The sequence below is a fragment of the Azolla caroliniana genome, unplaced genomic scaffold, assembly GCF_043228905.1.
Source record: "Azolla caroliniana isolate FFs.n. ecotype wild unplaced genomic scaffold, voAzoCaro1.0.p SCAF_1, whole genome shotgun sequence".
NCBI classification, from domain to species: Eukaryota; Viridiplantae; Streptophyta; class Polypodiopsida; order Salviniales; family Salviniaceae; genus Azolla; species Azolla caroliniana.
In genome coordinates this window covers 33526676-33650615 of record NW_028230436.1, presented here as the reverse complement: position 1 = coordinate 33650615, position 123940 = coordinate 33526676, and the positions used below count along the sequence as shown (strand labels likewise).

The 123940-nt window shown below is 36.9% G+C and overlaps 13 protein-coding genes across 26 annotated transcripts; 6 read left to right on the top strand and 7 right to left on the bottom strand.

Moving 5' to 3' along the window:
• The first annotated feature begins 7949 nt into the window (after window positions 1-7949).
• Window positions 7950-13180, top strand: LOC147869952 (putative methyltransferase PMT5). 2 transcript variants are annotated; one of them, XM_087335245.1, is made up of 8 exons: window positions 7950-9017; window positions 9316-9424; window positions 9653-9905; window positions 10575-10797; window positions 11047-11201; window positions 11484-11787; window positions 12385-12514; window positions 12807-13180. In XM_087335245.1, the coding sequence occupies exons 1-8, from the start codon at window positions 8254-8256 to the stop codon at window positions 12969-12971; spliced, it is 2103 nt and encodes a 700-aa protein (XP_087191371.1). In that variant the 5' UTR covers window positions 7950-8253; the 3' UTR covers window positions 12972-13180. The 2 variants fall into 2 exon arrangements, with proteins under 2 accessions (XP_087191371.1, XP_087191377.1); XM_087335251.1 differs by having other exon boundaries at window positions 7961-9017; window positions 11050-11201.
• Window positions 13181-14918: 1738 nt separating this feature from the next.
• On the top strand, window positions 14919-20278 carry LOC147869951 (uncharacterized). 4 transcript variants are annotated; one of them, XM_087335223.1, is made up of 6 exons: window positions 14921-15462; window positions 16044-16223; window positions 16511-16753; window positions 19070-19232; window positions 19664-19700; window positions 20181-20278. In XM_087335223.1, the coding sequence occupies exons 1-6, from the start codon at window positions 15011-15013 to the stop codon at window positions 20228-20230; spliced, it is 1125 nt and encodes a 374-aa protein (XP_087191349.1). In that variant the 5' UTR covers window positions 14921-15010; the 3' UTR covers window positions 20231-20278. The 4 variants fall into 4 exon arrangements, with proteins under 4 accessions (XP_087191368.1, XP_087191349.1, XP_087191360.1 ...); XM_087335234.1 differs by having other exon boundaries at window positions 19070-19251; window positions 20181-20276; XM_087335242.1 differs by lacking the exon at window positions 16044-16223 and having other exon boundaries at window positions 14919-15462.
• A 6872-nt stretch (window positions 20279-27150) lies between these two features.
• Window positions 27151-28038, bottom strand: LOC147869950 (uncharacterized). The gene is made up of 2 exons (XM_087328785.1): window positions 27945-28038; window positions 27151-27578 (listed from the first exon to the last, which is right to left on the bottom strand). The coding sequence occupies exons 1-2, from the start codon at window positions 28036-28038 to the stop codon at window positions 27151-27153; spliced, it is 522 nt and encodes a 173-aa protein (XP_087184911.1).
• Window positions 28039-40076: 12038 nt separating this feature from the next.
• Window positions 40077-42122, top strand: LOC147869949 (gibberellin receptor GID1C-like). The gene is made up of 2 exons (XM_087335216.1): window positions 40077-40421; window positions 40933-42122. The coding sequence occupies exons 1-2, from the start codon at window positions 40401-40403 to the stop codon at window positions 42052-42054; spliced, it is 1143 nt and encodes a 380-aa protein (XP_087191342.1). The 5' UTR covers window positions 40077-40400; the 3' UTR covers window positions 42055-42122.
• A 1772-nt stretch (window positions 42123-43894) lies between these two features.
• Window positions 43895-50298, bottom strand: APC8 (anaphase-promoting complex subunit 8). 2 transcript variants are annotated; one of them, XM_087335209.1, is made up of 4 exons: window positions 49917-50298; window positions 46476-46756; window positions 44871-46121; window positions 43895-44164 (listed from the first exon to the last, which is right to left on the bottom strand). In XM_087335209.1, the coding sequence occupies exons 1-4, from the start codon at window positions 49930-49932 to the stop codon at window positions 44066-44068; spliced, it is 1647 nt and encodes a 548-aa protein (XP_087191335.1). In that variant the 5' UTR covers window positions 49933-50298; the 3' UTR covers window positions 43895-44065. The 2 variants fall into 2 exon arrangements, with proteins under 2 accessions (XP_087191335.1, XP_087191330.1); XM_087335204.1 differs by having other exon boundaries at window positions 46476-46764; window positions 49917-50297.
• Window positions 50299-52829: 2531 nt separating this feature from the next.
• Window positions 52830-54262, bottom strand: LOC147869947 (uncharacterized). The gene is made up of 2 exons (XM_087335192.1): window positions 53834-54262; window positions 52830-53226 (listed from the first exon to the last, which is right to left on the bottom strand). Exons 1-2 carry the CDS (start codon window positions 54191-54193, stop codon window positions 53095-53097), a joined length of 492 nt encoding a protein of 163 aa, XP_087191318.1. The 5' UTR covers window positions 54194-54262; the 3' UTR covers window positions 52830-53094.
• Window positions 54263-56607: 2345 nt separating this feature from the next.
• Window positions 56608-65239, bottom strand: LOC147869946 (long chain base biosynthesis protein 2d-like). 2 transcript variants are annotated; one of them, XM_087335181.1, is made up of 13 exons: window positions 65110-65239; window positions 62738-62953; window positions 62558-62623; window positions 62280-62368; window positions 60970-61115; window positions 60764-60888; window positions 58779-58872; window positions 58194-58357; window positions 57951-58112; window positions 57728-57854; window positions 57467-57633; window positions 57111-57218; window positions 56608-57016 (listed from the first exon to the last, which is right to left on the bottom strand). In XM_087335181.1, exons 2-13 carry the CDS (start codon window positions 62858-62860, stop codon window positions 56930-56932), a joined length of 1458 nt encoding a protein of 485 aa, XP_087191307.1. In that variant the 5' UTR covers window positions 62861-62953; window positions 65110-65239; the 3' UTR covers window positions 56608-56929. The 2 variants fall into 2 exon arrangements, with proteins under 2 accessions (XP_087191307.1, XP_087191299.1); XM_087335173.1 differs by having other exon boundaries at window positions 62738-62942; window positions 65110-65238.
• Window positions 65240-70905: 5666 nt separating this feature from the next.
• Window positions 70906-75652, top strand: LOC147869945 (ubiquitin carboxyl-terminal hydrolase 23-like). Its single transcript, XM_087335163.1, has 7 exons — window positions 70906-71392; window positions 71717-71831; window positions 72481-72591; window positions 72688-72839; window positions 72925-73239; window positions 74121-74246; window positions 74346-75652. Exons 1-7 carry the CDS (start codon window positions 71126-71128, stop codon window positions 74904-74906), a joined length of 1647 nt encoding a protein of 548 aa, XP_087191289.1. The 5' UTR covers window positions 70906-71125; the 3' UTR covers window positions 74907-75652.
• A 1609-nt stretch (window positions 75653-77261) lies between these two features.
• LOC147869944 (uncharacterized) lies at window positions 77262-79382 on the bottom strand. Its single transcript, XM_087335150.1, has 3 exons — window positions 79242-79382; window positions 79011-79086; window positions 77262-78227 (listed from the first exon to the last, which is right to left on the bottom strand). The coding sequence occupies exons 1-3, from the start codon at window positions 79290-79292 to the stop codon at window positions 77653-77655; spliced, it is 702 nt and encodes a 233-aa protein (XP_087191276.1). The 5' UTR covers window positions 79293-79382; the 3' UTR covers window positions 77262-77652.
• Window positions 79383-84929: 5547 nt separating this feature from the next.
• On the bottom strand, window positions 84930-88864 carry LOC147869943 (uncharacterized). Of its 7 annotated transcripts, none has more exons than XM_087335114.1 (4): window positions 86606-88864; window positions 86229-86400; window positions 86009-86100; window positions 84930-85353 (listed from the first exon to the last, which is right to left on the bottom strand). In XM_087335114.1, exon 1 carries the CDS (start codon window positions 88682-88684, stop codon window positions 86687-86689), a length of 1998 nt encoding a protein of 665 aa, XP_087191240.1. In that variant the 5' UTR covers window positions 88685-88864; the 3' UTR covers window positions 84930-85353; window positions 86009-86100; window positions 86229-86400; window positions 86606-86686. The 7 variants fall into 7 exon arrangements, with proteins under 7 accessions (XP_087191240.1, XP_087191264.1, XP_087191224.1 ...); XM_087335138.1 differs by having other exon boundaries at window positions 86229-88239; window positions 88382-88511; XM_087335098.1 differs by having other exon boundaries at window positions 85999-86100; window positions 86229-88864.
• A 1585-nt stretch (window positions 88865-90449) lies between these two features.
• On the bottom strand, window positions 90450-97611 carry LOC147869942 (uncharacterized). Its single transcript, XM_087328673.1, has 10 exons — window positions 96460-97611; window positions 94953-96167; window positions 93746-94765; window positions 93193-93234; window positions 91813-91889; window positions 91636-91723; window positions 91465-91548; window positions 91261-91359; window positions 90892-90990; window positions 90450-90797 (listed from the first exon to the last, which is right to left on the bottom strand). The coding sequence occupies exons 1-10, from the start codon at window positions 97609-97611 to the stop codon at window positions 90669-90671; spliced, it is 4005 nt and encodes a 1334-aa protein (XP_087184799.1). The 3' UTR covers window positions 90450-90668.
• Window positions 97612-99165: 1554 nt separating this feature from the next.
• Window positions 99166-100685, top strand: LOC147869941 (uncharacterized). 2 transcript variants are annotated; one of them, XM_087335072.1, is made up of 3 exons: window positions 99166-99310; window positions 99443-99676; window positions 99836-100685. In XM_087335072.1, the coding sequence occupies exons 1-3, from the start codon at window positions 99212-99214 to the stop codon at window positions 100583-100585; spliced, it is 1083 nt and encodes a 360-aa protein (XP_087191198.1). In that variant the 5' UTR covers window positions 99166-99211; the 3' UTR covers window positions 100586-100685. The 2 variants fall into 2 exon arrangements, with proteins under 2 accessions (XP_087191198.1, XP_087191206.1); XM_087335080.1 differs by having other exon boundaries at window positions 99172-99310; window positions 99511-99676.
• Window positions 100686-104580: 3895 nt separating this feature from the next.
• Window positions 104581-110462, top strand: LOC147869940 (uncharacterized). The gene is made up of 7 exons (XM_087335062.1): window positions 104581-104682; window positions 105431-105966; window positions 107568-107750; window positions 108458-108645; window positions 108768-108927; window positions 109424-109549; window positions 109910-110462. Exons 2-7 carry the CDS (start codon window positions 105460-105462, stop codon window positions 110117-110119), a joined length of 1374 nt encoding a protein of 457 aa, XP_087191188.1. The 5' UTR covers window positions 104581-104682; window positions 105431-105459; the 3' UTR covers window positions 110120-110462.
• The last annotated feature ends 13478 nt before the right edge of the window (window positions 110463-123940 follow it).

The window sequence follows — 123940 nt, the reverse complement described above, 5'->3', positions numbered from 1 at the left end:
GCACACACACACACACACAAATTCACAGCCTTCACTAGTACTTCACAAAGTGAATGAGAATGAGTGATTTTATGGTCAAGACGAGACTGACTCGGGTCAATGAGAGAGACAGATTTTATAGTCAAGAGGTGACCAATTGTGGTCAATGAAAAAGAAAGAAAGAAAGATACACTAACGTCTTCTAAGGCCAAATTTGGCCCATGAGACAATTGGTGTACAACAAAATGGGGTTTTTATCCAATCGGCAAAACTGAAAATAATAATAAATAAAGTAAAGTAAAATAAAAATAGTACTAAACAAAATGTGGTCAAGAGTAGACAAATTGTGGTCATGTGTGTGTGTGTGTGAGAGAGAGAGAGAGAGATTTTGTGGTCAACAAGACACCGATTGTGGTCAATGTGTGACTAAGAGAGAGAGAGAGAGAGAGATTTTATGGTCAAGAGGAGATCGATTGTGGTCAATGAGATGGGGACCATCCCAATGAGAGAGAGAGAGAGAGAGAAAGAGAATATGGGTTTTCTTGGTGACTAGGACTATCTGGAAATGTATATATATACACAACATGCGCTTCTACAAGGAGAGTGTTTTGGTCTTGGGTAGGTTGAGCTTTGCCTTCTCTGCAATTTTTTGACACGGTCTTTCAGTATCTTAAAGGTTTGGGGGATTGTGGCATGACTTGATGATGCCTTTTGTTTTTTTCATGCTCGATCTAAGGCTGAAACATCATATTGTTGTGGTATTTTACTTATATTGGAAACTTCTGGGAGGTTGTCACAAGGGGAATTAGGGATTTGTAGACTAGCAAGGTATCATGTCCGTTATTTGCATTTGGCCTTACCACATGCGGCTATATGCCCCCATAATGATAGATGTATCTACACAAACTGAAACATAGCCCAACAAATTAAAGAATAGATGAAATTGAATTCATGACGCCTCTTTTGGTGTCTAAAACTATCAACCAACATTTGAAACTTTAAAACTCATTGCCATTATGGAGTGAAAAAAACGAGACTCAAACTTGACAACCTTTTGATCAAACATTGTCACCTTAGAATGTAAACCTATTATATCCTTTAGAATGTTATATATGTTTTTGAATCTTTATATGTGACTGCTTGCGATTATATATCACTTGATATATGTGCATGTTTGCCATTGGCGAACATTCATGTTGTCTCCCCTATGTATCAATATAGGCTTTGCCATGAAAGTCAAACTTGCTTGATTTGTGTTGGAGGCACTTAATGCATATGCAAGTAAGTTCAATATCATCCATTTCCACTTAGTTTAGCTATGTGTTGCTACATTTATAAGTCTACGTATTACAAATTGATACATTGCTCCACCTTTGACCACATTCACAACCTTCAACACGTTAATCCAATCCAATCCCTAAACACATTTATCTCACAATCACAATGTGCACTCTCAAATGCAATGCTCATTAGCATGATTCTTGAACATCGAGAATCACTGCATAAAAGTTTTATGGTTTTTTTTTGGAAAAAAAAGAGAAAAAGTTTAATGGTTTAAACAAAAGTGAAAACATTAAAATGTTTTCACTTTTGGTCCATAAGTAGTAAATTTTATTTATTTAATAGTTTAGGGTAAAGGAATTATTTCTATAACACGCAAGTTCAAGTTCTTAATGAAATTGCTCAAGTAATGAAGCTACCTCTATCTCTCAATCAGCCCTTGATGTCCCCACACTCATGAAAAGTACACATCATGACAATGGAAATGTCAATGCTTAAGAATTTGAAAAATGGTTCATGGTTAGTTGGTTTTGTCTAGCAACATGTATTTGGCAATCAGGTAGAGAGAGATTGTGTGTGTGTGTGTGTCAAACGCATCTTTGTATACATAACCTAGATCCCAAATATTGTTGCATAATATGGAAATAAACTCAAATTATGCCACACACATAGGTTCTCTATTTTTAGGAGAAAAACACAATTGTTTCATGCTCATATATATGTTACTATTTTTAAGAGAAAAACAAAGCTCGTGCTTACAACTAGTAGGTTTTCAAGGTGAATGCTAGATTAGTTTCATATTTATTTTACTTTTAAGGTAAAAGTCAACATTGGCGCGCACTTGAAATTGTTGTAGTAACAACGAGATTTTAGGTTAAGATAACTTACTTTCGTCAATGGTCAAATGCAACATGGGTATATTACGAAGTTGAGAATATTGCCAAACAATAAGGTGATCATTTCTAAAAGGATCCAATAAGTTGATGCCTAATTATTTAAATTACAACAAGTTGTTTAAAAGTAAACAAAAAGTTGATAATGTGATTTACATGCACTTTTAAGTATTCATGTGATCGGAAGACAACAATTAGGAAATAAATTAGAAGCTTTTATTTTACCACTACCAATAAGCAAATGTCAAGTAACACGATGATGTTACATAATTCATTGAATTTTTTATGTTGGATTTATTTTACGTGACTCAGAAATTCGAGAGAAATTCTATTTATAAAGTTAGAGCACAATATTGTATATAGATTGAACATATTCTTGGGAATGATTGAATTTGTTACGCTATTGAAGGAGAGAAAGTTTTCTGAAAAGTCTTTCATCCAGACGTTTTATGCGGGTGTTATTAACACCAATGAAGAGTTATAATATTCAAACTTGCATGAAAACAACACACATTCTTAATGATAAGCGTCCACGTTTTTAGTCATCTTATACCTTTTTTTGTCGTCTTGAATTTTGTCACATTTTGTCCTTGGCCCTTCGAAGGCATTTCAAGTCTAGAAACATTGCAAATTGACATTTTTCTTAGCTCTTTCGTATATATGACAAACCTTGTTATCCTTAAAATCAAAACCTTTGACCATCTTGAATTTTAGAAGCATTTGTCTTAAATGTTTCAACTCTTTCATCGATGTCATGACTCATAACTAAATGATATTATGGACCACATATTGATCCTTGTACATCATATGTTGTTTTATATAACTTAGGTTTGGCAATATATGTCAGAATATGTGCTTGGTTTTTATATTATTATAGAGAGCTACATTGGGATTGAGTGGGAGATGATCTAAACAAACTATGCATGTAAATGTATTTGGTAAGTGGTTGTGGTTGTTCTTTCTTATGGAGAAATGGCATGCCAAAACCAAAACGGGCCAAGAAAAATAAAACGATGATAAAGAGTTCATGGAGGAGTAAAGGTCATGGGGTCAATGGTTTAAAAACCTCTAAAGGTGATGGAGGGAAGAAGATGAACTATAATGCATAAGTGACAACAAACAAGCAGCGGTGAGTGCAAAGATGTTTTGCCAAAATTAGGCGCCCATGTAAGGATAAGGAAAAGTTAACACTAGAAATGGAAATTAGTGATACATACGAAGGTATCTTATTTTTCTACGGTGAGAGAGCTCCTAGAATCCATATAATGAACAAGAGAGTTCATTGTTGTGTTCACTAAAATTGGGAAATACTTGCATTGCGCAAGCATTATTGGATGATCACATCATGTTTTTGCTTGTTAAGTGTGATAACATTACTTACTTTATTGAAACGTGGGATCTTTTTTCTTTTTTTTTTCCCCAAAAAAACTCCTTTCATTAGTTATAGAATTTTACATATGAGATTAATATATACAAATCCTTGGAGGGACGCGATAGGTCCACCTTATGTGGATGCCCACCGACTCAATAAAGGGGGTGGTCGACCATTGCTGGATGAAGGCTAGTCGTTGTCTTTCAACTCCATCGGAGTCGCCCTTGAGGCCATCGTATTGGCTTTTTAGAGTGGCTACAACTTCACTCCATATCTCTTGCATTAACATTGTTGGCTGCGCGGTTTGGTTGGGATCTTTTTGGTGGTAGCCTCAAGATTGAAGAATAATAGGAGTAAAGTAGTTCTAATTCCATATATGGAGAGGGATATGTAGGATTTAGCGGTTAACATTCCTCATGGTAGGGTAAATAGGCACGTGACTTACCAATTGGTTTAAAAGCGTCAAATTAGAGTCTCACTAGGTGGATAGGTGAAATAGTAAGTATGAATGCATGTATAGGAAGTCACAAACTTTGGCTTTTCGTCAAGATAGGAATATGAAGGAAACATTTGAACTAAGCACATATTCGCCATTAATAACAAGAATAGCAATTCCATGACAAACAAAAAAATCACTCAAGTACGTTTTGTATAATGTTCACCTTGAGTAACTCAACATAAAAAAAACAAATTCACTTTGATTATTTTTGTTTCCAAACCATATTGTAAGGCGTGCACAATCCACTAGAGTATAGGTGTTTGTACCTCAATTCACTCGATGGGGAGATTTTCATTGTCACGTGAATAACTCTTTGTGTGCAAATTTCAGCCATTCATTTTGTTATCCATCACAATGGTCGATATCAAACAAGCAATGGGCACTCCTTGAGAGTAATTAAGCAAGCACTATTGACACCAATGGTTATTGCATTGTTTTTTGATTAATTGAAACAATTATCTACCATCTCTTCCTCAATTGAAGGAACGAGAATAACTATCCAAGAACATCATTATTCGAAGGTTTACAAAGGAGAACCGGCAAATACCTATGTCCAAGCTTGTAATTGTTATCCAAAAGCTCTTTCTAACTCACTTGATGTTTACGATTAACATAGAGTTGTGATCAAGGGTGTCCCTCAACCAAAAGATACATCTATTGTGTGTACTATCTACCTCAATAGACATAATGATTTATAGGTGAAGATTGCACTCTTATGTAACAAAATGATTGTCCCAAATCATATGAGCAGGAAAATGGGAAGTTTGAGAATCTCCTAATAGAAAAAACAAAATGTTCAAAACAATATCGAGGTATTTTCATAATTTTAAAAATATACACTAACAAGATATAGGTATTTTTCCATGTTTGAATATAGGATGTAATAACTATGTAAGTCAAAGGGGTTCACATTATCCTTTACTTTGGACCAACTTTACATTGATTTGAGCTCTATTTGCATGGACTCAAGATACTATCACATGCCTTGTATAATGCATGCATGCCTTGATATTTGAGCAATATAAATTGGAAATAGATTGTTTACAACATCGTGTGTGTGTGTGTGTGTGTGTGTGTGTGTGTGTGTGTTTCCCATCAAAGTAATGTGTTTATACATGGAGGGTTGACTAATTTGCATACCAAATACTAATTTAGTCATATCATTATTCAACCTAAGTTCTTTAAACTTCGATAAACATGAATGTGTGGATGACGTTCTAATCAAAGGAGGCACTCAGATGCGTGATATAGTACATGCTACTTTTTGGTAGAAGTGAGATTTGATGAGTAGAAAGGGAGTGACATGTGACATTAACAAAAAATATTTGTGGCTCCGTGCAACTTTTCCACCCTAAACTCTCGACGTTGCAACGATCCACCAAGCATACAAAGTTACTTTTGCTTTCTCAATTTGTACAAGTCAAAGCATGTTATTGTCCACGTTGTTAAGTCATTGGGGGATGGGGCACGAGTGATAATATATATGATAAAGTGGCATAATTACGTTTAATAAGGGACATGGTATGATTCACTCCCTCTTTTGTGGATCTCACCCCATCCCCAATAAACTTAAAAAACAGAGTTAGAATGCTTTGACTCATAACAAAACTAATCACACACTTTGGATCATTATGCTAGCGTCCCATAGACTCTCTTACCATAGTCCACCGTATGTACATGACATGCATCCAAGTGCCTCTTCGATCACAATATCATTCATACATTATTATTTATAGAAGATTAAAGCTCTTATGTACCATTTATTCAATTTATCACATTGATCCCAAGTTGCATAACATCATGCCATTAGTAAGTTATCCTACTTGTTCTATTAAGGGGAAGACAACAAATTATTAGAATACGTTTGAGCTCTTCAAAACAATGATAGAATATGTGGACGTACTAGTAACTTGTATTTGTGTAAGAAACACAATAAAGGGAGAGATGGAAAATAGATGGTTAGAAAGGCGCATTAACAATTCAAATCAGAGAATGAATGTATTCACTCGTAAATGGCAAGCAATAGAAACAATATTTAAAGAAACAATTTAATGGAGCCGTGTGGGAGAAGAGAATTGGGTTAGGAGGTTGCACATACATTTGTTTGACAAAACCGTGAGTGAAGGGAAATTTTCTAGTGAACAATGATTATATATCTTTTCGCAAACACCACGATTATTTTATTTGATGCCAAGGAAATATCTACATTTTGAAAGTATCCTTCTCCCCACATGGAGAGGTACATAAACATAGTCAAAAATAGGTTGCTTGAAAATGAGGGATGAGATGACTACCATTACAAATTTAGATTATGGATTCCATGTGGTGATATCACATGCCTCTTTAGCTTAAAAGGTCATGGGGACTTTGTGTCCCTGTCAGGGTTTTCTTTGCATGCTTTTGGACTATCGTTTGGTTATATTTAACCGTAAAACACGTACACTTGCAATACTCATCATAACAATGCATAGAAGATGTATGTTGATGCATGTCAACTTTCTTAATAAAGGGCCCATTGAAAAATATTTCCCTCACTACATGAAGTAGCAAGATTCTTGATTGTTTGGAAAAAGGTTTTACGTAAGCCATATGTGGTGAGATTTGTTGACCCCCGTGACATAAACAAAGTGGACCCAAGGAAACTATTTTGGTGGAAAAGGAGGGATTGATTCCCACGAGGCAATGTGAAAGTGACATGGTGATCAAGTTCGCACAACTTGGACATTCACAACTCAATTAATTATCACATACTAGTGATGAACAATCCACTAAGAAGATTGACAAAAAGAATGGATTTGAGGATGCTTAACCACACCAACCACCTCAAGCAAAGAGCAAGAGATGAATACAAGACACCATAGAAGATATCCTCACATTATACCTTAGAAATCAGCCATAGAGTGGATTTTGAAATATGAGAGGTTTACCTCACAAACTTATTCTTTCCAATGGCTCGAAGATGCCTCTGAGAAGCAAGGGGGTAGGTAGGTAGTCCCGGGTCCTCTCTCTTACAGATGAAGTAGACTTACTCTAGCTCCAAGAGTGCCACAAGTCTGGAATCCTTTCATCTCAAAAGTCTTAGATAATCGGCTTCCCATGTATGCTACCCTTAAAGATCCATTAAAAGCTGGGGCTTTACGAGTAGCTCTCAAGGCTATATGTGTGTGTGTGTGTGTGCGTGGGGGGGGGGGTGCGAGAACAAAAAGGGCTTAAGGGCGGGTTTGTCCCGAGTTGTAGCTCATTCACGGAAGAGTGGTGACCGGAACCGTCGGATACAGGGCCCACCCACACAATGTTCCGATTGATAGGCCATTGGTTTTCGGGGAATCCCGGGAACGAATGAAGAAGATGGGAGAAGGATTGGGGTAGAATAGAACACATACATACATTACATACATTACATACATACATACTCATGTCTGTCTCTGTCTCTGTCTCTGTCTCTCTCTCTCTTCCCCTGTTTTTTTACTCTGTTCCCCACCCCTCTGTTTGCTCTGCTCTACTCAAAGCAGTTAGTTCATGGGAAGCTGATGATGAGTTGGCAAACACACACAAACGCGTCCTCATTACTACTACTTGGCGCGTTCCTCTCTCTCTCTCCCACACACACACACACACACACACACACACACACACACACACTCTCTCTCTCTCTCTCACACACACACACACACACACACTCTCTCTCTCTCTCTCTCACACACACACACACACACACACACACAATCTCTTTCTCTCTCATGTATGTATACTACGATCCAGTCACTCACTCTTTATTCACTCTTTCAGTCCTTCCTTCACAGGAGTACTAGACAGACATCATCATATATGCATATACATATACATATTTGCCAGCAAATTTTCATTCATTCATTCATTCATTCACTGAGGCTGAAAGAGAGCGAGCGAGAGAACACTCTGAGCTTCCTGATTCAATAATCCCCCCTCTCCTTTACATTAACCATTATCTTTAGCCCCTTTCCTTACTTATATGCATTGAAGCTGTTTGTGCATATATGTATATATATTCCTAATACCTATAATTTCTCTGTTCTGCCCTTCCTCCTTTCACATCCACACTCTTTTCTCGTATACCAACACTTACTTCACATCATTAGATCTTCTCTCCACTCACTCATTCACTTGTATCGCTCTTCCCCCCCCCCCCCCCTCAATTTGTGCTCGAATCAATCACCTCCATTTCTCAGTTTTGTTTACATTGTTTCGCCATGAATCGCACATCTCCGGTGGCAGCCTCCAGAGATTTACACTCCATCACTAATTCACAATCACCCATCCATGAAAAGCTCCATACAAACACAAAAAATATTGACATGAATGTAACAAATTCCCCTGTACATGTTACTAACTTCAACAACAGCAACATCAACAACAACACTGCAAAGTTTGATTCCCCTTCCCCCATCAAATCCAAGCTACCTCTTCATGACCATAGGACAAAGAAGAGTCCACATGCCAACATATTCTCCATGGGAACCAGTATGATCCTCAGCTTTCTCACCATTTTTGTGCTCATCAACACATGGAATGCGACGAGAAGAACAGAGTATTCTCGTTTGAGGTTAGTGCCCAACATTGCAATGTACCGATCACATCGACGACTTCAAGATGAAGCCAAAGCTGGACTCATGCTTCATCCTCTCAAAACACTACATTTACTCGATTCTCATGCTCGTGGCATTAGAGTAAAAGAGATTCAAGTGTGCAAAGACATGGAATGGGATGATGTTCCTTGTTATAATCACAGCAACACTTATCATAACAACGATGGCGACAAGCCAAGAAGAAATTTCAATGATATAAGAAGAGACTGTGGACACGAAGAGAGAAGAGAGAGAGTGCAATGTGTTTTCCCAACACCTGACGAATATAAGGTTCCATTGAGATGGCCAGCATCTAGAGACGGTGTTTGGCATGGGAATATGAAGTTTATTGATGGATTGAGCCTTTCTGGAAGCAAGACTATTACAAGGTAAAAGAAAAAGAGAAGAAGAAACAGACTCTGGCTCTTACATTTCATTATGTGAAGAGGCATTCTATTCAGCCTTGCTCTGTGTTTTGTTGTTGGAAAATTGGGGTCATGATTTTGCAAAAACTGAGATTTTTCTTATATTTTTTCAGCATGTGGAGAGTTCTGTTTTTACGTTTCTTTTTGGTTAAACCAGAGGATTATCATCATTAGTTTTCTTAACGCTATAGAGTCTTTTTAAATCTTTTTTCTTTTTTTTTGAAAGATCATAGCATCTCATATCGTTGTATTTTGGCTGAAGGTTGACGCTTCAAGAGAATGGAATTGTTAGCTTGAATACCATCAAGTCTGGCCTTAATGATCAGAATGTCCAGGAAATCATCCACAATCTTGTTGGTACTCAAACTAAGGTAGAAGGAATTCACATTCATTTTGATCTTACCTTAACTGTTGTTTGTAGCTCAGTTTGTATCATGTATGCTAAATCTTTGTTTTGGCCTTAACAAACCTTTTGGTAATGAGTCAAAAGGTGATATCCTTATGGATTATGCATTCAACCAAAAATGTTACAATCCTTATAAATATATATACAAACATTGTGGTTCTTGTTGATGATGTGGTCTTTGCGATAATCTCAGCTGAGAACAATCTTGGATATAAACTGTGGACTACATCGGATGATGATGCCTGGAGCCCTTTCTCGACATCTAGAGAAGGCGTCAATCTTGTGCATTTCTCCATATGAAGAATATGGGAGCCAAGTTCATTTTCATCTTGAAAGGGGTTTCCCAGCAATTATCGGCTCTTTTAATTCCTCTCAATTGCCATTCCCAAGCTTCTCGTTCGATATGATCCATTGTTTCGATTGCAACTTTGACTGGTCTTGGAAAGGTAGAACTTAAACTTATCCCAACTAACACATAGAATCTCAACCCTTTCACTGTTTGTGTGCATTTATCTCAAAGTAGAAATTGCTAAGATTATTGTTATATGAGGAATAGAACTTAAAACCCATCGTGCCCGAGATTCAAACTCGCAACCGTAAAATCTTCATCACTGCATCATTATTTCACATATCTGAGTATATGCACATCAACAATGTAAGGCCATCAGAGAAAACATCTGAGGCTTCCTTAGCTAGTTTTCTAAGGATTTTCAAAACTTGTGGCTATATTTTATGAGGAAGAGTTTTTGAAACGTTCACCCAATTAATGGTAAATTAAGGTAATGCAAAAGCTATATTTGCCAAAAACAAGCTTAAATACTGGGAAATTGTAAAACTTTACCTCTATTTTGGGCACTTTCAAGGTTTGGGGAACTGTATAAATTTGCACAACTACTTGTATTTAGTAATTACAAGAGGTTCCTTCTTTTTTTTCTTTACCTTGAGTCATAGATCATGCATATCTATAAGGAAAAATAAATTGTTAGATCAGAACAATGAGGGGAATGTCTAATGTGTTGTATGTGATGTTGTACGAATATGTAAAAAGCGATGCTTTCATAGATTGTATTGTACATTAGCATCTAAATGTCTGTTGGTTATGTTTGTCTATACAGAGGGGCTTCTACTCTTGGAGTTGGATAGACTACTCAAATATGATGGTGTGTTCATGTGGACATCGGAAGTGTTTTCATCACTTCCCTATGTCATAAAATCTCTCAAACCATCTTCACTTGTGAACAAAGATTTTGCACGTAATATATGCTGGTCTCCATTATTAGAGAATGATGCCCATATGATTTGGAGGAAGGCATCTAATCATAGTTGCTATTCTTTGAGGTAGGGTATGGTGTGCAAAGATATTTTCATGCTCTCGTCTTTATGGTCATTGACTATGATATGTGGCATTATTATATAACATTGATTTGTAATCTTGAAATTTGATGTAGTATTTTGAATTCAGATGCTTGATTTGAATTGAAGAAATTGCATAATTTTGTATGATATTTGAGATTTATGATGTAAGCATGATATTTGACTTAATGACATTTCTGGAAAAACATTTTCAATGTTCTTTTTCTTTCCTAGCAGGACAGGAAAAGCAAAGCCGAAGTTATGTGGTCGATGGGCAGATGTAAATTCGTCTATGTTGACACTATATCCACCGCTTCGACCTTGTATATCAAAGTCTATCAATGTACACAAGGGAAACCGAGCACGAACAGATGATGCATATCATTTTGGTATGTTAATGGTTTTTTGTCACTTAATTCTGCTTTGTGATGCATACTAGATTCAACGTCTACAGCTAATTTGGCATGTTTTGGTGGGACAAAAATATTTAGAGGTAGACTGCACATGTGAATATAGTGTTCACACAAAAAAGCTTCTACGGGTTCGATCAAACAACAATGTGTAACATTGCCATGTTTGTTGCGAAACATTAGGGAGATTGGGGCTTAAAAGGGTCAGGTTTTTCTCGCTAAACCGACTTGTTGAGTCTATGCTGCTTTTACTATGAACAGGATTTTCAGCTAACGAGCTCTTGGATGATCTTCATGTATGGTGTACGACGGTAGAGAGCTACTGGTCTCTACTAACACCATTGATATTTTCCGACCATCCCAAGCGTCATGGTGAAGATGACACATCCGAACCTGTCCATAGCATACGCAATGTGATGGACATGAATGCCTTGCATGGTAACTTAAATGCCGCGTTACTTGAAGCAAAGAAGCCCGTTTGGGTAATGAATGTGGTTCCCCAGAGTGCACCTGATACACTATCGACTATATACGACCGTGGATTACTTGGAGTACGACATAATTGGTTGGTGCTTGCTTGAGAAGAGTTTTGCTACGAGTATATAAGTGTGTGTTGTGGAATACTATGAGTACAGCATGTGTCAGTTTTTGCTTTATTTTCCCAAATGCCGCCGGATTTTTTATTTATTTGATCGTATAATCATTATCTTGGAGTTGACCGAGGTACTTGGAAATCACGAGAACTACTGGGGGCATTTGGGAAATAAAGAGAAACACAAGGTGATTTTGGGGCTTTTGTTAGATAAGGTGATGCCCTAGTAATTGGATGGGCGCATACCAATCATATTTGTATATATGCATTGTCGACAACGTCTTGGCCCATCTCTCACTACACAAGACATATAGAAGCACGTAGCAAGGACATGTTTATAGCTAGTGCAGTCATTCTATATACGACTAATAAAATATAAAGTTGCCGGATAAGTATGATTGCAGACTCATCAAATTAGCTACTAGGATGCTCATTCTATTTTTTTCCTTCAATATAACACGGCCATTCTTTACATGCCAATAGATTAGAAACTTCAATGCTTGCTTTGCGTTGTATGGCATACATGGTTGCTCAAAACATAAAAAATCTACAATGCTGGCCTTTATTCAGGTGTGAGGCTTTTCCGACGTATCCGAGGACATATGATCTATTGCATGGAATTGGGCTTCTTTCTCAAGAGATTGGCAATTGTGGGATTTCCAACCTCTTCCTCGAGATAGATAGGATTTTGCGGCCGGAGGTTAGTACGACATGTAAAATGAACAAATCATGTAATATAAAGAGCAAAGAACCAAAATACCCCTAGCTTCATGGGAATTTACCAGAATACCCCTATGTTTTGAAACGTTACAAGGATGATTATGTTTCGTTAGGGGGTATTCTTGTAAATATCCCTAACAGGAGAGATATTCTCATAAATATCCCTTAAATATATCCATGGCATGCATTTTGATGCATCAAAACCTTAAAAAGCAATGTGTTTTCGTTGCATCGAGGTTCAAAAGTTTATTCGATAACTCAATGATGTGTAGGGATGGGTGATCTTGAGAGACAAATCGGAGCTTATAGAGGATATGAGAATCTTGGCGAACCAGATGAGATGGGAAACACGTGTTATCGAGGTTGATGCTATTGGTGATCAACAACTTCTGGTGTGTCAAAAAGTGGGTTGGAGAAGGCATTCATCCTCCTCTTAAGGGCCTTTTGTGTTATGATTTCATGAGTTTGAAGCTCAACATTGGTTTTCATGTGAAATATATAGAGCCCACTTAACTTGAGATGGAATTTTATTCATCAATACATACCTTGCAGAAGATTGCAAGTTCTACATTATATGTGGCCAAACAAAACTATGGGGAATTTTTGTTACATGAAATGATTTTTTGAATTTTATTTATTTATTTATTTATCAAACATCCCACTTGTTTCTTTGTATGAGTATACCATTCCGAACGAATGTATGAATAACATGCTTCTTTTAAGGCCAAAGACACTAAAAAACACTACTATGTATTGAACAATTTCCGTAAATAAGCATGCACAATACACAAAATTCCTAGGCATAATCTTTTTTGGGATATTTTGGTAAATATCTAACAAGGTGCTGCGTATTTTGGTGTTTGTTGTTCTCATTCCCTATTCGATAACATCACTACCATCATGATGACCATCCGTACAACTCCACATGTCATTTTAATTATTCCACGGTTGGGTTTTGGATGGATAGAGCTTTAGCTCTTTGGCCACACATTTGAAAGCATTGGGATAAATTCTAATAAATGATGTTTTGATAAACACCCAACAAGTTAGTAGGTGTTTTTGATGTTTTCTTACCACTCTTATAGCATGAAGTGTTGTTAACTTTGGCTTGCATTTAACACACTAAAGAGGAAATCCATTTATCTCTTCAATGATTGACATTCTCCTAGCGGTTCAAAGTTTTCTAGAATACTCAATGTAGTACATAAATTATAATGAGTAGTATGGGCAGCCCTTTTGAAAAGGTACAAAAGCTACCATTTACATTGGGATATTTGTGTAAGAAATTTCAAGCCTGAGATCACATTATCAAGGAATAGCCGTGCACACCTTCTAGGAACTTATATTTGCTCCCTATTTGAGCTTAAGAATGAACCATAGATCTGACATAACCTTGTGGCCTAGTTAGTAGGCAAGGCCATTTTTATAACACACTAGTCATCATGATCATCTCGCCTCTTACTCGTAACACATTCTCTCCTCTCTCTCCTTTTTTTCTTTTCAAAATATGGCATTATGTATCAATTATATAAAAGATCTTTGAAAACTATTTGCATGGCCTATTCCGGATGAGGATAGCACAAAGTCAAAGAATTGATGTTTACAAACATTCTATGCTAACTAAATAGGGCCCTCAAAGGGGCCTAAAATTGGAGGATAATTCAAAGGCTAAGTGGAATGGCACACACAAAGGTTGAATAAGACGAACTAAACAACAAACATATACTTACCAGACACGCACTTCTTTTTTTCGTTTGAAATCTCTCTCGTCCCTAGTCTCTTTTTGTAGACATATGTTTGAATGGAAAAGTCTTGGGCTTGGACCAAGAGTAATACATACTCTTGGTCCAACACCAAGACTCTTCTATACAACACACACACACACACACACACACACACACACACACACACACACACACACAAATACATACATACATACATACATACATACATACATACATACATACATACATACATACATACATACATACATACATACATACATACATACATACATACATACATACATACATACATACATACCATACCATACCATACCATACCATACCATACCATACCATACATACATATATACATACATACCATACCATACCATACCATACCATACATACATATATACATACATACCATACCATACCATACCATACCATACATACATACATACATACATACCATACCATACCATACCATACATACATACATTACATACATACATACATACATATATACATACATACATACATACATACATACATACATACATACATACACACACACACACACACACACACATACATACATATATACATATGTACATACTGTGGTCAAAGCCCAAGACTAAATGACATTCACATACACCCACACACAGAGTCTCTGTGTCCTGTCTCTATCTCTGTCTCTGTATGTCTCTGTTTCTCCACCCAATAGATGGTGGGCTATTACCTTCTCATGATCAATGGCTCTTCCATCCCCATCCCCGTCCCCGACTTCAATCTTGGATTACACAACAGTAAGCCTCATCGCCATAGGCTCCTTCCTGATGCTACTAGGCAACATAACCATCTTCTTCAATAGGAGATTCCCCCCAATCAAAACCAAGAGCGTGCCCATCACACTCCTAAGCTCAGCAGGTGGCCTCATCTTCATCCTTTCAACCCTAATTGTGAACGAGCACTTCAAGAGAAGAGAAAACTCTATTTTAAGTCTCTGCTCTTTATGGACCTATTGGCTTGATGCCTGTTTTGGCTTTGCTCTGTGGCTTAATTGCCTCACTCTTCACCTCATCCGTCTCTACAGAATCTTTGTGTGCAAGAGGAGCGTCCATAAGCATGGATATGCTCTCTTGTTTCCATTTCTTCTTCCCGCAGTCGCCTTCTGCATTGTGGGATCAGTCAGGAAAGAGATCAGGTAAGAACTCTTCTGATTTTGATTTTGTTTGTCTGTGTTTGCACATAAACACATAGGGACATATGTACATGCATATGTGCATATAAAACTCAATCATACATAAGTACGTACACTCATCAATTCATTCATACACAGGTTTAAGTTCGGATAACAAGGCCAATCTCCCCCTCTCTCTTTTGATAGTGTTTTATACATATCTGTGAAAAGCATATCACTAAGTTAAAAAATAGATTTTGGAGTTTAGAGATTCAAGAAAGAGAAAGAGGTCATTTAAAAAATACAATATTCTTCTCTCTCTCTCTCTCTCTCTCATTTGATTGGTGTCTTATGTGTGTGTATATATGCTTGTGTATGTATATTTATAGACTCGTGGAAGAAGCATAATAAGAGTAAGGTATCTTAGGGTAAGCATATAGGAGTTAATGGAGACCATAGCTATTGGCTCCATTACTGTCCTCTCATATGGAACTTACATGGTTTGAATTCATTCTTTGGTTTAAGGCTAGAAATGGAATTATATAATGTGAATCCATGAATGCAAACACGACTGATGTATTCTTTGAATTTGGAAAATGTATCAGTTATGAAATTGACATATCAAGGGGTGAGAAGCATATAGGGCATTGCAAGTTTGTTAATCGAGCTATATCAGCATATGGGTTAATGACTCTACTGGTCGTTTATTTCCTCATTTTTCTCGGCTTTGCATTTAAGCTCAGAAATGCAATGAAGGAACAATTTGCTCAGTACGATGAGTTCAGGTTGTTTTAATGGAATACTCTCTTCCATAATCTGTATATAAAGGATATTAAATTGAAAACCTAAAAGGGATAAAGTTATCAATATATCCCACCATAATGTTGGAAAAAATACCAAAACAAGCTATCCACAATTTGGAATTTAAATAAAAATACTGAATTGCCATTCCTTTTGTTACAAATCTAATCAAGATTCCAGATTAGCAACATAGTTCCTACGATTTTTTAATTATAATGGTTTGTTGGGAAATTTTTCATAAAAAATAAAAGCTTGTTGGCAATCATGTCAGGTTGATTCGAAGAGGTGGTACACTGTTATTGTTTCTAGCTCTGCAGGCAATGGTGACATTTCAGACTGAAGCCTATTTCGGGGAAGTGGGTCGATGCTTTCTATCGGCAGCCGTAGCAAGCACTGTTTTTTACTATTTTTGGGCAAGAAATGGTGTGGTTATTTATCACTCCTTGGTTGATCCTGATGAATATTTGGAGAGATGTCGTTTGATTCTTCGACGAACATCCAGTCAGCATGAAAGGTAGCAAGATGACCTATCTTCTGCAACTGTTCTTTAGTTTTTTACGCATTTATCACTTAAAGCAAAGTATGGAGATCCTGTAAAATTTAAAGGGAAAAATACTCAAGGTACCCTAATCTTTTTTGGGTATCCTAGATTTCCCATTGGTTTTTAAACTTTTGCCAGAATAGCCCTTGTGTAGTAGCAAACAAAAGAATTGCTACCATAGATGATATTTTGGTACTGTTTAAAAGCCCTTAAAAGTATTCTCGTAAATACATAAACAGGTGAAAGATACTTTTGGTGTTTATCCCTTAATAACCGCATGGTGATAGATATATATGTTTTAGCATCCATAGAGAGGCCTGTTAGGAATATTGAGAATCAAGTAGTATATAGAGTTACAATCACAGAGATGGATATATAAAAACAAACTTCTATTACATGTGAGAGTAGCTCACAATGGTAGTTCACCCATGTGCTCACACCCTAGAGCTTAGATGGGATCTGGACCAGCTCACTACAAAATTAGTGGGGACTGATAATCATCACACCACTGTGTAAGAGAGTGGATTATATTATCTGTTTGGTCTGAGTGTAACATTAAATGTGCATGTCGGTTGATAGTAGTGGAGAGATTCCTCTTTTGTCAATTGACTTGTCATTTAATATGACCCAGCTCCGTAGATACAAGCTAGTGCTAGATAGTACTTATCTTAAGTCAATGACACATACTTCAAGACTAAGTACATCGTAACTTGCCCACAAAATATTCTTCTAGTTGACTTGATTAGCCAATCCTATTAACCTACTTCACTCTTTCTTAAATACATTGTGTCCTACACATCTACGGTTTCCTAGATTGACACCTTATTGACCCATGGTCAAGTTGCACAATAGCTACTCCTCATTTGGGGTGCTATCACAAAATGTGCACTCTAAGAGTACATATGGGGATAGATCATTGATTATATCTAACAAGGTCAATATTGACCCATGGAACCTGAGTACACAGGGTTTCTTGATCATCTTCAAAGCACAAAGTCTCAATGTGTGAATAAGGCAAAACGCTAAATGTTGGGCTCAATATAAGGAAAGCATGCCTATTGATTGTATTCAACCTTATCTCATTACTAAAATGAGTATTAACTCTTGTAGAGCCCTTACACTCCTTTGCATTCAATTACACAAGCAAGGTATTGAAGTTGCATTATGGCATCAAAGGTGTCAAATATAAAGGCATGAAAAATATGCGAGCAAGGGCTAGTAGAGGATGAATATCACTATCTTTTTACATGCTCATCATATAGTGCAATTAATGAAAGCAATGATGACATATTGAGGGATAATGACATGAGTGTCATGCTAAAGAGAACACCTAGAAAGCTGACCTCAATGTCATATTTTAATTTTGCCCTTTTTGCACCTACCCACTTGTTCCTTAGTGTTTCCATTAACCATTCATCAATAACGACATATTGCATAATATCCCTTGAAATCTCTAAGAGATCTTCCACACCCCATCTTTTTGAACCATATTTTGACGTCAAATACCCAACTAGATTAGCGTAAAATTTCTCTTGTGATTCCTTTGTAGTTTACATCCAACATTCCAAGCAAGATGTGGTAATCTATGATTTGGTGTATTCTTGACTTTTGGAATGTATCTGTATACACAGTGTAGTGCCAATGTCTATATGGGTTGAACTCTTATTACCGAGAGCATAACTTGGTAGGAGGTGGTGGATTTAACTCCCAATTGTCTCCTTAAAACATCCATGGCATCTTCTCAATCTCTTTCAATGCATTAAGATTGATAGTACCTCCCCACACTTCTACTCCGTAAAGCAAGACTTGAATTATTACCATGGGATTTTAAATAACAATAGTTTTTCACTTCCCATCCATCAATATTACTTTAGTTGCGTTGATTCTCCAACATATAATAAATTTTCCAACCAGCTTGAAGCCTAGGTTCAAAGCTTTCCACAAATTGTTATTATTCTCCCTTATATGTTAGAATAGGGTATCGATGTGGTTGGATGGTTCACAGTATCATCATTTTTGTTTTAACCACATTCATGTTTAGTCCACTACTCTGGTGAATTCTGAATCGAGAGATAAGTGCAAGTTATGAAGCAATTTTACTTGAGGCTTGATGTCTATTTGTGAGAACCAAGTGAATATATTTTCAATATCTCAAGTTTAAGCTCAAGCGAAAACCTGCATTTCATCTTGCTAGGAATCATGCAATAATTAATCATGGAAGTTTTGCATTTAATTGATGCATTTTCAACTAGTCTCTGATACTGACAATTTTGTTTTTTTGTTTCCAAGAGAAAAAAAGTGTGTGGGTACATCGTGGAATATGCAGAACCAGTTGGATGAAGTCAGTAAAGAAGTTTTACAATACCAACACACTATAAAGCAACTTGAAGATGAAGTTCAAGGACTAGAGCTGGAGTATCATGAAATACAACAAAATGCATGTTTGTTAATGGTAACAAGAAATTGTAGTGGTATGATAGAGTTTTCTTAGTACATTCATATACATGAACTGTTTCAAGTAAAACTATGTATTTGTAGGAACAATCTTAATACATGTGAACCATTAGGCTGTTAAAGGTAATATATACACACACGTGTTATATATATAATGTATTGATACATCAGGGCAAGGGCACATGCACAAGTACAGGAAAATATACATAGATTCTGGTTACCTTGTGGGTCCTTACTTGCAAATGTACCAACACATAGATGACTTGGTGCTGGAGGATTGGATGATGTTTAACTTACAATAATGCCCTTGAGTGGTGTATTATAGTGTGCCCTCTAGTGTATGTGTCTAAATGTATGTAACTATTTATATGACTTTACTTGATAATGAGAATTAAGTTGAGAGATTAACGAATTGGTTTGGTTCTGCAGACTCCAACTAAATCAAGGGGACAAACGATGAGCACAGGTTCGAGTATTTTGAATAACCAAATTTAAGGGATGGGTGGAATTCTTTTAGATGTTATTCTTTTAAATGCGGTGCTATATAAAAATGTAGAAAAAGGAGAATGTGAAATTTCATAAGCAGTATGAAAAATAGTGGGTTCCCATCCCTATTCACAAGTATAATATCATTTGATAGTCAACCTTGCAATGATAAGCTTTGAAACTTCTGAATACACAATACGCATATGGACACTGGTAATACATTTACATCTGCACTGCTATTTGTTATAAAAATACATTAAAAAAAGAGAACATGGTAGTTGTATGATATATGTGGTAAAAAAAAAAGGTTCATAGGCAGCTTTAAAAATTGTGGGTTCCCATCCCCACTTTGTATAGAATTTGATAATCAACCTTGCAATGTTGAGCTTTTGAACTTTTGGATACATAGTAAGTACACTTCTCCTAGACTTGAGTACTACTAACTGCTTCTACATAATAGGTTGCTGTCTAGGTGATGCTATGAGGTACGTGATAATTGAGGAAGATTAATAGAGGCATTAAAGATGAAGTGGCAAAATACTAAAATGTCAAATTTGCTGATAATTGAGGAAGATTAATAGAGGCATTAAAGATGAAGTGGCAAAATACTAAAATGTCAAATTTGCAATATTACATTGCTAATGGTAAACCCCCAATGTTGGCACCAATACAAGGTTAAAATGTTAGAAATTGGACAATAAAAAATCTATTCTATTTGATTGGGTGATTCAAGTTCGTTGACTTTATTGATTCCTTGAATTTTGCCTTTTACTTTTGCTAATTTGATCCCTTGGGAGGGAAGTAACATGATGTTATGAACAAAACTTGTGGTTGCGGGAGCTTGAGTAAGATCAACATGTATCAACATTTGCATCCTATTCCACTATTTATGACATTTTTTTTTCTCAAAACAAAATATCCTTCCATTAGTTTTTAAAAAACCTATCAGGTACAAACTACAAAATAGATGGAAAAGAAGAGAAAAAGGACTTTCCCAATAGCTAGCCATGGATCCTTCATTTAACTAAGATCCATCTCAACATCTAATTTGATTTCAGTATGACTACCAATTCTCCCACGTTGCCACATGCTTTCAACATACCAGAAAATGTCATCATAGTAGTTAGAAACCTTGCACAAGCATTCAAGGATAGAGTTGTATAACATCCTCATTCTTATCTTGCTCAATATAACCCAATAACATGGCAGGCCATTGTACCATATCTCCACTATTTTATGACTTTGTTTATGAGTATAGACTATGTTCAAGCTATTTGTCCATGGGTTGACTTTTTCTGGTTCTTATCCTAAGTGTGAATACACATTAGTATTTATAATGTATTATCTCCCTCGACCATTGTCCATATGTCGTTGATTATTAAAGCATCATAGGATTGTTGCATAATGGAAGCTAATGGTGGCATGATACTTACCTTGTTCAGCCCACACATTGTCCAATATGTATTGGAAGTCATTCATCTCATCTATTGTGTTCAATGTGTCCTGTGTTCACACTTTTCAATCGTCTTCATTATCATCCAGAGTTGGAAGAGGGTCCATCATTTCTCACTTAAATATCTTTACTTGGTTGTTTACTAGGCACCCATCCAAGGATAAGGACAACTACATTTTGACAAAACTAACAACCCATGCAAGGATAAGGAAAAGTATATAATACCTAGGTGAATATGAATACTTTTTTGCAAATACTTTAAAAAATGCACAAAAGCTTATGAGGGAATTGGAAGAGTTTTGTATGCATATTGCATCGAATCTTAGTAGCTCTAAAGCAAAGATTATGCTTGTGAAGAGCCAAAATAAGGGGAAACCATGCATTATGTACAATATTGAGCTACTTGAAATTGGACATAGAAGGTTTTAAATAACTTGGCCTTGAGTTCCCACATATTATAGATGGAATGAATTTGCTACAGGTTGCTTAGAGGGGGAAAGAGACTATATATTACGCATTTGAGAACACATGCAATGATGAAGAAATTAAATTTTAGGTTCTTAAGAAATATATTTTCAACACTGCTTCTCTATGGAGTGGAAGTATTGTAGTATCCCTAAGTCCACTTGGAAACAATTTGAAAATGTCCAAAAGGATTTTCTCACAAAGTTTCTCTAAGCCAAGAAACAAATGTCATACATGCTCCTACTTCTTGAGACGTGTTCACTTTCCATTAAAATCATGGCCATGGAAAGGTTTCCAAAAGACGCAAAAAGCAAACTTGTGTTTCAATTGGATGCAATATATACAAAATTGTTTGGAAGATGGGGTGCAACACACTTGGTTCATGCAACGCCATTTGGGAAAATGTGGAGGCTCACCCTTCACACATTAAAGTAGATATGTTGCACCTAATTACAAAATCATATTCTTCACCAAACAAGGAACATCATATAAATAGATGTTAGAACCCACCTTGTTGTTTACCATTCGAATTTTCTTTCATACGACTTAGGTCACACTCACGACAATGTGAGATGGAGTGTTGAGGAACAAGAGATGAGAGTAGTCAATTATGCACATTTTTCCCTAAAAAAGTTTGGCAGTTTCACTCTACCTTTGATCACAATCGTCTATTCTTTCCACACATCTAATCCTTGCACAAATTTGCCTCACAATCATAGTGTGTGCTCTTAATTGCAACATTCATTAGTAAAGGTCTTGAGCCTCAAGAGTCACTACTCAGTTTTACATGTAGTACGTGAAAATGTTATATTTTTCGTCTCATAGATCATATTTGACCTTCGACGATAATAATGGAATTGGGGGGACTTGTTGTTCATTACAAATCAATGTCAAAGAAGCCTGTAGTTGTCATGAACACATGGCCATTATGGCGTCACCCACACTTTAACCTAGGACCTTGTAATCCATAATTGAAAACCCCAACCATTAAGATAGTTTATTGTCATATAAGAGGGTAAAAGCTACTTTGTAATATATTGATTATCCATAACGGTCCTCGTCGTTGGGTCATATCGATCTCCATGGGTGTAGGACTATCAATTGGGAATAGACTACGTGTTTGCCTTGGACTTGGAGCAGGGCTATATGTTTGCCTTGGAGATGATTGCGCTGTTACAGATGCATAAGTTGGTGTGAATCTTAATCTTGTTATTTGTTGTTGTCGCTCACATCGATGCTCAAAAAGGTGATTATCACACCATATTGCTCAACTAACAGCTTCTTTAAGTGATTTTGGATCACCAAGGAAGGTAAGAAGTAAGTCTTTCACATCACTACGAAAGCTGGAACGAAATTGCTACATTAGGGCTTGTTCATCCCAAGGAATATCGCTTGCGATGAGATGGAAATTGGCTTTATATGTCGATGCTAACTTATTACCTTGACATAGTGTACGAATCTTGTCGATTGTTGTTCTTGCCCCATCTGTATCTCTGAAGCCAGCCTTAAATTCTTTGATAAATTCCTCGAAATTATTTAGTAGAAGATTTTTTTTATTTTTAAAGAAAGATACACCTTAGTATATTACTTGAGAAATGTACATATAGAAAACAGAAGGAGACATTTCATCTCACCTCTATTGTAATACAAAAGCTAATACCAACATCTGATCAAACAGATGATATCATATAAGGAACAAATGGAGCACAATCTACAAGCTATGCAATAAAAAAGAAGGTATGGCATAATTCCCCTTCATACTAGAAGTCGTATCTGAAAATAAGTGAAACCCTCGCCACCGTTTCTTAAAATCCACTTGACGTTGCCTTTGAGCATCAGTTGAACCCTGCAGATCATCATATTGTCCAGGTATGGTATGGACAAATAACAACCAGAATTCAATAAGCATAGTACTGAGATGTATGTGAGCATTATTAAAAACAGCCTCGCATCTCATTTTCCATATTGTCCAAAGAGCTAATGACATAATAGTACGCTAAATAAACAAAATCCCAGTTCTAAACTGTGGAATAAAAGATGGAAATGAAGTGATATAAATGTACCCATTGGAAAAGTGAAAAACGTGAGAAGCATGCATACTTTCCTACTTCATAACATCTCCATGAAGGACACCCCATAATACTGCACCCCACGAGAAGATAGAACGAGCATAATGGTGTCTCAATAATAAAAACAATTTACTCTAGAATTGCTTGATTTTGGGACATAACCAAAACAAATGCAAAATAGATTCTGTAGATGCACCACAATGCATTCCACAATCATATTGCTGATTTTGCCTCAACCAATCACCAACAAGAAGTCTTAGAGCATAATGCATTAACAACCAATGAAAACAAATCACTTTTTTTGGCAACTGCATACTCCACAACCATTTCCAAAATTTTGTAAGTTGCAATGCATTCACATTATTTGCAATGCTTCATGGCACCAGGGCATTTATACTTTGATTGCAACAATAAATTTCTACCTAGCGTAACTGAATACTGGAAAAACTCTGAGTGTTTACCATTTCCACTAGCATTCGAATTTTTCCATTGATAATAAGCTGGATCCCAATCTAAATTATAAAGCGGCTTTTGTTGAAAAACCCACAATGAACAACACTGTAAGCATTCTTGAAAGGGTGGATCCAAGAACCATTTTTTTCCAGATCTTGCAATTACTCGAATCACTGAAACATTGGCAAACATCCACACATCTTATTTAGAAAATACATGCCCCAACCTACCATCATCATCCACATTAAAGAATATTACATCCCCCGTAGCGTTAATTACTTTAGCTCCTAAAATAACTTTTAAAGGAGAGAAATAACCAAACCAAATCTGATTGCCAGAGGGGGACCATGAAGCCATAAATTGTCCCAATGCCACTTGCATATCGTTGCACATAATAGCACTTTCGAACTGAAAGCCTTGACAAAGATTGTAATGGTTGATTCATAACATAACATCCCCATGATAGAACATTACTTGCTATTGATGCATCCATAGAAGCCCAATTCAACCGAGGACGGCTACCAAGCAGAAAACCCCTTGAATTTGAAAAGAGAAAGTTTCAGGTCAGGGCTGTCTCAACAAGTCATTCGTTGTCGAAGGCACCTTTCGAACTAGAAACTTTTTAATAGCTGACCAACTTGTGGGAATTCCATTAAAAAACCTATCTTCTGATAAGGTTGTTTTAAACAAATGAAAATTCTGAATAAAGCCCCATCTTAATGATGATAGCCACTTTCCTCCTATTGTCGGGCACATAGTAGACAACCTATGCATCATCAACCGACTCCAAACACCTTGCATTGGCAACATAGCTCTACACACAAATTTAGAAAGCAAAGCCTTACAATGTGCTTCTGGATCCACTAGCCCCAACCCACCATTTTGTCGCGGAGCAATCAATACTGCCCAAGCTACTTTAGGCCTTTTACCTTGACCTATTTTTCCTCCCCAAATGTAATTACGAATGAGGCGTTGCACATGTGAAATACATGATCTAGCAAACAATGTAGTTGAAGCAATATACCAAATAGTAGCTAAAAGAAGTTGGCTAGCTACAAGTACACGACCTGCAAGTGACAGGTTAACCGAATCCCAAAGCAACAAATTTCTCTTTAATTTCACAAGTAGAGGAGCAACTAACATATCTACAGTAACATGAAGTCCCACTTGACAACCTAAGTAACGAGTAGTGGTTCCATTAGGAACCCACTTGAATTCCTGCGAAGGCATCCAAGTAGGCAAGGAATTTTGTGATACCCAAAAGCCAAGAGATTTATGCCAATTTATCTTTGCTCTAGAGGCCAAACAGAATTCCTGCACTACTTCTTGCAATTTACTTAAATTTTCATCATTACCTTGAACATAAATTGCAGTATCATCTACAAATTCTGCATCCAACATTTGTTGTTGCATGGCAGGCAAAGGCAAACCCTTCAGAGAAACTTGAGAGGAGTTTAAATACATTGAGAATGTTTCCATTACTAGCAAAAACGGGAATGGGGCCAATGGACAACCTTGATGTACAGAACACGAAATAGAAAATTTTCTAGTTTGCGCACCGACGACCAAGACTGAACTAAAGGCCTCACTATACAAGGAAGCTACAACCCTAATCCATTGAGCAAGAAAACCTAATCTAAAAAACGAACCTTCCATGAAGTCCCAATAAAATCTGTCATATGCCTTCTCAAAATCTAATAGAAGTACCGCAAGATCTTCTTTATTTTTCATTCCCATCCATGTTAATTCCCAAAACAGAAAAACATTGTAAAAAATACTACGTTCTTGCATAAATCCCGTCTATGAATCATGCACAATATCTGGAAGAAAGGGTTGTAATCTCAAAGCCAATAACTTAGCATAGATTTTGTAAATTGTATTCAATAAAGTAATGGGCCGCCAACCCTTCACCTCATCCGTAACAACATCACCTTTCAGAATGAGACATATTAATCCCTCTTTCCACTTTTGTGGCATAATACCTGTATTGAACATTTCTTGAAATGCTACTAGTAGATCATCGGCAATCAAATCCCAATATGTAATGAAAAAATCTCTTCCCATTCCATCTACTCCCGGGGACACATCTGGCCCAACGCCTTTAATAGCTTGTAAAATTTCAAAGGAGGAAAATGGACGAAGAAGCTGAAGAGATATACGAGATGTTACCTTAACCGCAATAGTAGCCCATACTTTTTGGCGCATCTATAGAGTTTCAACACTTGGAGTATCTTTGATAACAACGACTCATAATAAGTAGCTACAATATTCCTCATTTCATCTCTATCCATTGTAACTGTGCCATCAAAGCTTTTCAATTGTACAATCTGAATTTTATTTCTTTTAGGCATAACATGTTGGATTTATTTTTTTGACATGGTGTCACCTTTTGCACACCATCTTGCTACAGATGCTTGAAGAAAGAATTGAGCACGTTTTTGCTGCAAAGAAGAAATAAGCATCATAGCATTCTGTACTTCACAATGAATATATTGAGAATGAGGTTATTTTTCCTGCGAAATTTGAAGAGAAGCCAAACCTCTTTTAGCATTCAGCAAATTTCTAGTGTAACTACTTTGTTTTAGCTTAACTTGTTGTATAAAGAAGTTGGAAACTGCGATAAGAGCATTCTGTAATTTTTGACAATTAGAATCCCCTATAGCCATTCTCCAAAGTGACAAAGCTATATTCTGCAAATTCATATCGTCAACAATAAACCTTGGCAAATAAAATCGAGAAATAGAAGTATGGTTGTCCATACAAAATTTGAGCATAATCGGGCTATGATCTAAGATCGAAGTGCCCGATATAATACCCACATATCCTCCATGATCCCAAAAGAAAGAATCTACATAAAAACTATCTATTCTCGACAAATTGAGAGCGGCACTTCTTCGATTGGAACGTGAGTATAACAAGGAATCGGGCATGCGAGAGAAGGTAGGAATATGCCACAAATTAGTAACTTCATATTTGAAAATTAATTTCTCCTACTCACGCAATTCCAAACCCGAGATAGTAGCAAAAGATTCGCCTAATCTATCAATAGGGCTTTCGATCATGTTCCAATCACCACACATAAACCAATGATGTGCCACAAGACGATCTTGCAATAACTTATTCCACAATCGAATTCTTCCAGGAGCAGAATTCGGAGCATATACATTCAAAAAACCAATAAATTTTCCAAAGATAAGAATAAGCATATACTGAACTCTACCACCAAACAAGACTCCTTTAGCTTGTACATGAGACTGCCATTGCATTCTAAGTGCAATACAAAGGCCACCTTGAGTACCAAAGAGTCCAAAAGCCGGAACCCATTCATAAATCCAATTACCACGTAGTAAATTTCTATTCGATGCTATCCTTCGTGAATTAAGATGGTGTTCTTGAAAGAAGAGCATATCAAGTTGACCTATAGAACGTAAAGATAATTCTTATAGTAGAGGAAAATTTGTCTCTATTAATGGAGCAAACCACGATAACGGTATACTAGTCAATAAGGTGTCCACTAACCCGATTTGTGATGCATCTGTCGGATAACCCATGGGATGCATTTGAATTACCAAGCGTACTTGATTCAAGAAACCCCGGAAATGCGCCCTCGAACCATTAAATTTACCTGGGAGACTGATTTTGGGCTCCTTGATAATTCCTTGACCTTCGACCCTTTGTTGTTGTAAAACTATGATTGTCGACTCATTTTGTTGAACCCGTCACATAAACTCATTTTGTTGTTGTTGCTTTTCCATAGTAACCTTTTGTAGATCTCCAAGTAGACGTTGATTCTCTAAATCACGAGATGTGAACTTGGATTTAAGATTCTCCATTTCTGCAACAAGGATGAGATATTCTTGTGAGTTGATGGCGGCCATGGTTTCGTGATGTTTATGGAAGAGGATAAAGGAGAGAGAAATTTCGAATCAAACTATCAAAACCAAGAATAAAAGATGGAGTGATGGAAGAAGGATATAAGAGAACACAAGAAGAAAGGAACGAAATGATAAGAGAAGAATGGGTGTATTAAGATAGAAAGAGAAAGAGAATGGATACAAGATAGGCAATGGGAGGTAAAGACTAGTATTGATTCGAATTGATTTGCGAATACATACATGTCTCTATTGATAGGTTCCTATAGAATAGCTTAGAGATTTGTATAATTTTCTATAATGTTCTAGACCTACAATATTCTAAGATGTTCTAGGACATTCTAGAACGTTCGAGCATGTTCCAGAGTTTTTACAATAATCAATGTATTATAAAACGTAGCTTTTAACTTCTCATATGATAATAAGTTATCTTAATGGTTGGGGTTTTCAATTATAGATTACAAGGTCCTAGGTTGAAGTTTGCGTGATGCCATAATGGTCATGTGTTCATGACAACAGTTGCTAAAGCTTTCCTCGATAGAAGACGTTTGTGTTTCTGGGGAACCTAGGGAGACACTCCTTTGTGTGGGCCTAAGAGAATTTATGTTCGAAAAAGTTGCCTCTATGGCCATGGTTAATTTACCTTCCCATTTTCTTGTGAGCTGAGCAAATACGTAACTTTGAGGAGAATAAGTAATGGTGATTAATGTAAGCTTTAAGGATTTATTTTTCTATGAGAGGTGGGATTCAAACTTGTATGTTCCTATCTTCAAACTTTGTCAAGATCTCAAGTAGAGCTCTACATAGGAAGTTCTTTGGTGGGGAGCCTATTGTGGCTAGTTGGCCACAATAAAACATGGACCATACAAGATGAAACAATTTTCAACAATACTTGATGTACACCCATTTTTCCGATGAGCTTGATGTTGAATGAAGCTCACAAGCACATATTTTATCAGCAAAAGTAAAATATATTTAAATAAAGATCGTTTAGCCAAAAAAAGTCATTTGCTTTCGATGGCTACTGATTCATTATGCTCTTCCTGTTGGTGATTGGTTGAGACAGCATAAACAATATGCTTGTGGATTGCATTGTGGCGCACCTACTGAATCAATTTTGCATGTGCTTTGGTTATGTCCCAAGATCAATAAAATTTGGAGTAAGTTGTTTTTATTGTTGAGACAACACTACTCTCGATCAATATTCTCTTGGGGTGAAGTATTGTGGGGTGTTCTTCATGGAGAGGTTATGAGGTATGAAAGTATGCATGCTTCTCATGTTTTTCATTTTTCTTATGGACACCTCTCTCTCACCTCGTTTCCTTCTTCTATTTCACGGTTCAGAATTAAAAACTTGGTCATTTGGCGTACAATTACGTCATTGGCTCTTTGGATAATATGGAAAGCGAGATGTGATTCTGTTTTTAACAATGCCCATATACAACTCAACACTATGCTTATTGAATTCTTAATGTTCACACACTTCATGGCCAATATGATGATCTGCAGGGTTTGGATGATGTTTTGTGGCAACGACAAGTGGCCTTTAAGAACAGATGGCAAGGACTACAATTATTTTTAAAGACAACTGTTGGTCCAAAGTGGAATTATGTCGTACCTTCGTTTATGTTGGATAGTGGAGTGACATCATCTGTATCATCAGATGTACTAGCTTTTGTATCTTACAAAAAGAAGTGAGATGAAATGTCTCCTTCTGTTTTTCGTATGTAGACTTTTCAAGTAATATACTAAGGTGTATCTTCCTTCTGTTTTTTAAAGATCATTTAGTATTAAACATATTGGTTGAGACTTTGAGAGTAAGAAATACAATTAAGATATATAAAGTCATTATAATAAATGTAATTTGAATTAAAAATGCACTTACATAGGACATAGTATGATGTCGGGGTAACTTCTAAAAAGACACCAAATGCAAGTCATGATAGTCCACAAGTTAATCAATCAGATTTACAAATAATCCCTTTTATTAATAATGATGTACAAAGTGGTAGAGAGGAGAATTATGATATTGTAATTGACAATGATATTGTAAGTTCTATGAAGGAGAAGCCCTTGAAGGGAGGGAATGATCACGAATAGATGATAACTTTCGAACCCTCCTCATTACAAGGTGAGGCCAATATGGAGTTAGTGATGACCCAGGTAGAAAAGACTGAAGGGATCACATTTGTGATATCATTGGAGGAGGGTTTTATGAACGGTCCGCACTACTCTTGAAGGTTAACTAGGGCTAAAACAAAGGCCTTAACAAACCATGGTAAGAATGCACAAGGATTCATGCTTAAAAAATCGGTTGTGCAATCATATACTATGGTTATGAATGGAGGTGTCATGGTGGATGGAAAGAGCACACTCTCTTCCTCACTAAAGAAGGATTCCTATGCAGAAATTGTGGCTAGGAAACCTTGGAAAGGATTTAAGATTGCCGAACAAATTACTAAGCCTAGGAGAGCAACAATGGAGGAGAAGAAGATGAAAGGTAAACAACTTTTGTTAGCCTATGAATAATTTTCGCATTGTATCATGGAATGTTCAAGGATTGGGTGGTGCACAAGCGCAAAAATTTAAGGCTACACTAAGACAAAATTTACATAAAAGCTTCATGAGGTCTGTAGATATAGTTTTTCTACAAGAACATCATTTGAGTTCCACAAGGATTGATTCTTATGGGTCCTTGTTTACTGGTTCATGGGCCCATTTTTGGAGTCCCGCAATTGGCGAATCCCACAATAAAGCTTGTGTTTGTATAGCATTAGCCCAGAAATGGTATTCTCATGTGATTGACTATAAGATTTTAGTGGAAGGAAGAGTGTAGTTTATTATTTTAGAAATCCAAAATCTACAATTGGGTTTTATAAATGTATATGCTCACAATGCAGTAGCAGATACGAGGAGGTTGTGGTCTTATATGTGTGATACTTTACCCCAGGTGGATCATTGGTGTATGGCCAAAGATTTTAATATGATTGAGGATAAGTTAGATAGAAGTGGGGGTAGCCAAGCTGTTTTATATGGTTCAGAATTGAGCTTTTGGGAGAGGTTGTGCTTTAAGTATCGTTTTCAAGATACTTGGTGCTCTCCCTCTTTTAGCAAACATGTTGAATCTTTGCAATTCTCTAGATCAGATAGACGGTTATTAGGTGCTAATATATCTTGATTAGATAGATTCTATGCTGATGACTTCTTTATAGCATTAAGAGCATCATTACAGATTTTAGCTGGGACAACTTTCTCAGATCACTCACCTCTTATTGTTACTTAGGACACCTATACCCTCTTCCTTGTATGTGGATGTTACCCTTAGAGGAGAATTTTTAGCAATTTGGAAGGATACAGATGTATCGCAATTGATGGTGTGTGATAGAGTTGCAAATGCAATTGTTAAAGTTAGTAATTGGTTTGGTACTAAAGCAAAGGAGGAAAGGTGTCAACTCAAAACTAAGATCTTGAGTATGAAACAAGCGGTTACTTCTTTGCAACACTTTCAGCAACAAAGGCCATGGGCTACGTGGGTGATGTTAGAATTAAATAATGCAAAGGATAAGCTCGGTAAATTACAAGATAATTGGGCTCAATACACTTATAATGCATTTGCTGCAAAGTGGGCACAAGTGGGGGATAAAGTGTTCGCTGATTTTTTCAAAATTCTAACTCCAAAAAAAACTTGTGATGGAATGAAACAACTACACAGGGATGATGGATCCATTATTGAGGATGTCGAAGAAATGAGGGATATTGCTACGAAATTTTATAGTAATCTATTGACTGCTGAATGTTTTACATTGGATCAATTGGAGAGACAGAGAGTTGTGAAGCAATCCATGCATGCACGGGTTTCACTCAATATGATAAATGTTTTGGTTAAACCGATTTCGGTTTTTGAAGTAAGGGTTGCTTTGGATGCAATTGGCTCCCATGTATGCCCTAGTACCGATGGACTCTCAGCTGATTTTTTCCGGAATTATTGGGAGTTTATTGGGACTGATATTACTGCAGCATTTCAGGAGGTATTTGACATTGGATTTATGCCTAGTAAGTGGACCGAAGGCATGATTTATCTTATTCCTAAGCTGGAAGGGGTAGTGGCTGATATTAGGAAGTGGCGACCAATAACTATATTGAATACTATTTACAAAATATATGCTAAGTTATTGGCTATGAGTTTGCAACCTTTTTTATCAGACATCATTCATAACACCCAAACAAGATTTTTACAAGATAGGAGTATATTGGATAACATTTTTTTATTTTGGGAAGCGGTTGCAATTTCACAAGAAAGGAAAGACGATTTAGTCATCTTATTCTTGGATTTCGAAAAGGCCTATGACAGAGTAGATTGGTCTTTTTTAAGGGGTACCATGGAAAAGTTGGGTTTTCCTAATCAATGGTTAACAGCTGACTTAACTCTTTATAACTCAGCTACTAGTAGGGTATTAGTAGATGAAGAGTTAGGCCAAGCATTCGTAATTTCGAGGTCAGTGAGACAGGGATGTCCGTTGGCTCCTTTTTTATATTTGATGATTGGAGAAGCGTTTGGTAGTTTTCTTACAAGTAATACTATGAATATAAAAGGGCTACAATGGCCATGGTTAGAGGAGCAAGTTGTGGATTGTCAATGTGTTGATGATACAGCCTTGTATTTGCAAGGTTCTAACGACAATCTTTCTAGAGTACAACATGCTAGCGATACATTTTGCTATGCTTTGGGAACTATTATTAATTGGAATAAATCGATGGGGTTTTGGGTAGGTAACACAGTAAACCCTTTGTGGTGCCCACAAGAAGAAGGGTTTCAATGGATTCCACTGGGAAACCTATAAGAAACTTGGGGTGCCAGGTAGGTATTAATATTTCGCCGGAAGATCATGTAGCTCCTTTGTTCCTTGCTATAAAGAAGAAATTGTTATATTGGAATACTGCTAAATTGTCATTGGCAGGAAGGGTTGTCATTGCCAATCAAGTATTGTTGGCCTCCATGTGGTACATTTTATCGGCTTGGTTGTGCTCATGTTCTGCTTTATCGCAAGTACAATGTGAGAGCCAAGGTATCTTGGAAAGTTATTACAACTCCAAAGGACGAAGGTGGTCTTGGTTTGATTGACCCTCTTTTACAATGTAAGGCTTTAGTGGGGAAATTTATTATAAGAGGTTTGTTGCCTGGTGGGGAGCCTTGGAAAAAAATCTTAAGGCAGAGAATGGTTAAAGTTGTGCTTTCTATCGATGGCAATTGGAAAGATAGTATTAGATGGTGGTTTTTAAGAGATTTTAACCAGTCCATCGATATTTTTCGCGAAAATAAATTTTTGCGGGGTATCATGAAGGCATGGTGAGACTTGAAACAATACTTAATCCAATCTCCACCATCATGTAAGGAGGAATGGTTGCGTCAACCCCTCATACTGAACCCACTATTTACATCAGAAGATGGGGTAATGTTAGGGAAGAGAACTAGGTTGAATTGGGTTGACTTTGATAAAGGTGAAGCTAAGTCAGTTGGGAATTGGCTGACTTTTTCTTCTTCAGCGATGGAAAACAAAACCCAAGTTTGTAGGGCAATTTGGGGAGGGAATATTATGTATTCAGAAATGGGTAGAGTCTTTACAATATCTTCCTTTCAACCTTCTCAAACTAGTATGTTTTGGTATGATATGTTTTCATCCCTACATGTATTATTGGGGGTTAGGGGTTATAAAAACTCTCACGAATGCTTGTACTTCGATGTTTTGTCTTGTGGATGACTGCATTCTCTCTTTGTGGAAGACGAAATTGTAACTCGAGGGAATAGGTTGCCTATTCGTGTATTATGGAAGAAAGATAAAAAATGGATATTGAGCCCACATCCAAATGATGTAAACAATCTCTCTAATTTATGGGTCTATGAGACTAAGCCCATTGATTGGCTTTTGTGGGATCCTGGTGAGTGGAAATGGCAAATCAGATCAACGCAAGGAATGTTAGGTAAGCAAATCCCATTCTTTCAATATTCGGTAAAAATGGGTAGAGAAATGCTAAGGAGAGGTGTGATTGTTACACCAATAGCTTGTAAATTTTGGAGACTTGGTAATGTAACAGATTATTGGTTGAAGGCTTATTGGAAATGGTTATGGGCCATGCAAATTCCTAAAAAGGTCGTGTTATTTAAATGGTTGTTGATACATTATGTCTTTCCTGTGAAGTCATGGATGCGGGGACATTGTCAGGATTTAAAATGTGACAGTTGTGGTTTTCCCATTGAATTGGTTTACCATGTTTTATGGATATGTCCTATTGCTAGAATAGTTTGGAAAAGAATGTTGAGAATGTTATATCCTATTTATGGTAGGCAGGTGTACACATGGGGTTTTGTGAGATGTGGAAGATTGGCTAAGGAAATTCAAAACTATGAAAAGGAGTATGGTGAGTTCCTTCTCCTCTCCGATGGGAGACATGTATTGGAGATCTCAGATATTACATCAGTTCGTTGTTCGGAAGAGGATATGGTCTGGTCTACGATATCTTCTCTAGTCGTTTGGGTATTGTGGAAGGCTAGATGTAAATGTGTATTTCAGAAAGTTAAACAGAAGGTGGTTGACTTAGTCAAAGAGGTATGGTTAATGCTCGTACACACTTTAAGAGGTCAATATGATGCAATAACTGGTGAGCCTGATGTTGTGATTCGTAGACAACAACAGTTTCGAGAAATTTGGAAAAACGCGGAGGTTTTCATCTCTTTTGGAGAAAGAATAAAGTGGAGATATGCTCCACCAAGATGGCTTTTTCCACCCCCGTCTTGGAACAACTTCCATGAGGGCTTGTGATACTTGACATTCTAGTTGATGTGGATATAACGGTTGTAACATATTGTATGAATTCATTCTAGGCTTTTGGCATCTTTCCATTAATACCAAGGTGAACCTTCTTTAAAAAAACAAAAACAAAATGCACTTACATAGGTCTATTGCAAGTGTCCTCACAAATGTCATGCGTCGATTGTATACAAAAACTTCTCATCTCACATCAAGTATGAGAGAAATTACACATCAAGATCATGATGAGAGCATTATTATGAGTGAAATCGTATGCCATAACTAAAATGAAATATATTATGGCTATTTCATGTTTTTTTTTTTTTTTTAAAAAGATACACCTTAGTAAATTACTTGAGAAATGTACATATAGAAAACAGAGGGAGACATTTCATCTCACCTCTATTGTAATACAAAACCTAATACCAACATCTGATGATACAGATGATATCACAATAGGAACAAATGGAACACCATCTACAAGCTATGCAATAAAAAAGGAGGAATGGAATAATTCCACTTCATACCAGGAGACGTATCTGAAAATAAGTGAAGACCTCGCCACCGTTTCTTAAAGTCCACTTGACGTTGCCTTTGAACATTAGTTGTACCCTGCAAATCATCATATTGTCCACGTATGGTGTGGACAAATAACCACCAGAATTCAATAAGCATATTATTGAGATGTATGTGAGCATTATTAAAAACAGCATCGCATCTCGTTTTCCATATTGTCCACAGCGCTAGTGACGTAACAGTACGCCAAATAACCAGATTTTCAGTTCTAAACCGAGGAATGACAGATGGAAATGAAGTGAGATAGATGTACCCATTGGAAAAGTAAAAAACATGAGAAGCATGCATACGTTCGTAATTCATAACATCTCCATGAAGGACACCCCATAATACTGCACCCCACGAGAAAGTAGAACGAGCATAGTGGTTTCTTAGTAATAAAAACAACTTACTCCAGAATTGCTTGATTTTGGGACACATCCAAAACAAATGCAAAATAGATTCCGTAGATTCACCACAATGCATTCCACAAGCATATTGCTGATTTTGCCTCAACCAATCACCAACAGGAAGAGCATAATGTATCAACAACCAACGAAAACAAATAACTTTTTTCGGCAACTGCATACTCCACAACCATTTCCAAAATTTTGTAAGTAGTAGTTCATTCACATTATTTGCAATCCAATGCTTCATGGCAGCCGGGCATTTATACTTTGATTGCAATAATAAATTTCTACCTAACTTAACTGAATACTGAAAGAACTCTAAGTGTTTACCATTTCCATTAGCATTCGGTTTTTTCCATTGATAATCAGCTGGATCCCAATCCAAATTATGAAGCGGCTTTTTTTGAAAAACCCACAACGAACAACATCGTAAGCATTCTTGAAATGGTGGATCCAAGAGCCATTTTTTTCCCGATCTTGCAACTACTCGAATCGCTGAAACATTGGCGGATATCCACACATCTGATTCAGAAAATACATGCCACAACCTACCATCATCATCCACATTAAAGTATATTACATCACCCATAGTGTTAGTTACTTTAGCTCCTAAAATCACTTTTAGAGGAGAGAAATAACCAAACCAAATCTGATTGCTAGAGGGGGACCATGAAGCCATAAATTGTCCCAATGCCACTTGCATATTATCGCACATAATAGCACTTCCTCGAACTGAATGCCTCGACAAAGGTTGTAACTGTTGATTCATAACATAGCTATTTCATGTTAAGTTTCTCTAGCTACACTTTTTCTAAAAAATAAACAACTTAGGTGTAGGGTAAAAGAAAGAGAAGGAAATCCAAGCTCATTGTACAAATAATCATACAACATAGTTGAGCTTGAAGGGTTGTGCTAAGATGTCAAGCTCAACTGCACATAGTGTATGCGAACACACACTCCTTTGGGTACATGTGTGTAATGTCTACCCCCACATTAGATGTATGGACGATACGAGTGTGATAACTTATTCACGTTCTAATCATTATAGATTTAAGTTCTCTCACCCCCTTCCCCCTCAAATGGTTATTAAGGTGTAATTTCAAGATATACTTGGGCCAAAAGTCATATCGGTCATATCTTACCTCAGGGATTATAAAAACTCTCAAAGATAGTCTGATTGCTTTTGTTGCATAGAACTATATTCTTGATTCTTTAAGTTCTTTACTATAATGCTACATTTACAATAGAAAGAAGCTATGGATTTTGAATTTTAGACTAAAACCATTACTAAACGTGGGAGTTTAGTAGATTGACCAAACAAAAGGATCATCAGAATTTTATGAGTTTGAAAGTCTAAGTACAAAGTTGATAAATCAAGGTATGCAACGGGTTTTGAGGATTTGTTTGCTAAAATTGCAACGCTCAAAACAATCCATTTGATCTTGGCAATGTCATAAGATAAAACTAGGTAAATGACATAGGCAAATCAAATTTGCATTCTTGACATAGGTATTTATGGGGCAAGCATGAAGTTTTGAGTTGCAATTCAAGAAATAAAGCATGGAGGCTATATAAAGCTCTATGCAGATTGAAACAAGAATTGGTGTGATCGTATTGATTGATTTTCTTCACTACTATGAGCTTTAAAAGATGTCCAAGTAATGCAATCCACTATGTTTGATTGAAGTAAGATCCAAAGAACAACAAAACAACATTTGGATTATGTATACTCTTAGTTTCCAAAATATTTTCCTTGACAAGAAAGTAGTCAAGCATTTCACTTTTGTTAGCAAAACTTAAGTATAAGATGGTTTCAATGGAAATCTAAATGCAAATTTTGGGGAACTAATGCAAATTAGATGTGAGAAACAAGTTTACATGGTTATCCCCAAGAATGTTGTGTTGCATGTGGGTAGAGCAAGCAACAGGAAACTAGACCTTATCCCACTTCATATGTGAGCTCATTTCGGTTGAGAATGCGGGGTTGGAGTATTGTTTGACAATGGGCAATCATCTTTAGCAAGGCCTTGGAACTCAAATGGATTAGAGATTATGTGGCTCATTAAGGTAGCAGAATATCGATTGAAAGCTAGTATTTGTATTGCTTTGAAAAAAAGGAACATCAAATGAATCAAACATAATAATAATGTGAAACTAAGAACAAGTCAAACGATGAGTTGACCATTATGTTAATAACCTCTTGCGTAAGGAAACCTTGTGTGCTCACTTTATATGTTGGTATGAACATGTTTTCTCCTATTTCTTTGTTGTTTTTAGATGTAAAACATAGATTGTTCTGTTCTTGCTACCTAGTGAAATCTTTTTGGAGCTTGGTTTCCATTCCGTTCTACATAAAGATAACATGACAATAATTCGATGTTTAACCATTTGATTTAGTATAGGTGGAAAAAGAGCATGGAAATCTTCTTGATTGAAATGTTAGAAATGCATGTGTCATGGATGAATCATAAGCAAGTGTCCATATTTCCTTTTCTCGATCTTTAAGGAGTTTCTACGATTGCTTGGAAACAATTTGCATTATTCTTTGGATTTTCTGCCATGACAACTTTCTTTGATCAAGAGACTTTCAATGATTGTTTTAATGGAGGCAATTTTAGGAAAAAAAGATATAAAGTAGGTAATGAAGTGCAGTCCATGTGTTTATACACACTTTCTATTCTTTGGGGCATACATATATTGAACTTTGTACGATCTCTTTCCTCTTTTTTATCGAGCTATGAGCATAAGCATGTGTATGCAAAAAAACAGCACTACAGACAAAATGATGTAGCAATGTGTGCCAATAATATATATGGATGCGTGCATTTACACATATGTTTACTGTACAAACCGAATATCTTAATGATACAATAACACTACATACATACATGCATGTATACACAAATACATCTATTCATGGATACACAATAATGTCATAGACGACATAAGGAAATACAATATTGGTAGTACAAAAACAATGGACAATAATATAAACAATTAAAGATGGCATACATTGGTGCACATGTTTCATTGCTTGATATGAATTGTCTTGTTTTGTCTATATGTGCACTATTCTTAAAGATGGTTGGTTAATCTTGGAAGAAGTGGTAAAAACCTTGGTATGAAGTTTCTGAAGAGACGAAAGCCATATCATGGTTTAATCAAGTCAAGGGTTCTATGAACTATATAAGTTACATTTATTATTGTGTGTCCACTTGTATGTGTGTATCGCCAAATTCAAATCTAGACAAGGTGTAGTGACAAAATAATGTACTCAATTTGTCATTACATAGGTCTGATTAATGTTTGCATAAATGGCCACGTATGCACGCATGTTTCAACATCTTAAGAGAGTCGCATTCGCATCCTTGAAAGTCATACCTAGTCATCAGATGAACGCCTTGAAGACATATGTGACCAAAAGTTGATACATTTTGAGGGGCTCCACAATAAGATACATTGAGACACGAATGAAAAACTAATGTTTTAAAACTACAGTTATATCCACTTATGTTGATGTTCATGAACATAGGGCACTACATAACTCATTTACTATCTAGGCTCAAGGTTACATCAGTCTTCTCTTCTACTATTGGTGTTGTCCCCTCACAATGTCGTGTCTATCTTCTTACTAGTAGATAGAGAGAGAGAGAGAGAGAGAGAGAGAGAGAGAGAGAACAAAAAAAACAAAACGCCGAGAGAAGGCAAAGATCTACCTATTCCATATACATTATGTGCCACACTATCAAGGCAGAGAATGTGCCACGTATGCATGTTATTGTTTACCCGGCTACCGACCCTCCATAGGTCGAAACATGTGCCACATTTGTGTTATCCATGCTTTATCTGGATTCTGCTCTCTCTCTCTCTCTCTCTCTCTCTCTCTCTCTCTCTGAGCCGAACGCCTTCTTTTTGAGGGAAGGAAAAAGGAGGGCAAGGGTTGTCCGAATATTGTCTGCTTACGACCACAAGAAAGGGCAGGATTCGAAACCTCTCGATCTTGTTTTTTATTTCAGGGAAGGAAGCCTCATCCATCCACTAGCTCTACGGCACATACACACCACCATCTTACATGAGCAGAACACCTCCTCTAGAGCTATGAAGAGAGAGAGAGAGAGAGAGAGAGAGAGTGGGGGGGGGGGGGGGGGGGGGGTATTTTCAGTAATTTTCCCCAGGGGTATTTTGGTCATTTCAGAAACAGTGAATGAAAGCTACATTTCAACACACACACACAGAGAGACTGATTTTCATTCGTAGAGAGAGAGAGAGAGAGAGAGAGTTTTATCTGTATTCCCTTTCTACTTTTCCTTTCCCTGCTCCATCCTTCTTCTTTCTTCTGTTTCTCTCTTTGTTGATTTCTGAAGGAAGGGAGAGGTTACAATTAAAACAAAGACACATGGGCTTCTTCATCCTACGGATCTGATCATTTCTCATCATCATCATCATCTTCTTCTTCTTCTTCTTCCTCTTCTTCTTCTTCTGCATCATCATCATCATCATCATCATCATCATCACCACCACCGCCACCGCCATCAAGGAATAGAAAGAACACAGACATTTCTCTCGCTCTCTGTTTTAATTCTATTCATCTGCACCAATGCTATCACCAGATTCTAAGGTTCTTTTCTTCCTTATTTACTTCGTGATTTTCTTGGTTTTTTTGTGCAAATTCTTTTGATTCACAGATTTCCTGGGTATTGTTTTGACCATGAAAGTTCTTTAACCTCATGATTTTCTGTTTTCTTTTTGTGCTAATTCGTTAAAATTAAGTACTGGTATTTTTGTAATACGCAATGAAAACACCCAAAACACATCTACACTTTTGGGTATTTACCAGGATACTCCCTAAACTTTCAAGAATTACGAAAATACAGCTTATGATTACATACTTTGTGAGTACTAAGGGCATTCAGGTTAATTTTGAGTTCTTCCGTTTTTTGGGCCGTTTTTGTGCGGATACATTTTGGGATTCGTTTCAATGTGCAAATTTTTTTCTCATATAACTTCCTGTTCGTCTCTACCATATTCTTGCTGCGTACATGTATTTGAAGTCGCAACCTTCTTCATTTTGGTGAGCATTTTGTTATTTGATTTCTGTTGGATGATGGATTGATGGGTCATGCTTTCAGGTTGTAGTGCCTTTAAGCACATGGGTTCTCATCTCCAACTTCAAGCTTTCATACAACTTGCTCCGGAGACCTGATGGTACATTCAACCGCCAGCTGGCAGAGTTCCTGGATAGACATGTACCGGCGAATCTCATCCCCGTGGACGGAATAGCATCGATGGATGTGTTGATAGATCCGGAGACAGGTGTATGGGGTCGAATCTTTTGGGAATGCGATCAAGAAGAGATTGAAGAAGACCACATGCCACATGAAATGGATGAAGATCGAATAACACGTGAAATGAATCAAGATCGGATACCACACAACGTGGATGGAGATCAAGAAGCACATGAAATCAATGATCATCATCATCACCCGCAATGGCAAGAAGGAAGACAACTATCCTCCAAGCCATTGATGATTTATTTCCATGGCGGTAGCTTTGCACATTCATCAGCTAATAGTGCGATCTACGATGCTATGTGTAGACGTCTCGCTAAGATGTGCAGAGTTGTAATCTTATCTGTGAATTTCCGGCGGGCACCCGAGAATCGATACCCTTGTGCTTACGAAGATGGTGTCACAAGCTTAGAGTGGGCACAAGGTATGGAGGGAATGGCTTGCCTATCACAATTAGGTTGCAATCCTCTTCATAAGTGTTTTCTAGCAGGTGACAGCTCAGGCGGAAATATAGTGCATCATGTTGCTGTTCAGGCAGCAGAAAGGGGTTTACATCTTTCGGGGACGATCCTCTTAATGCCCATGTTTGGAGGCCAAGAACGAACACCATCAGAGATGGCATTAGATGGAAAATATTTTGTCAGTGTGAAGGACAGAGATTGGTATTGGAGAGCTTTTTTACCTGTAGGTGCAAATAGAGATCACCCAGCTAGCAATCCTTTCTCCATAAATGCGCCCCGCTTACACAATATACCACTCCCGACTTGTCTGGTAATCATAGGTGGTTATGATTTGCTCCAAGACTGGCAACTCAACTATGTCAATGGTCTTAAACAAGCAGGGAAATCAGTGCAAGTTATGTTCCTCGAGCAAGCCACAATAGGCTTCTTCTTACTTCCAAACTCAGATTTGTTCTACCATTTGGTGGAAATGCTTTGCGAATTTCTTAGCAAGCATACATGAAATGCATCTTATAATACGAAATGATGTACAAGATAAAGAGAAAAAAAAGAAGTTGATTGGTTTTGAAATTTGGTGAAAAGAGTGCTTAAGAAGACAAGTGCTCATTTCTTTCTTTCTTTCTTTCTTTCACAAGTGTTGGAATCCAAATTTCATTATAGATTTAAATGGACAGTGCTTTTACAAATTGTGAAGCAGTGTTTTTTTGTGCTGAAGTCCACGACTTGTCTCTTGTCTATCTTGGAAACATGTACATTTCAAGTCCGCATTCATTTGTCACAATAGTGCTATTTAACGATTGATATCAAAGGCATAGGACTAAATGGGAAGATTGGTATAATGTTTTGTGATCAATTTGAAGGGTTTGGATGATGACACTACTAACATTGTGTTTCTCTAACTTAGTCTTAGTCTTGTGAATCAATCGTGATGCTGAAGTTTGTTACTGTTTGGGTTTGAACCAACAGATTACATGCTTTTATTGGAGAGGAGCCATGTAGATATACATCATGTATGTGCAAATGTTTACAGATGAAGACTATTCAATTCATATGAGACTCCAAAAAACATAACCCAATTCATGAAGCATCAGGCCAATACATAATTAACATAAAGTGTATTCCATAAATTACGCAGCACACAAATGAGTTTGGTCAATCCTTTGCAAGCCTCCATATCAGAGATGGTTTCCCTAAGTAGCATATACATCATTTCTCAAATCAATAATAATCACTAATGTCCAAGTAATAAAGTCCAAAAAATTGCAACAAACCCTATCAAACCAAGTCTTATAGTGCTGTTTTTGTACGCAAACTATATGGGTGTTGACATAAATATGTATTATTGTATTGACATATTCAAATAAGTTTTCACATTTGAAAATACTTCTATACTAAGTTAATGTAATAATGGATCTTAAGTTGACTCTTGGGTATTGATATGATCCTAGAAGTATCAATAAAGTACAAAGTGGCGGTTGTTTCATCAATTACAGGTTTAGGCACAACCAACAGTAAAGAATACATCTAACGGCATCACTAACAATTTTCCCAACATGAATTAGTAATATACCCTAAACCATACGTTGCCTCTTTGCTTAATAAATCTTATTGTATGCCTGAACCAATTTGCTGTGCGCAATCAATTTGAGTTCATAAAATTGGTTTTGTCGTTATCACACATAAAGCTTTTTCTCTAGTAATATGTAATCTAAGGCCGTCTCTTTGGCTTTGGAATTGTGTCCAAGTTCAAATACTAGCCTCTTTACTCCAAAAGAATACAGGCATATCTACTAAGTTTATGAAGTAAAACCTAGTTTTCTTGTTGACCTCTTATAAACATTTACACCTAGATCATCACTAAATTGACAACACAATGGAATATAAAAATAACATTGGATTTTATAAGTAAACCTAGTCTTTGTTGACCCTCTATAAACATTTATGTCTAGGCCATCACTAGATTGATCACATAATAAAAGACATCTCTATTTTATTTTATTTTATGCGCGCATTAAATACTTTGGATCTAAGCATTACATACCTGGGATTATGTGTGGATTGGATGGTAAAATATTGAGACACAGTAAGGAGTTAATGGAAACTATCAATCCTAATCCTCTAATAGAATGTAGGAATAGGAAGATGACCTTAATCAAATGTGAAGTACATAGCATACAATTCAAAATGCAACAAAATAATCATCCAGAGTTGGTATCATAAATAGCTTTTTACAAACTGTCATGTTGTTTGAAAGTTAATTTCAGCATAATCTACCAGATATACAAAGCTGGTAAAGTTTCTTCAGAAAAATGGAGGATTGGACCCATGTGTTAAAGAAAAAGGAATTGGAACACGTCAACTTCTCATAATAATCAAAGAACATTATACAACATGAGCTCTATTGATGAATTGAGCTTTCAAACATACATATCTGTTACAATAGAGTTAAGTTAGCCCACAAGAATCTCAAAAGATGAAGATGAAAAAGAAACTGTTTTGTTTATCTTATTTGTTTATGGTGTGAAGTGCTCAAAATCCATCGATGATTGTAACGAGGAATGTTGTTGTACACTTCGTATGTCACGAAGCAAAGCCTTCGCCTCTTCTTTAGTCTGAAATGTCAATGCACACATAAACAAACAAAGACAGGGTAGACATCATCAGACAAACTAGAAAAATACTTATTAATCATCATTACTCTAGAGAGTTTACATCTTAATATTACCTTTTTAAATGAACATTATTGTATACTGAAGACACAATATAATGCCTTCAATCGTGTTACGCATGCTAAGATATACTTTTATGAAGTCGTAGGCGTTTAGTCTAGAGAGATAATGATGTTTAGATCAAGTCACAGAAGCTAAACAGAACTTTCATAAGAATATGCCAAATGATCAGAAGTTCTTTTTACTGATTGGTTCAGTTCATTTTCGCACATGGGAATTTTGCCATAAATTTAAAGGAGTTTTATAAGACAAAGTACTAATTCTGCTACAATATTTCCTTCCCAACCAAATATTATAATGTTGATCCTACAAATAATAAATCAATCTATGCCAGATAAACTCTTTTCGAAGATATAATAATCTTCATAGGTACTCCTTGTTCTATTCACCTAGAATATGGTTCTTCTCTCCCATGGATATGACCTATTAATACCTTGATTGATTGATTAAACCACAAAAAACATTTTACTTTAAGAGACATGCATTTTTTATTAGATTTTACACCAACTACAATCCCTCATAAAAGAAAATTGGTGTTCAGCATCAAAGAAAAACATAATAATAGGTGACAATGAAAAAATAACATTACCGGTCCTCCATAATCAAGCAGCCTTGTGCAATACTTCTCTGCCTCAGCAAGTATGTTTTGACTTCTACAATAGTGTGCAAGAAACACAAGAGCCTCTACTATATCAGCTCCTTCAGTCTGGTCACTCTCCATCCTTTCCAAGTTCTTCTTGTAGTAATGAGCAGCTTGATCAGCTTGTCCAAGCTGATTATGTAGTTTCGCAAGTTTGTGTAATGCGATACCTTCTCGATCATTGTTACTAACCGCTCTTCGGTAACATCGGATTGCTGAAGCATGCATTTGCAACTGTTCATTTTCATAACATTGCCCCATAGCACACCACATCCGAGCATCATTAGGTCTTAATTGAGTGGCTCTACGATAGTAGTATAAAGCATAGTAGGGCATTGCAAGAATCTCGTAAGTCTGGCCAAGTCCATACCATGCCCGATAGTCCCTCGGATTAATATCCACAGCTCTACGATAAGCATCAATAGCAGCAGGAGTATTCTTCATCTCTACATATTCATGCCCCATAAGTGTCCATGCCGACAAATACTTTCTATTTAGCTTGAGTGCTCTCTTGAAGTAAAGAACAGCCTTCTCATGTTGAGCTTTAAGGCTGTAGTAATTTCCAATGATACAACATGCCTCTGGCCGATACTTATCAGTCAATACAGCCTTGTGAGCTAAGTGGCTTAAAGCTGCAAAGCACTCTTTCACATATAAGATGTTGGAGTAGGTATCCATGCCTTCTATTCTATAAGGGTCAGTTCGGAGAAGCTCTTCAAACAAGCTCTCTGCCTCATCAAACTCGCGTAAATTGTAATGGGCTGTTGCAGTTTGACATAAGATATAATCACTGTTCTGGAAAACTGAATGAAGAGACCGATAACAAGCTAGTCCTTCTGTATTTCTTTGCATGTCCAGGTATAAGCTAGCAACGAAAAAATCACGCATCCAATGATCATGTAGATCTAATGTTGCCAAATTGTCATGATCTGTACACAATGATTGGAGCTCTAGCCAAGCACTCCAATTCCATGGATATTCATTTACAGACATGCAAAGAGCTGCCCGTGATTCAGCTTTCCTGTCAAGATCATGTAGGATCACGCCGTATAAGTAGATTCCAAAAGGATCAAGTACCCTTTTTGCGTATAGCCTGCTTAGCTCTAGCTCCAATGCTGGTAATTCTGGGTTCATTGCATCACTTCTTCCAAGAGGGCCTGCTGACTCAATTATCTCTTCTTCTTTTCTCTTCTCACCTGCCTATTTATCAGAGGCAATCTCTCTCTATCTCTCTCTCTCTCACACACACACAAAAGAATACTATCTACTCCTATTGCAAATGCCCTTACCCGAATTTTTTGGAATTGGATACTCTTGGATAAAAGATAAAATATTTATTCTATTACACTGTCTCTCTATCACTAATGATTACCATGTGCTCCTCCCAAATTTTTGGAATTGAAATCTCTTGGATGGACAGTAAAATATCTATCCTATTCTACTCTCTCATATATGTGTATTAACTGTCAGAGAGAGAGAGAGAGAGAGAGATGATTGTTTATAAAGCAAGCCCTTGTGACAAGTGAAAAAGAGATTGTTGTTAAAGACACTCACCAAATAGGTTGCATAGCAACGTAGAAATAGAGCTTTTTTGCCAAGAACGCCATTCAGGACATGTGCAGCTCTCCTATATTCCTTCATGTCAAAATAGGACTTGGCCAAGAGGTAAACATCATCCTCTTCCTCTTCTTCATTTTCTATAGACAAATTTCCAGATCCAATTACGTCGATAGTTTCTCTCTTTCTAGATATAGTTTTGGTGGTCAACTTTTGTGATGAGAATAAAACTGATGATCCAGGCAAGTTTGCATCATCTGGCAGTCCAACTAGCTGTTCTGCAGCCCTGGACAACCAATCAGATCAAATTTTTGCCCATGAAAACAGCAAACCAGAACTCATGAAAAAAATGTAATCCTGCTTCATAAATTTAACCATCAAAAGTATAAAGAAAAGATTTTGGACAACAGTAAAAAAACAGAGATTGGCAGTATAAAAAATAGCATTCATGTTTGCATTTGCACATGAACAAGGTATTAGAGATTGATAAAATGCTAGCACTAAAAACTTCCTTCCGTATCAATCTGAGAGGATTCCAAACGTGATTCCAATTTGTTTCTCTTAAAGCTTCTCGATAGTATAATTAGCAGTTAATAGTTGATGCATTTGTCGTTGGTTGGTATTTTACCAAAAGCTTCAGCCTCTATCTCAGACAAGATTAGTCCTTGGTTTTCTCTTCAGAAACCTAGAGTGTATTGGTCTTTCCACTCGAGAATTTCACAGACTTCGTGCTATCATTTAGCTTATTTCTATAGAACATACCAATTAATTCTTAGAAAATACGTAAGTTATGATGAATGTTTCAAAATACTTGATCATAGAATATAGTTGCATGTGTCCACAAACCTTGAAACCAACTATTTGGCAAATACCAGCTCTGTTTCTACCTTGCTTGGTTCATGATGAAATCTACATCCTGTTTGTTTTTTCTAATTTTTTTCCATTCCCAAACTCAATAATAGGGCTTAATAACTACTTAGAGACGATTGGAATATTTTTGGGCAGCAAACATTTTCTAAAATGTTTTTTTTTTATTGATACCATAATCATTACTATTATCAGACTGATATCTTGGGTTTCTGGCTGGTGCAAACCCAGATTCTATTTTTTATCAATTTTTTATTTGAATCCCCAATCTGAAATTACTGTGCCAGTACATGCTGAGATTCCTCTCTGATCTAACTCACGATTAAGGAAGATATGAGGACTCCTCAATATTTGATTAACTAGAGCTCTATCTATTGTATTAATAATGAATATTCCTTGTGAATCCATCCAGGGATACATCCAAAGACATACAGCCTTCGTTTGTCAACGCCGCTGATACATATAAGATCTCCTTTAAAATGCAAAAGAACTTTCCAGATTTGTCAGTTTGGGTAGAGTCAGAATCTCTTAAACCACAATTTAATAGAGTTAGGACAGGTTGCACACATCATGGAGAACCACCAAAAATCTCCCTAGAACTTATGTGCGCAATGCAATGAGTTTGTCTGGGTCTAATGTTGAAATGGTCCAAAAGTTGAAGATCTGTGACAATAGAATCGCTCCTATTGCTAACCAAATAGCGATTAAAGTATCAATAGCAAAAACTGTTGTAGCTACTGGAGATCAAAATGGGTTTTGAAATTAATCAACATTCTCAATGAAATGTACTGTTTTTGATACATCACAAATTGTTTTATCTAAGTCATTTTATAATTCATCGATTTTTAGTGGACAGAATCTCAAAAGAAAGCTCATCCCTCTAAATTTTAACCATTACTACCTCCAGCATATTGGTCTGAAATGGATAGTTCTCGTTTGTTGCTGAATCCACGGGCAAAAATGAGGTCAATTCTTTCTCTTTTGTTTCCATTTCAGTAAATACTAGAAGGAGAGGTGAAAGGAAGATATAGTGTTATATACATAGATATCCTTTTATTTTCGTTTAAGGAATTCATCATAAGAGCCATCCACCTAGACAAAGGTCTGTTACAGCTGATGAACCAATAAATGTGGGTAGGAACCAGCATAAAATACACCAGATTTTATTCCCAAAATATTTGGTTTGATAACCTGCTACAAGTTCCTTCTCAACCTTTGGTAGATGAAATACCAGTCTTTCAGTTTCTGCCAGACATGCAACAACGAATGCAACAAAAACAATGGGTTGCAACCACATATTCCATCCTAAAATATTTATTTCAAATGCCTTCCAACAATATTTTTCATGCACAAACTACCAGATAGCTTCAGTTAATGGTGTCGATTCACTTGCCACTTCTAATGCAGGGCCTTACATCAACTCGGTTTTCATAAGGCTCCCCATCAATTCATTCAATCTCTTTTTTGCTAACACAATACACAATTGTGTGTGTAAAAACACATATATATACATAAATTTTCTAGTAAATTCCTGCTATTTGAACATTTCATTATCATTTCCTACTAGTTTACACATGTAAATGAAGCTCAAGTGAGACATGAGTACCTAATCTCCTTCTTTGGGTTAGTCTGTGTTTGTACGTATATTCCTGTCACATTTTTTTCCATTATAGATATTTCAAGATAGAATGTTTGAAAATACCACCATATGAGAGTTGGTCACTGACACATTCTATCTTCAGTCCCATCCCATGAACCTAGCCTTACTAATCAGCCAAGTCTCCACATTGTAGGGTTTGGTATAGAATGTGTATATTTGTGTTTGATTTTGTTCCAATAAAGAATATATTTCCAGCCAGAAAGTTTAAAAAGTCAATTGTCAGTTTAGTGAATGAGGGAACCCTTCTCCTGACACAGCAAGAGAAAATACTACAGAACAAGTACAACGATCAGTAAAAAAATACATATTTTTGTTGAATTTTTCATTAGTTAAAAAATGTTTCCAACCAGAGTTTGAAATTGTGATATGCATTTTAGTGAATAAAAGCAACATTCAAAACTTAATAGAAATTGTATATATTTCGGGTATCTCCATTTAAATAATATTCCAAATGGAAAGTTTAAATATTCAACCAGCATTTTAGAGAAATTCGGGGGAAGAAATTTACATAAAATACCATAACATGTGTAAGAATTTAGTACAAAAATTGCTTATTTCTGTTGGATTTTGTCCCATTTACAAAACATTTCCAACTGGAAGTTTGAAAATTTGACGGACATTTTAATGACTGAGGGAGGAAACAATTTTAAAATAGAAGAAACATATGCATGTATGTATATATATATGCACATAAACAGGAATACACATATCTCTACAATCCCCTTTTCCTAATGCCCCTGTTCTATTTGGCTAATTTCCTTCTAATTTCAACAGAAAGAAAAAATCATTTCTTAAAAGAAGTGAAAAAAACGTATGTATGTATATACATATAGGTATCTAAGCATATAGATCAAATATGCTCGTTATATAGAGAAATTGAGGGAGGGAGAGACAGAAAAAGAGAAACTTACCATTTTGCAGCAGCATAAAGACCACGTTCTCGAAGATGTTTAACCGAAGCTCTGAGTTGAAGACGATATGAAGAAGCAGGAGGAGTAGCCATACTAATCAGAGAGGCGAACAAAAAGCAACTGGTTTTGCTTCTCTTTTTTGTCTTCTGCCGAGCTTATAGGTTTGATGCAGGAAACAAATACCTTAATGATTATTCTTCAGGAGCGAAATTGGAGCTCTGTTTCCAGCTCTGACGCTGACATGATGGGTTCTCTGTCATCTCTGTTTTTTATGCTCCCTCTCCCTCTGTGTGTTTGTGTGTGTTGGGTTCCTCTGTTTTGAGGGGAAATCATGTGAGATTTTTGCTTCAATTTTCAAACATGGCCAAGATTTGCATTCCCCCCCCACACACACACCACCACCACACTGTGTCATTATTCATATAAAACAAAGAAGAAAGGCTTCTCTGTCTTGTGATCATCTATGTCTATAATCCATTAGGGTATTTCGCCGCAAAAAGGCCGGCATTTCAAGGGTACTTACTCTATCGCACTGACCAAACAACCATATATACCATGGCATGCCTCCACATGTGTGACGGAGAATGAGGGAGTAGCACTACTTTCAAATTCTCCCACCCACATCACACATCTGTATTTATTTATCTAGTCGATCAACTGCCTGACTTTGGAGCATGGCATGCCCCCCCCCCATCTGCTTCCCGTACGTTTAATGGAGATTGAATGAAGTAGCATTTCGCTTTGGCAATCTGTATCAATCAAAGTGTGCCTTACGTAGGCCTCCCTCCTTATGCCATGCACACCTTCTACCACGCATTTTTTCAAGTAGTGCACTTGAGCTAACAGTAGATATGTGTATGGCATCTTACCATGGAACAACAATATTGCTATGTTTTCTATGTACCTATTCATAGGATCCATGACTTCCATATCCTAAATGGAGCTTTAATGGGAGGATAGGACCAACCCAATTCTTTGCACACTCATGCAACCTCACCAATAAGAATACTATGTACCATTTTTCCATCGATGGGAATAGCATATCTTTACATTGCTTTGGAGTAAGTGAAAAGTTCTTCTCCCAAAGGAGTATACAACATAGCAAACTCGGTGCACTTGTGTCTTGTGTGAGAACAGGAGAAGAAAAAAGAAAGAAAGAACAAATACATTGGAAGTGCTAAACTTATTCACTTCAAGCAACAAAGCCATGTCTATATGTGCTCAAATAGGGGCAAATGTTGAGGTTTCCCAATAGTAATATAAGTATTGCTAAAAAAAAATGTTGAACTCTTGTTGTGTCATACCTATGTTATAATCTCCCTTTGGCACATTGATATTAATTCAATTGGTATTCTCTATTGTTTCTATATGTTGTTGATTCCTTGTGCATACTATGGTTCACACATGATAGTTTAAGTGATATTAGACCAAAAAACTTTTGCATTTGCACTTTGGTTTGGAGGAAATTCGATTAGAATGGCAATAAAGAAACAAGGTTTCCAATGCCCAATCGCACAACACATATGGCATCAACAAGTTGCAATTATGTATAATATGTTTGATGAGTAGTATGTATTATTAGTTAGTGTAGTATCTTGTGTGCATTAGTACTATTAGTCTATTCTCCTATAACAATTCAATATTATTTGCCTAATCCTTTTTATAACAATTTAGTATTGTTTGTGTAGTCTCTTCAGTGCAATGTTTTTTATAACTTATAAGTACCATTAGTCTAGTCTTCTACGGATGCCAGTAATTGGAGCCCAACCCTTGGTTGTCATTGACACGACATTGGTTGATAAGTTTTTCATAGGCAGCAAGCTGTCATATATCTATGTCCTATCGAAATGGTCTTTCAAGCTTCAATTGATCTCGATAGCTTAGATCCCATAAGACATGTAATTGTTGGTTGTTCCATTGTTGTAAGAGTGGTTCATTAATGTTCGTTGAGGGCTTGATCAAACAATCCTAAACTGACCCCCTGCAGTAAACCAAGTTTTATTAACACTTGTGTGCTCGGGTGTTCAAATCTCACACACTATATAGGAACCACCTAATTTACCGCACCAGAATGTAGATGTGCTTGAGGCAACATTCACCTTTTAACTCACCTTGTTATTCATGTTTGCAAGACAAAACTGTGAATGGAGGGAGTGACTACAGATCATTAAGCTAGCAGGAATCCCTAACAGAAAAAGAAAGAAAGAAAGAAGAGAGAAAAGAGAAAAGAGCACATTGTGGACGGGGGGAGAGAGAGAGATACTTAATAAAATATAATGTTATTAGTCGCATCATAACAAAGATGCTGCAATGAAATTTTAATAAAAACTCATTAGCATTAATCTTTGTCATGCCATCATAAGGTCAAAATTTCACGCCCCTTAACAGCACCCCAAAATTCAAATGGCAAGCTACAGTTAATTGTTGGCTGTTCTTATTTGTGCAACTGAGCATGCACAATCAATATATATCACAAGTCAAATCTTAATTCTGCTCATGTCTGACTACTAGAACGGCAAAATGTTTGCTATAAGAACATGATACTAGCCAATTCTACAACTGGGTGGGAAGTGACCAATTAGTGAAACATTCTCGAGATGATATTAATGATCTGAACACAAGGGCTCTTCAATGAAAATCCCAAAAGATTGTAAACTCAGATACACCGCCAAATGCTCTCAACCATTCTATGGGAAATTACAAGAGAACATGGAATCGTGTACACCATCAAAAGAGTGCTCATCAGCTAATGAGAGCACTATCAAATTGCTGCACCACCAAGATTGACAGCCTGCCTCTAGGCTAGGTGAACAGCATACAGCATACATCCATTATGATCATAAAGAGGGAAAGGGGGGAGTTTTGTGAAATGTGGGTATTGATTGTGATATAATGATGGGATGGTGAACAACATTAATAATACCCTCACATTTTGATTTTGTTGAATGTGAGGGTGACAGTCACAATATAACAAATAATACCCTTTATTGTATTAAAATATAGGGTCAAATTCCTCTATGAAACTCTAAATAGGAAAATTATTAAAGCAAGCCAAATGACCACTTCATCATTCCTTGTTGTATATGTAATGATACTGCATCAAATAGAATTGCCTTAAAATTGGTAACATCCGAAGTCAATACCAGTCGAATTGACCAAAAAGATTGGTAATACAAAATCATGCATGACAACCAGGTTTAAGTCTTGTGAGATTAACATCCAAAAATTTGAGAATCTCACTTCGCTGCACCTTGGCTTGCCCAAAAGCTTTTTTCAGAGCCTCGTCGCAGACAATCTCATCATTATCCTTCTGAAATGCAGTAAAAATGTTATCAGAACAAAAATTTCACATACATAGTAGTGTCAAACTGTTTGAACCAAAGAACTTTCCCCAGGTATTCACAAGCCTATCTTGATTCTTGATCAACCGATGAATAAAGCAGACAATCTCATCATTATCATTGTAAAAATGCATTAGGATAGTGCAAGTTTAGTCCATAGTCTAAGGAAGTATATGTATTTCCCATGTTAGAAAGGAGGAATCAAAAAGAGCATTCCTTTTTCACCAGATCTTAAAGTATGCTAATATGTTCCAGTGATGGCACTGTGAATGAAGAATCAATTTCAACCACAATCAAACGCATTAGATGGCACTGTGAATGATTCATTCAGCCATGATCAAATACAATTCAAGATAAATAACCAATCTTAGTGAGTTTCCTATAAAATTGTGGTCTATTCCATAATTTCATATTCCTCTTTTTCATGAAAAATGAACGATGGCTATTAATAAGGAAAATTTCCCACAGATCCACCATTAGCATATTGAAGGAGAGTGCACACAACACAACAATGACAATGTGCCCTTCTACTTAATTAATGATAGGGACGAATAGGAGCAAGAAAAGTAGGCGTGCCTGAAGGTTGTTAGTCTTGATATAATCCCACATGCGCTCGATAGCTTCAGGACGAGTGGCTTCTTTACAATCCAAGATCGGAACAAGACGAGCAGAGACCTTGTAGAAGACTTGCTGGCTCCAGTGTGGTTTCTTGCTTGAAGACTTCTTCTCTGCGGCAGGAGGAGGCGCCTCCTTCTCTGTACTACCAGATTTGCCCTTCGCCTTGTCTTTGGCCTTGGAGGAGAAGCAACATCTTACAAGAAGAGTGTCAGAGTATGAAGGAGGATGACACAGTAGCTGCTGCTGCTGCTGCTGTTTCCGTATGGCGGAACTGAAGAGCCTGGCAGCGAGGGAAGAAAACGTCGATGGCGCGGGCATCGTTGGCTTCTCCCCCTCTGTCTCTGTCTCTGTCTCTGTCTCTGTCTCCCCGTCTTTTCTCTCTTCTTTCTTTCTTTCTTTCTTTCTTTCTTTCTTTCTTTCTGTGTTAGGGATGATTACCGCTAGCTTAATGATCTGTAGCATAGTATAAAGTTTGAACCATATGTGCCTTCGCATTCGAGAATGTTTCCATCATTCGCGTATGTAAAAACACCTCCGACGTATGGTAAATATGTACTGTATTCCATTATTTATTATAAGGTAAAACTATTTTTAAGGTAAGAAAGGTAAGGTAAAAAAGTGTAAAAACAAAAAAACAAACATAAGAATGTTTTGCTAACATTTCATTCGTTTTCATTCGTATGGAAAAAGAATGTTTGACAATGCATTCGAGTATATTACATACTATGATCTGTAGTCACCCCCCCCCCCCCTTCACACTTTTTGGCTTGCAAACATGGATAAGAAGGTGAGTTAAAAGGTGAATGTTTTGCCTCAAGCACATGATACATCTACATTCTGATGCCGCTAAATTAGGTGGTACCTATATACCTATATCGTGAGTGAGATTTGAACACCCGCACACACAAGTGTTAATAAAACATGGCTTACTATAGAGGGGGGGTTGTCAGTTTAGGATTGTTTGATCAAGCCCTCAACGAACATTAATGAACCGCTCTTACGACAATGGAACAACCAACAATTTACATGTCTTATGGGATCTAAGCTATCGAGATCGATTGAAACTCGAAAGACCGTTTCGATCGGACATAGATATATGACAGATTGCTGCCTATGAAAAACTTATCAACCAATGTCGTGTCAATGACAACCAAGGGTTGGGCTCCAATTATTGGCATCCGTAGAATTAATGGTACTTATAAGTTGTTATAAAAAACATTGCACCGAAGAGGCTATGCTAGCAATACTAAATTGTTATAAAAAGGATTAGGCAAATAGTATTGAATCGCTATAGGAGGATAGACCAATAGTACTAACACACACGAGATACTATACTAATAATACTAACTTCTCATGAAACATATATACATAATAACCTATACTAATAGTACTACGTTGTTAAAAATATACCATGCATAGGAGACTAGAATAATAGTATTATGCTTATTTGGGACTAAAGGCTCTATCTTAGAGTACTCCAATTTTGTGTTTCAGTTTTTTGGGGCCCAAGAGTAGGGGACATGGCGGAATGGTAGACGCTATGAACTCAATTAGATCGAGTGACAGCTCCCAGATTCAGGGGAACCCAAGATTTTTTTGCAGGTAATCTTGAGCCAAATCTAACTTCAGCTAAATGACTTTTGGACGTCGAAGCGAGATAGGTACAAAGACTTGACGGGAGCTATTTGAACGAACACTCTTTCAATCTTTACACTCAGAGAGTTACTGACTATACGACTACTACAAGCATCCTTATTGTTAGCAAGGTCCGGCGCAAGAATTGGAAATACAATCTCACTATATGGTTTGCCTAGAACTTGACCTATCATAATTATGTTCTTTCTATCAAGCTAATAGTTTTGGAACGATAGTTTTCCCATTTTTTCCTTTGTTTCAACCAAAACTCCACAATAGAAACATGGATAATTCATATGGATTGCTCGACGGTAAATGCTTGGTTTCGACCCACTGAATCAACAAAAAACCTGTCATACGGAGAGAGGCAACTGCCGTACCTTTATTGATCAAATTATTAAATTTATTAGATTTATAGCTTAGAACGACCCACTGCAATGAAGTAACAACCTCCTTGCCCACAAGAAACCAAACATCCCCAAAATGTCCCTTATATCCTTGGTGGGAGTCAACATTTAATTTATTCTTGGGTGTGAACCAAAGGAAGAAAGCTGAGCAGAGCTTGATCCCTGATTTGATTCATCAATGATTGACAACAATAGAAAGAAGAGATAGGGGCTTTATATTCATCAATTTTTAGATGAAACTTTAACAGTTATTAGAAAGATTTAAGCAAGAGCATATATGGTGTATTTATGTATAAAGAAATTAATCAAAAAGTGCTTTTGGACATTAACAAATTATTTCCAAAAGGAGAGATGCCGAAATAATGTAAGGTTTCTTCTATTTCTCGTGGCCTATAATTGGACAAAGAACATGGCAAGCTTACTGAAACTCGTCAGACCATATAATTTGGTCTGGAAATGTTGACCTTCAACTCATGTATGAGCAAAAGCGAGCACAGTTTTGGGTTTTAGGCATCTAAAGAGTACTTTATAATGGAAATGTGGCATTTGAAGAGGACTTTAAAAGGTTGAAAATATTATTAAAACCATCATGCTGAACTCAAATGAAGTCATGAAGAGTTAATTTATTATTTGACTCAAAATGCATTCATGGAAGCCAATAGAGCTTTAGAAGCACAACTCCGACAACTATCAAAGATAAACCACAATCACTTTTAATGAATTTCAATTTCACAAGAATTTTTCAAATCTTTGAAGTTGGATAAAGTTAGTAAGTATATAAACAAAAAGCAATAATTGATTCAAGCTGGAAGGTGCACACCCATTTTGTGCATTTTCATGGACAAATTACATATTTCAAAATACACATCATGTAAACATGTTAAGCGGATTGGACTCACTAGTGCGGGGTACTAAAATGAATACAGTGATGTAAGGCATCTGACGTTTGATGCTCCCTTCCAAAAACAAACCTAGTGCATCCACTTTGGCCTTTTCTCACTATTTGATATATTCAATTCAGCTTCTTCTTCAAGTCATCCTCATCAGTGACACTAGGAAAATATTTCAGGTTCACCATGTCACTCACTTCACTAATAACCTATGATCAAACCAATGAGCAAGAAAAGCATATCTATGAGTAAACACGAATGAAATTGTCGTTTATGTACATGAGCAAAAACCAAATGAATCACCTCTAGTCCTCGCAATAGATCTTCTCTCGTATGAGCTGCAGATATACAAATGCGAGCCCTAGATAGCAACAGTGGAGTGGCTGGAAATGCAACTGTAACAACCGCAACCTGCAGAGAGGCGTTATAGTTTTAATCAGACCTTACCTTACATATTTCTTCCTAGGGCCAAACTAAAAAGTGAAGACAACCCAACACCCTCTACATTTCCCCTCAACTTTCAAGACCGTGCATAAGGAAATCTCGGCAAGCTTCAATCCTGGCACATAAATCTACAATGTCGTAACTCTCACCAATATGCTTCAATATTGGTGGGTTGGGGAAAAATATGCAGACATGAGAAAATAGTGTTAACATACATTGCGTTTGAAGCATTCTCGAGAAAAGGCCGGAATTTTGGCGGGGTTATAAAGCATGATTGGCATCACTGGTGAGTCAGGGTCCCCAAGGACCTCACAACCCATTTTACGAAGCTGCTCTCGGAAGAAGTTGCTGTTCTCCCTTATTTGGGCTAGCTTCTTTGCCCCTAGAAAATTCCCCAGAACAACAAATTAGCATTCTCTAAGTTCAAATCCACATACTCAACCATATTTCAAATTCTTACATTTTGATAGACTCACCTCGGTTTGAACCATCTTCTCCAAGGATAACCTTCAAAGCTGAAATGACTTGTTGCACTGCTGGAGGAGACATGGCAGTTGCATATAGATGGCCAGGGCTTACATGTTTCAAGTATTTAATAAGTTCCTGCACTAGATTGCAACCTTCAAATCCATGTAGTCATGAAGCCGAAAAAAATTCATTGTTTGCAAATGCATTTATCAATTTCAAATGGTTACTAACCTTTGACCCAGCTATGTAGCCTCCACATGACCCAAAAGATTTTGTGAAAGTGCCCATCATGATATCGATGTCAGCTGTATCCACACCCAAGAGTTCACAGATACCTCTACCTGTTTTACCAATAGCTCCAATACTATGTGCTTCATCTAGATATACATATGCCTGTACATCATTCAATTCCCCACTTAATATTATTCACCCTTGAAAACCTTCTCAAAAGTTAGTATGTTGAAGAAACCATACCTTGTACTTTTTACAAACTGCAACTATTTCTGGAAGTCTGCAAAGCTCTCCTTCCATACTGTAAATGCCTTCAACCACAACAATAATTTTCTTCCAAGGCCTATGGGTTCGGGGCTGTCCTTCTGCAATTGCTTCTCGTAGAACCTCCTCCAAGTGTTCAGGGACTAGCAAAAAGATGAAATTATTTGCACTCTTATATTAGGGGTTTTCGAGGCTTCACGTATTGTGGTAACCTTGAATGTTATCTTAGTCAACTATAAACTACATCTATCTCACCCCAGACAAAATGAATGAATATTCCTTATGTACCTCTGCAAGCACAAGCAACAGAGGTTCTCTATCACAAGGAACACAAGGAACACAAGGAACCTTACTTCCACCAACATCTTATCTCATCAATGTTCATGAAGTATCATTCTATTGAGATGATATTAAATGTAACACTACTTTTTTTCCAACAACATTTTATCTCATCTGTGTTTTTTATGAATGATTTCATCATAGCGAGAGAAAAATAATTCATGTTCCACATGCACCGCAACACAGAATGTCAATGCAGAAAGAAATATAAGTGTAGGCTCTTACTGTTATGGCGAAATACTGCTATTTTGGCACCTGACCCACGTGCTCCTGCCACTATTGATGAATGGTTCAAAGCATCACTTATTATTAGTCCTCCCTACACAAAATGAATAAAACCAAACACATTAATAAACTTATACTTGATACTCTACTTTTCATACAGAAAATTCTGAATGCTGTGAGCCCCATTGATTTCTAATATTTTCAATTGTGTTGGAGGGGTTCAATCTTCTTTAATATCTTGCATATATATGCTGCCAATTGCAAAATATTATCACAAAAGAAGCAAGATCTCTAATAGGTAAAACACATGCTTGAGCATTGAAACAATGCAAATTCAAATGCATGCAGATAGAAGCCTGTTTCCAATGCAAAATAGCTACATTACAATATTAAAAGAATGTGCCAAATAGGAGACGGCAAAGGATCGTCTCAAGCCTGAACCGAGCTATTCAACCATTTTTAACCGGTTTGGTGATTCAGTTCAGTTCCGGCTTGAGCTTCCTTAACTGGTTTGAGCTCGGTCAGGGATGGCTCAAGCCGAACCCAACCATTTTGAGTCAAACCGGTTCCCAAAGCATTTAAGCCTTAATCAGTTTGGCTTAACCGGTGTTTGGGAGCCATTCGGTTCAAGTTTGAAAACTCCCAAACCGGTTAAGGCTTAACTGGTTTGGTTTGGACAAGGCAAAACCGGTTAAGCTGGAACACAACTGTTGCCAATTCCTAGTGCCAAACGCAACATGCCTATAGGTAGAAGCCCGTTTCTAATGCAAAATAGCTATGTTACAAAGTGCAGGTATTGAAGATTTCATTAACAGAAAAATAGCCATGCAATGCAATGTCTAGGCCATCTAGCCATTAGAAGATACTACATTATAAGAATTTCTTAAAAACAATCTTGTTTCCCCATAGTTTTCTCTCCTCAATACACTTCATTTGTGCTCCCCGTGTTATCATGTAAAGATGTATTGTGCATCTACCTTCATTACGTGTTCGCCAAGATTTATGCATATCTGTATCAAAAGATAACTCCTAAAAGGAGACAAACTTTAAGAAGTGCAAAATCAACCTCATCAAAAAACATTATCATCAAAATCCATGCTATCAATGATAAAGAGAATCCTCATCAAAGATCTCGCAACCTGAGCCTATTAACAATCAAGTGAAGGCCATCAAAAGCAAAGAGAAGGAAATAAATAAAACCCAACCAACAAAGGAGAAAATGGAGCTCCATAAAATTGTCTGCACATACAAACAAGAGAATGTAGCTAGCAAAGTATGCATGCCGGTAAGGTCTCGCAACCTGAGTCTATTAACAATCAAGTGAAGGCCATCAAAAGCAAAGAGAAGGAAATAAATAAAACCCAACCAACAAAGGAGAAAATGGAGCTCCATAAAATTGTCTGTCATACAAACAAGAGAATGTAGCTAGCAAAGTATGCATGCCGGTAAGGTTATAGGTTGCATGCTATAAAAAATGCAATCTTTAATAAAGATACACAAACAGTTCAAATAGCCTTGTTCTTGCAAACCAAAGAGTACTTTATTTTCTAAATTATTGTCTTTTTATTGGGTTATTTGCATGCATGCAAACAACAAAGAAATCACTTCAATTTTGAGCCAACAAACCAAATTGAGAGACTATTAACTTCACCAAGCATGAAATGGACAAAAGTGACGGCACCCATCTTCCTAACATAAAAGTGCTATTTTCATGAATCAATCAGATGTGTTTTTTCATCAGTTTGCAGTTCTACATAAGAGACATTGCAAGCTGATCAATATTATAAACTGTCATTTTCTTTCAAATCTATACACCAAATTTTCATTATGAAAATGCAAAGTCAAAACACCACCTTTTCTCCTCACCAGGATTATCCATATTGAAATTTGTTTGATACCTAATGGCCCAAACCTTAGTTTAAACTTTTTCCTTCAATAAACATAGATAGTAGAGAATAAAAATTTGCGATTGTACAAGATACTACCTTTCCTATTAATGTCGGCAAAGATGTAGAATTTGTAGCAAATCCCATGCCATAGACCATTGCAGCAGGCTTTCCAACAAATGCCGCAACCATATGTTCAAGTTCTTCATGCAATACTGTGTTCCCTATAAGGAAAAGAATGTCAAAGTTTTCATAATTTTTATTCGATAAATCCAATATATTTATTCCAAAATTGCAAGACTTACCACCATCCACTCGGCTGCTGCATGTGCTTTGTGAAAACTTCTGTAATGATTCGATAACACGAGGGGTGCAATACTCATCAGATGCAGCGAAACCCAAGTAGTTGTATGAACCAAGATTCAGGCAGGTTCTTTTATTTTCAGTAAGACTACAAGTCAAGATAAGAAAGACTAAGAATATTTTTAGAATTTTACGAAATGGATTCCAACTGCCTTTACCAAATAAGTTGCCAAATCCCATCAATTGACAATCTGAGGACATTCACATCAACGCACCTAACTGATTGTTGCTTATTTTAAGGGATTCATAATACCTTACCATATATAGTATTCCTTCCATAAGCTTAAGAGGAAACCTTTGGGTGACAATGCCTAACAAGTTGATAAGTCAATGCTTCTGCGAATTACTTATCCTATCACAATAACAGGCCTACATAGACCCATTAAAATAATATATTTTTCATGCTTGCAATTTAATGTAACATTTTGAAAAGCCTTTTTTAACATTCAAACAATTATCATATTTTACTGGTCACAGAAGAAAGCCTAAAATCTCAAAGATTTAGGACTCTGATTCCATTTTAAATGTTGAATGAAGATGCGGAGTGAAACAAAAACATATTGCAAGTTCAAAAAAAACTAACCTTTCTATGATTGCAGTATGCCCCATAGGACAAACAACTTACTGTGAAATACACATGGATTGCACCATAGACAGGAAATGCTCTATAGAAACCTCCAGCACGTGGAAAATGCTAAATTTATTAAAACTGCCATATGCCCTAGAATAAATTATATCTTCTGAAGCTGCTATATCCCAAAACAAAACTGCGGCAATGCATTTATCAATACTAATTCCTCCCATCTCTCAGCCTGTTCACATACTTTATTAAGTTTTTACGAGGCCTTCACAAATAACACCAACTCACAATGAGGAATACCATTTAAATCCAGACAAAATTCGAGGGACCTCCATCTCTCTTGCAATGTCTAGTTTCAAAAGGATCTGGTCAAATTTCCAAGTTGCATAAAGATGAGATAAAGTAGGATTACAACTAGAATTGTACACCTACTTTATCTCACCTTTATGAGAGGAAATAAATTCTTAGGGAGGATATTAGATATTAAAATTTTCATAAAATATTCTAATTAGAGCAATCTAAAGAACACCCTGAATGAAGAGAAGAAACTGAAGGCAAAAAAAGAAAGAAAATTGTTCATCATAACAAAAAGAAAATACAAATGAAAGATTCATATAAATACAAGTTTGAGCCAAAAAATTTATCCATTTTCTTTCGATGATTGCAACATACTATAAGGTTTTGTTGCTGTCTGGTGAATAACGTTCCACCACATCAATCCACGCATTTGGTGCACTTGCAATTGGCCGATTGAAACAATCCTGGATTGCAACTAATGGATTGCTCAGGCAATGTTTTGCACAAAAACTATAAATCTATATAAAATCAAAGAACTTGTACCAAATGCCCCTAAGTTTTGGTTACTTGCCAAAAATTTCACAGCATTTAAGAAAATAAACAAAAACTCACAGACATTTCGGACTTTTTCTCTATAATCAATAGTGCAATACCTGAATTCGATGATATAGTCTACGTGCATAGAAATCTTCGAAGTCTCTGCATAGTGGTGCATATCCCTGAGACCACAATTCAAAAGAAACTCTATTACTCAATTGATGATATAAGTACAATAAAGTTCAGACATTACAGAACTTCAAAACAATTTTGTATGGATTCAACTTAATCATTACCGGTGGAGTAGTATGATCAGTATGCAACAATCTCCTGAAAAAGTCTCGAATGTGTCCAAAGACAAAAAGAATTCCGTAACTGAAATAAGTTGTAAGTGCCGTAAAATATGGGATAGTGACCATCTTGAGCTTCTGTGTGTGTGTTGGGATTTCTATAGAATTTAATGATGTATTGATAAAAGACCTCGCAAAACAACTAGTCTTTCTGCAAAAGAGCTTGAACAAAAGCAGAGTTAACCCTAGGCATTTATTTTAAAAGTCAAATACATCTTACATAGTACATACACATCCCTCTCTTCTTTTCTTTCTTTTTATTGTATACTGGATTTTATCATAATAGTTCGCCGTCTTTTTGTTACTAATTCATCTCTCTCTCTTTTCCAAGTTCACCCACATTCCCTTCGATGGGAAACAAGGTATTGGGCCACCAGCAAGGAGACTAGTCAACTATACATGTTTTGCCCCAAACAAGTTTGATAGTCTCAGGATCATGCTCTACTGTGACGCTCCACCCTTTACCATATTTGAGCTTGCTCTTCAGAGGTTTCAACTCTGACCTATCCCTATGCTATAAAAATTTGCCAGGAAGCCCAGGAGGCAATGGGGAAGAGTATCCACATGGTTGAAAGAAGGTGTAGAGGAAATGCTAACATCAGCACAGGTAGCTAGGGATGTGGAAGATCAATCTGACGATGCCCAGAACATAAGAAAAGTAAATGTATTCTGGGTAGAAACAGTTAAGTTAGTATAAAGGGGCAACTGTGGACAAGTGTTAATGACAAATGCAATATTTGAAGAAGAGGCAAACAGGAAAAACCATGCCCTTGGAAGAAAAGGGGAAACCCCACAGAGGATGTGAAGGCATTAGAAACAAAGTTTGGGCCCTGGGGCATCAGAAATCCATTAATATGCAACATGAAGAGTTGTGAAGCATGATTTGCGAAGAAAAGTGCACAGTGCATCTTACAGTTTGAAGGACAAGGAGAATAAAAAGGCGTTTCTAGTATAAAAACGAACTCCTACTTAAATGGCCAAGGAGGTTCCTTTTATGCTATGTAGTTCCCACGCGCTGAAGACAATGTTGATGTGCCTTTGGGAGGGCCTTAGTCATAGCATCTATAGGATTACGTGAAGTGCTAATCTGAATCCTAATTAACAAGTCGTAGGTCAAGTGGATGCCATTACATATCATTGCCTGTTATAAGATAAAATCGTTAATATCAATTCTTCATGCACCGAAAATAACAAATTAGTGTGTATGTAGTCATTATTCGAGTAAAACTTGCAGCCTATCTGACATCATTGACAAAACTGGACTAGTGCACGACATCAGGCAATGGATTTCTGAAGAAATGGCCCCATGCAAAATATCGAAGTGTTTCCTGATGTGGTGTTCCATTGGGGCTCTAAATATGGCAGAGAGATAAGGCATTCACATCGATTTGAGTGAACAAACTGTTTGTTTACTAGTATTTTGAAACATATAAACATGATTTTGTAGTAGTAAAGCTTGTGTTTTGCACTCAGTTTCATTACAAAAAGTTTGCATATGTCAAGGAGATGCGACATGTATTCAATCACAAGATGATTCAAGCTAAAACGGTAAGGTGCAGCACCAGATCATAAGCCCTGAGATGGCAGTACACGGATTATAGCTGAGGCCCTGTCAAGATCAATATATATCATTCAAAGTACTAGATAGCTTCCTCGACATCAGTATGCATTGGGTAGGAGTACTTCATGTTGGTCTCCACATACGACTTCATGTTGAGTTACATGGGTTTAGAATAGATCAACTTCAACCTTTCTGTTACTTGGATGAATCAATTTGTTACATTGACACGGGCTGGAATCAACAAGATTATAACAAAATATTGCACTCAGATATCAAGCGAAGTTGACTGGATGGACCAAGTCGGCTTTTTATTGAGAACTGGGTAGGGTTTTTTCATCTCTTCTTGTTATCAGAACTTGTGTCAAATCTCGCTCACATGCCATTCCTTTGGTCTGGTTGATAAATCTGGCCTTGCAGCTGTTTGAAAAGTTTAGTACAAATGTTTATCTCCCTCTCTTTTCTAATGGATCTGCACTTTTGACTTTGAGTTCACTACCCTCGAAGGAGATGACCCAAGGGTGGACATTGTTCGTTGATAGGGTAATGCTTCTGTCTCTCAATCCATAATTACAAAACGGATAATTACATTGTTGGCACAATTATAACAGACGTAGACGGAGAGAGAGAGAGAGAGAGAACGTAAAGAAACAGAGAAGAGGACACGGAGAGAGAAAGGAAGAGGGGGGGGTACCGGTTCATATGAAGCCGTGTAACGCTAAAAATAAAAGACTAAAACAGAATGAGAGATAGATCTTACCAGTTAGGGTTTTGCGCAGAGATCTAAACGTGGTTCTGCGCAGAGAGGCAAAGGGAGAGTTATTTCGGTGCTCTCGCTCGGGTCTGCTAAACCATCGCTGGCGCTCTGGAGTTTGGCATCGAATTAATCCTTCTTCAAAGCTGAGTTTTTTTTCATTCCATGGCCATCGTCACACTTCTTCTTCTTCTTCACTTTGTGTACATGTAATCAGAAAATGCATGTATTTGTTACAACTTATGCATATAGATAGTGTATTTATGTATGTATTTATGTATGTATTATATGTATGTATACATATATAATATATGTATGTATACATATATAATATATGTATGTATACATATATAATATATGTATGTATACATATATAATATATGTATGTATACATATATAATATATGTATGTAATGTATGTATATCTATGTATCTATGTATGTATATCTATGTTATCTATGTTATCTATGTTATCTATGTTATCTATGTATCTATGTATCTATGTATCTATGTATGCGTGTGTGTGTGTGTGTGTGTGTGTACATATTTTGACTTTCGTCCCATGAGATTCAACATATTATTCTTCTATAGACCCTTTTCTTGAGACAACCCAACACACCATGTTGAGAAGTCATGATCCATGATGATGTGACGTGTTGTCCAATTGTGGCTGCCGAAATTTTAGACCCACGTCTACCCTTCTGGAGCTTGCCTTTTTGTGAATTTCTTGCAATCCCAATTAGGCAAATATGATATTTACAAGTCCCATCATCAATCGTTGTGACACTTCAAACTGCAAGGCTTAATACTGATTGAAGGTCTCTTCACAAACCCCAATTCAGCCAATACCTTCGTTAATCAACAATCAACGTCATGATGTGCCTTCTCTTTGAGAAGCGGCCCCATCTCTAGTTGCCACTTTGTGAAGTCTCGTGGTTCAAGCAAATCCTCAACGAGTTTCAACATCACAATTGATGACCCAATATGACTCTACAACAATATCGGTTGCATCAAACCAATACAAACCCCAATGTCTCATGAGTGAACGACGTGCATTGAGGTATCATTGTTACACCCATGAGTTGATTGCAACAAGAATTTATGATCTCCATCATCTCCAACCTTATTGTTGGATGACAAATATATTTACAAAAACACTTGGAGTGGATAAACTTATGCGTTTTTCAATGGTGCTTTTTCTCCGTCTATTTTATCTAAGCTTGATGGGGAGCACATGTGTGAACAAAGGCAATCCAAACTCATTGGTCCATATTGCATAGTCGAACTTGAAAGGGTGTATTTAGATAACAAGCTATGTCGTAAGCATGAATACTCGAGTGTGGAGCACATGTATTATAGCTCACAAATTAGTCTCTCGTAAGCGTATACCTACTTTCCTTTACATATGTACGTACACATACCATTTGCATTAATGTTCTCCTCGCTCTCTTCTATGAAAACCAAGTGCTCATCTCTTGTGCGGTGGTTGATTATCATTTGATATGATAAACCTCTTATTGTTGTAATCCATAGGTCAAATTTGGCCTCCTCATGGATTATAAAAAGGTTATTTTACTCTTTCTCTCTCTCTTGGACACGTTGGTGACATTGATGACCCTCAACAAAGTGGGGTGTTGGCATCTAAAATCACTTGGAAAGTGTTTGAAAATGTTCCGAAGCAAATTTGTACGAAGTCTCTTCATATCAAGCTATAAAACATCATACATGCTAATATTCCTAGAGATCATATCACTTCCCCCTTAGGGCCATGGCCATGAAAGGATTATGAAGTACATGTTTACTCGCATCAACTTCTTGGGATTGTATGTGAAGCAAGTAAGACGATTCAAAAGATGTAAAAAAGCAACTTATTGCGTAGTAGATGGATGCAACATTTGAATCAATGGTTTGGAAATTTGTATGCATCACATTTGCTTCAACATGTGGCAATAGATCCCTGTATGAATGGGTTTTTTTGCAACATAAATGTACCAGAGCTTAGAGAAGATGTGGAGACCCTCGTTTCACACATAATATTAATATGTTGCACCAAACCACAAAACCATCTTCTTTTTCAAAGATGGAAACCACCCTATCCATACATGTTACTACGTTAGAGCTCATCCCTTTATATGTGATTTGTGTCATTGCTTGGATGTGGCTTAGCTCACATTCTCTCTGATGTGAGACTCGTTGACAATCCATGTTTTGCTACAAGCAAGTAGAGGACTCAAAGTATCACATTTTAATGCAATGCTTGCATTTGACCACGTTCAACTTTGATTTCCACACACTGTCAATTTGGTCAATTCCTACACACATTCTTCTCATGATCAAAATGTGCTCTTTCAATGGCAACTTTTATTACTAAAATTCTTCATCATTGAGAGTCATTCAACACATTAGGCAAAGACAAAATCATTGCTGGTTCCATTGGCCGTATTTGACCTTCATGGATGATAATAAAATATATCGACAGTTAAGTCACTATTTCTCTCTCTCTTCCTCGCACATTGAAACACAAAACACACAATCTATTTCTGTTGGGTAGCAACTCCCTCGTCGTGTTTCTTAGCAAAATACCTATTTTCAAATGTCACGATTCAAGGAAGCAAAAATTGTATAGAAATGCGACATCATTGTTATTGGTGATTGAGGCGGCGATGTAATAGTCAATCAATACACCATTATACTTGATCGAAAATAAGTTGAGTCATGCACACATATAAGGGAGGTCATCGCTCACAAAGTTTCACTATAGAAGCATTGTTAAACGAGAGTACTTGATAACTCAAATACTTGGAACATGTCGGGTTTGGGAGCTATGTTTTTCCACTAAGTGAAGACAAGATTCATGTCTATTACCAACAATGTTGTACTCTATTTATGTCAACCATACATAAAATACGTGTATTGACTACCAAAGATTGAATGGAAAAAGGGGTCATATGCCCAACAATGAGCATATGTGTTGATGTAGGAAAGAACACATCTTACCCAATCGACTCATGTTGTTAGAGTCCAAATCTAATATGTAAGCAATATATAAACAAACTAAAATAGGAGAAGGTTAGAAAATGGACTGCATCTACCTAACCATCCTCTAGAGATGGTGAGAGATATACACACGTGCCCATTGGTATCCCATACTACCACAAATGAATGATGGCCGCACCTTGGTAGCGAATGGGAACTAGTAAGATTGTCGAGAACCTCGCCATATCGTAGAGTCTCAACGCGGAATTAGATTTTTTGCTTACATATTAGATACGGACTTGATACATACTCATGCCCAATAGTCGGCACAACAATGTTAGATCACTCTACAACTTATGTTAATCAGTGTTAATATTTGAGGACATATTGTGTTAACACAGATTGTTGGAAATCTTGAAGAGCTGAATTTTTTATTCACACAATATGTCCTCTTAATTTTAGGAATTTAAACACCTCTCTCATCAACCAACCTTTTGTCCTCCACTAAACAATCATCATGTATTGGTCTATAGTTTGTTTGAGGCCCACTTAGAGATTTTCCAATTTATGATTTTTTATTTACCCTTCTTTGAGCATGGTTTTGTCACTCTCTTTTCAAAATAGGAGCATATTTTACACTCTATACTATTTAACGACTCTTGATCGTCAAATACATATATGAATTACGGTTTGTACAACATATACTCTTCATAGAGAAAAGCTTGAGCCTTTTCTATTGTGGCTTGTTTCAATAGTATATATTGCATGCCATTTTAAATATTCTTTTCTTAAATTGAACACTTTTCTTTTCTAAGTTGAGTGACAGGTGGTGGACAATGTCGAGGGAAAAACATGCAAATGATCAATGGGTAAAAGCTAGCACTATTATTATATTCAACCCGTTTTCTCACGTCAACAAAATGCACGCTATATTGAAAAGTGATATAATACGCTACCACACAATCTTGTTGACAATCATCAAGGGTAGAAGAAAGGTTCGCGAGATAATAATGAGGTATATTGGGTACAAGATTTTCGCGCTCATCAAAATTGAAAATGCACTGACCATAAAATGTTCCTTGAATGAAATTCCAGAACCAATATTTTCGCGCTCACCAAAAATTCAAACCACATGTTCACCAAAAATGTTTCGAAGAAAAGATTCCCCGCCTCAAAAGTACGATTGGTTTGGTTGCATAAGCTTTATATTTTGATTGTGTAGAAGAGTTTCGAAGCCTAAAGGTATTTGCAAAAGCAAATTGCATGTCACTCCAATAGGCATTAAAACTTATTGTCTATAACAACAAATTTAAGTACAACATAGACCTAAATTGAACTTGTTCCAAAACAATTTTGTATGAATACTCTAAAAATTGAGCAAGCATTGATGGGATAGTAAATACTAACCACGTGGATTCTATCGTTTCTATGCTTTATCATTTGATTAAGTTGGGTTGTTGTTAGTCAATGGTATCATTAAGAAGAAATATGAATGTTGACTTTATCTGATAATTCGTGATGAGTTTTTCACCCTAAATTTAGTTCTCTAGGAACATAACCACATATAATAAGCGAATTTAGCATTAATTCCCAATTGCATTTTGTTTGAAACAAAGAACATGGATAGTTAGTGAAGCTTATCGGCTAATCTTTCTTGTTTTCAAGGATTTGTTTCAAATTGAAGAGTGGCAAGAATGACAAGAGACATTTGATCAAACTACCTGTTTTTCTTGTTGTCCTTGTTTGACTATACACTCATATTGAGAAATTTGATTGGCTTTTTCTATTGGTTAAGACTTCCACTTTTCACATTGCGACTCTAAGATATACGGAGGATAGATAGCCCTTGATAAAAGCAATGAAGCCGAGACAAAAATTTTCCTACCTAAAGAAAAATTTCCTCAACACTCTTTGCGGGCGAGCTTATGGTTCTTGTTCGTATCAATAGAAATCTGGACAAAAACTCTTATGCGGAAACTGTTTGAAAAATATCCATGCTTCGAAGGCAATGATGTTGGTGACCCAGATCCCTGATGACATGGTGGGCGATATATCGAACCGAAGGTGTTTTGTTTATTGTCGTGAACTTATGCGATCGGGCATTGGTCTAGTTTTCGCTCGGACATGATGGTGGATGGGCAATGCATGTGTGAGAGGTAGTGGATGAGCCCTAACTATGTATGTATGTATGGCTTGAGTGATGACTCATGAGATGAGAGAGAGAGAGAGAGAGAGAGAGAGAGAGAGAGAGAGAGAGAGAAGACCATTCCCAGAGGAAGGGAGAGCAGGGAAACAAGTAAAAATAAAAAAATAAAAAGAAAAAGAAAAAATACTTATATTAATATATGTAAACAAATTAAAAAGGAAAAAGGAAAAAGAAAAAAGAAAAAATTAAAAAGAAAAGGAAAGGGGTCTTTTCATCTAGAGAGAGAGAGATAGAGAGAGAGAGCCATTCCTAGAGAAAAAGGAAGGGGAACAGGAAAAAAGAAAAAAGAAAAAGGAAAAAATACATATAAAAGAAAAAAGAAAGGAAGAAAAAAAATTGAAAAAAAGAAAAAAAGAAAAAGAAAAAGAAGGTGAGAGGGGGGGCTTTTCATCTCTGAATTTTGTATGGAAGAGGATGAAAGGAAAAAAAGAAAAGACCTCTCTCTCTCTAGATTCTCTCTCTAGACTCCCTCCTCTTCCCCTGTCTGCCTGTCATGGTTTGGTCCTTCTGCAGGAGCAGACAGACGATCAGTAAGCAGATAGACAGACAGACAGATAGACAGAGAGGGAGGAGAAGAAGAAGAAGAAGAAGAGCAGAAAGCAGAAAGCAACACCATCTTCTTCTTCTCTCTCTCTCTCTCTCTCTCTCTCTCTCTCTCTCTCTCTCTATGCCCTTGTCTCTCTGTCTCTGCGAACTCTACGAGAATCGAAAGCAGCTGCAGAAGAAAGGAAGACAAAGAAGACAATAGAAGGCAGAAAGGAAAAGAAGCAGGATCGAGAAGCAGGCAGGAAACCAAGGAAAAGATCAAGAAGAAGAAGAAAAAGAAGAGTTAAGGAGAAGAATGGCCACTGGCTCCATAATTCCTCACACCATCCACTTCAATCCCCATCAATACCAACATCACCAGCAACATTCTTCTTGCCATAACAATTCCAGCCCTAATTCATGTACCTTCTTCGATTCCTCCATTATTTCGACCCCATCGACAGCACACAGATCAGAATCGATTAGCATCTCATACAACATGTACAAAAACACAACGAAAAATGATGGTTTTGCAGATCATCACATCATTATCAGCATGTCGTCTCTGCCTCTTCCTCGAATTGTGAGTATAGATACACATATGGTACATATTATATATACATGATTCATATAACATATTATATCTACATGCGAATATGCACGTACTCCAATATGTAGAGCACATACGCAAACATCTACACCTACATTTACTACATATACATATACATATACACGTACACAAGACCCACAGAATTTTCATGTTGTTGTTCTTCCTGTGATGCATTCTGATGCTCGTGTTGCCCTGAGGCATTCATGGTCCTTTTTCTGAATCCCTTTCATACATGGAAATGCTAACTATTTCTGGACCTGATTTTCTTTCCATTGTTGTGTCGTTGATTATTATCAGGGGTCTGGTTTATCAAACATGGGGAACACATGCTTCCTCAACTCTGTTCTCCAGTGCCTCACCTACACTCCTCCACTCACTCATTACTTACTCGATGGACTTCATAAGAGGACATGTAAGCTTTGATTTTCCTCACAAGAATACCTCTTCTGGTTCTTGCAATTGTATGGTCACAAGTTTATTCACTAGAAAACTTAAAACCCTCATTGACTAAAACGATGATTGAGTTTTCTGAAGTTGCTGGTGGAGAACACCTAAAAGGGAAAACAAAAAGTCTGGGAGGTCAAGAAAATAGTGCATCATATATATTGGAGTATAGACTACCAAATTTCTTGATGTAGATTTGTGTTGAATGATCATCAAGAGTAGGTTATCTCGATGAATCTGATATGTTTGGTACTTTATTGCGAATCCTGTCAACTAATGGTATCTCAAGGGCGTTTGTATATGAAGAAATTACAAACTTTAATCTTTGATGAGATCGCAGAAGCTTGATATCAATCCAATGAGGAACTTTGCATATATTTTTGCTCAAGATAAATATTGTTTTGGAAATCTGAACTGATTATTCCCTGTAAGAATGTGCCAAACATATAATGCCATGATCCTAGGACCTCTTACGTATCAAGCACATGCTCCTAACATTTTTAAAGTCATGCTCCTATGACATTTTATCTCAAAATGAAAAGAAAAAAGAATGTCGATTAACTTTCTCTCTTTTGGAAAGAGTGATAAGTTTATCCTTCGTTGTTTTATTTTTGCAGGCAAAGTTGCAGGATTTTGTGCCATGTGTGCTTTGGAACATCACGTAAAGGAGGTTCTCAGATCACCTGAAAGGATTATCTCCCCAACTTCTCTTGTGAAGAACTTGACCTGTATCCTATTATTGTGTTTTCTCTTATATGAAGAGCATTGAAACGTGCAGAAGGTATTTAATATCTTGTCCCTCCTTGATGATTGAAATATACCAGGCATTTCACGTTCTTTCCGAATGTGGCGTCAAGAAGACGCTCATGAATACATGAGGTATCTGATAGAGGCACTAAGAAATTGCTCTCCTATTGAACTACCTATAGGGGAAACTTTCATCCAAAGTGTATTCGGAGGACAACTAAGAAGCCAAGTATAAATGCTTTTTGGGAGATCTATTTTGCTTCTTTTTTTTATCCTTTTTGCCAAAAAAAGCTTATATTTTGGTTGATGGCTAGGTGAAGTGCGCTCAGTGCTCACATTGTTCCAACACTTATGATCCTTTCCTAGATCTCAGCCTTGAAGTTGTAAGAGCAGATTCTTTGCACAAGGCATTTAATCACTTTACTGCTGTAGAGGTCCTGGATGGAGACAATAGATACCAATGTAGCAAATGTAACAAAAAAGTACGTGCATTGAAACAGTTTACAATCGATACCGCACCTCAGGTTCTCACAGTACATTTTAAGCGTTTCAGTAGCTCGGGGAAAATAGACAAGAAGATCCAATTTGATAGAACTCTTGACTTGAAGCCGTTTGTAAGTGGGGGAGAGGTATGGACTCGATCCATAATGTTGATCTAATTTCTTATGAAATGATTACTTGTGTTCTGTAAACAATGGGCTTAATTGATATCATGTACGACATATCCTTTTGTGTCTTCTTTGATGCATCTGATAATTACTTCATACTCTTGTTCTGATCTTCGAACTTGCACTTAATCTCATTATTGTGCTCTATTTTCCTTATACAATTTTAGCTTGTTACACCTGATCTTGATCTACAGTCTTTGCCCTACATTTCATTTTAATTCTTATTTACTTTATCTAGTAAGTGCTTGTATACAATCTAGAATCTTGCACTTAATCTCATTATATATCTTCTTTTCCTTCTGTACTGATTTCTTATAAGAAATTTATAATTTGCACTATATCCTATTCTCGTTTTTTAGTTGCCTTCTTAATTATTGCTGGTACACAATCTACAATCTTGCTCTCAATCTCATTGTATGTTCGTCTTATTAGCCTTCTCTAGTGATTGCTTGTAATCAATCTACAAATTTTCCCTAGATTTCATTTTTGTGCCTTATTTGCCATGTGTAGTTATTGCATGTATACACTTGGTCTTGGAGCTTTAGATTCTCATTTTATGTCTTCATTATGCGTACGGGTCTTTATCCCAAATCTGCATTGAATTGCATGGTACATGTTATTTGTTTGTATGTAGTTATTGCATGTATACACTTGGTCTTGGAGCTTTAGATTCTCATTTTATGTCTTCATTATGCGTACGGGTCTTTATCCCAAATCTGCATTGAATCGCATGGTACATGTTATTTGTTTGTATTCAATAATTTTTGCACCGATTCTCATGCTATATATTACTTTCCCTATGTAATAATTGCTGGTGATACATGTTTTGGACATCCCAACAGGACAAAGACTTGAAATACTCATTGTTTGCAGTCTTAGTACATTCTGGTCGGTCAACCTCTTCGGGACACTACTATTGTTTTGTGCGAACACTAAAAAATATGTGGCATCTCATGGATGATAGTAGGGTATGTTCCGAGTGTGTTCTAAATATTTAACTTGTTGGGTATTTACCGCATTCAACATTCGGCATTTGTCATAACAATTGATGGTTGAACATGTTCCAGGTTTCTGAAGTTAGTGAAAGGACCGTGCTTGAGCAAAAAGCATATATACTTTTCTATGTTCGGAACACGAAAGCAATGGAAACACAAAACATGAATCCATCTCACAGGACCATCAGTTGCAGTAGAACTAATGAGATTCAGTTAGATGGTTGCTTGAATGAATATGGAGTTCAAGAGACACAGCTTTTCGAGTTAGATAAAGGAGAGATGATGGATAAAAGTGGACTGTCTTCTACATTTGTGAATAAAGCCCTTGTGACAGAGGTAGTTGACAATGCGCAAGTAATGGATGAAGGCTCATGTATCAAGTCTAGCACAACTAGTGAAGATGATAACTCTGAGTTAAAACATGCAAGCATAGGAATGAATAAGGTTAGTAAGCCAGAGATTGATGATAACAAATGTAGCAAGAAAGAAGATTCTCTGTCCTCTGATACTGTTACCACAGCTCCGAAACTAAGGCACACATTCTTTGAATCAGCAAGTCAGTATGTTTTGCATATTCTCAATGCATGCGAAAAATTCTGCTTCTCGTCTTGTTTTTGGCCAGCAGTTGAGTAGCAGAAATCACATGAAAAGTTGTCAATACATCAGCAAGAATGCATGCTTGGCTAAAGTTCCGAGTTCATAGCTTTTTTACAACATGACCGATTCATTTCTGAACCAAAAATGGTTTGAAATGACCAGCTAATATTAGTGTGTGGGTTCTTTCTAGACACTATCAAAAGTAACTTCAATCAGAGTACCAATGCAAACCGAAGTTCATATTTCTATTTGGTCGATTCATTTTCTGAACGGAAGAATGGATTAAAATGGCAAGCTATTGAAAGTAGTTCCAACAAGAATAGCTTTCTTCAGCCTTAAATATACATACAAGAATGAAGGCTTTCTCTGACATTCTGTTTATCTGACATCCCATGCTATATGCATTTTAAAAGATCCAGATAACTAACCCTAAATGCAATTCCCTGCTTTATGCAGTTTGACCTATCCAAATAACTACCATCCCTTGCTACATGCTTGTTGAAAATATCCATTCTTTTCTAGGTTTTTAAGAAATGGTTGACCGAGAGGAATTTGAATAGATGGGATGCCGGAGTTTTTTGTGAGTTCTACAGGGTAATGCCTCGGAGACCCGAAACTTGATTGGAATTACAGTAACATTGTGAATATTTCACCGTGTAGGTACTGAAGAACAACTGTTTGGTTCTTGCATTGAGGCCCCCTCCCCTCACTGCAAACTTTGTAACTGTGACAATATTATCCATGTACATATATGTATGTAGTATATATAGTATGAGGTGCTTAATATATTGAATTCCTTTTTAACATTTTTAGCGTTTTATCTTAAGAAAATAGTAAATAGTCATTTAACCAAAGTATATATGTAAAGGAAGCATTGTAGTCATGATATTTTTCTTCCCTGGAATTAGTACTGATAAGCATTACCTTGCCAGAGAATTTTCATTTGTGGATTGATCAGAAGAAATATGTTTTTCTAATGAAACATGACAAAGCCTATGCATATTTGCATGTTTAGTAATTGGAAAACTAGTTTGAGTGTGCTATTATGTGTCTACACATTTGACCAAGTTTAAACAAATTTGAAGTTGCTCTACCCCATGGTGTGGTGGCATAGTTTTAGTTTAAGTATGACATTTCCATAATCTTCATAAGTCCATTTATGTAAATTTCATCAATATCAATAATGTCTTTGGGAGTATAGCCCATGTTAGAGGAGGGTGGATACTTGAGGGGTTGGTGTGGAAAACACTTGAGATCATTGCCATGGAAAGGGGTATTAAACACAGGTTAGTAATACTGAGATTTTCATAATAGATTAGTAAGTACTTTTCTTGTTACAAAACATTGGTATGTATATATGTATATCATCATTCACTAAGAGTAAGAATTGATGAGGTGTAAATAATTTTCCACTTTTAATCTTTATAAAGATGTTTCCTAAAAGTGGTGTGGAGATATATTTTCATTTTTAGATTAAAAATACACAAGATGGAAAAGATGACTAAGAGAGCACTGTAGATTATGAAAGATTATTAGAACACAAGATTACAACTTGACGTATACAAGTTCAGGCAAACAATTATTGGTGGGGGGGGGGCTTTAAAGAATCTTACGGAAATCAAGAATGATGTTTGAGTACGTTTATGATTGATTAATTGTTTCTTAGCTGTAATTAAAATAATCATAATTCATAGCTGTAATAGGCTACAATAATACAGACAAACATAATGCATTAGCCATAATGAAAATAAAAACTAAATATGCATTCCCTCATAGAGTTGTCCCAACATTTCATGTCGATTCCAACAAAGTTAGCTGTTATAATTGCCTGAAAGATTCCAACAAACTTGTTGACAAGATCTTGAGTAACTAGATGCTGGTGACTAAACATGAATACAAAGTGTCATTTAATAATAAAACTATCTGACACTTGGTCAAAACGATGTATTTTGTTTTTACCCAAACTGCATTAAGTCTGATCCAAAACTCTTGCTCAGTTCTGTTTATGGATGATGATTAACAAACAGATATTGGTGGGAGGTCTAGGATCTGGCTACAATGGTAGTGACTACCAAAGAGAATAAACGTCTACTTGAAATTACTCATACTAATTATATCAAATTTCAGTAATCATCCACAATGACAAGTAATCATTAGTCCTCTCAAATAACTACTTTCACAATATACACATTCATATTCATGTGCACATGCGCTATCATATAAATGCATGTGCCTGTGCATATGTATAGACATGCGCTTTGTGGCATAGATATGGATGTGGATGTACTTGTGTAAATGAGCATGCACGTGCTTATGAAAATGTTACATACACATGATATATATATACATGTGGGTTTATATACAGAGAGACAGAGACAGAGATACATATAATTGATACAAACGCAGCATAGAACATAAATGCCACCAGAGATCCTTTTTAAAATTTAACTACTCTGCTCAATTAGACATTATTTACATTGAAAACTGCTCTTGGATCTGCTTGCATTGCAGTATATGCCAAGGTTCCTGGTTATAGGTTTTGTTTTTTGGTGCGGTGTCTTTTTAACCCTCTTTCCATGTGCTTTGTCTTTTACTACCTATAGACAAATAAACTCAGTTCCTTTTTTGTCCATGATTCCTGACAGGATACCAGCTTTTCTTATTTCATCTTCGTGAAAAATATGGTGACTAATATAATTTGGGTTATCAAAAAGAAATATTGGGGGGTGGCTACAAAGACTAATTTCATAATGATGGTTAAAAATAAAGGAAAAATGAGGTCCTACATGATAATGCAATTGTTGGCATTTTCATCACTAAACATATGGGTTGCATACTCTGCAGATTCCATGGTGGTGGAATAACCTGTCTCAACCATCATCGGGGCAATGTTCCTATTAGCCATGTTTTTGTTCATACCCGGATCATTGAACGTATTCACACCCGATTCATAAGATGAGCCCATGCCTGCACCTGATTCATTTGATGCCTCCACACTCAGTTCCATACCACCACCACCTTTCTTCTTTTTACCACCTTGACCATTGTTACTGCTATTGCTGTTGTTTTTGTTGTTCTCTTGATTTTTGCTATTTGGTTTCTTATTTGTGTCATCATTGTTGTTCTCAGTTCCATTGGCACCCTTCTTCTCATTCTCTTTTGCTCCTATTGTCTCATCATTTGCTTCCTTCTTGTCTCCTTTAGGCTGTTCCTTCCCTTTGCCACCACCACCGCCATTTGGAATGAGCTCAGCCATTTTGCCTGCCTTCTCGAGCTTTTTTATGAGCACTGCAGAGTCCATTGTGCTTGTTATAGTCACTTTTCCAAGTCTCCCATCCACATCCACAGATTGCACACCTAAATTAAACATATGAAACAATTTAAGAGATATTGAGCTCCAAGAAAAAAACCAAGCAAATTTATGTGGATGAGATGTGTACGCGTAAAAGATATGTGTACAAATGCAACAGCAGCACATGTATGATGCCACAAACCCTGATATAATTTATTTTCCTATGTGTAGGTCAAGCTAGATTATATATACTACTTGGATGCATGTCCACGCCCATGTATGCATGCATCGCATTAAACACTATATATACATTTGCATATATATATATATATATATATATCCTTAAACCCTTAAATCCTAGCATAGGCTTCCATTAGTGTGCATATCCCTAAACCCCACTATTACTATTGCTGCTTCTTCCGCTTCATTAACCCAACTGATCAGCAGAAACATGACAATACGACCACCATACATGATCCAAGGGCATAGCGCTCCTTTTATATTACTCTGCATTTCATATGGTAATGGACAAGTCAACAATGTTGATCTACCATGATATAGTGCCTTTCACTACGTCAACTGCATATCATTACAGCATTTCACATGGTAAATGGAGACGAAAGCAATGATACTGCCATGATATCCAACACATATCAAAGTAGTTACTTATTTATGCGGACACATAGACAAGGGCATTTCCATTGACATCGAGCTTTATATTACTGCGTATTTCACACGGTAATGGACATAAGGTTTGCACAATGCAGAGTGACTGACAAAATCAAAGAGAAATAATGGCTTTAACTCAGAAAAGCAGAAGAGAAAAGGAATCAACAATGACTTTTTACCTTCAATGCCGTTGAGAGTTCTCTTCACTTTCTTCTTGCAACCTTCACAATGTATGAATACTTTCAAATGGATGGTCTAAAGGAGAGCATCAAAAGAGACAAGAGAGATAAGACACACTGAGCTAAAATGAGGCAAAAACATAGAATGAGAGAAGGAGGAGGAGGAAAACACCGAGATCAAAAAAGAGAGAAGAAATATTAGAAAAGAGATGAGAGGAAGGAAGCGAGTACCTCTACTTTGGTAGGATTTTTCCCACCTTCTGTTTTCTTGTCATTCGCCATCTCTCTGTCTGGGAACTCTGTCTCTCTCGTGAAGAAGAAGAAGAAGAAGAAGAAGAAGAAGGTGCTCACTGAAAGGAAGGAATTGCTCTGTTTTAGTGACTTTGGGTTTTACTTGGCCAAAGAAGGTTTTGTTATGTTTTTATATACATATATATGTATATGTATATGTACCATGCAATTAATTTGGGGAGGTGACACTAGTTCGATCGAAAGAAAGATTGGAAAGTGAGTGTCCGGTCGCAAAACATGGCCATGTACACACGATCCCACTTTCGAACCTCGTGACTCAATGCAATGCGAAGAGTTAGATAGTTCACATGTTGATGGCAATGGCCGATGGCAGGGAGTCTTATTAGGTCATATGCTTACACACGATGACCATAAGTTGTACGTACAGAGGGCTTGGTGGGCCCCTGTATCTTTTAGTCCTCATTCGAGCGCTTCGCCTCAAGACTGAATTGAAGATTAGATGAACAAAATAGAAAGGCTCGACCTCCAGCTCCAACTACAGCTCCAACTGCAGCTCACTCACCTTGTAATCATCGCTCCAAGGATTTGCACATTTGCCACTTTTGTTTTAAACAAATTTGTAACAATTCATTGGCACCTTAGCCAATTCATTTGTAACAATATGTAACTCATTCGAAACGAAAGTGGCTAAGGTACCAATGAATTGTTACAAATTTGTTTGAAATGAAAGTGTTTACTTTCATATGGTGGGGGTTACTCTTGCAAAATTTCTAGTTGGTTCAAGAATTTAGAAGCTTGATGTACAATGGATTTAAGAGACTTTAGGTACTCATCCCATTTTGAGGTAGGGAAAAAATTGCACACAACTTTACTTCAAAGTGTTTGTATGTCATATATGACCTTGGTTCGTAGTCCTTTGCTGGCATTGGTTCTCACTCATGCTTGATCATTGTATGAAAACTCATATATTGACCCTTATGTGATAAGTTACAAGTCTCTTAAATCCATTGTACATCAAGCTTCTAAACTTACAACAAACATAGAAGGAATAAATAATGACAAGGTTAAGGTCAGGTTTTTGGGAGAAAGATATTTGCTTCAAGGCTAATTACAACTTCTCCTTCCCAACAATATTTGCCTTGTGATTGTTACACTCTAGGTGGTTCTTATTCATGTCATATTCTTGTTTGAAAGAAACCTTAGAAGCCCTACCCATGCTTCAACTTGTTCTTGTATGATTTTCTACATAAATGTTTTGTTTGCTAGGCTTTATCTTTTATTGATATGTTACTATGGCTGAACGTAACCACTTTCGTTTCAAACAACTTTGTAACAATTCATTGGTATCTTAGCGAATATTCACTAGATTCCTCGTGACATACGAAATACAAAAACCTAAATTTCAAAGAGACACTTGCACTAGGTGAGAAAACAACAATGTTTCTCTATATCTAATATATGAGCTATATCATTTTGTACAGAAGGGGATACATTGTGAGAAAACAAATTGCAAGGTCAACATATGACAACATTATTTCTAAACGGGATAAGTTGCTAATGTTGATGTAGGGAGAGGCAAATAAGCATAAAGACCATGGTAGAGGTATCAATTCCTACATGTCACTTGTATAAACTCCATATCCACTTATCTATTGAGTAGGACCTCACTTTGTTCGATTTACTAACTATTTAGGAGACACAAAGACTGAAAGAGCACTCCTAGTACACCATCATCTTCTTGGTGTGATTATTCTAGAGAATTCTATCTTGTTAGTCTTTGACTTTGGAGTTTATAGGTTTTTTTTGTTGAATTTCTCCCACACAATAGATCCTTCATTGCAACACATTCTAATTTTATCCTACAATTTGTTTTAGAATATGGGCCCTATGTTCCACTTATAAATCCTTTCCTTTCGGTCCATACTCCAAATTTGTTTCATCATTTAAAGATGCAGCAAGTGTGGATTTTGGAATATCATTCCACTATGCAACTGAGACAACTTGAAAAGGCTTTCTTATCATCATGAAGCCCACATGCAATTGATGTTTTCATCCTTTTCTGTTGCACGTACGGTATGCACTTATTTTGTTTCTGTGTATGAACGTTTATTTGACTCTATTGCAAACCGTGTAATTCTACTCATATTAACCTGCACTTTATGCTTGTTGCCAATAATATGAACCATAATAATTATTTTGCATCGATTTGTTAAATCTATACCCTATGCATATGGTACATTTCATAGTAAAGTTGAAATAAAATCGTATCTATACATATACATGCAATTATAATATACCAACTTTTTTTTTTGTCGATCTTCTTTTATGAAGCAAGATATTTATATACCTTATCATATGAACGTCCCTTAAGGTTAGAAATGAACTGTATGGTAAATTTATGCAATTCTCCCTCCACATAGCATAATTTTGCATAACATGACATAGGACATGCAAACGTTGCGTGGTACACGCGCTACAAAAAGAATCTTTTGAGTACACCTTCAAACTACTATATGTCTTGGATGAAGAAAGTAAAAGTCCCAACCAAAATAAGTATCATTATGTTGCAAGTGCAAGCTGATTTTAGTCAACGTCAAACCAAAGATGCATTTGGCTACATCAAAACTATAATTGTAGTTATTTAAAGGTAAAAGCACAAGAATATTTCCAAATTTTTAACTTTTTACTAGGATGCCCGAATGCCCTAAAACTACCATAAAAGTCATGGTACATTTTAGGTGGCACAACTAATCATCCTAATTATTCACTACTTGTGGTTAAGCTTAATCAAATGTTGATCAAGTTAGTGAAGGGGGTATTAAGTTTAATTAAATAACATTTAAGTCCAATTAAGTAGTGATGTCTAATGTTTATTTGTCATATATGAAAGTTGAGGAATATTCTAGTAATTTATATAATTGTGGATGTCTCAAATTTCAATAATCTATCAAATATAGGGTGCTAATAGATGTTTTTGCATAATTTAAAAGTAAAGATTCTCATTAATGTTCGCACTATCCAATCTTCTTTCATTTCGGCACTAATGGGTACTAGTTATTTGATATCTCTAAGTGTCAACATAAAGTAACAAATACTAATATGAATGAAGCTTGGCATACATCCAGGTATTGATTGTGACCTTATACTTTGTCGATGTGTGTGTGCATGCTTGTATAATTGTGACATATGCATCTGTGCACAAAGATGTGACAAGGACATGAATTCTAAGCATGACTCCACTAGTTTGACTAGTGAAAACTACTTTTTATTGTCACCATCACTCCCCAATATATAACTAACTTATTTTCAATTTGCCAGAATATTTCAAGCATCTAAGGTTTCTTGGTATAGTGGACCTATGGCCTAATTTAATTATCTTTCACACACACACACACACACACACACACACACACGAAAAAATTAGGGCACACAAAAAACCTCACATGTGGGCAATCTCTCAAAAGGGAAAAGCACAAGGATTCACCTCAATAACCATACACCTTGTTTTTGTGTGTGTACATCCTGAGCCTTGAAACTTGAACAAATATAATTAAAGTCATCAATTGTACCCTATGCCAAATGCACGATGCATAAATATTGGCCATAACAAAATGAACATGCAATGGCTAACCCTACATTCAACATGAGAATTTAGCATGAATCTTAAACAAACTAATCTGCATTTGTGAGCATCATGACCTCACCAACCAAACCATTCTACAAGGGCCTCTCTACATGAGCCTTTAGTTTATTTACAAATGTTAAGGCTCAACCTAGTGGAAAATATATCAGAATAAACCAAAACTATTTGAACATTAATCGAAGTAGCTCATACAAAGAGGAAAGGATATCATCAACAAACGTTGAGCCACAAACTGCTTTCCCTAGGGAGGTAGAGACCAACAATTTCACTATCCAAAATCTGTTTGATCCCAAATGTGTGAGCATAGGATGATTTAGATTGGAAAATAACAAAGGGGTTAGGTGGCACCATTGACATTGCAACCAAGAGGCCCCTATGGTTAATATTGAATTGTGACTAAATGCAATGTTTTCAAATAAAGATATGTCAAATATGTGTTTCTTGAAACCATTTGTATCACACCACCATTGAACAAAAAATTATGGTGGCGTTATATCTACTTGTGAAAATGAGAGACACCATTTGTGACTGACTCCAATACATTCCATAAATTGTGATAATAATGTACAACTGTTATGGTCCTAACATCTTTCAATACTTAAATTTGAAGCATAACAATCTTTTGCACAAAGATTGAGCATAATCCATGAAAACTTGTATTGTTTAATGTATGGATATGGGTAAGTTGAGAAGAATAGGTTGAAACAATACTCCTTGGTGTTTAGTAGCTTAAATAGTCTTGTAGAATCTACCAACCATAACCATAAAGCCTCACGCTTACATAGTTGCCCTCCAACCTTTGCAATCCCCTTGAAACCAACTCACATGTGACAAAACAATACAAAATCAATTGTTTAGAACATTGCACCAAATTAACAATAAAATAGTAGTGGGATATCTACATGCAATATGACATAACAATTAACTTTATGGAGTCATGACTTGCACAATATTTGCATATCCAAGCTCATCTTCAAATATATACTCTCATTAGCATTTTGTTAGGATTGATAATAAAATGACACTAGATTTTGACCATACCCACATGCTAGTAAGCATACTTTTTTTTTTTTTTTTTCAAGAAAGATATACACCTTAGTATATTACTTGAGAAATGTACATATATAAAACAGAAGGAGACATTTCATCTCACCTCTATTGTAATACAAAAGCTAATACCAATATCTGATCAAATAGATGATATCATATAAGAAACGAATGGAGCACAATCTACAAGCTATGCAATAAAAAAGTTGTATCTGAAAATATGTGGGTATAGTCAAAATTTTGACTTCAACTATTTTCTGATGCTACCTCATGCAAATTATGTGATGTAAACATGAAGAATGTGCCTGTAATAAACTAATGGGCTCATGTATGTACGGTGACATGATTCTAAATCCAATATCAGGCAAATTATGATCAAGGAAGAATGTGGAGAATATAGATTCGAAGTAATGAGAATGATAATTCACACATTCCCATCCATGAAATCATTGGAGAAGTCTGGAACACAGATCTCCTAGGAAAATCCCTATTGAAGAGTCCTTTAATAAGTACTATTGTCCTACATCTATATTTATGTTGCAATAGGGTTTGCAAACAAGGTGCTCCTCACTTGAGGGAAACCCATTATCTGCACTATGATCAATGAAACATTTGTATCTCTCCAAAAGAGACCCTTGTTCAACACCTTGATCCTGTATTATTATTCTTATCTAACTACAATCAGGGAATCAAATCTTGTAGCATGTGTGATTGATTCCTCATGATATTGATTTACTAAAGCATCTACCTTGATTGCATATAGACCCTCATTAATATATAGAAATAGCTGAAATTTTACAACTGCATCGAAGATTGTCCCCAGCCTGTTGATACAAACAACTCATAAAGTACAGATTTGAAGAGTAAATGCCACATGATCATTGGATCAACCACACATCATCTCAAATACATTGAAAGCCATTCATTACAAAAGGAGTTCTCAACCCATATCTTCATTTTCCTCCATACACATACAATAAAGAAATGATTTTTTTACTCAGTGCTGTTAGAGAGCATTCTCATCAAAATTGACCAAACAATGCCCCTTCTGAGCTTCAATTTAAATCTACCTTCATACATAAAAAGCTTAGCTCTTTTTATTGACAAAGATCTCATTTCCAGACTGTTATTGATAGACTTGTTTTGAATTAATGAATACTTTTTTACAATCGATAATAGAACTATTTCTTGAATAGCTTTTATTCCATTAGCATTTAATCGACCACTTCTTGAATAGATTTTTTCAAGGTAGAGTTACTGTTGCACGTGTCCCTACCTAGACATCCTGATTGTCACCCAGAATGACAGGACTAATAAGACATTGAGCTTCCAATGTGGAAATGCGGCAAGAAACATCTTAGCACCGAGCTTGCTCTAGATGCAACCTTTTCTTACTTCTTCCTAGAACAAATGAATAAATAAAATTTCATTTTGCATCTAACAGGGACAAAAAAGCATGCACAATGTGTAGTCCTCCGTGCATCCAAACAAAAGAAAACGATGAGACCCAAGAATATGTAAAAGAAAACGTGTTGGAGTCAACCGAGTATCCCAAGAAAAGGACATTTTATGTTAGATCACAACAATGACAATGCTGTAGTGCAAAAAGGTTATCCACGTCCAAATCATATTTAAATATGATGCTTTATAGATTTACTTAGATTACAAAATTGTTTCAAAGTTGAAATTATAATACATTCAGATACTGATGCTTTAAATTTTGGTTTATGTTAGGAAACAGTTTCGGGGTTTTGGTTTTTCGAAGATGAAACCACAGAAACGTTTCTGGAGTCATGACACAAACACTAAAACATTAAGAGAAATAAAGGAGAATCCACCAAAGCAAACAAATCAAAAAAGAAAGAGAAGACGACAAACCGAAACACACAGAAACGTTTCTTGAGTCATGACACAAACACTCAAACATTAGGAGAAATAAAGGAGAATCCACCAAAGCAAACAAAACAAAAATGAAAGAGAAGACGACGAACCGAAACACAGAGAATATGCACACTAGCTAGGTGATAAACTAACAAGCAAGCATACCTATACTTACTTTGTGACAACATTAAATCATTGAATTCTACTCCCCTTCCTCTTTCGTGACCAATTGATCTGAAATTTGTAGCTTGTTCAGCCTTTGTCTATCTGCAGTCAATACACAAAACATAAGGCATAAGTGTTGCATTAAGACCATTTCTAAGTCTAAAATATTTCCAATGAAATCTAGAAAAGAGTTCTTAACTATTTAAATGCTTCAAGAAAAAAATGCTTACATGGAATGGAGCAGCTTAAGAAAACTTTGGAAAAAACTTTTGAGCTCTTACTCAATCAAAATGCCGTCACTAGACTGGTTGGATGAAATAGCTCATACCTTTCTACTCTCTCATATATATATATGTGGGGATCGATAGACATAGTTATCCATCCTGGTGGTCTGAAAATAACCTAATAGCCATGAAAGAAATCAGCTAATATGTTAGAATCGAGACTGTATGTTCTAGATTACTACAGCAAACACAATGTGAATTATTGACATGTATAAGCTCATAGAATGATATCCTACCATGTTTTCTAAAAGTTGACTACTCAGAACAGCACATATAACATGATTTGCCCTTTTCTTAGATGGGAGAAGAAAAAAGAATAATACCTGAATAAGGATTACCTTTCATATGGTTACATGCATTTATTTTCTTGAGTAATACAGTCTTGGAAAATTGCCTGCATATGGCTAGGCAGACATCTTCCCTTGAATACGTAACCCTGACAAAGCTATCATAACCTTATGCAACTCACCATGGCTCAACCAAGTGTGAAGAATTTTCATGCCTCCTGACATCGGCTTGAAAAACTCACGCGTCATCATCCTCTCAAGAAGCTTTATTGCAAGTGAAAAAGCACCGCATTGACAGAGGTAAAGAAATGCTTCTACAAATGACAAAATCTGTTGTGGAGGAACTCTATCCATAGATGTGTAGAAAAGAGTGATGGCACTAGAGAAATCGTTTTCATTATAATCCCAGTCCTTCGAGGAATCTATGGGTAAAATCTTTTCATTCACCATCATGTCCTCCAAGACCTTATTTGCCATATCAAATTTGCCTTGTTCACAATATCCAAGTATCATGTCATAAAAGAACTTTGCATTAGGATAGAAACCCGCCCTCATCATTGCTTCCATAACGGTATAAGCATCCCCTAACCAATCCTTTCTATAAGCAGACCCTATAATCACTTTATAAAGAATGATATCAGGGACTATCTTGTTGTGAGGAAGTCCATTGAACCACTCCATAGCTTCTTTGATGTATCCACCTTTACACAGTCCATCTATCACTGCCTTGATATTTGCAAGATCCAGTGTGCTAGACGTGTATTTGATCAGTTCTATCATTACTTCATACGCTTTTGAGAATTTACCCGATTTGGAGAGACCATTTATTAGAGCTCGGTAAGTTATCAGATCAGGAATGCATCGATTGCATAGCATATCATCTAAAATTGTATGTGCCAAGTCAGCCTTATTGGTCTTACACAGACAATCTAGCAACATTGTATATACAACAGTGTTGAGAGGGATTTTCATCGCTAATGTCTCTACCATGAGTTCAAATCCCGCTTCTAACTTATCTGCCTTATAGAATCCATCCATAAGGACTCCATATGTAATAATATCAGGAACACATTCTCTCTTTTTCATCGCAAGAAATGTACTCCAAGCTTCATTGGTCTCATGGGTCTTCATGCATCCATTCATGATTATTGTATAGGTATGAACATTTGGAAAACAACCAATCTCTTGCATTAAGTGAACAATTATACGAGCATCGACCATTCGCCCAACCTTAGACATTCCATTGATCAAAATGTTGTAAGTAATCACTGTTGGAATACAACCATTCCTCATCATATTGCCCATTAGAATGCAAGCTTCATCTACTTTATCTTCTTCACAAAGACCCTCCATCAGAGTGTTATAAGAGACCACAGAGGGTGAATATCCATTAATAACCATCTCTCGCAACATCAATGATGCATCATTCATCCTTTTTGCTTTCAGAAGGCCATCAATTAGAGTGTTAAAAGTATATGAATCGGGAGTCGGGCCAACTTCAAACATTTGGCTATATAGTTCTTTCACTCGGTTCCATGCTCCTTTCTTAACGTAAGCATTCATGAGTGCATTATAGGTCAAAGTGTCAGGAATACACCGAAAAGCTCTCATTTTGGCAAAAGTAGACCAAGCTTTGCGTGTTAAACCGGCTTTTCCATAGCTCGAAATGACTATATTAAAAGTGGTGGTATTCAATTTACACTTATCTGATCTCATTGCAAGCAAAAGCTTCTCTAAGAATTGAAATTCTTCAGCATAACCAACAAGCTTGAGTATAGAATGATAAGTAACAGAGTTATGTCTAAAACCTACCTGTTTTCCAGCCCAAATGAAGAATCCAACCGACGTATGAATATTCTTTATCTGTTTAAGGGTTTCTTGAACATGAATCGTAGTTAATTTACCAACTACAACATTCTTTAGCATTTGTTCTATATCACCATCCCAACATCGATCCTTCAAAACACTGCAAATTGCGTGTATCTCTTCTTGTATGTTAGTTTTTACGACACTCTCAGATATCGGTTTGACTTTTGAAATGATGAGCTTACGCTTGTGTTCTCCTTTTCCATAGCATCTTAAATGTTTGGATTTGTGAAGGATTGATGCTGCCATAGCTAGTTTCCTTCTAGCTGTAGAAGGACAACCGAAGAAACATTAACGTTATATCAGCACGTACTACATTTTCATTCACGCAATGTTAGGAACCCTAAAACACTGCACAGAACAGTTAGAAACCCTAAAACACACTTAGTGATTGAACAGGAGGGCTGGAAGAAAGGTCAAGATTTAATAGAAAATATTGTTCTTTATCTCCATTATGCCCCTCAGCTCTGCTTATTTCCCGAAATGCCCTTGGTTAAAACCTTTGGCAAATAGGAAATTGCTGAAATAAAGCCAATAAATTGTCCGTAGAGGGGCTCGCAATGGCATTCAGGAAGATAACAAAAGCCTCGGGGAATCTTGGGAAATGAAGAGAAAACTCGAATATATTTCAGTCTTTGTCCTAAAATTAGATAGTAGAAAGAAATGGATTCTTAATGAAGTCGTCTTTGGAGTTATATTGGTTGGACACTTCTAACTCTTAATTAGAGAAATGGGGTCCTAGTGCAAAAGGTATTTTTCAAATTGATTGACATCTTCCTATCACAAGTAAAAACAGTCTCATATTAATTTATGAGCATTGCACATATGCATAACATTTGGCTAGTGGCAAGATTATGTAATTCGTTTCGAATAAATGATACTGTATGCAACGCCAACTTCATTTTCTCAAGCATTTTTAATACAAGTGTAGTTTGTTTGTAAGTCGCATACAAACACTTTGTAGTTGGGACATTAATGAAATGAAAAAGCATGGCATGTAGATGGCCCACAATATTGATATTTGATTGGTTGGGGAAACATTGGAACTCTTAACCCATTTGAGTTGATATTGTTATTTTATTGGTTGAGATTGAACCTCAACCAAGTTTCACGAGATAGAATGATGTTTGATAAGTTGGTGAGGGAATGATGAATGGCCAATAACACTTCTTTGACCAATTACATCTATGAGAAATATGCTGAGAAAATGAAGCCTTCAAAGGCTTCCAAACATGAACACTAAATATTTCCCATACAAGTAAAACATTACATAGCTAGGTACAAGGTTTTTGATATAATTCAAGAAAACAAGTTCAAAAGTGTAAGATAAACTATTTTCACGAGTACTACGATTTATAAGACAAACAAAAGGCAAGTTCATGAAGAACTAATAAGCATTTCCCGGAGAAGGCATTTAAAGAAATTTAACAAATACACTACTTTTATATGAGAAACAACCAATTCTAGAATGCAATATAAATGATTAAGAACAATGGACCCAATAGTTACAATCTGTCCTTCATATTGCACATTTGAAGTGCCCATGTCACTTGAAACCTCACATAGATTTGATATTAGAACTATATACGGGTGACCACCAAATCATATATAGGATGCACAACATATCTAAGCACAAAATACCAGTGTGAAGATTATACGAAATGATAATGGACCTTACCATCTATAGCTCAATGTAGGCCATGTATCGATAAATATGCATGACCAGAGATGCCTTTGAAAACTTTGCCTCCTTCAATAAAAACTATGATAATAGTGCAACATTATTTGTGCTGTCCAATTTCTTCTCCATAAACAAAATTTGCATTTGAATCTTCTAGACTTGTAGTGCTAGATGTAGGCGATACTAAAAATTCCCAAATAGTAACAACATACAAATGAATACCAAAGTGTATGTTCCCCATTGAGGCTCTATAAACAATAAACACGAAACAAGAGTAGAAGTGAAGCTTTGCAGGACAGATCTCAATGTTTGTATTTCAAAAGGCTGTATCAATGTGACCAACAAATTTATCTTACATAATTTCTTATTGATTTGATGACATATTCACCATCTCTGGTGTATTTTAGTACAAAATTTCTCCAGCAGTGCTGGCAGCTTCCAGCACTTTCTGTATATATATAGCTATGCAATACAACATATTGTATACAAAAAATGTATAATGATGAATTTCTCTATTCACAGAATGTATAACAAGAAAATGACGCTAACATACTATCCGGATGTATCGTTGCCCTTTAAAGACCTCAAAATTTCTTGCAAGAACTCTAACGTTTGAGTATAAGCAGCATCATCCTTGTTAAGAGGTTTACAAGAATTTACATGGTCACTACCATCAAGAACCTGCAGGAGTCCAATATAAAATAAAATTCATTAACCCGGCACCAAATCTCTGCTTATATAAAATAGATCAAACGTTCTACTTTATGTAGCTTACCACAAGCTTCCCAAATCCTGGGTATGCAGACTCAATGGGCACAACCTCCATACGTAATGCCCATCCTCCATACCCTTCCACAAGTGGAGTGACCTTTGTCTAAGAATATGAATAAGTTCCATGAATCAACAAGTTGTCCCATATATGTACATACATGTTACATTTCTACAAATACATACATATATATTATGGACATATAGGTATAGAAGTATACATTTATATGTGGTATATATGTATATATGTTAAAAGGGTGGCTAACCATAAGTGGAAATCTACAACATTATGTACAAAGGTAGATATCACATATATCTATACACATTAAGTGTTACATATAGAACTTCATTATGACAATAATGATGAATGCCAGACCTCGCTGAAGCTGAGAACTTCTAGGCCACCTTTGCTCAGAGTACGGAAGAACTGATTAAGCTCATCTAGCCGTGCAGAACCACTTCTAAGCTCGCTCGTCTACGATATAATCATAGGATATCCCACTCAGATTATGTAATTGTACTCACATGGCTGACCAACAGGAAAAAGCTTCGTTCTATAATACAAAACTCTCTCACTTACTGAGGGTGATGGCCGTATGACAAAGCCAAATCGCCACGGCATATCAGCAAGCTTGCTACCAAAATGCGGACAGCTATAAAACACCTGAGACAATTATGGAGATAAAGAGTACTTTTTTAGCATCTAAAATCAAGCATAGTAGGGATAAAGGGAGAAGCCTAATATACATACTACACCAGCAGTCTTTTTCAAAAACTTTGAGCATTCTTTATCTTTTGCAGCTTGCATCAGCATCTGTTTTACAACTAAGCCTCCCAGGCTAGCACGCATACAGGAATTAAGCCAATTAGATTTATGTCCCAATTGTAGAAAAAATGTAGTAAATTGATTAACTCTTGTTCATCACACCTGTGAGTTATAAACACCACAGGTCGTTCTCCAACTCCAGCAGCCAAAAGCTTCTTGAGAAGTACCTCACTCACTTCCTACAAAAGAAACTTAATAATTTACTCAAACTATAATCTTCCCTTCAAAAATGTAGGTTTCATTTCTCTTCTCTCCTTCCATCTACTGTCTTTATTCTTTGAGTGGACTAGTTTTATGAAAATATGTTAGCAGTATTATTTCCTTGACCAGCATAATTGTTATGCTCCTTTTTACAAATGCCAACCTATGGGCGAACAAATCTTTTAAATTCAAAGAACATTCTCTATGAATATATACAATTTGACTTATGAAACAATGCCATACCGAATTAGTAAACAGCAAAGAACATTCTCTATGAATATATACAATTTGACTTATGAAACAATGCCATACCGAATGAGTAAACAGCCATTGTAGCAGGACTGGATTCAGGTTTATATTTATAACCCCATAATATGAAATACTATGGTGGTTTAAAAATTGGGAGAGTACGGAAAGATATACACAGCTCTATTTCAGTAATGTTAAATCTCGCCTATTTTATAACTGCTCCTATCCATATGTAAATGATGGAATCCAGACAATTTCTATCAATTCCACAAAATCAGCTAAGATTATTTTTTTCTAACTTTGGTTAATGTGTAATCCCCTCCTCTCCCTCGGTTTCTAAACCTCCATGTGCCTGATGGAATCCATTATCATCTCCAGGTATAAGAAAAGATCTCACTGCTTCCCACTTGATCTCTCTAATGGTATCCTCCTTTACTCATGCTTAAGGTCTCCAGCAATCAGTCACCCAATACATGTAATTCAATCCGTCACTGTTTACTGATCTATATCCAAGAATATTCTGAATCATGAATCATTTTTACTCTCTCTCTCTCTCTCTCTCTCTCTCTCTCTCTCTCTCTCTCTCTCTCTAGTGAGGTAGCTATGGAAAGAGCATTTTTTACTTTTGCAGCAGCAATCATGTAGGACACCGCCCAATGTCTTCACAAAGTCTTTTTCATTGAAAACTATCCCTTCTTTATCCACACAAAGAATATGGCATCCATGGATCTATGTTGATTTTGCCTCCACCCTTAACAAGTACCTCCAATCAAGGTGCAATAAGAATGTATGTATACAGAATTATGGGTCAAGTTCCATTTGGCTTCAATGCCCTCTATGTTGATACAAATGTCAAACATAAGATTTTGGAATGAAATAATGGAGCTATTATGATTGTACATAGATTGAACATGTTTCATTTCGGTTTCCAAGTGCTGCAGGAGAGTTCAAGATGCGACCCAAAATAGAGTTTATGAAACAAAGTTTCTGCAAGACAAAAATTCTAATCACCACGTCAAACAATTTGCTTACTTGTAAAGGTAATGTTGCACCAGACCATTCAGAGAGGTTTGTCTGCAGAACCCCAAACAGAAACAAAATAGTTATCAATGATAAATAAAAACATGGTTTTATGCATTAATAAGCGTTGTTAATGCATGAAACTTTTCAAGATATCAAACAGAATTTAATAAATCTTGCCTGAAAATAGTATAGCTTGAATATATCTACTTAAAGAATGATCGATATTTTTTACCTTGACACAAGATATGCAAAAAAGTGTACCTCCCATTAATAATGGTAAATCTAACATACTCTTTCCTTACAAACATCAAGGGAAATTGGAAGCCAAGCTCCAAGTTTATGATGCCATCTTGAGGACCAATCTGTTCAGGTCTCTTTGTTATATCAACTACATAATTTCATTCTTTCAGAAACAGGATTAACAGGTCCTATGACTATGGCATCACTATGAGATAGTATTTCGAAAAGTATTGTTAAAAGTATTGTTAAAGTTGTTTTCTATGGCACTCTTGGTAACATTTGTCGTTGGAAAGAAAAAATTATCAAATAATTATATATGCACCTTGTATTTTACAGTCAAAAGACGGCATGTTGGAACATCAGTAGCTAGCCATTGCTTTGGCCAACAAGTTCCTTCTCTCCCTGAATCGACATCAATCTTTTCTACCAAACCTGCCGTAACTGTAGCAGCTTTATCATCTGTTATGCGCCAAGTCTTGAAAGGTCCACCACAAAGACCATGCACAAAAACCACGTCCATGTCAAAATCATTCAGAAGAGCTTGTTCCTCCTCATTACCTACCACATCTCCAGCTGCTTCTAGTAGCTTCTCTCTGGTTGACAATCTCCAAAGGGGTGACTCTGTATTAACCAGAAACACTCTGTCTTCATAGTGAGGCCACGGTCGCTTTTCATGCCTTAAATTCTGAAGGTTATACAGTGCAAATCTGTTTACAGTGTCTACATTATACAGTGTTGCCCGAGCATAGCTGCAAGTTTTCAAGTCCTTGCAATTAGGTATTCGACTGCGAGAGCAATCCTCTAGCCATCTATACCAATTTTGGTCATCTTTTAAAAATGAGGACGCCAATGGCTGTAGAGACAACATTGCCAACATTCTCAAAGCATGTCTGCGAAGGTGAATGGATGGAGGCATCTTTGATTCTGGCACATACACAACATCAGCACTTTCTTGCATAACACGCTTTTCTTCAGCCTGATTTAATGGCATATCTGATTTATCATAATCATCATTGAGCATAAACCTTCGTAGTAGATACAGAGCCCCTTTTTCTAGCATCTTTATCTGGTAATTTTCTTCGTCTGCCGATAGTTCTGCGAGCGCTTTCATAGCCTTCGCTGATACATCAGCAGCATTAACAGGTGTAAGCTTTGCTTTTTCTTTCCTTGTCCCCTTCGGAAAAGAACGAAAAATATCTAACTTTGCGAGATCTTCCCATTCTAGTTCAGATCCATTACTGGTTGGTTTCATATCAAAAAATCCATTAACTTCACCCATTGACTTCCACGCTGCCTTTGCCACTTCATTAGCTGCTTGTGTTGCCACCTGCTTTGATCGATTCTATGCAATGTGCAATTGGGTGAAAAGGTACAAAAAAGAAATCAGAAAAAGAGGTGCGCATATTTAATAACAAATAAGAACTCAGGCATAAAACCATTTCCTTACAAACCAGAAAGCACAAATTTAGTTTAGTTAGGGATGATTGACCTGTGAACTAATCCTCCTACTGCAAAGCAACAGACGATACCTGGACAAGAGCTTTAGATTTGCTCGGAGCCACCTCTGTCTTCGTCATGTTTGGTTCAACACCATTAATTATATCGAAAATTATCATGGCAAGCCAAGTTTGGGAAAGAGGAACACCATCGACACCAAGTTTTTCCAATATATCATCAAGAATTCTCGCTGCTGTCAAATGTGTTGTATCTTCAAAACTGTCATGAAACATCCAGTGAAAGAGAATAGTACACCATTTCTTCCCCTCCTGAGCAGAAAAACCTACACCATTGAAGCTTAAGATATCAAGTACTTCAGCTATCACTCCTTGCAAGTTCGCATTTTTAGATGTTTCTGTAGCAATTTCCCGTAATGTAGAAAGACTCTCTCCTGAGACAGATTCTTGCATCTTCACGCTCCTCTTGACACAAGAGTAGAATGAATTCAATGTGATCAAGGCAAGTTGCATATCCTCTGTTTCACAGACCTCTCTTGCTGCATTCAGCAGTGCATTTCCCCATTGAACCACATAATTCTCATATCCATTCTCCACTATCAGGCGTGATGTAATAGCCCCATGCCACTTAACTGTACGTTCAGGTGCCATTATAGCCGCCAAAATTCCATCCCCATTCTTATCAAGCTCCAATATCTTTTCACAATTTGCACTTGACATGTGCGCCCATGTCGCTATGGCCCAAGCTGCCAATGGCACAGCAACATGCTTTCCCTGAAGATCATCCCATAGTCCATGGGTCTTCATACTTCCTTTCAAATTTTTAGGATCTGTGGCATTTAAACTCAGAAGTTTATCTTTTGGACCTGACCCCTCACTATCCTTATTTGAATTCCACCATTTATTTCCCCAGTAGGCATATAGAGTCCAAATATAACTTTTTTGATCATTTTTATCCGTTTGATTGGTTTGTTCATTTTGGACATCAACCAAAGTTTTTTCCTCTACTATGGTCCCTCCAACCCCATTCATTGTACTGCTATCATATCCCTTAAATTGGCTGTCATCCTGACCCTCATCCAAATGCAGTCCTCCCTCCTGAAGAACCTTCAAAGCTGCTGATACATCTTTCACATCAGCATTTCTAGACAACTTTGGCTGTATCCCATCTATATTTACAGTTTCGCAGCTTGATGTAATGATGTCCATTATGGCCGCAACTAGCATGCTCCGACCCCTTGTTCTGCTGCTGTTTTCCTTTAAAAATTCCAGATCATTTTGCTTTGTTTTCTGAATGACCATGTCAACAATCATTATTAAATGCATAACTTGGCTTTCTTCAATGGATCCTATACGTAAGTATCCAGGACCTATTTGCACATGCTTAAACCTAAAACTCGTTTTCGTATTTAAGGAGCATTGAGCTTTAACTGAAGCCTAAATTTTCCCGAAAGGTTGTACGAAACAAACTCAAAGAAATGCCCAAGGTTGTAAAAAAATATGTATAATATATCAAATACATAAATAGTTTGAGTAATTTTATCAATGTACTCGAAATAATCGGTTTTTTGTGATATTTTACCTTCTGCTCAGCATCAGACTGGATTGGTGCACTAAAAAGCAATAAATGATATAACGCCGATGGTCGTTGAAGTAACTCCTCACAAGTAGTAGCATCCAACAGAAGGTAAGATATAGCTCGGGCAGCCTCATCTTGTATCATTCTCCATTCGAATTCTCCGTGTCCTACAGAATCCAGTAACCAATCCACAACCGAGCCACCATTCGCGTGCAGCAATGCTTTTCTTCGTACACTATCGGAACTTAGCAAGTCAGCAAGCAAGGAAACTACCTTCAATCTCCACCTAAGAGCATATTCATTAGCATAATCTTCCCCTTTTGAAAAGAGTATGACTTTCAAGCATCGGATTAGAATCATGGTGTCTTTCGCAGCATCGAATAATTTCGCATATGATGCCGAAATTGCATTGCAAAAGGTGCCATAACATGTTGATATCTTTCTCCAAGCATCCAAGCTTGAATTCCAGGCCTCTGATACCACATTCCAAGGAACAGGCAAAACGAAGATGCGATCGTCACCTTTTGAAGGATAGATAGCAGCCACCAAAAGTAGAAGTATAACCACTCCAGCTACTCCACGCGTATATGCTGAAACAAATCCATTCAGCTGCAAACGTAATGGATCTTCTCTTGCAGATGACCTTTTCTTACCTATGAGTAACTGTTCTTCACGAGAAAGTAACTGACTTCCACCCAAAACTGAACCGTTTTCGCCTGAAAGTGACCTAACTTCTCCTGAGAATAATCTATTTTCAGCTGATAGGAGTAACCGACTACTTCCTCTGGGAACTAACAGATAATCTCCCGAACTTGATTGATGCTCGCTTGGAAATGAACGATTTTTGGCCCGTCCATGGGAATCGAGGGGAAGAACATCATCAGTTATCAGATTCTCGCTTTCATCGTGTGTTCTGCTAGGGGCATCGAGATCACCACTGCCAGATTTGAAACTTCTTCTTGAAAGAGCAAACAGGGCAGCGGGGAGGGGGAGGATTTGACCAAATTGGGCGGAATCTGAGGCAGAGGAGGGCCTTGCCAAGGAGGGGCAGCAACAAGTATGGTCTTTCAACGGTGTTGAAGGAAGAAGGAGAGTAGGGTGTGAGGCAGGCTTGGATGAGCTCTGGCTCCTCGTTCTCAGGAGCAGGCGAAACATAGTCCAAAGAGGTGGTTGATCATGACAGGTACCAATTAAGACTCAGCAGCAAATACAGATTGCCAAAAACAGGGCTTTCTTTTGTGTGTGTGTGTGTGTGTGTGTGTGTGTGTGTGTGTGTGTGTGTGTGTGTGTGTGAAAGAGAGAGAGAGAGAGTGTGTGTGTGTGCGTGTGTGTGTGTGAAAGATAGAGAGAGAGAGAGAGTGTGTGTGTGTGTGTGTGTGTATGTGATAGAGAGAGAGAGAAAGAGAGAGAGCATATGCTACTGGCGATTCCTTGAGTATATGCTGCTTTGTTGTTCTTTTTGGGACGGAAAGAACGCAGCCTTTACATAAGAGGGCTCTCCAAAACGCTTACTTATAGTGTACTCCGGCCCAGTGCGCTTTTCGGTCGCCCGTTTTCCTGCACCATCCACTGGTTCTCGTACTCTCCCTGTTGTAATCCCTTTTATCCCCCTCGTGTTCCCGCAAACATTCGTGAATGGATGGATGTATGCATGGTTTCCCATTGATGGAACAACAATCCAATTCTTCCCATTGATGGATTGATCTCCTTTGGTTTGTCTTTGGACCACCTCTTCAATGTGACTTTGCATTGTGGCACTTTCGCTCTTGCGTACAAATTGAGATAGCTCCCTCTCAAGCATATGTATCTTAGTTTTCACTAAGGGCGGCAACACATAGTTGCTTCATGCTAACGTAGGAAATTTTCCTAGACCCACATGAGACACACAAAAACGTTGATATTCACCTTCCATCCTCTACATCTCCCGTCCAATCAAAATCACATTATATTTCTTGTAAGCCGAGAACTGTGTAGAAAAATGGAGTTTGAACATGCCAACACTCATGCGAATAAATAATGTAAGAGACAAATATTGTATAGATAGCAAAGCATTAAAGTGTGAGCACAACAATGGAGTGGCGATTTAACAAAGTTATATGCTCATATTGTCCTCATTAGTAGACGTTTATGCAAACCATCGACGCTAACCTTTATGCATATTATCAATTTTAATACAACTTCTCCACAAAAGGGTATCGACTAATACTGTCGATATTCAAACATGTGCAAGTGTTCAAAGTTGTCCCCACGATATTATGGACCATTTCAAATATTAAAGATGACTATCAACTCATCATACACACTAGACTTTCCTTCGTATATAACCATTCAAAATTCATTTTATGCTTTGCGCCAATCCTATGAAAGAATTAAGTGGACAATATGCTTTTGTAAGTAACCCCATCCAAACAACAAATTCAAACTCGAAACACGTGCACGAAACATTCCTTTAGAACTTGGATCAGTTATTGGTCAAAGGTAAAGTGGCATGCCCTATAAGGTGCTTTATCTGAGATTTTGATGGAGTGGAGTGGAGTGGTGAGGAGGAAGGAAGTTAAGCGCAGGTATCAAGGAGTACGTGCGAAAAGCAAGACCGCATTGAGCCCGGCGGGGTGAGTATGTAATGCGCGAGAGCAAGTGTCCCGGACAAACAGAGAGAGTTGGTTGGCCATGGGAACTCAGCTCCTTATTGATGTGTGTGAAAATCATCCTCTTCTAACAACCCCAAGGCCCAAGGGGCAGGGGAGGGGAAGCTATGGAGAAGACGAGAGTGGCAAGCTTCCTCTCCGTTGGCTGCGATGTAATGGCAGCCATCAACTGCACTCATCTGCTTGTGGCGCATGACCATTCTTCTGTAAGTCTTCCCTCTTCCAATTCCATACATATCAGAGTGATTTGAGATAGATAGAGAGAGAGACAGAGAGAGACAGAGAGAGACAGAGAGACCAATGTCTTTGATACACTTTGACCTCCATATTTCATGAAGTGTGAGCTTGTTGAGCTTCCCCAAGGCTTGGCGGTATGCACCGAATCCCGAACCCTTTCGTCGAGTAGCATCGATGAGACGATAGCTACCAATGTCATTCCCTCTCTTATGTGCGACATCGAATTCGGGTCGGTCTTCGCGGATCCAGTTCTTGTGGAGTGGTTTCTCAGTGCTTCACATCGCATATTTCCTTCAAGGCTAGTGGAACTCAAACCCGACTTAATCATCACACAGGTAATTCATATATCTGTGTTTGTGTGCAAATGTATGTATATATGCATGGATGTATGTTCTTTAAGAATCACACACATTCCATAATCTACTACTACAAGAAGAAGAAGAAGAAGAAGAATGTGGTGCATGGAACTAAATTGTTGTTGCGGGAACCCACAGCTTCCTGAAGGGGCGAGAGTGGAGGCGGTGGAGGGAGCATTGGAGGCCGTTGTAGGGAGGAAAGTGCGAGTGGTGTGTATAGATGTGAGATGCAAATTCGAAGGGATCTGGGAGGTGACCATCATGAGAATCGCACGAGAATTGTTAAGAGCCAACGAGAACGATGGGAGACTTTTATCGGATGCTCGAGAACTGATTCGCCTCCTCGAAACGAGGATAAATGTAGTTATAGAGATGTGTGTTGGCCGGAGGTCATCATCGAAAAATAAGTTGGTGCTATGCTTGCAATGGGATGAGAAATGGAGCCTTTTCCAATGTATGAAGCATGCAATGGGTGATTGGGTGTCGGATCTTGTGAGCCTCGTAGCGGGTGAAATGACATATGTGGATGATGAGCACAAAGGCTTTTTCCATCTTGACGCCATCATCTCTTCTATAATCACACCGAATCCGACAACTCCCATATGGCTACATAAGCTCGTCCTTATCATAAAAAACCCTCATTGGAACTTGGAACAAATGCATGACCATGTGCTTTGTGACAAACGCTTTGATAATCTCCTCGAAGTCACGACAACCTCCCCACGTTCTCTCCACTTAGTGATTGCACACGGACCTCGGTTTTTGTCTCGGCCTAGCCCTTTCGTAATTGTGGAATCCTTGGAAACACTATGTGAAATTCTTCACCCTGAAAGCCAACCATTTGGCCATGAGGGTTCTTTGTGGTGTACAGTTGAAAGGACTGAGTGAACCATGAGATTCTATTGGTGAGGCTTGTTAATTTTCAAGCTCTTTAGGCCCTTGTCACACAACATTGAATTCCAAATGGTGAGATTCCACTACTAATATATATATTATTGTTCAAGGCTCAAGCTTTCTTGTTAAAAAAGCATTCAACACCAAATAGTGTGAAGATTTGTTTGGAATTTAACACCATGAGATTCTACCGCTTACACGTCCTTTGTTTCCAAGCCATCAAGCCTATTTGACAAGACATTGAACTCCAAAGCGTTTCTTTTGAAGTTTAGCCCTCATTCCCCCCCTCATTTTGTATGTTTTTTTATTGTGGTCAGATCTTAAGTAAGCCTTTTTTCTATTACTAATGTCTTATGATAATAGGATTATTACAAGTTTTGCTTTGTAAAGCTTGTTTAGGAGTTTCATCTAGACAAAATGTTGATAGGATGACATTCTCATGGACAACTCACATGCTATTGGCTTGAGTCGCGAAACAAAAGTTGAAACTAGCTTGTACACACTTTGAGGGTGTTGATTTACATATCCACCTAGTTGTCTTTCATCTAACTAGTAATCATTGATGTGTGTTGTTGGAGAAGAGTGTAATACTTTCTAAGATCAACAAAATACACTTATTGGCCCCAAAGTTAGGAGCCTCTATATATTTTTCATTATGAATCCAACTTAAATCAATATATTACAACAAGAAGAAATCTTCAACAAGAACAACCCACATCCGAGGAAATGTGACCAACAAGAGTGCGATAACTTGAGATTTTCAAGATATTCAAAAGCCCTTATTTCTTAAACACCAAAAGTACCTTTTTAGCAAGCCATCTAGATTATAAACCCTTATTTGCATGAACTAGGTGTAGGAGCATGGTAGAAGTTGATCGTTTATATCCTTTTCTCCTTGGAAGAATCCCAATTGAGTCCCTTATGTTTTTCTCGATGTGAGAACACCCAAATAACAAAAGTAGTGAGGTAACATGAGATATCAAAGTTTTGCCACCTTACATACACCTCATCGTTATTGATGTGAACACTTACTTAATAGCATGTAGTACACACCATTCCCCTTCAACTTTTAATCACTTCATCCCATGGTGACACGTGTTATCACAATTATTATTTGTCCATGTAAACATGCATGTCGAACCTAACCCTACGGCCAATCATCGTGGTCAACACATTTCAATAAGGAACCACCTATTTTCCCTTAGTTCTAGCTTTAGTTAGATAATTAGTCTCTAACAATCATGTGATGAATCAATTGTATATTACTCCCCATTCCAAAAGCAACCAATGAACATAGACAAATATTTTATTGTGCTCTCAAAAAAACAATACATTGTTATGAAGTATTGTTTGACACAATCTACATTTAATCCAAGTTTTAATGCAAGGTGATTGTATATATCAAAAATGCAATGAACAAGCATTGTAAGCTCAATGATAGATCAATTCAATACCTTTTGGACAACATAACAGTAAAAGCATAAAGTATCACATCGTCAACGAGGGGACCATTTCAAGCATTGATGCACATTCCAAATGGCTCAGAAGTAATTGCTCGTTGATGATCAACCTAGTTTAATGAACTATACATAATTGTCATCAATAGTTAACCAACAGTAATAAATAAATATCACATACAATTAATGTAATTGTGTGTTTTCGCAAAGCAAAACAAAAAAGAGAATAAGGTTCCCAATTATATTTAATTAACACAATTGTAAGTTCTGGTCTAGGGTATCAAAATATGTATTTATAAGTTATAACATATAGGCTTATAGCTAGCAAAATAAAAAGCTTATATGACTTAGATAGAGAGTAATTATGACAAGAGAGGCTTATAGCTAGCAAAATAAAAAGCTTATATGACTTAGATAGAGAGTAATTATGACAAGAGAGGCTTATAGCTAGCAAAATAAAAAGCTTATATGACTTAGATAGAGAGTAATTATGACAAGAGAGGCTTATAGCTAGCAAAATAAAAAGCTTATATGACTTAGATAGAGAGTAATTATGACAAGAGAGGGATGATGTATGTGAATCGAAGATAGAGAAAGAAAGAAATATATATTACTATCAACCAAAATTAGACCTATGCAATGAATCATGAGACAAGTTTTGGTGACTTTAAATTATCCATACTGAAATAGAAATATAAGCTTTAGCTTTCCTAAAAACAATCAAAATGATGTTGATGGATGAGGTGGCTTTAAAATAAGTAATGATTATTAAGACGAAATTTACACACGTGGCGTACACTTGATGGATGATGTGGCTTTAAAATAAGTAATGATTATTGATGAAAGAAGATTGTAATGTTGGTTGTCATGGTGGAGGAAGCTTCACAATGCCAAAGTACAATAATTGCACATGGGTGTCCTCAAGTAGATTAGACATGGTCGAGCAATTAGGTGCATTTGTAACAAATTACGAGACTCCAATTCCCAATCTTGTTTGAGACCATATACATAGTCAATGAGTCCCCCCCTTTATGCCACAATGCCATGTTTCACACGTAACATAATGTGAGCTAAGTCATATGGAAGCAATTGTGCATATGAATGACAAAGCGAAGGGTTTTAACATATGTGAGTTATGTGCAATTTCCATATTCATAGAAGAATATAGCATTGTAGTTGGTAGAAACGTATATGTATTAAATATGTGGAACATGAACCTCTGCATCCTTCCCAAGCTACGATACATTGGCTCCACAAAAAAACCATGTTCATGCGGGTGTCCCCGGACACACCAAGTGCGGACTAGGACGGAGCACAGATGATGGGGCTACGATCGATGGATGAACTTGGAGCTAGATGTGACGAGGCTAGGAACTCTAGATGTTGTGAGTGACATGAGGGCATGAAGACATAAATAAAGATCAAGGAGACAAAGATGAGGCGAAACGAGAATACTATATTGATGTGTCAATGACTGGTGTTAAATCCCTTGAAAGGGACCAAGGAGGTTACAAGTATTTATACTGTGAGTTGAAGTACATGCATTAGAATATTCTAGAACCCTCTAGAACCTTCTAGTTCTAGAACTTTCTAAAAACTTCTCGAACGTTAATAGATAATCTACGAAGATATACATAACACGACCATGTACTTGGATGTGTTGGTTACAATATAACACTTGACTATAATGCCCCAAGCTTCGGAAAAGGCGGTCGTAAAGGGGAGGATAATGTCACAGACATGACAACAATCATGTCAAGATTCGAACTCTTCACCAGTTACGAAATCATAATTAAGTTCTTGTTCTCTTGACTACTTTCTCTCTCTCTTTCTTATTATCTTGTCTATGATCTCTCTCTCACTCTCTTAGTATTGAGCCTCATCTACTTGTCCGTGACAACGGGAATCTATTGATGCACCATGAAGCAAATGCAATGCATCCCATCTTGGGGAGAATTTCTTCATATCTTGCATCCTTTTAGAACCAAAAATTCAGTTTTTAGATGTCCTTTGAATCTTTTTCGTTTCTTTCACATGCGATGGCAGGAAAGAAGATGTTAGGGGTGTTATTGAAGCCTTAGGAATGCACTCAACAAAGCCTTTCCATGGGCATGATCTCAATGGGAAGTGATTGGGTCTCAAAAAAAGATAGGATCGTGTGTGACATAAGCAAAGAAGCTTGTTACGAAAACGCATCAAGACGAGCATCTTCGAGCTCTTTCCAAAGGTGGACATAAGGACACCACGACTTGGCTGCATACTTCACAATCCCCATGGCCATAGAGCAGAAGTGGCAGCATCATGACAAAGTGGCATCAATGGAGAACCCAAACATTGAATCCATCAAACCAAACCATTTTCATTGGATTGTTGGTCTCCGATGCAGAGGCGTATAGTAAAATTGTGGGAGTTACTTTGGCTTTCAGCTCCTCCTTAGTCCTACACATAAGAAGTAAAAAGGATAGTTTTAGGTAATTTGCCCACAAATGAAGAAGTGAGAGAGAAAGAAAGATACCGGGACGAGATTTTTGGAAGTGCTCCATTGTTTTGAGACAGAGAGAAAGAGAGAGAGTGTGTTTTCCCTCTGCCTCCAGAGTTTGCTTCAGAAAGGATTGCAGATTTACATTCCGGCATGTAATAACCTCTCTCTCTCTCTCTCATACACACACACACACACACACACACACACACACACTCACATGTATACATATGATGAATCGCGCTGTCTTTGCATAACTTCTAGGCTGTTATTTTTAGGGGCTCTTTCCTGATTATGATCATTGGATGAATTTATGAATGATGATGATATCCTACAGCACAGAAACCAAACTAAATAGTTTATGTTCTGTTTGTTTTCTTATGGTGTTTTAGTTTTCTAGACTTGATGAATGATGGTTTAGGTGTTAACGTTAACAGGAGCGGTTCTGTTTATGATGAATGATGATGTATATATGCATACGCACATACATTCATTCATGTACATAGACACATCCAAGAATACATAACATACATACACACATCCAATAATACATACACTCATCCAATAATACATGCATGCGTGTATATCCATACTGACTCTGTTTATATGCATCTCTATTCATACTTTGGATTTCAATCTATTATGTTTCTCTCCTCCTTATGTGATCAGCGATTCACCAAATTTATTCTCGGCTGTTGCTCATTCATCTATCTACTAGTTTCCTTGCAAATACATAGTGCTAAAAAAATCATGATCTATTGTTTGATACTTACTGTTTCTGAAATCCTCTTTACACTATTATTTTGATTCTGTGGTCCTTAGTATATGATTGTTCTCACTCATTTCAGTATTGGCTCTTTCTCTTTGTTAGTTAACAATTGTTTTCTTCTTTCAAATGCATAGGTAACTCAAGAGATTGAAGAAGGATTGTCATGGTGGAGTCTTCAAGAGGTGTCAAATATATAGGGGAGGATGATAAGATAGTGTGGCCTCCTGTAGTAATAATAGAGAACACGATAACGGGTTATGATCCTGTTAAGAAGACACAAATATGTTTAGAAAACAGCGAGGTTCGACAATTCCTCAAAAACATGAAAGAGCTTGAATTTGATAAAGTGGTTGCATTATATGGCCGCAATGGTCCGAGAGGAAAAACTTTGGTTGCATTCCCAACCTCTCCTGCTGGATATACTGATGCAAAGACACTTTGCCAATGCTTGGATGAACATCAAAGAGGGCGAGTTCACTGGGAGAAGATTCGCCATGGCCCTCGTGATGGTCATGGTATGGCCACCCCTGATGGGAAGAGGATTCTCTATGGCTACCTTGCCACCTATAGAGATATGGACCAATTGGATTATAACCACAAGGTTATCAAGAAGTGGTCTGTTGAGAGTTATTATGAGAAGATTGTGCTACCCCTCAGGCACATCGAACATGTAATGTATCCTTAAATTAAATAATTCTGTGTTATGTGCTACTCATATTGGAGAGAGATAGAACACGTTTTGAAACACAAGTGTATGGGTTAATAAAAACAAAGAGTTACTGCTATGGTATCCAGCCTCAGTATGATAAAAGAAAGAGAAAGAAAATCATAGCACATCATCTTTTTTGTCATTCAATGCTTGCCTAAGTTCTGATATGAGTGAAGTTCATGCTTCCATGTAGGTCTCTTTAAAGAGAGAAAAGAAAAGATATGTTAAGGTCTTCTAGAGCCCAAATCAGCATGAGACAGATGACGATTTCAAATATGGTGAATTCATGCTATCCCATACTGAAACAAACATAAAAGCACTAGATTTTCTAAAGATCCATGGTAATGATGTAAATGTGGAGCAAGGCTATGACAAAGTTCATCAAGTACCTCAGATGGCCTTGTGTAGATTGAACATCACTAGCAATGATGTGGTGATGTATGGCCCATGTGGTTTGTATCCTGGTCAGGGAGCTTTGATATGCTGCTAATAGTGGCTGAGTCTTTGCTCATGAAGAGGTATAAGTCCCAATATTGTCCCTCATAAGCATGCCTTTTTGGCGCATGCGGGTTCTCATTTTTGTGCAAGCTATTTGTTGTGTACATGCCCCAAGTTTCGCTCTTTACATGATGTATCTTCCTGGGAATGTAACATGTAGATGGTGTGTGGTAAGGAAACTATTGATGGCAGAGTTATGGGATAGATTAGAATGTTGGGAGTTGAGGCCATCATGGAGTATGGTTGGATCTAGATGATGGAATCCTTATAAACATGTTGACTAAACATATCTGTTTGCTCAAGGGGAGGACGAAGTTGGTGACAAGGCCACTAGAATCGGGCCTTGATTTCATCCTGTTGTAGATATCTAGATGGTGTCAAGGCCCAAGGTCTAATACATGTTTACCCTATCCTGTGTTGTCTGAGATTGAGTTGGCTGAGTTCCTACAAGCTCGTAAGTTTTCTGAAGATATCGAGTGTGAAGTTATAACTATCACCTAATTTCGAATTCTGTCATGAGAAATACTTTGCCAACACTTGAGTGCTGCATAATGCTCTCAGATAGAATAGCGACATTCAAAGTTTTTGTCCCTATTGATCCATGATTGTCCTCATTTGCTTCAATAGAGTGAAAGAGGAGCGATCCATTTTTGCATTTCAGCATACCAACAATGAATATCTCCATGTTCACCAAGTTGTTTTGAGGACATAAGTGCCAACCTTCATACCTTTGTTTAGGGAGCTCCCAATGCAATTGGAGACAGGTCATTGATGGGAATAATGCCTCAGTGGTTATAGGGGTTGCTTCAATCTCTGCATGAATTATACCACGGGGCACTGATGCTTTGCTCCTTATCATGCGGGTAATCATTGAGACTAAAGCTCTCTCTAAATTTTTCCAGTTATTTGACTTGTTAAGACTTGGTAAACCCTAAATCTAGAGAGAGGGGGGGGGGGGAGAGAGAGAGAGAGAGAGAGAGAGAGAGAGAGAGAGAGAGAGAGAGAGAGAGAGAGAGAGAGAAGAGAAGAGAGCCTTGTTACTAAGCCTTGTTACTAATATCCAGCAAAAAGAAGAGGCGACGAGGAAGATAGTGGAGTTATCTGAAGAGGCGAAGCAACGGATGTGTGCTCTTGAGCGTAACAAGTCAGAGTTTGGCAAGGCAAAGGCTGAGCTGAAGAAAGTTAGTGAGGAGGTTCGTCATCAGAGAAAGGAAGAAAAAGAGCTGGAGGCAATGTACAAAAAACAAGTATGCAACTTCATATTTCTTATGGAATTTGTACATGATAATTATATGATTGAATTTATTATTGGTCTTACCAGGTAGAATAAGTACACATTTTTGTCTACCATAGCAACTAGCTTTATGGTAGCTATCTGGCAAAAAACTCTCTTTTTTCCGGTACAGACATGGATACATAAAATGGCTATATTTATTTCGTAAATAAAAGTTAAAATTTATTCTCTTTGTTAAAAGATAAAGACAATGGAGTGATAAACATTAGACAAGGTGCATAATACAATAAACTGCACCGAAATCAACTAAAGAAGAAATTCTTGGGTAAACTGCACCAAATAAACCAGGTCATCATGATTCCGTTTGTGCCATTATAAAGTTTGTTGCCATCCTCACATACATTTTCTCTATAATTGAAAGTTTTGGTTTGTATGATCTATGTTGAGCATTCTCTTGTAGGGGAATCAACACAAGTCTACTTATATTGTGCATTGTTCTGACAATTTTAATAAAGTTTGTTAATTTTGTGACATTGTAAAGTTTGTTGCCATCCTCACTTACATTTCACCTATAATTGAAAGTTTTGGTTTGTATGATCTATGTTGAGTATTCTCTTGTAGGGGAATCAACACAAGTCTACTTATATTGTGCATTGTTCTGACAATTTTTTTAAATGAGAATGTAGTTGCAGATTATCATGTCCTGGGTTGTTGTTACAGATTGAGGACAGGAGGGGAAAGCATGAAGTAGAGCGATTAAGGAAACTTGAAGAATTGTGGAGACGTGAAAAAGAGATTCGAGGTCTCTTGGAGAAAAACAAAGCTGAAAAGATGAATGAATTAAAACGATGTGCAGAAGCGGCTAAAAAGCTAAAGGAAGGAATCAGCATGGAAAAGGAAACTCTGGAGTAAGTGGTTATAAATCCATGAATTAATTTGATAATATATATGCATTTTCTCAATGAGTGGGAACACTTTTTTCTTTTCTTATGGTTAGGACCATTTTATTTTATCTTCCTTATTTTTACAGGATTATGCGTGTCGAACAGAAGGAAATAGATGCAATGGACAGGATGAAGCTGAATGCAGATTTGCAGTTGCAGATGGAGGAAGAATTGACTTCTCATGAAGAGAGATTTCGGGAAAAGGTGTTGTTGTTGACGAAGCAGCACAATGAGCAGATTGTGGAGGTGAGTGTGGGCTAACTAACTTTTCTGGTCTTTTGAATTGTCTCGTTTTTGAAGTACACACACACATATGTGTTTGTGTCTGTGTATATATTTGAAAAAGTCCAAGAAAGAACATCAGGAAAAAATCCGAAGGGAACTGTGTGATACCTTACATGAGTATACATCTCTTAATCCTCCTTGCAAATTTTATTATCACACTATTTTAGGTCAAAGCTCTCTCTCTGGCTACCTATGGCACACAAAATTTTTAGCAAACTTATGGTTCATATACTCTTTTGGAAAAATGACTATATCCTTATCTGTATTTCAGCTAAAAAAAACCCTTATTATAAAAAAGAATAGCGATCCTACTGTTTGAAATTCTAATCCATGTAAGTAAATTTTAGTAATCTGCCATATATATTTTCTCCCTCAGTAGGATTTTGATTATATCGGATGATTTATTTGGAGGTAAAATTTCTAAATATGGCATTGTGGTGTGGAACCACCACCACAGTTGAAGGAAAAAATCGCGGCTGAAAAGGAAGAGCTGCTTCAAAACCAGTTCCAAGAGATGGAAGCCCTCAAAGTTGAAGTGACGGTGGCCAAGACTAATACACAGAAAAAGCAAGAAGAGGCACAGGTATGGAGAGTTTACTATTTTGTTTGTTGGGAATTTGTCCGAGTACCCGAATTGCCCTCTTTATTTGATGAAAATTTCCTTAGTTATTTCAAAGGTATTATCAAAATATGCCTTCTCCCTCCCTCTCGCTCCAATTCACTCCCTTTGGGGAAAGAGAGAAAGAAAAGTTGGAAGAGAGAAATTGTTGAGTAATATTCTTCAGCTTTTGGAAACTGAGGGTTATTTTTGGTATACCCAAAATACCAGGAGCACTTTGAATTTCAGGAAAATTATGGGTATTTTGGTACATTCCCTTTCCTTTTCTTAGAGAGATTGAGTTATCCTGATCTGTATTGTTTTCTTAATTCTTTTTGCATGAAGTCTGAATGCGCTGTATGTTTCGGTGAGTTTGGAAAAGAAGTTCATGAACGGGCCTTCTTTAAAGATTGTGGCCATGCCAACATATGCTCTACATGTGCTGAAAAGTTGTGGAAGGCTGCAAAAACCAAGAAGAAGAAGATGGAGTGCCCCACTTGCAAAACAGTTCAAGAGAAAAAGTTCATTTTACTTCCCGTTAAGGTCTACACATGATAGGAGTTGTAATGTTAAGTGTTGTACACTGGTGTTAAACCCTCAGCTCTAGATTCCTCATCATAGAACTACTCTACAAAATCCTAGAACCTCTCTACACCCTCGCATCATATCCTAAACCCTAGTTTTGTATCAACCCCACACCCCCTATTTAGAAACCTAAAACCGAAACCTGAAACCCAAAGAATCCCTAAACCTTAAACCCTATATCATACTTTAGCCTAGAGTGGAGTAAATGATCTATAGCCTTCTTGTTGCAATATATTGGAACCTTATGACAGAAATGAATTATGTGCTCCTCAAAAGGATTCTTTTGTTTTGAGGGAAGAATCCTTTCCATTTTGATGCTCTTTTCATCGGTTGAAATAAAGTTGATACATATTTAATTTGGAAGTGGCAAGCCATTCATGATATTTATCATATTGGTGATGTCGGCAAAGTTGAGCAGGCAACTAGATTTAAAACTAGGTTTATAAAAAGATATAGTACTCATGAAGTATGCAAAAGCTAAATGCGCTATGAGATGACTTATTTGGCAATTAATATTTCAAATTGATGTGCGAAGGGTCGAGCTTTTTTATTGTTGGGAATTTGAGGGTTTGTGAAATATGCCATACGTATTGAATCCTAAAACTGAACCAATGAAGATAGATATTAATACATCACTTCATCTATTGAACATTGAAATGAAATGCCCTCCCACTCCTTGGCTGACCCTTTCAAAAAAATCTAATCTAATCACCCAAACTGTGAACTTGTTCATCAAAGCTTTACTACACATAAGATAACTATGTATGTAAGATGGATCAATTTATTGTGATTACTCGGCTATTGGTTATGTTCCATTTTCATCACAAAAATAGTAGGATTGTAATGAATACAACATCAAGCAATTTCAAGAGATTTTATTCTACAAAATTCAAGGTTAAAGATCACAAACTCTCAACACTAATCCATAATGTTTTCTACATATACAAGTTTGGGACGTTGTACCTCACATTATGTACATTGTACAATATGTTGTCAAACAAATTTGGACAATTAAAGCTTGTTGCATGGGCCAATTTAATCTACACTATCAGCACATGCACTAGTATTGGAAAAATGTATGCAATATATTCAGTATAGCAAGCCTATGCTGTCACAGTAATTTGGCCATATAATGCTTGTTGCAAGGGCCAGTTCAATATATACCAATATCAGCACATGCATCAATATTAGGAAATGTATGCAATAGATTCAGTATTGCAAATTCAAGGTGCATGTCTTGGAAATCCTTCATGATAAAGCTCAAGCAGTCATATTAATTAACATATGCCCGAACAACTTACTAATTTAGCTGTTTACATTTGGATAGTAGTACATAATATTCCAAGTTTGAGTGCAAAATCCAATCCTGATATCTTCCCACCCACAATTCTCGCATCAAAAAACGCACAATGTCTTTAGTATAGTACAGATCCACTAATATATACATCTCATATTGTCTTCTGCAATATTTGGACGCCTTTAACAGAATTGGCTTAACTTGTTAATGCTAAAAAATTTCCAAAGTTTCCTATTTGTGGTATAAGCCAGATGTTCCAGAGAGGATTAATCAAAGAGGTTTCTTCCAGAGACAATTTATTCGAGTCTTGTTTATTAGTAAAGAAATTGCTGCGTTTATCCTACGTTGTTGTCAGTCAAATATGTACAAAACAATCGACAGAGCTATTTCAAAGAAGACAACAAGATTTTCACGCCTGATTGAAAAGCCCCATATAATTTATAATCTTATACGACTATACATCGCATCTTTGTGATATTATTTTTGTTGCATCAGCCCCTAGATTGTTCATGTTCACATTCAAAAATCGCAATTCCAAAGTTTCAATTATTCAACCAAGATTTTTTATTATCAAGATTAGAAGCTTATGATCAGTGAATTCAAAAAGGTTAAAGGGGGGGTTAAGTCCATAAACTGAAAATTTGACGGTGCAACAAAACATGACCATATAAAGAGGTAATTAATTATTGATGATAACCACCCATGTCTATTAAGAATCGACTGGAATTTGTTCAAGGTAAACGAGAATTAATGGGTGTCTAAGTAATTATAGTGTCTGATGATTTGGAGATCACTTAATAGTGTCCAGTTGTGATTATCGGTGACATCAAGGTGGGAATTTCATCAATCGGGCAATCAAGTTATTAACGATAGGACACAAGGTAATGCATAAAAAAAACACAGATTACTATCCCCAGGCAAACAATTGTTTGGAGGAATCCACTAGCCATTAGACTTCTAATTAGTAGTAGTAAGTAGCACAATGTTATCTTCTTGTATATGTGTGGTCCTATGGGTATGTATGACTTGACTTCAATGTAAAGGGTCATAAGGAGGACTTTAATACGCCAAGTCTCTGTACATATAAAATAATAGATCTCACTTTTTTTTGAGAGAGAGTGTACTACGCTTTTTCCTATTTGTTTTTTGTACTAAAAGGGTAGCGTTTGCAAGGCCGAATGAGTAGTAGTAGTACTTGAGGGGTGCACTTGAGAAGATGAAACATTATGAAGAAGGGGGTCATCCGTTTTTGTAGTACAAACCCCAACAAATAATGTCGTGAAAAAGAAGTACAAACATGTTTACAAGCAAGAAAGTGTAAGTACAAAGGAAATCATGGACCCTTATAAGAATTGTGCTTGACACTCCATTTTTGTGATCTCTCTCTCTCTCTCTCTCTCTCTATCTATCTATCTATCTATGTGTTTATCTATATATATATACACATATATCATATATGGCCTCTTCAGAGATGATGATACAATCCTTCCTCACTCTCACTCTTACTCTCTCTTGTAAGTGGTTTCTATAAGTGCATATTATGTGGAAATATCACACGGCTTTACCAAACGACACCCATGGCACTTAAATGTACTACTTCGACACGCATATTAACCGCACCGATTAAGTCGCGGTGTTGCTATCACAACTTGGAATGGATCGATCGCGGAGCATTTCTACATGTGCTTCATGGATTTCGTGTGGCAAAGGCGTGTGATATGTTCATCACTTATATAGACCCTTGATGAGACAGAGAAGAGAAGAAATTGAGGTTTCAACATGTCTCCATTCTTTTCCTTTAGTTTTAATCTTCCCCTCATTTTTCTGTTTCATTTACAAATGTTATGCATAATACACTATAATTGCCATTGCATCCCCTCTTACTTGAATTAGGTTTCTTCATGATCTTCCTTCGGTTGGAGAATTCAAGCTTATCTCATGAGAGCTACTGGATACCAACGAATTAATCGATCAATTATATTGCTATGATTGATTTTCATATTTTGATGGCTCATATTTTGTGCAAACATTCATAGGAATTTTTTGTTTTATATGACAATTCAATGGTGGTTGTGGTCAATACATCGCTTTGGTTTTGGCATATCGATTTTCTCATGTGGCTCATCATGAATTTCGAGCATGAAAACATACTATATGTTATAGATGCAACATTTATGATTATTCAACCTGGTACAGTAAAACATAACTCAACCCCCATTGCTTTACATCTTCTTGCAGCATCAAAATTATATTTGATTCATAATCTAATATTGTTGATGCATTGATGCTTGAAGCCTTCTCGGTAGTCACTAATTTGATGGTCTTTAAGATTGCTCAATATTTGCCTAGAATTCAACCAACTCATTCAATTATATCTAAATTAAACTAGTAATTCAACTTAATTTTCTTGGCTACCAACATATCTAAAACACCTACTCACCTATTATGAAGTTTTAAAAATTAGGATTTTTTGAATTAGGTTATATACATGTTTGTTCATGACTTATTAATTTATTCCCTATTCTTATGAATAAGAGTGAGACTTGTTGACTTTTAGTTTTCATTTATAAACTTTTTTATACATCAAAGGTAGGGTTTTTTATAAATGCCATTATTGTTATTAATTAGGGATCTGACTTTTTATTGGACTCACATGACCATGTGATTGTCTCCTTGAATTGCCTTACAAGCTACTAATTACCTTCTAGGAATCTTGATCATACTATAACTAAAGCCAAAGCCAATTTGAAAGTTTCTTCTTCTTCTTTCATTCATTATTATCCTAATGCTAATTTTCACTACTCGTACTTGCTTGATGAATCATCTTTGCACAAGTTTTTTGTATTCTTTCCATTTAAGGCTAATACTCTAGTCCAAATTGTTTTGTCATTTGTTAACATGACTCCTTGTTTCCATTGCACTAGTTTACATGTGTATACAAGTTTGTTTCGCTTGACATCCTAACTTATGAATTCCCTTGCTTTTACATGATTTGATAATAATAGGCAACATCTTGCAAAAATTACAAGAAAAATTTGGAGGACGAAACTTCTTGTCATTATAAACTAACTCTAATTATATGCATAGCATAACTATATTCTGAAATGGAAATTTTGAAATATTTCAAATTTCTTATGTCTTGACATGCAATATGCATCTCTCATGGCAATGTGGAGTGTATAAGCAAGAATTCATAAATTACTAATTATATAAATAAAGGTTTCGATGTAATGTAACATCTACCTTCTCTCAGAGAGTAAACAAGGTAGCCCCCATTACATGCTTTTGTCATGAAAGAAAGTGTGGCCCATGTCTAGCCGTGAGAATCAATAACACACAACTATCACACGAGATTTTAGATCTCCATTGTATATATGGTAAAGAAATACGACTAGATACTTTATATACTTAATAGAATGTATAACCTATTGAACAGGGATCATCATTGAACAAGGGTTTGCTATCTACACCATTGTTTCCACATGACATGATGGGAATTGGGATGTGAAAGAAGAGATGCGTTTACTGTGCATATTCCTCCTTCAAAAAGTTTATGAATCAAGTATCAAACAACAATGCTCCATGTTCAATGGTGTTCGAGTTCACTTTCACCATATTTTCAATGGAGAAATATTTTTGCACATATTTCTCTTGTAGTGACAATGTGCACTCTCAAGTCTCAACTACAAAAGTCTAGAACATTGAGAGCCGACAATCAACATGTTATGTGCAAGTGTTTCATCTACCGGGATGCTAATAAATTTCTCTCTCTCTCTCTCTCTGAATGTGAGTTCCAATATCACCTAGCATATAAACACCTAATCACATTCAACTTATTCTTATCTTTATCCACCATATTAGCGCCCAATTATTTTCACATTGTTTGAAAATTCCCACTTCATTTTTTATTTCTTTTTATTATCATGAGCACTTAATAGGACAAGGGTACTGGCAAATGCTACATTGGTTTGTGGGAAATTTCATGGAATAGTGTCACAATTATGAGTATATGTATGGATCATGCATGAACTTCCTTTTGTATATATAAGATGAAGTGGCCTCCCTTGTATACCCTTAAAGTTATACTTTACAAAAAGTTTTTGTTATTATCATTGACCCATGGAATTAATAAAGCAAATTCGTGTGCATTTTGCAGTGCAAAGAATGTGTATTTTATCCACAACCACCTAGACCAATGATCGGTAAAAGACAACCATGTATTGTACCACAAGTACAAAAATATTGAGGATCCTGTAATAATATTGCAATAGGTGCTTCCTAAATATTATTGTCGAATGGATGAAGTGTTTTTAGTATCACAGACAATGCTCGAATTGTTGAAGTATAAAAATTCTTTCAACCTTTAAGAGTGCACCATAGCTTTTGTTATAATGCCATCTTATTAGCATTTGGAGTTGTTTTCTCCTAGTGGAAATTGAGTCCATTGATGAAAACTTTAGTTTGGAAGTGATCCCATACTCCACAATATCTAACTGTTGTCCACCTAGTGGGTGAGTTATATGGCCTACAGTGTTCATTGGTCATGATATAGTTGACCATTCCTTTTTTACTTGAAAATTTAATGTTCATTATCTATAAAGCATCGTGAGTGCTTCAAGTTACTTATGTCCGCATACTTTGAGTTATTTGTTTAACATCGAATGTCATAGGAGAACACAAATATACCCCCAATTGTTTTACAAATGATATGATATACACCTACACTTTTTAAATCACACAAGTGTGCCCAAATTTTCAAACTAAAAATCTGTTACCATTTAAGCTCAAATGAACAATAACATTACAACTATAAGTTGTATTCTGAACTCTAATTAATCCTCATAATGATCCAAATATGAATGCCCAAATTGGTTTTTGGGTCATGGATAAGATTCAAGGGAAATTCACATATTGCAGGCAATCTATGTGATGTTGCTTGTTCAAATGCTAATAGTACACTTTGTCTCCATCATTTTCGTTCAAATCATCGTGCCACTTATTCGCATGATTATGCAAGCCTTCTTGTCATTTTCATGTTGAAAAATTGGGGCAAAGACCAGTGGGTTAAATGTAATGCAAATAGCCTATATGAAGTGAAATTTCAAACATACTTCATTGTCAACAATTGGTGAAAACAAAGGCTAAGCATAATATGGTAGAGCTAATTGGAATTACAAGAATGCATACATCAATAGGAGGTGGTTAAGGTCAATGTCGTTGCTCTTGCCAATCTTATTGTTAAAACTTCAGGACACTTATTTGACTTCAAGTCCAAGTATGTGTACATGAGCGATGTTGCCAAATACTTTCAAATGTGATAGATCAAGCTTTACTCTATGAAGCGTTTATGCAAACTCACGTTGTGCACTCTAGAGGTTAGGCATTCATTCATTAGGTAAAGGATTGTGTATGTTGGTTCCACCCAATATGAGTGTGACATGCACCTTTTGTCATCATTACACATGCCATTTTTGTGTTGTATCAACTCTTCTTTTTTGTGGCATGTATCTGACATGTGGCTATCTCCACCAATTGGAGATATATCATGAATTCATCGGAGAATCATCCTCCACAACCATGGGACCAAAAACAATGAATCTTTCAATCAACCACTCTCTCCACCCAGATCCCTCGGAAGCGAGAGAATAATTTGCTCTTATGGTGTAACTGGTACCCACATCACTCTCTCCACCAACTTGCAATATATGTGTGCTTAAGCCATCGAGCATGGTAGCTAATTGTTGATCAATAGATAAATCATCATGTATATTGTTGTAATATAAAAAAGGGATTGTATCTCTTGCACATTGATTCTTTGTCTATGAAATGTCTATTTGGATATGCAACTTGTTATACTATTATTACCTCCGGCTCATACTTCTGTTTGGCGTTCTCCTTATGTTTGCTTAATAGTTTCTTCCTTGCTACATTGGCAAACAAACAAATATGAGACAAACTCATAGTCTCCCGTACTAGTAGGTCAAATACGGGGGGGTGTATGGGCGGGCTACTTACTTACTTGGGGAAGTTAGTTAGTTGTTGGTATTTGGCCAGGCAGGGCTAGGCTAAGCCAAGCCAAGCCAAATGCCTCTGCTGATATGTATGTATATATAAACTATTTAGGTGTGTATGTATGTATGTCTATAAACTATGTATGTATGTATGTATGTCTATAAACTATGCGACGTGTCTATTATGACACAAATCATAAAGAGGGCTGGTGAGGGAATCGCGGCCACAGACGGTGCAGGTTGCTCAGAGAAGGCGCGTGCAATCTGCATCGTCGAATTTCGATAAGGAAGAACGCGCGAAAAAAAAAGTTGTGCAGAGGTCGCCCAACCTTGTCAGAGGTCGCCCAACCGTTGGGTGACCAGTTTAAGCAGGTTGCCCAACTGCTTTAGGGCTTATATTGAGTTGGTCACCCAACCAACTCAATAAAAGATACAGGTCACCCAACCATTTATTTTTAAAGCGGTTGGGTGACTTGCAAAAGTAGGTTGCCCAACTGCTTTAGGGTTTATATTGAGTTGGTCACCCAACCAACCCAATAAAAGATGTAGGTCGCCCAACCGATGACTATAAAAGCCTAAAACCTGTCATTATCTCTCATTTTTTCAAACGAGATTGACAGGTTTCTTTTGCCGGGAAAGAGTTGGGCGTTAGGCGGCCTGCAATCAACATACACAACAATCAATCTCCTCCATCACTATTCCCAGGTATGTACTAAACCCTATCACATCACTTTTTCTGTTTTTTTTACATGTGGTAGGAATAGTTGAGGGATTAGGGTTTGGAGTAGTTGAGGGATTTTGTTTCTTGTTGAGGGATTACAAGGATAAGGATTCATTACTAAAATCATGTAGAAGGCTCTACCTTAGACATGAAATCTATGCATTGAATAAGGTAGCAGTATTCAATATTGCATCCTGAGTCTTTTAACTGCATAGTTAAGGTACAAAACATGGATATGCCATCACTATTATCCCCCCAAAACAAATGGAAAAAATAGTAATAATAATCACGAAGTTGCATTTGAATTGTCTCAATCCTTGGTTTGATTGATTCAAAAAGGGGTATTTCAATCTTCCCCCTAAGATCATCCACATCAATTACCACATTTTTTTAATCTTCTTCGAGAATGTGTAACACTTTTCGTTGAGCGGCATGCAAGCAACCTCTACATAACGAAAGGAAAACTATCTTATGTTCTATCAATTACACATTCACTCATCATCATAATCATGGTTCCATACCATCATCAATAGCCTTACCCCCTCTTCATAAACCTTCTTACTTCTTTAATCCTATACTCTCTCTAGTTTACCAACACCAGAGACTCTGGCTTTGATTCAATTAACTCTCTTTTATTGTCAATCCCCAGAGACAACTCTGTGCCATGTTTAAACTGTCTCAATCCTTGTTTGATTCAGAATGGCATTGATTTAACCCTGAAGTCATTCATATCATTATCATCAATTTTTTTTTGTCATCAACAATGTGTAACAATCTCATTGTCATCTTTTCTTTTCTTCATTTTTTTAGTCATCAATAATGTGTAACAATGGCACTAAAGCATTGCCATTGTTCCATCCTCATCTTTTTTTCTTAGAGGTCACATCAACCACATTCACTGCAACACATGACTTTTCCTTTTAGGACAAACCACATTTACTAAATCATTTAACCTTCATATGTTGTTTTACACACAATCCTTACATACAGGGAGGGTCACCACCATCATCATTATATTCCTCCTCTAATTAGAGATTTGGAACATGATAAGTAGGATATAACATATGGGGAGATTTGGAAATGAGGGATTAGGGTTTCGGGTTTAGGGTTTAATGATTTGCTTGCTTAAACTTAATATTGTGTGTGTTTGAGTATTAAATTCAAAAAATGTTTGATTACTTGAATGGTGGTAGATGGCTTCCAAGTCCAAGTACAAAGATTGGTGGGATTTCGATAACAGTGACATATATCCAACTCAAGAGAGGTATGTCACGAACCAATCTCCCCTAATACTGGTTTAGGGTTTGATGCATGTATGTTGACTCGTGATTTGTTAAAGGGTCTTCGTTAGAAGACATTGGCGAAGTTTGTCAGCCGACATGTGTACGAGTGGGGACAGAATGGATCAAACACATACGCCTCAGATCGAGCCCATACAGGCCATGGCAACATTTGACCAAGATGCTCCTCCAAATGGTATGTGGATTTGGTGTCGTTCCAATATGTCAATCTTTATGCCAATCTTTATGTCAATCTTAAATATGTAACACATACAGAAGGAACAGATGCTCCTCGCCCAGACTCGTTGTATAAGGTTGGAAGAGATGCAAATAGGAACAAGGCCCGTGCGTGTATCTATACTGAGTATTGCCGCCTCTCGCCAAGGTGGTATCGCAAAAAAAATGACATGGAATCACATTTACGCAGGGAACATGGAATAGACATAGTCCTACCACGAGGGATGCGTATAGAGGAGGAGGAGGGTATTCTGGGGGTATGCTTTAATAACTATGAGAGTCAGAGATCACTCAGAAGATTCATGGACCCCGAAATCAAGTACAACAGAAATCGGCAAACATATATCCAGAAGTTGAAGGTTAGGGTTGTTTCGAGGTACCACTCTATTCCGTCTGAACTCCGTCTTGACACAGAGGCAGAGTTCGTGGCGCAATTTATGGACAATGAGATGGCCATATACGACTCCAAAAAGGATGAGCGTTTGGAAATGTTGGCGAAGAAGATATCATCCGGTTTGGATTCTTATGTAAGTATGAGCGAGGATTTCATTTCATATATGTGTTGGAGGGTTTATTGGTAGAATTCAAATAATAACATGTGTCTTATTGTGGTGAAACAGTCTAAAAAGGCGGGGATATCCACCCAACCACAGGGTGTGTCCACGGATGTGGATGAGGCTCTAAACCCATCTGAGGGTGGTGTGTCCACTCCACCGAGACGGAGACGACAAAAGATGCCAGTCCGACGGAAGGAGGTCGAGTCACACACTGATGTTTATTCCCTAACATCAGATTCAGATGACGCTGCACCGAATGTGGCCATAGTTCAAATTCAGCATGGCAAGGGCATAAGGTTATGGATCCAAACACCAAATAAACACTTTTCCAGGTAGGGTTTATGTGAAATATAAACTAGTATCCTACTAACTGACATGGGGTGTGATGTACCTACTCAAACTACATATTTCTATGCATTCAGGTACCAGCTGACCTGCCAACGTCTCGATTTGGCCCTTGACGTTACCGAGTCAGATCTTGAGACCATGTGCAAGTGTCGTGAAATGGCATCGACGTGGACTATGACCTTATTCACGTTGTGGATGGAGTATTCGTTGCCACTCGAGGTGACATAACGCTTCACCGTCGTCGACCCACTCTGGGTGACGCTACACCAACAGACGATGAAAGGGCAAGCCATCCTTAGGAAGGTGGCTGAATGTGATTATATGTTCATTCCAATCGTGCTTGACGGGCATTGGGTGTTGTGGACGAAGATGCGACAGAAAGTTTCTAAGCTAACTAGCAAAGTAGTCTTCTGCGATCCATTGAACAACGCAGCGACTGACAACATGCAGAGAATGGCAGAGTTGGTGATTCGGGAAATTTCATCTGAACTGTTAGACCACACCATTGTGCCTGAGGGTCAACATCACGTATTGCACATCCCAACTCAGCCAAATTGTTGGGATTGTGGCTTTTACGTCATGAAGACTATCCAAATGTTGGTGGGGGAGTTCTTACAAGGATGGATATCTCCGACTTTTGTAAGTGTAATTGCAATGCCTTATTCATGTGGATTGTGTATAGATGTGTTCTTATACATATTTGGTGACAGGGCACAGAGATGTGGTTCACCAAACACGAAGTGGATTCACTTCGGAATCATATGGACGAGTGGGCACGAAGGGTACTAGGATTTGCACCTACGACCGGTGGCTCCATATTGTAAATTTTGTGAATGTTGTTTTCAGCACAAATTTTGCTATAGAGCTGATGTTATAACTATATTTTGGAATCCACACAAATTTTGTATAGCGAGAATCGACTCATTGTATATCGCGATTACTTATTAATGGAAATGTTGTTTACAACAAGTGTTTATCTCAAGTTGATTTGTTGTTTTAAACCAATCACAAGTTGTGATCTAAAGGTGATTTGTTGTTTTCAACCAATCTAAGTTGTGATCTAAAGTTGATTTTTTGTTTTAAAAGTTTCTCAAGTTGTGTTCTCCAATAGATTTGACGTTTTAACCAATCATCTACTTAATCCTTTCTCTATCTTATTGGTAAATTCTAATTTCACACAACTCCTAGTTCCTAAAAGACTTTCAATTGACTTTAGCAACGTTCCTAGAACCTTCCTCGCGTATGTCTAAAAAAAGGACTTTTTTTATTTCTTTAATGAACTACGATTTTTCATTCAACGGAGAAACCAAGTTGCCCAAACATCTTTAAATTAATTCTCTTTTGATATGGTCACCCAACCAGGTTGCCCAAACCTCTTAAAATTTATTCTCTTTTGATATGGTCACCCAACCAGGTTGCCCAAACCTCTTAAAATTAATTCTCTTTTAATATGGTAACCCAACAAGGTTGCCCAAACCTCTTAAAATTTATTCTATGTTGATATGGTCACCCAACCAGGTTGCCCAAACCTCTTACAATTAATTCTCTTTTGATATGGTCACCCAACCAGGTTGCCCAAACCTCTTAAAATTAATTCTCTTTTGATATGGTCACCCAACCAGGTTGCCCAAACCTCTTACAATTAATTCTCTTTTGATATGGTCACCCAACCAGGTTGCCCAAACCTCTTAAAATTAATTCTCTTTTAATATGGTAACCCAACTAGGTTGCCCAAACCTCTTAAAATTTATTCTATGTTGATATGATCACCCAACCAGGTTGCCCAAACCTCATAATCTAGGTCGCCCAACCTGTTACCTAAACGGCCAAAAAAACGGTCACATTTTAAGTCATATTAAACCCTTCACCGTCATTTTAATCAGAGCTGACTCCATCTCCAGTTAATTACCTTTTAAGATCAGATTCAATTAATCACATTCTCTATCTTAATCCGAAGCAATTAATCACATTCTCTGTCTTAATCAAGTTCTTATAATCACATTCTCTATCTTAATCACGTTCTTATAATCCCATTCTCTATCTTAATTAGGTTCAATTAATTACATTCTCTAGCTTAATCAGATTCTTGTAATCACCGTCTCTATCTTAATCATAATCTCTGTCTTAATCAAATTCACTTAATCACATTCTCTAGCTTAATCATGTTCAATTAATCATATTCTTATAATCGTCGTCTCTATCTTAATCATAATCAGATTCTCTATCTTTATCATAATCTCTGTCTTAATCAAATTTACTTTATCACATTCTCTAGCTTAAATTACCTCTGATTAATCACATTCTTATAAACCAAGTTGTCGAGATGAATCAAAATGAAATAGATTTCATCACGTCCTTGTATGATTCTGAGGATGGTTATGCATCACCATACTCCGCAACCATCGATGAAGACTTGGATTCGTCTACATCCGAAGACTATGAGTCGGCTTCATCTGAAGAAGAGGCGGAGGAGGTTGATCCCTTCATGTATTGTTCGGCGAGGTATTTTGCGTTCACTAGAGGTATGTACGATTTAATGCTTAAAGATTTATTGGGTCAAGTTAAGGTAACATTTGAAATATTAAGCACACTCGCAAGGGGTGCACCTCTTAATTTACATGCATGGAGGCGCATGAAGAGTCGCCTCACGCTTAGAAATGAGAATGCAATACACCTTAAGGCATCGCCTCATCTTCAGATTACGCACGTAGAGAAATGGAGGGAGATAGTATTGGCGTCACATTGTGGCGCATCACACCGTTCTTTGACAAGTACTCTGTTAGAGTTAAAGAGACTTTGGTCCAATGACCTTCGTGACCATGGGATCCCTAGTGCGTATGTGAAAGCAGTGATTGACCAATGTGGTTGTCAAGTTGTGTCGAGGTTAACTCCATCTGACATGGAGGGGACAAGTGTCGTGAAATATAAAAAGTCTAGACCCATAGAAGTGATCAAGATAGAGGCACATAGGGTTGATGATACGCTCATAGATGTTCAATTGAGGTATCACACATGCTTCCGTACAGGGATCACAAGGTGTTGGGAATCAACGCTTCGATTCACCTTCTTCGCTCCGCCACAACCGAGTAATCGCGGATCAATGCAGCAGAAAATAGAAACCAAAGAGAGAAACACACGAGTACACAGGGATTAACGTGGAAAACCCTAGATGGGAAAAAACCACGGGAGTACAAGACTCCAAACAACACTATACAAAGAGAAGTATACAATGACGAGCTCCAAGGCGACGACCTTGAGCTCGCCGTCCTTGCCACAGGCGGCGGAAATACACAGAGGCGTCGTCCTCTTCCTCTCTCGCGCTCTATCTCTCTCTCTCTCA

Excerpts from the sequence above, each read along its gene's own strand:
- LOC147869941 (XM_087335072.1), top strand. The coding sequence starts at position 99,212 with ATGGAGAAGACGAGAGTGGCAAGCTTCCTCTCCGTTGGCTGCGATGTA. Across the intron at positions 99,311-99,442 it reads TGGCGCATGACCATTCTTCT|TGTGAGCTTGTTGAGCTTCC; the intron begins GTAAGTCTTCCC and ends TATTTCATGAAG. Across the intron at positions 99,677-99,835 it reads CCGACTTAATCATCACACAG|CTTCCTGAAGGGGCGAGAGT; the intron begins GTAATTCATATA and ends GGGAACCCACAG.
- LOC147869950 (XM_087328785.1), bottom strand. The coding sequence starts at position 28,038 with ATGGCCGCCATCAACTCACAAGAATATCTCATCCTTGTTGCAGAAATG. Across the intron at positions 27,579-27,944 it reads TCGTGATTTAGAGAATCAAC|GTCAACTTGATATGCTCTTC; the intron begins GTCTACTTGGAG and ends TACGTTCTATAG.
- LOC147869944 (XM_087335150.1), bottom strand. The coding sequence starts at position 79,292 with ATGGCGAATGACAAGAAAACAGAAGGTGGGAAAAATCCTACCAAAGTA. Across the intron at positions 79,087-79,241 it reads AAAATCCTACCAAAGTAGAG|ACCATCCATTTGAAAGTATT; the intron begins GTACTCGCTTCC and ends GCTCTCCTTTAG. Across the intron at positions 78,228-79,010 it reads AACTCTCAACGGCATTGAAG|GTGTGCAATCTGTGGATGTG; the intron begins GTAAAAAGTCAT and ends TGTTTAATTTAG.
- APC8 (XM_087335204.1), bottom strand. The coding sequence starts at position 50,008 with ATGGCTACTCCTCCTGCTTCTTCATATCGTCTTCAACTCAGAGCTTCG. Across the intron at positions 46,765-49,916 it reads CTTTATGCTGCTGCAAAATG|GGCTGCAGAACAGCTAGTTG; the intron begins GTAAGTTTCTCT and ends TTGGTTGTCCAG. Across the intron at positions 44,165-44,870 it reads TGCTTGATTATGGAGGACCG|ACTAAAGAAGAGGCGAAGGC; the intron begins GTAATGTTATTT and ends TTGACATTTCAG.
- LOC147869946 (XM_087335181.1), bottom strand. The coding sequence starts at position 62,860 with ATGGTCACTATCCCATATTTTACGGCACTTACAACTTATTTCAGTTAC. Across the intron at positions 61,116-62,279 it reads GACAGCAACAAAACCTTATA|TCTTACTGAAAATAAAAGAA; the intron begins GTATGTTGCAAT and ends CTTGACTTGTAG. Across the intron at positions 57,634-57,727 it reads AGAAGATGGTTCAAACCGAG|GGGCAAAGAAGCTAGCCCAA; the intron begins GTGAGTCTATCA and ends GGAATTTTCTAG.
- LOC147869947 (XM_087335192.1), bottom strand. The coding sequence starts at position 54,193 with ATGCCCGCGCCATCGACGTTTTCTTCCCTCGCTGCCAGGCTCTTCAGT. Across the intron at positions 53,227-53,833 it reads TCAAGACTAACAACCTTCAG|AAGGATAATGATGAGATTGT; the intron begins GCACGCCTACTT and ends ACTGCATTTCAG.
- LOC147869951 (XM_087335223.1), top strand. The coding sequence starts at position 15,011 with ATGGCTCTTCCATCCCCATCCCCGTCCCCGACTTCAATCTTGGATTAC. Across the intron at positions 16,224-16,510 it reads GCTCAGTACGATGAGTTCAG|GTTGATTCGAAGAGGTGGTA; the intron begins GTTGTTTTAATG and ends CAATCATGTCAG. Across the intron at positions 19,233-19,663 it reads AAAATGCATGTTTGTTAATG|ACTCCAACTAAATCAAGGGG; the intron begins GTAACAAGAAAT and ends TTGGTTCTGCAG.
- LOC147869942 (XM_087328673.1), bottom strand. The coding sequence starts at position 97,611 with ATGTTTCGCCTGCTCCTGAGAACGAGGAGCCAGAGCTCATCCAAGCCT. Across the intron at positions 91,890-93,192 it reads GTGCAACATTACCTTTACAA|GAAGTGAGTGAGGTACTTCT; the intron begins GTAAGCAAATTG and ends TTTCTTTTGTAG. Across the intron at positions 90,798-90,891 it reads CAGGATTTGGGAAGCTTGTG|GTTCTTGATGGTAGTGACCA; the intron begins GTAAGCTACATA and ends GGACTCCTGCAG.
- LOC147869952 (XM_087335245.1), top strand. The coding sequence starts at position 8,254 with ATGAATCGCACATCTCCGGTGGCAGCCTCCAGAGATTTACACTCCATC. Across the intron at positions 10,798-11,046 it reads CATAGTTGCTATTCTTTGAG|CAGGACAGGAAAAGCAAAGC; the intron begins GTAGGGTATGGT and ends TTTCTTTCCTAG. Across the intron at positions 11,202-11,483 it reads AGATGATGCATATCATTTTG|GATTTTCAGCTAACGAGCTC; the intron begins GTATGTTAATGG and ends TACTATGAACAG.
- LOC147869943 (XM_087335098.1), bottom strand. The coding sequence starts at position 88,684 with ATGGCAGCATCAATCCTTCACAAATCCAAACATTTAAGATGCTATGGA.
- LOC147869949 (XM_087335216.1), top strand. The coding sequence starts at position 40,401 with ATGCTATCACCAGATTCTAAG. Across the intron at positions 40,422-40,932 it reads TGCTATCACCAGATTCTAAG|GTTGTAGTGCCTTTAAGCAC; the intron begins GTTCTTTTCTTC and ends TCATGCTTTCAG.
- LOC147869940 (XM_087335062.1), top strand. The coding sequence starts at position 105,460 with ATGGTGGAGTCTTCAAGAGGTGTCAAATATATAGGGGAGGATGATAAG. Across the intron at positions 108,646-108,767 it reads ATGGAAAAGGAAACTCTGGA|GATTATGCGTGTCGAACAGA; the intron begins GTAAGTGGTTAT and ends TTATTTTTACAG. Across the intron at positions 108,928-109,423 it reads ACAATGAGCAGATTGTGGAG|TTGAAGGAAAAAATCGCGGC; the intron begins GTGAGTGTGGGC and ends CCACCACCACAG.
- LOC147869945 (XM_087335163.1), top strand. The coding sequence starts at position 71,126 with ATGGCCACTGGCTCCATAATTCCTCACACCATCCACTTCAATCCCCAT. Across the intron at positions 71,393-71,716 it reads CTCTGCCTCTTCCTCGAATT|GGGTCTGGTTTATCAAACAT; the intron begins GTGAGTATAGAT and ends GATTATTATCAG. Across the intron at positions 72,592-72,687 it reads TCTTGTGAAGAACTTGACCT|GCATTTCACGTTCTTTCCGA; the intron begins GTATCCTATTAT and ends GAAATATACCAG.